This window comes from Cricetulus griseus, chromosome 7 (genome assembly GCF_003668045.3).
Source record: "Cricetulus griseus strain 17A/GY chromosome 7, alternate assembly CriGri-PICRH-1.0, whole genome shotgun sequence".
Lineage (NCBI taxonomy): Eukaryota > Metazoa > Chordata > Mammalia > Rodentia > Cricetidae > Cricetulus > Cricetulus griseus.
Window position 1 is genome coordinate 73,574,461 of NC_048600.1, and position 105,644 is coordinate 73,680,104.

Sequence of the window (105,644 nt, forward strand, 5' to 3'; positions counted from 1 at the left end):
CCCAAAGATGGTTGTGATAGGCTCTCTGCTTTATAAATCTTCCCATTTGCCCAATAATGACCCAAACTTGCAATATTTGTTTTTCTGTGAAACCTGTTGAATTGCTCCAAGTGTAACTTGGGGTGGGAACCTGTAAAACTGCTATGTTATAGCTCAAACCTATAAAAATGATGGATTTCTGTTTGAGGCTAAGTCTTTTGAACAACAACTAGGGTTACAGTTGGGTGCTCAAAGTCATTCCCCCTTTATCTCTGGTGCTCAGAGTGACTTCTTGCTGGAAGCAATTAATCTGCCATTTCATGGGGAGGAAGGCTAAACCACTTCTAGACCTCTCAGATGCTCGTTCTCCTCCCAGGCTCCCATGAGACCCTTAGCTTGGTGCTGACCTCTCAGATGTCCACTCTTCTCCCAGGAACCCATGGGACCCTTGGCTTCATGCTGAAAGCATCATTTGCTGTTCATCTGCATAACTACAGTGGCTCTGCTGGTCCTCCGGGCTTTGTAGGCATCTAGGGTTACCCTGTAGAGGTGGAGGCGGGATGGGGTGTCTCAAGATTGGCCTGTGGCTTTGATTTGAGGCAGAGAAAACAACCTGGACCCCAGTGAGCTCCTGCATTGTTTCTCTCACTGGCTCTTTTCCTTGGGCACTCACTCCTGCAGATGGAGACTCCTGGGGAGCTGAGAAGGGCCATCCTGTCATTTATCCCTACACCTTCCTGCTAGTCAGTGACAAAAGACTGTCAGATACAGGCAGTACACTGATGTCATCAAGGCAAACTGACCACTTGTTTCAGTCTTCATGAAAAAGATGAAATTTCTTTGAACAGTGTTCATCCTGACTAGTGCATTCTGGGACACTGAGCCACTTCAGCACCAATAGGTAACGTATTCTTTCCTCTTGTGTGTCGCTAACTGATTGATGTCAGTATATCTCTGCAGACCCCTCTGAGCCTCAACTCCTGGAGAAGCAGTTGTCATCAGAGCTTTTTCCCTAGCACTACTTTGGTTGGCATCAGATTTTCTTGACATGGTCACCAGGAAGGAATTTCTCTGTTGTCTTCTTTATTGTGACACCTGACCCAAGCCATTGATGTCTGTAGGTTACCAGTACTACCAAGGTTGTTATTCAGGGAACCCAGCTGCAGGAAAGCTTCAGGCCCTGGGAGGATGGCCCCATGTCAGGGACCTCCTCACCCATTCAGCATGGAAGGATGGAGAAGGTCTTCAGGAAAGGTTTATGTTACCAAGAGAAAAAGAAATCAAGACAACTTCAGATTTGGTGGTTGTTGAAAAGTTGTAGGTCCAGAGACTAATTACACTTTATTCTGAGCTACCTTTAACCCTTAAATGGCCATTCCTTGCCAACCTCTGTGTCTGACCTAACCTCATGAATAACAGATAAAACCTTTCTGAATGTGTTAACCAAAAGCTGAGATTTCTCTGCTCTGCTGTAACTGCCCACTTACCACTCCCACCAATGTATTTGAAAGTTCCCAGCAACCACATGGTGGTTCACAACCATCTATAATGATATCTGATGCCCTCTTCTGGCCTGCAGGCATACATACAGACAGAACAATGTATACATAATAAATAAATAAATAAATAAATCTTTTTTTTTAAAGTGCCTTGGTTTATGACTTTCTTTGTTCAGTCACCATAAAAACATCACCTGACATAGTGCTTCAGTTTTACCAACAGGATTCCCATGAGACTATAGCAGACCTTACTCAACCACTATTGGTCAGCCTTGAAAGGGATGTCTGCTGAGACAGCCATCTCTTTCTGTTTCCTTTAGGAGAGAGGCTGCCTCTCACTGTGTGTGCTAATAAACACATTCTGATCTGCTGAGGTCAGATGCTGGTCTCTTTCTACCTCTGTCTCTTTCCACTGCCTCAGAAATTTAACATCAAAGTTACCATGTTGGACATGGAATTTGGGGGTAACCTGACTCTGTGTTCTTAGGCCATAGTCATCCATATCTGGCTTCAGAATAAATTTTCTGTTACCCTTTTGAGGTGAGAGTTGTATTTTTGCTTGAACAACGTCCAGATTAACTCCACAGCTATTGGAGCTGAGATTAACAAAAATTTCACCTTTTAATTAATAGGGTGGAATTTTTTTTCTTCCTTCCTTTTATTATTATTATTTTTTATTTTGAGAGTCTCACTGTATAGCCATGGCTGGTCTTGAACTCTTTATGTAGACCAAGCTGTCTTTGAACTCATAGAAATCCAACAGCCCTTCCTCCTAAGGGCTGGGATTAAAGGTAAGTTCCTCCACAAATGGCAAAAGTCGTTTAAAAAAATTTAAAGGCAATTTAGATAAGCTCAATGGGAGTTGGGGGTTTAGCTCAACGGTAGAGTGCTTGCTAGGCCCTGTGTTCAGTGCTCAGCTCCAGAAAAAAAAGAAAAAAAGGCAAAATAGATAAACTCAATGATAGACAAAAATTGGTCTTTAATTTCAGTAACCTTTAAAGTTGGGCGAGTGCCACATGGCTCTAGTTCAACACTTGGGAGGCAGAAGCAGGAGAGTTGTTGCAGGTTCTAGGCCAGTGTGGTTTACAAACTCCACAAACAAAATGTAAAGTACAAAGAGCCACCTTTCAAAGGAAATTGTGTGACTCCTTTCCGATTTTTGGTAGTAGAGTAAATGAGTAGGTAGGCAGAGGAAGAGAGGCAAGGCCTCTGGGAGTTCTCATATACCCTCACTTCCTTTGCTGAACTGAGTGCCCTAGATCTGGTCTACAATGCACAGTTACACTTCTCCCTCCCCTTCTCCTCAAGAAAGCTTGTTGATTCAGTGTGCCCTGAAGAGAAGTGACCCCAGGTCAGTGTTTCTGGATGGTTGCCTGCCCAGCAGAACACTGGTCGGTATAGGGAGAGCAGGTGGTTTTGTGAGGCTTTTTTTCTTTTATACTCATGTTTGCAAGCTTTGCCAGACTTCACTGAGAACAGGAGACCCTCCCACCCTGCACAATATTGTTCCTAGGCTCTCCAGAGGTTGGGAAATCCTTATAAGTAAGCAAGCCTTTCATTTACTTTTGAAAAGCTATCTAGGTTTATAGTGTGAGTCAGCCTGAACAGCCAAGAAAATGGCAAAATTTGTATGTGCAAGTACCCCAAACAGGCACACATATTTTAAAAGGTATTCAGGTAGAATGTTGGTGGTGCACGCCTTTATTTAATCCCAGCATTTGGGAGGCAGAGGCAGGAGGATCTCTGTGAGTTGGAGGCCAGCCTGGTCTACAGAGCGAGTGCCAGAATAGGCTCCAAAGCTAGACAGAGAAGCCCTGTCTTGAAAAACAACAACAACAACAACAACAACAAAACAACAACAACAACAAAGGTATTCAGAACAATAAATGATATTCAGAAACACCCCGAGAAAAGGGTATATGAGGAATTTGAGTCTTTAAGTTTTAGAACGCACTGCAAAATTCCCACTACAGATGGCTTCCCACCCCACCCCAGTTGCTTCCTGAAGTGCTTCCTATCCTTGGCACACGCCAGCAAATACACAAGTTCTACTAAATGTGTTTCCTAAAGCACACATAGTGTCACACACCTATAATCTTGGCACTGAGTGCGATACCCACATGGGTTGCTTAGGGAGATTTTATATTTTGTTTAAAGTGCATTTCTTTTTTCTTTTTCCTTTCTTTCTTTCTTTCTTTCTTTCTTTCTTTCTTTCTTTCTTTCTTTCATTTTTTTTTTCATGATAGGGTTTCTCTGTGTAGCCCTGGCTGTCCTGGAACTCACTCTGTAGACCTGGCTGACCTTGAACTCAGAGATCTGCCTGCCTCTGCCTCCCAAGTGCTCAGATTAAGGCTGTTAATCCCACAGATTTGAGGAGAAAGACCACCAAGCCAAATCACGAAAAATTAATTAAAGCAAACAATTAATTAAAACAAGCTTTTACAATTTGTGTACATAGGCTATCTCTCCCTAAAGGTGGAGTTCAAGAGATCAGCCTTGGACAAGGGGAAGACAAGGTTTTTATAGTTCAAGAGTAGGGGGGTTCCAAATGGGGGATTTGGCAGGCAAGTAGGTGGCAAAACCACTTGGTTAAGGCTTGAGAGGTCCTGCAGGCCTGAAACACCTTCCAATTTTTGTAAGATTCCCCTGTGGGTTTGCCTCCTTTTCTTCCCCACCTCTCCTTACCCCTCTTTCTGCTTCAGGTGCTGGAATTCCTACCCAAGCCCCCACCCACAAAAATTCCAGGCAAATGCTCAGCTATACTCCAGCCCTGAGTGGGTTTCCTAAGCACAAAGCTGGAAAACTACTGCTTTGGGTGACATTGACATATAGGGAAAAGTTCCTCAACCTCTCTTTCAGGACTCCATTGTATTTTAATATGGAACAGAAGAAAACTTTGCAGTCAAGAAAGGGCTGTCAGGGGTTGGAGAGATGGCTCAGAGGTTAAGAGCACTGGCAGCTCTTCCAGAGGACCTGAGTTCAATTCCCAGCAACCACATGGTGGCTCACACCATCTGTAAATGAGATCTGGTGCTCTCTTCTGGCTTGCAGTGCAGGCATACATGGAGGCAGAATGATGTATTCATAATAAATAAATAAATTTTAAAAAGAAAGAGAGAGGAGGGAGAGAGGGAGGGAGGGAAGGAAGGGAGGAAGGAAGGGAGGGCTATCAGCTCAGAGGGACCTCAGCGCAGACATCCAGGACTCAGAGGTGGGTATTTAGCATCCTTGGGCCCCTTTCATCAGGATTTAATTCCCTGGAAAGTGAAGACACATATGGGTCCACGCTTCAAAGGACTCTTTTTGCTGTGGTGCTGCAGTGCAGCCCGATGGAGATTAGACAAATGTCATAAGAGCTTCACATATAGTGTCCTCACTTATAGCTAAATGTTTGGGTGGACAGATACAGAGCTAGGAAATGCTCTGCAACTAAGTCTTCCTGGCCCTGGGGGGAGGGGGATAGGCCAAATGTTTACCGGAAAATCCAGGGCAAGCCCATTTGGGTGGTGTGTATTCCTGTAATTCCAGACCAAGGGACCTTGAGGGGATGATCCCAAATTTGACGCCAGCATAGAAGAGAGACAGTGTGTGGGAGTGGGATGAGGAGAGAGACTGTTTCAAGAAACCAAAAGAAAAAAGAGGGGGGAAATAGAAGATTAATCTTGGGCTAAGTAAGGCCCAGTGTTTGCTGGGAATATATGGAAGAAGTCATGGGTGGCAGGAGAAGGTCCTGACCATGGAGGGGCTCCCAGCTCCAGGCAGCTGTGGCCACTTGCTATCCTGCAGAGCTGAACTGCTCCTGAGCACATTTTCTTTTATTTTATTATTTACAGTTCTGTATGTTTGAGGTTTATTTTAGCACAAGTAAACACATTTGAAGAGCAGGAGAATTTGGAACCTACTGTGTTTTGACCCAGTTACAAAGTTATTCTTCCTAGATGAAATTTATGTAAATTTAGAAGCTCTGTGAAACAAGCACCTCCCAATTTTATTAATTAAAAAACTTTTATTTTAATTTTATGTGTTTGGGTGTTTTACCTGCATTTGTGTGTACCATGCATATGCAGTGTCTTCAGAGGCCAGTAGAGGGCGTTGGATCTCCTGTAACTGGAGCTAGAGATGGCAGCAAGCTGCTGTGTTCATGCTGGAATTCAACCCGGGTTCTTTGGCGCTCTTCATTGCTGTGCCATCTCCCAGGGATTTTGTTTGTTTTGGTTTGGTTTCCCTGTGCCAGGGTTTCTCTGTATAGCCTTGGATGTCCCAAACTCACTCTGTAGACCAGGCTGGGATTAACAGAGTGTGCCACCGCACCTGACTAAGTTTTAAGTTTCTCCAGATGCATAATCATTAATAGCTGGTATCCACGTAGAGGGAAGTTTGCAAAACCTGAACACTTTCCAATTTTATGGAAAGCCTGACTGGAGAATTCTTTTTCTTGTTCATTGTTCCTTAGGACAGATACAGAAATAGTTCAGATACTGTTAAAGCTGAGTTCTCTTTAAGAGACTGATACTGAAAAGTAAAACAAAACTCACATGGTATAAGGTTTGGCTATGTATGCACAAACACACACACACACACACACACACACACACACACACACACACACAATTTAGTTTTGTGAGCTGGCAGATAACCCACTAGAATATGCAGAGCTCAGTCTTAACAATTTCTTAGGCCTAACTCCTCTTTTCTTTTCTTTCTTTCTTTCTTTTTTTTTTTTTTTGGTTTTTCGAGACAGGGTTTCTTTGTGTAGCTTTGAAGCCTATCCTGTAACTCGCGCTGTAGACCAGGCTGACCTCGAACTCACAGAGATCTGCCTGCCTCTGCCTCCCAAGTGCTGGGATTAAAGGCATGTGCCACCAACGCCCGGCTGGCCTAACTCCTCTTTTACTCAATAAATAAATTCTGAAAATAACTGTGTAATTAGGAGAATGTTTGCCCAATAGACTAATCTTTTATTTCCTTCTTATTGTGAGTTGAATGGCAAAGTAGAGCAAAAGCAAAGAGCCACTCGTAAAGTGTCACTGCAAAAGGTCAGCACCTCCACTGAAAGGCTATGTGCAACTCAGCAAAGGTTAAGGGTGGTCTGTCCCATTTCTGTGGTGCATCCCTTTCACTGTAATCAATAACTAATCCAGGGACCGGTGACTATGGGGAGCCAGTATGTCGCTGGAAGCAGACCCGAGGGACGGCTATGATGCAGCGTTGGAGCCAGAATGGCGGTTTGGTAACAGGGAATGTGTGCTCGCTGCAAACCGTGCTGGAGTAGGATGGTCCTGAAGGAAGGCTGAGAAATAAAAGCACATCTGACCGCCGGGGTTCAGAGGAGCAGAGCTTGGTTGGTACCACAAAGGAGTCAGGCAAACCAAAGCGGCACCGCAGAATGCCTCAGGAGGCAGTTCCTGATAGTTCTAGTTGTGACCAGCAGAGGGCAGGAAAGAGTTACTCGCGCTGTCCTACAAAACCTTGGCTTATGATTCTAGAAAGGATGTCACACTTGTCATCCTGGAAGCCCATGGTCTAGCATAGCACCGAACAGGCATCACATCCCTGCTGCTCCGAGGGTGGGGGAGGGGGTATAGAGATGCTTTCCTTGCGTCACCTAGCGCAGGTCATCCCGGCATTAAGTGCTTTCCTGAGGAGTCCTGAAAGCCACTTTTTTTTTGAATTTTGAGATTGGGGGACTGTTAGAAATCTTGAACTTGTAGCCAGTTGGCTAAAAATATCAGCTAAGGACCTTGGGATGACACCCGAACCCTGGAAGTCCTGTAAGGCTGAAATTTTAACACTTTGCATGATCTAGAACTCTCTTTGTAACCAAAGATAAAGATAACTCTGAACCTGTGAACTTTTTTTGTTTGTTTGTTTGGCTTTTCGAGACAGAGTTTCTCTGTATCCCTGGCAGTCCTAGACCAGGCTGACCTTGAACTCAGAGATTCTTCTGTCTTCATGTATCTGCACACCAGAAGAGGGCATCACACTCCATTATAGATGGTTGTGAGCTAATTTGTGGTTGCTGGGAATTGAACTCAAGACCTCTGAAAGAGCAACCAGTGCTCTCTAGCCCTTAACTCTGAATTCTTTCTGCTGCCTCCACTTCTCAAATGCTGGGATTACCGCCCTGCATTATCCCACTTGGCAAGCCTGAGGGGTTTGAAGCCAATTCCAGGTGGATAATAGGATGACATTTGACTTCCAACACTGGGAGAGTCTTAGAGCTTTCAAACCCAGAGTTCAGTGAATTAGCCTCACCCTGGGAAAGTTACTTTTGTGACCATGGCTTCTTCCTGTCTGGTAGCTCTGTGAAATGACCTCCCAAGGCGGGGGACAGGCACCCTCCTGCTCCACACTTTGGGTCTTTTGAGTATTAGAGAGAGAGAGACGCACCTTTCCTGTGTTGCTCAGGGTCTGGCTGCTTTTGCTGGACAATTGAAATATTCTCAGAACATGACTGAAATAGACAGGTTCAGGGAGGATGGAGAGGGTGACACAATTTTGTTTGGAAGTTAGGGTTGGAGGTTATTGTGGTCAAGGTTTGTTAGAACTGGTGGCTTTCTCCTATCATCCCAGAAATTCAGGAGGAGGCTGAGGCAACCTGCCTCTACCCCTATGTTCTCCACAAGCAACCTGCCTCTACCCCTCTGTTCTCCACAAGCAACCTGCCTCCACTCCCTGATCTCCCCAGGATCAGAACTCTTGGAGCCAGAGGAAGCCCTTGATGCTTTTCTTAACAGCAGAGGAATTTGACTCTTAGCCTCCCTGAGCAGGATTTTGGGGGCTTCAGTGACAGCAGGGCTGGCTAGATGGAGTGTGAAGGTCACACTCCTTCCCCACCCCCATTGCCCCCAAGTGCTTATGATTGCCAGAGGAGGGGGTGTGCTGCTGGCCTGTAGCATCCTGATTTCAGGGTTGAAGGCTGTTGTGACCTACTGAGAACTTTTCCTAAGTGAGAACTGTATAGGGTTGTGAAGTGGCTCACTTGGTGGGGTGTTCGCCTAGTATACATGTGCTTGACCCCCACCATTGCATCAGGCTGGGTAGGGTAGTGTATACCTGTGATTCCTGCACTCGGGAGGTACAGGCAGGTGGATCAGAAGTTCAGGGTCATCCTTGACTACATAAAAAATTTGAAGTCACCCTGGACTATATGAAACCCTGTCTCAAAACAAGCAAGCAATTAGGCAAAGAAACAAACACAGCCTAACTCTCCTAAGCCAAAACCAACCAAGTAAAGACTCAATTCTTCTTCTGTTCTTCTTTTGTCCTTACCCACCCATTCTCCACCACTTTATCTTAGTACATCTGAGGGATTTTTTTTTTCAAGACAGGGTTTCTCTGTGTAGCTTTGGAACCTGTCCTGACACTCGCTCTGAGGAACAGATTGGCCTCGAACTCACAAAGATCCACCTGCCTCTGCCTCCGAAGCACTGAGATTAAAGGTGTGCACCGCCACCAGGCCATATGAGCTGTTCGAACAACTACCATGGACTGGGTGGCTATGAATGAGTGAGGGCCCTTCCTCCAGTGCTGGGGATTAAAACCCGTGTAATAGGAACCTTATAGCAATGGACCCCTATGAATTAAAATTTCCCCAGGAATCCAAGGCTGGGGTGGAAAAGGCTGAAGCCCTGGTACCAGGAGAGAAGCTTGCCCACAGGAAGAGATTTCACACAGATCTCTTATGTTTCACACAGCTTATCTCATGGTTAAATTTATATATGTGTATTTCCTGGCTTTTGTTTCATCTTTTCTATAAATCTATAATTCTGTTCTGGAAATGCAGAGGGAAACTCGGAGTATTTCTCTCCCCTCTTAAGCCACACTAAATAAATGATATTCTTTACCAGTCTCTTTGTCCCAATTCTTTGGGATACAGGGAAACTGTTTTTTGTTTGTTTGTTGTTGTTTTGTTTTTTTTCAAGACAGGGTTTCTCTGTGCAACCCTGGCTGTCCTAGAACTTTCTCTGTAGACCAGGCTGGCCTCAAACTCACAGAGATCCTCCTTCCTCTGCTTCCTGAGTGCTGGGATTAAAGGTGGCTTTATATAGGGAAATTTATGTGACAAGTTATGAACCTAAGAGCTAGGTAAGCCCTCACCCCACAATATCCCCCTTTCCCCAGTATTTCACTTTGCCTTTCTCCTCAGTCAGACCACAACCACAAGGTCTTGTTCTCAGTAGCTAGTTTTTGTTCTCTCTTGTCTCTTGTTTGAAGTAGCTAGCTTTTGTTCTCCGGTGCTCTTTCTTCTCTGTTCTTGCTTTTCTATTCTCTCTATCTGAGTATAGCTATGGAGGGCAGGCTGTCATAACATCCTTAATGGGCAGCAGGGGCAAACCGAAAGTAGCAAGAGGTGCCTCTGGGCCCAAGTGGTGTGATCTCTCCTCTCCCCAAGTACGGCAACAAAGCAAGCATTGGGGGTTGCAGATCAGGCAAGCCAGGCCAGGTTAGGGAGGACAGGGGAGGGCAGAAGGGAGGAGAGGAGAGGAGGAGAGAGAGGGAGAAGGGGTGGGGGAAAGGGAAGAGGGGAGAGAGGGGAGCAAGGGAGGAAGGGAGGAGGGAGAGTGTGAGAGTGGGAACACACCCACTCAGTTGGAGCAGCAGCTAAGGAAGGCACCAGAAAAGGGAAGAGCAGAGCAGTCAGGAAAAGCATTGCAACAGCAGGTTGAGGCTGGTTCCCTTTTTAAGGTTTTTTTTTTTTTTTTTTTTTTTTTTTTTTTTTTTTTTTTTGATTTAAAAATCTCAGTTCAAAGCTGGGCGGTGGTGATGCACACCTTTAATCCCAGCACTCAGGAGGCAGAGGCCGGCAGATCTCTGGTCTACGAGAGCTAGTTCCAGGACAGCCTCCAAGGCCACAGAGAAACCTTGTCTCAGAAAACCAAAAAAAAAAAAAAAAAAAAAAAAAAAAAAAAAAAATCTCTGTTCATAAAAATAAATGTCAACACAGCTATATCATTGTAGTGTTTTAAATGCTTACATTGACTAAACCTTTTTTAAAAACTTGAAACCTAGTGCAATGACACATTTTAAAATGTTTTTTATTAGTATATAAATTATATGTAATGGTTTAATTATGGATTTATGACATTTTCATACATGTGCATAGTATGTTTTGATCATAGTCATCCCTGTTAGGTTCTCTCTCTTTCTCTCTCTCTCACAAGCTGTTTCCTCCCAGCCACTGGCCCACAATGTCCTGCTTGTGTGTCCCAGTGTGTCCTTAGGGCTAGTTGTTCAGGAGCATGTACATCTTACCTGTGGCTATACTGTAAGGAAAATGTCTTTCTCCTCCATCAAACATTATGACATTATGGGTATAAATCTCCAGGAGACAGGACATGTTGTTTTTTTGTGTACACAGGAAAGGCATAAGAGGAACATCTGACAAATGCAAAACTTTAATGAGCTCATTCTGGGATTTTTTTTTCTTCTGCTCCCAGCCTGTACCACTCAGCTGTGTTCCTGCCCACAGTCCTTACTCTGGGACTTTTGACATTACACCATTAGGAACTTGAGGGACAGCTGTTATCAAAGGTAAAGAAAGATACCCTGAAATAGCAAGGGAGACTTGGGACCATTAATGGCTGGAGGGAGCAAGCAAGCACAATTGTAACCCAACAGAACAAGTGGCTGTTTATGACACAGCAGGATGGGAGTCAGTGAATGGAGAGTTTGTGTGTGTGCGTGTGCGTGTGCGTGTGTTTCTTGTTGAGGAAAGAGAGTGTTAGATCCCCTTGGAACTGGAGTTACAGTTGGTTGTGAGCCAGCATGTGGATTCTGGGACTCAAACCCTGTCCTCTGGGAGAGCAACCACTGTTCTTAACCCCCAAGCCATCGCTCCAGTCTCCTGCTCAGGCATCTTAGTCACCACTTTATCCACTGCCCTCTAGCCTCCACCCCTTGGTCATTGTTGGTTTTTGTCAACTTGACACAAACATAGACATATTTGAGAAAGATTTTTGGAATCTTAATTGAGAGATTGTAGGCAACTCTGTGGGGTATTGTCTTGATTAATTATTGTTGCGGGAAGGCCCAGTTTACTGTGGGCTATGGTCACTCTTGGGCAGGTGGTCCTAGGTTGTTTAAGAACGCAGGCTGAGCAGGCCATGGGAGCAAGCCAGCAAGCAGCATTTCTCCATGGCTTCGACTTCAATTCTGTCTACAGGTTCGTGCCTTGAGTTCCTGTCCTGACTTCCCTCAGTGATGGACTGTGACCTGAGAGCTGTAAGATGAAATAAATCTTTTCCTCACTGAGTTGATTTTGGTTATGGTGTTTTAATCACAGTAATGGAAACTTTAATTAAGACAGCCATAAATGCCCTGTTGTTGTTGCTGCATTTGGAGTCCTGTCCAAATTGTCTGTACTATAAAACCCTATGGCTGAGGTCCTGAAAAGACTCAGCCTTGCTGGCCTTACCACATTTGAAATGACTTTTCTGTAGCAAGGGCCAAAGGAATCATTTGGGGGAATGAGGAGCAGGGTTGGACATGGAGGATAATGAGACATCTAGTATGGGGATGTGTCAGGAGGATTCTTGGGACTTGGGCAAGGCAGGTGAGAGTCATGTGAGTTGAGGAGGCTGCTAGCTGAGACAAGGACCGCCCAGTGGAATTCTGGGAATGTGTTCAGGAGAGCGTTATTATTATTATGCAGCTGGAAATCTGGGCTTTAAAAATTATATTTTTCATTTGTTTGGCATTTGCATGCCATGGCACAAAGGAATTGGTTCTCTTCTTCTACCAAGTAGATCATAGGGATTGAAATTATGTCCTTAGTTGTGCTGGTAGACATCCTTACCCACTAAGCCATCTCCATCTCCTTGGCCCTGACTTCAATATATAGACACACACACACACACACACACACACACACACACACACACACACACACACACACAAATTACTTGGAAATGTAGTTAACTTTTTTTTGGGGGGGGGTTTGAGTTAGTGTTTCTCTGTGTAACATTCCTGGCTGTCCTGGAACTCACTCTGTAGACCAGAGAGATCCGCCTGCCTCTGCTTGAGTGCTAGGATTAAAGGCTTGTGCCCCTACTGCCGTTGCCACTACCACCAAACAGCATCTTTTTTTTTTTCTTTTAAGACAGGGTCTTACTTAGCCTGAGCTGACTTTGAACTCAGTGTAATGGAAGATAACCTTGAACTTCTGGTCTGGCTTTCACCCCCCAAGTGCTGGGATTACAGCATGTCAATCCTTCTGACACATCTCTCTTATATGCACCACCACACGGTTTATGCAGTGCTAGGGATTGAACCTGGGACCTCTTTCATGCTTGACACTTGCCCAGCTGAAGGGACTCAACTTGAGTGTGGGGAGCATGGCTCTGACAAGCCTTGCCCTTCTCCCCCAATCCCTCTGCCCTGCTAAAAGCCATTAGATTACATTCCTATAGCTAGCCACCAAGGTCTATTCCCTTATTTGGCCACTTCCTTCTGCTGAGGCTGAGTACCAAGGTCCAGCTATCAGAGCATTGAAGTCCAGCAATCAAAAGCCCACTTTGGCTCACCTAATTAACATGCCCAATTAAAATTAAATGCCTCATTCTAACACAGGGTTTACCCCTTTACCTTTTGAAACCACCATTTGCCTATATGCCATGTCTGTCTCCCCTCTCTATCTAGAGGCAGTCCTTTGACTCTAGGGACAAATATCTCTGTCCCCTTTCCCTTGTTCCCTTCCCCTTCTCTCCCATCCTCTATCTCCTGTCTATGTCTCTTATTCCCTGCTCTCTGTCCCTCTGAGGCAAATAGATCTCCTTTGTGCTGAGAACTAGGTCCTGGGGGTCCTGAGCCGATACTTGCCCTTTCACTCACTGTTCTTTTCACCAACTGTGCTGCATCCCCTTGTGTTTTGATCTGGGTATGGTGAAGCATGCCTGTAATCCTAGCACTTATGAGCTAAGATAGATATTTTAGGAGTTCAGGTCAGCCTTAGCTACATAGGGAATTCCCAGTTAGTCTGGGCTATATAGATCCTGGTCTCAACAAAACAAACAAACAAAAAAAACAAAAGATCTGGGGCTACAGCTTAGTGTAGAACTCTTGCTTAGTGTTTGTGGGGTTTTGAGTTTGCTCTTCAGCACTGGAACAAACAACAGAAACTCCACTGTATTTTGGCCAAAGTTATTATGGTTGGTTTTAATGTCAACTTGACACAAATTAGAGTCACATGAGTTTGGGAGCCTCATCTGAAGAATTGTCCTGGTTGATGTGGGAAGACCCTCTCCAATATTGGGGTCACCTTTTGGTAGCAGCCCATATAAAAAGAGCATTTCAGAAGAAGACCATCTTGCCTTTTGCTCTCCTGGCCTTCCTTCTTGGCTTGGCCTGGCCTACCATCTTGGCTTGGCCTTCCTTCTTGCTGCTGGGTTGGTTTGCTTTGCTTGTTGTTGTTGCTACTGATTGCTGTGCTGACAGTATTTTATGTGACAGTCTTCTTGAGCAGACATAACACAACACAAACACAAACACAAACACAAACACACACATACACATCTACTCACTCCAGATAGGGAATCCACAATAGACCAAAGTGTGGATGCCACCAAAGTCCAACTTGGTGAGCCAGTGAGTTTTATTAGGGTTACTTACAGGAATATGAGTGAAGGGTTATTTACAGGAGCACAGAAATGACTCAAAGACAGTGGTATCACCAAAGGTTACCCCAGCAGGGGTGACACCTCATCAAAGCTGGAAGCCTAGAGCACACTGCATAGCCTGTAGGCAGTTCAACAGGTTGAGAGGGTTTCTTCCAGGTGGTTCAGCTGGTTTGTACTTCCTCTAGGTAGCTTGGCTGGCGTCTGCTTCTTTCCTGGCTGCATCACTAATATTTGCTTCTTGTTTGCAGCTTGTATGTCTGAGAGTGACTCTCAGCAGTTTTTGCTGCTGACTCTTGGGAAGGAGGGGCCTAGTGAATCTGGTTTCAGGGACTTCCTGAAGCTGTTTTTGTTGTTGTTGCTTATTTTCTGTAGTAAGGAGCGTCCCTATAGGATGGGATGTTTCCATCTCCACAAAACTGCTGTGCAACTTAGTAGGAACAATATTTTCCAATCTTTCATCTTGGAATAGGGACCTTACTTGTTCAGGAAACCTCTTGGCTCCTGGCACCAAAGTGGGACTACTGAGGCACCCTGCCTTGTGGGCTGAATACTACTGGCCATTGCCCCACCCCCTCCCAGAGATTCTGGGATTACTCTAACTGTTGAGGCACTTAGCCTCAAGGACCAACTATGGGGTTCTCAGCATCTCAGGTATGATTTGTCCATTGTTACTACTTTAAAGTTCACTTAATGTATTTTGCATGCATACATATGTATGTGATATGTATGTACACACACACTCACACCCTTGGTTTCTCTAGAGAACCGTGACTAAAACAAAATAATTACAGGAATATGAGACAGGAACTAGCCATGCTGCTCTGTTGGCTGCTGGACTGAGCCTGTGGTCACAGCTGTATGATGGGAACTTGTATAGAGACAGGCTAAATGTACAGTAGAGAGGCTTCTGAGGACCTCGCCCTTCAAAGGATGCTGGATTGTGCTTCTTCTTTTAACTTGCTTTCTGTTGTTATTGTAGCAGGCTTTCTTGGACCACCAGCCCCCAAATCATGACACAGAGAGAATTATTGTGAATGCTCAGCCTTAGCTTAGGCTTGTTTCTAGCTAGCTCTTTTTAACTTAAATGACCCCATTTCTATTCATCTATGTGCTGCCCCGAGGCTCATCTACCTAATCTATGTGCTGTCCATCCTGCTTTCCTGTTTCTTTTGTGTCTGTCTAGCTGGCCTTGTCTGTCTGTCTGGCCCTTTTATCTCTACCTGCTAGGCCAACCTATCTCTCCTCTGCCTGGTCATTCAGCTTTTTATTAGATCAAACAGGTGCCTTAGGCAGGCAAGGTAAAACAGCCTGGCACAGAAAATCCCCGATCTGAAACTCCTACACAGATCCTGAACAGCTTGGCTCCAAACCCCAACCCAGTGAAAGAAAAACACCCTGGACTTGGGACCTAAGCCAGGGAAACAGATACTTTATTCCTAAGCCAGGGAAAAACTGTAAGGAAAAAGGGCCAGCTAAAGAAACACACCCTGAACAGAGCCAAAAGAAACACACTTTGGCCCTGCAATCAGAACCAAAGAAATGCACCCTAGCCCTGAAACCAGTGCCACAGAAACACGCTTTGTCCCTGGAATCAGAGCCAGTGAAAGGAATACATCTTGACCCTAAAATTAGAGCCAAAAGGCTAAAAACGACCAGTGAAAGAAACACACTTTGGCCCCGAAACCAGAGCTAAATCTGACCCTAAGCCTGTGCAGAAAACTAACCAATCCCTGAGCAGGAGATCTAGCCAGTCTGAATTCAGGGATTGAAATCTGGCCAATCCCCACCCCGGAAATCTCCCTGGAAAAACTCCTTCCCCTAAGAATCCCTTTATAAACCCTGTATTAGCTCAGCTTCTAGCTGTTCAGGCTGCCCAGCTATCCTCTGTCACCCTGGTAGAAGGCAGCCACTCTCCTGGATTCTTCCCTTCCAATAAGTCTCTTGAATGAGGCTTGGGTGAGAACTTCCTTCACCGCCAGAGCAGAGACCTTGGACAGAGCAGAGCAGAGCAGAGCAGAGCAGAGCAGAGCAGAGCAGAGCAGAGCAGAGCAGAGCAGAGCAGAGCAGAGCAGAGCAGAGCTATATATCACTTCTCGCTCTGGAAACCTTCCCTGTCTAAGCGAAGTTGTTACTCTGTTCTCTGGGGGACCTGAGCTGAACTGTAACAACTTCGCTGGGGAAGCCCTCTCCTGCCTGAGCAGAGTTGATACACTGGGGAAGCATTTCCCTGAAGCAGGGCTGTAAACTGCTATGCGCACTGTGACCTGTGGTATTCCTTGGCTCCCAAGTGCCTTAATCCGTGTCCATCTGAGCTGTCAAAATGCTTACAAAAACACCCTAACTCTGAAACCAGCACTAAAATAACACACTTGGCCCCTAGATTTGGGACATGTAAAAGAAATTCACCCAGGCCCCAGAATTGAAGCCAAAAAGGACCATAGGAAGAAAATACAGTTTGGTCCTGGAATTGGACCGATCTCTGCCCCCCCCTCAAAACTAGCCAATCCCTGAGCTACAAATACTGACCAATCCCAGGCCAGCAGGCTTGGAATTCCCCAGAGTTTAGAATCTCCTCTGTTTGGGGATTCCCCTAGACTAGGACTGGGACTTCCCACCACTTCATTGGGGCAGCCAATCACCATCCAGAGGGCTTTCCTGAGCCAATCAGCTCAGTCCAGGCTTGAGCCAATTCCAAGGCTGTAACTATGCAGTTTTGGAAGGCTTGACCCAATCACAAGCCCGTAGCTAGGCATGTTTGGAGTTCCCCCAAGTCCCTTCCTCCTGCATGGCTACTGTATAAACCCCCTTCCCTTGCTGCTCTAGGTCTCTCCTGCTCTGCTCCTGTCGCTGTCATCATTGCTGCTGCTGTCACTGCTGCTGCCACTTTGGAGGATTGGAGGGACCTGAGTTAACTGGCCAAGACTCTGTTTTTGCATCAGAGTCAGTCTTGTGGTGATTTGGGTTCAGTATTGTGGGCGTAACAGCAATACATCTTTACACGGTTAAACAAAAACAGCTTATCTTTACATAGTTAAACACATGCAGCATGAACAAAACCAAGGCATCTTTACATAGTTAAACAAATATGCTATTCCATAATATGTTATAGCCATATACTCAAGTCCAGTTAATTTATGAAGAATAGAGATTTACTTGGCTCATAGCTCTGAGGTCTAGGATACTTGGGAACATGATACTAGTATCTTTTCAGCAACAGATGGCAGTCCCTCTTCTTCTCTCCCTCTTCTTCTTTGTATTTATTTATATTTGTGTGTATGGGTGTTTTACCTGTATGAATGTCTGTGTATCATGTGCATGCAGAAGAGGGCAGTGGATTCCCTGGAACTACAGTTACAGATGGCTGTGAGCCTCCATGTGGCTCCTGGGAATTGAACCCAGGATCTCCGGAAGAGCAGCCTGAACTCCTAATCACTGAGACATCTCTCCAGCTGTTTTGTTTTATTCTGTTTTGACATGGTATTATGTATCCCAGGCTGGTCTCCTTCCTAGTGCTTTGTGCATGTGAGACAAGCAGTTTACCAACTAAATCATATGTTTGTTGTTGTTAACATGTAAAAAAATCTGTTGTTGTTGTTGTTTTTTCTTTTTGAAGAAATTTGAATACAATCTGAGAAACTAGCCAGGTGTGATGGGCAGGCCTATAATTGAAAGGAAAAGTATCATCTAAGGATTCCCAAGACCAAGTTCTCAGCACAAAGGAGATTTATTTGCCTCAGAGGGACAAAGAGCAGGGAATAAGAGACAAACACAGAAGATAGAGGATGAGAGAGAAGGGGAATGGAACAAGCAAAAGGGGACAGGGATATTTGTCCCAGAGGGACAAAGGACTGCCTCTGGATAGAGAGGGGAGACAGACATGGCACATCGGCAAATGGTGGTTTCAAAAGGCAAAGGGGTAAACCCTGTGTTAGGATGAGGTATTTAATTTTAACTGGGCATGTTAATTAGGTGAACCAAAGTGGGCTTTTGATTGCTGAACTTCAATACTCTGATAGCTGGACCTTGGTACTCAGCCTCAGGAGAAGGAAATGGCCAAATAAGGGAATAGATCTTGGGGGTTAGCTTTAGGAATGTAATCTAATGGCTTTTAGCAAGACAGAGGGATTGGGGGAGAAGGGAAAGGCTTGCTAGAGCCATGCTTGCCACACTCTAGCTGGCCAGGTCCCTTTAGTTATCCCAGCATTCTACAGGCTGAGGCAGGATGATCACACAATCTGTCAATCTGGGTTACACAGTGAGATTCTGTTTCAAAAGGAAAAAAACTGAAGATGTCTTGTTGACCACACTGAGCCCAGATGGTAGTGTGTGTGTGTGTGTGTGTGTGTGTGTGTGTGTGTGTGTGTGTGTGTAAGAGAGAGAGAGAAGAGAGAGAGAGAGAGAGAGAGAGAGACTGAGAATAAGACCACCACCACCACCACAGTTTAAAGTCAAATTTGAAGCAAACTTTGATTAAATACTGGCCAGCTGGATGAGCTCTGGCTAGGTTCCTGGGGAATGGCCCAAAATCACTGTTTACAGCAGCTTAAGAAGGAAAACCTGCATTTCCCACCAGGGGCAAGCATACATCCTATGTACCTCTGAACCTCCCACCCACATGTGATAAAGCACACCCAGTGCAGATGGGTCAAACAAACTTGTTTAGGGGGGTGAAAACATGTAACTTGTTATCTCCCATAAACAACAGCCTCCAGCATTTCAAGAAATATCTTTCCTTGGGCAAGGGGCTTACAGATCATAGACATTTTTGTTTCATAAATCTCTTAGGCATAGCAATTAAAACTTAAAATGTAATTTTGGCTCTCACAAGAGAAAGAGAGAACCTAAAGTTCAAGGGTGTATTCAGGTTCTTGTGTGCCTTTCTTTCTTTTCCTTTTTCTTTCCTTGTGTGTCTTTCCTGGCCACATCACCTCATAGACAGTAAGGGGCATATCAAGTATGTGAAGCAGAGCTCACAACTTGAGATTGGGAAGTCAAACAGTATTTAGGAGCCAGGCGTATTCTTCTAACAACTTGAGAGCTCAGGGGTTCCACAAGGTCTGCCTTTATCCTTTTCAAGGGAAATGACCACTGTGAGTACCAGGCTCTACCTAAGCCTTTCGGGGTCACCACTCACAAACCGGGGTATTGTCACATTGATTCCATCTGCTTTGCTGTAAATGGCCATGATTCCGGGTGATTTTGTATCTTTTGTCAGTCTGTGTCTTTCTCCCCTGTTGTATTTTCTTTCTTAATTTCTATAGTTCCCAAGATGATAGTTTCTTTAAGAAAATCATCACTTTTATTTGAAATAACCTTTTCCCTCTCTGTTGGGAAGTGGTTGGAGGACTTAGGAGGCAGAGGCAACCATATTTCTGTGAGTTTAAAGACAGTCTGGTCTGCATTGTGAGTTCTAGACTAGCCAGGGCTACATAGTGAGACCCTGTCTCAAAAAAGAAAAGAAAAGGAGAAAGAGAGACAGACAGAGAGAGAGAGAGAGAGAGAGAGAAAGAGAGAGAGAGAGAGAGAGAGAGAGAGAGAGAGAGAGAGAGAGAGAGAGAGAGAGAGAGAAGCAGCTGGAAGGGACTGTAGAGATAGTTCAGTAGCTAAGAATTCTTACTGCTTCTTCAGGGGACCTGAGTTTGGCCCCCAGTACTTAATCGAGAAAAGGATTATTTAAACAGTAGAAAAATTTTAAACTTTATGTGTGTGAACATTTTGCTGCATGTATGGCTGTGTATGGTATCCTTGGAAGCTAGGAAAGAGCAGTGGGATGCCAAGAACTGGAATTACAGGAGATTCTGAGCTGTCTCATGGGTGCTGAAAACCAAGACCGGGTCCTCTGTAAGAACATCAGTGTTTTCAACTGCTGAGCTATTCCCCTAGCCCAACTCCTGGTTTCAGAGCAGTTTCAGTCCATCCTGGTGGAAAAGGCAAGGTACCTGAGTACCTTGCCATCTGTGGAGGTGGGAGTGTGTGGTGGCCTTCTGGAGGCAGAGAGAGCAGCCCTGATTCAGAATTAACTCAAGCCTTCCAGGTTGTCCCTGCCAACTCGGTCCCATGCTCTGAACATTCTACAGCTTCCTAACACAGCACCGCTGGGTGTCGGAGGTGCAAACACATGAGCTTCTGGGAGACATTCTGCACTCAAACCTAACCCTTATCATACGTGCCTTATGTGATGTATTTGAAAATGTTCTTCGAGGAAAGGATCTCTCTGCCTCAGGCTCGCAGTGAGGTGGTGACACAGGCAGCCGAATCCAGCCTTCCTGCTTTCATCTGCTAGTTCCTCTGCTCTGCTCTGTGGGGTGTGGCCCTCTGAAGGCTGATGAGAAAGCTTGACTCATGTCCAACCCTGCACACCACACATTTCTTGTAATTTAACTTGTTCTACTCAGCTGGCCCACAGCAGCAGGTTCCTCTCCACACTGTTCACGTGATCATGGGAAACTGCCTCCTACCATGTATACACACTCCTCTCAGCTTGTCACAATGGTGGTCCACAGTGGTTATAGCCTTTTTGGGGGCTTGTTTGCAATTCAGCTTAGCATTTACAAGGAGGGAGCAGAGGTTCAGATTTGTGGATTATCAATATTATTTATCATCATCATCATCATCATCATCATCATCATCATCATCATCACTTGCACCAGAGTAGCCCAGGCTGGCCTTGAGTTCTCTATGTAGCCCTATCTGTCCTGGAACGTTCTGAGCAGACAGGGCTGGCCTCAAACTCATAGAGATCCACCTTTCTTTGCTTCCCAAGCGCTGGAATTAAAGGCATGCACCACCGCTGTCAAGCTTGAGCTCACTGTTTAGACTAGACTTGCTTCCCATGCCTAAGAATCCTTTTCTCTTAGACTCTTGAGTGCTGAGATTACAGGCATGAGCCTCCACACTCAGCAAACATCTATTATTCGTTTTCACATGCAGGGGTATAACCCAGGGCCTCATGCATGCCAGGTACATATCTATCCCCCAGCCCCTTGTCACAGAATCACACTCCCCCTTCTCTCCACCCAGTCTCCTCTTCCAGTGGTGACCTATGAGGCCAAAGAGGTATGTTCTGTTTACTTATCTTTTTTTTTTAAGACAGGGTTTCTCTGTGTAGCCCTGGCTATCCTGGATCTCTCTCTCTCTGTAGACCAGACTGGGTTGATTTTTATAGGGGCTGCACTAGTTTACATATCTCAGCAACGAATAAGGGTTCCCTTTTCCTTGCATCCTTGGAAGCATTAGAAAAATGATAGCTATTTTGACTGGGATGAGATGGAGACTCAGGGTAGTTTTGATTTCCCTGATGGCTTGTTGTTTGAGAAGGTGTCTCACTTTATAGCTCTAGATAGCCTAGAACTCTCTATGTAGACCAGGCTGGCCTGTAACTCACAGGTGTATGCCTGCCTCTGCCTCATGAATTCTGGGATTAAATGCCTAGCTCAGATTCTTTTTCATGTATGTATTGGCCATTTCTGTGTTGTCTTTGGGAAGTATCTGTTTATTCTCTTTACACATTTTTTGATTGGATTTGTTTTGGGAGTTTGATTTTTTAAATTCTTTGTGTATGTTAGATATTAATCCCTTCCCAAATGCATGGCTGGCAAGGATATTTTTCTTATGCTGTGAAGCTTCTCCTTTAGCAGTGTTTCTTGGTTGACAAACCACATGAAACTACCTCCCTTCTGTACCCCAGAAAGATATACACATGTCTTATCCAATCTGCTCTGGACATGGTTAATTAAGATCCAGACTGGGGAACATCAGTATTAAGTCCATTGCATGAGGCCTAAACCCTCTTCTCCCCCACGGGATACACTGGGTTTCTGTCCTAGTTTCTGGTTCTGTAATTCTGTGGACTCTCTGCTGCTGGCTTCCCACATGCCCTTGTGGAACATGCAGAGGTTTTCTCTGTTGCCTGGGGAATAGAAGTCTTTCAGCTGAGCTCTGGCTTCCTCTCAGGGGCAGCTGATTTCAGGCCTTGACTAGGGTGGGTGGAGGGAGAGTACTATGCCCATCCTGTTGCAGTTCAAGCCCTGTGTGGATTTGAAGACTGGGAGGAAGAATTCTTGGAAAATAAATCAATTACAGAAATGTATAATTCAGAAAAAGAAATCTTCTGTGTTCTCTTACTTCTTCTCTGTAGTTTCAAATGCAGTTCTAGATTTCTCTATTCATGTATTAATAAGTGCCAAATATGTGTTTTTTAATAAAAAAAAACCTCCCTTGGAGGCTCCTAGCTCCAAATCTTCAGATATGAGTACATGTCCTGGAGTAATTGTAGAAACCAGGAAATTTAAATGGGATTATTGTCGGGACATGGGACTGGAGAACAATAGAAAGGGGAATAGCAGGGAATTAATGATCTGCTAAAACAGGAAAGTGGGGGCTCTTTAGGGACAGGGAGAAAGGTAAATTCAGAAGAGGAGAGGAGGTGAAATAACAAAAAGGGTGTCTGAAAAAGCCATAAGGAATCATACTATTAACTATTTACCTAAAAATGATCCCCTATAATATACATATTTTTGTGTATAAATATACACACATAGTTTCTTTTTCTTTCTTTCTTTCTTTCTTTCTTTCTTTCTTTCTTTCTTTTTTTTTTTTTTGGTTTTTCGAGACAGGATTTCTCTGTGTAGCTTTGGGCCTATCCTGGCACTCTCTCTGGAGACCAGGCTGGCCTCGAACTCACAGAGATCCGCCTGCCTCTGCCTCCGAAGTACTGGGATTAAAGGCGTGCGTCACCAACACCCAGCTCTCTTTCTTTCTTACAGACTGTTATGAATCACTCCATGGGTTCTGAGAACAGAAACTGGGTCTTCTGCAAGAGCAGAAGGGCTGTCAGACGCTGAGTCATCTATCTAGCCCCTCCACAACTATCTTTTAATGATATATTTTCAATTAGAAATTTTTACACAATGTATTTTGATCATGTTTTCCCCTTCCCTAACTCCTCCCAGAATCTTCCTTTCTCCCTTCCTACCCAACTTTATGTTCTTTCTCTCTCCTTCAAAACAACAGCAACAACAAATAACAAAAAAACAAAAAATCAAAAAGAAAAAAATTGCCCAAACAAAACAAAGTAAAACAAAAAGTCCACAAAAAAAGCATTGAGTTCTTTTTGTATTAGTGGATGACTCCTGGGCATGGGCCTGCCCTGGAATGAGGTTGATATACCTGGTAACATTCCATTGGAGAAAATGGATCCTCCTTTGCAGGCGGATATCAGTTACAAACAGCTTCTTGGCTAGGGTGGGGCTCTATGTCCACCTTTCACTCTCAGTTACCCCGTCTTGCTTGAACCTCTGCAGGTCTTGTGGGTGTTGCCACAGTCTCTGTGAATTCATATATGCAGCAGTGTTGTTGTGTCTGGAAGACATTATTTCCTTGAAGTCATCCATCACCTCTGGCTCTTGTAACCGCTCAGTTTCCTCTTCCACATAGCTCCCTGTAGCTTTGAGGAGAGCAGTTTCATGAAGACTGAGTGTTCCAAAGTAATCTCACTCTCTGAACAATGTCCAGTTGTGGGTCTTTGTGTTAAATCCCATCTTTTGCAAGACACTGATCTATGGGTGTAGCAGTATGTCATTAGGAGTCCTTTTTATTGCTGTTTCTTTAGCAGAATGGTAGCATTAGGGTTTCTCCTAGGCCCATGACCTTTCTAGTCTCACTCAGGTTCTTGGCTACTTTTGCAGTATCAGATATGGGTTCCATCTCATGGAGTGGGCCTTAAGTCCAATAAAAAAGTGGTTGGTTACCCCCATAACATCTGTGCCACTATCACACTAGTTCTCTTGCAGGCAGGCCAGTGTTGAAGGATGAAGGGTTGCAGCTCAGTGATACTGATAATTATTTTTTCCTCCTATAGCATGCAGAACACATTCTGGCACTGTGCATCCTGGTCAATAAGGATGAAGCTTCCAGGCAGGCACCAGGTCTTACCATTGGGTTGTCCTTTGCAACTTTCTTAATGTTTGATTGCACAGCTTTTCCAGGTGATGAGAGCTGTGAGGGCAGTACTGACCTGCAGGATTCTCAAGCAGTAATGGACCGTCTGCTTCACTGACTCTTCTCACTGCAATACTGATCCCCACAGGAAGATACGGTGTCGTTAAAATGTTCCTTAGGCAACTGAAGTTGTTAACTCTTTTTTTAAAAAAAAAGTGTCCGTTAACCTTTATTTTTACTCTATGTGTATGGGTGTTCTGCTTGCATGTGTGTCTGTCCACTATGTGTGTAGCATCTACAGAGGCCATGAAATGGTATTGGATCCCCGGGGACAGGAGTTACAGACAACTGTGAGCTGCCACGTGGGTGCTAGGAACTGAATCCAGGTCCTCTGGAAGAGCAACCGGTGCATTTCATGTCTGAACCATCTCTAAAAAATATATATTTACTCATTTTATTTTTATAATTTTAACCTATGTGTATGTATGTGTGTCTGTGTGTACACATGAGTGCAGGTGCTTGTGGAGGCCAAAGGATCCTTGGAAGTAGAGTTACATGGAGTTGTTAGTCACTTGTTGTGGGGGCTGAGAATTGAACTTGGGTCTTCTGCAGGAGTAATTCTTTTCTTAATCTTTATTTAAAAACAATATTTAGTTGGACAGTGGTGGTGCACACCATTAATCCCAGCACTTGGGAGGCAGAGGCAGGTGGATCTCTGTGAGTTCGAGACCAGCCTGGTCTACAAGAGCTAGTTCCAGGACAGCCTCCAAAGACACAGAAAAACCTGTCTTGAAAAACCAAAAAAATTATTTATATTTTATGTATGAGTGCTCTGCATGTATGTCTGCATGCCAGAAGAAGGCATTAGATCTCATTATAGATGGTCGCGAGCTACCATGTGGTTGTGATTTGAACTCAGGACTTCTGGAAGAGCAGTCAATGCTCCCAACCCCTGATCCATCTCTCTAGCTCCAAGAAGTTATTAATGGCGAAGTTCCTCTCTAGTTCCAAGATTTATTTTATTGAATTTTTATTTATTTGTCTGTGTGTCTATATGAACTTTAAAATATTTTTCTAACAGTTTTATTGTATACCCTTGGATGGCCTGGAGTTCACAGAAATATATCCACTTCTGCCTTCTAGGTGCTGGAATTAGAGGCATGTGCCAGCATGCTTGTCTCTGCATTAATTTTTATGAGTACCATATGTGTGCAGTTGTCTACACAGTCCAGCGGGCATAGGATGCTCTGAAACCGGATTTACAGGGTGAGTGCTGGGTACAGAACCTGGATCCTCTGTAAGAATAGTAAGTGCTTTCAACTGCTAAGCCATCTCTCCAGTCCCTGAGGTTGTTAATTCTAATGAGCTTAAGTTTGGATTCCTGTAGCCTGTATTTGATAGAGTAAACTGGACATGGAGTGACTGAAATCTCTGTGACCTAGGGAAATGGAGGGGAGGCAAAGTTGCCTTCCCTACAGGCCTGGAGTGCAATGATGATGACAGCATGGGCGCAGGAAGAGAGAGGGGATGACTTATCTAGTTCTATAGAAATCAATGGAATGGCTTTGTAAATAAAACTGCCAACTCTGGTGCCACATGCTTGGCAATGGGGTGGAGCAGGTGGAACCCTCTCACCCTGCTGATGGAAAGCAAAGGTGGTACAGCTATTTTGCAAGGTCTGGCAATACCTTCATCAGTTTTGTGCTGCAGCAACAGAATAAAGGGCATGAGCTTTCTCCACCTTGATGCAGATAGCTGTGCACAGAAATCATTGTGAGGAGGCAAGCTTTTTTCTTTGGGTTTATACACAGAAGGAATTCTGAGTCATTTGATATTCTAAGTTATTTAGAACCTCCATGTTGTTTTTCCACCACAGCTATACATATCTATATTTTCAGCAGCATAGAGGTGTTCCTCTTTTCCCTAGCCAACATTTGTTGTCTTTTTGATAACATTTATTCTGCCAGGTTTGAGCTAATGTTTCGTTGTGCTTTTTGTTTGTTTGTCTGAGACAGGACTTTTTTTTAAAGATTTTATTTATTTATTATGTATACAACATTCTGCTTCCATGTATATCTGCACACCAGAAGAGGGAACCAGATCTCATAACGGTTGGTTGTGAGCCACCATGTGGTTGCTGAGAATTGAACTCAGGACCTCTGGAAGAGCAGTCCACGCTCTTAACCTCTGCGCCATCTCTCCAGCCCGAGACAGGACTTTATAACCCAGGTTGGCCTTGAAGTCACTGTATAACTCATGCTGGCCTCAAACTTGTGAGGATCCTCTTACCTCAGGCTCCAATGTGCGAGGATTATAAAAAAGTAATAATATGTTTGGATTAATCCCAAATGAAAAGTTTTATCATCATCATCATCATCATCATCATCATCATCATCATCATTATTGCCATAGTATTGACCAACCAGGCAAGGTGAGTCTACTATTGCTATAGTGTTGTGACTGTTGTTTTTCTTTTTTTGTTTTTCAAGACAGGGTTTCTCTGTGTAGCCCTGGCTGTCCTGGAAATAGCTCTTGTAGACTAGAGTGGCTTTGAACTCACAGAGATCCGACAGCCTCTGTCTCCCAAGTACTGGGATTAAAGGCATATGTCACCACCACCAGGCTAGTGGCATAACTGTTACAGGAGGTAACCAACCATTTTCCTATTGGATTAGAGCCCTGCACATGAAAGGGAATTCTTCTTCTTCTTCTTCTTCTTCTTCTTCTTCTTCTTCTTCTTCTTCTTCTTCTTCTTCTTCTTCTTCTTCTTCTTCTTCTTCTTCTTTTCTTCTCCTTCTCCTTCTCCTTCTCCTCCTTCTCCTTCTCCTTCTCCTTCTCCTTCTCCTTCTCCTTCTCCTTCTCCTTCTCCTTCTCCTTCTTCTTCTTCTTCTTCTTCTTCTTCTTCTTCTTCTTCTTCTTCTTCTTTTGTTTTTTTTCAAGGCAGGGTTTCTCTGTACTGTTTAGGAGCCTGTTCTGGAACTCGCTCTGTAGACCAGGCTGGCCTCAGACTCACAGAGATCTGCCTGCCTCTGCCTCCCGAGTGCTGGGATTAAAGGAGTGCACCACCAATACTTGGCAAAAAGGGAATTCTTACTTGGTATTATAAACATGGTCAAACTCCTATGACTGTGGATGCCATAGGCCCTAATGGGGAAACTACTGCTGTTGTTTTGCTCAGTGGGCATGACTTGCCATTTGAATTGCTTTCTAAATGTTTATCTTTATGCCTGTAGGTCAACGCTGTTGTCAGCTTTGATCAGGGAAGTTCTTCTTCTTCTTCTTCTTCTTCTTCTTCTTCTTCTTCTTCTTCTTCTTCTTCTTCTTCTTCCACTGCTGCTGGCAGTGGCACTGCTGAGATTCATAACTGGCCAGTGTTGAGATTAAGAAGTTAGTGAAGGGCCAATGAGATGGCTCAGCAGGTAAAGGTGCTTGCTCTGAGCTTCATGATCCAAGTCCAATTCCTGGAACCCACATGGCTGAAAGAGAAAACCAGATCCTACCAGTTGTCCTCTGACTTGTGCTGGGGCATGCCTTACCCCTCTAAACAAACAAACAAACAAACAAACAAGCAAACAAATGTAATTTGAAAGATTGTAAACTGTTCATCAATAAGATTTACTATATAAAACTTTTCTTTAATATATTACTACTGTTATTATTATTATTTGAAACATAGTCTTTCTTTGTCACCCTAGCTATCCTGAAACTTGCTATGTAGACCAGACTGTCTTCAAACTCATGGAGATCTGCCTGTCTCTGCCTTCTGAGCAATGGGATTACAGGTGTGTGCCACCACATCTGGCCAAAAACATTTTAAAAGGAGAGACCTAGATGGAACATGTGTCTCACTCACTCACAGCTTAGGCAACATTGTGGAACAAGGGACAGAGAGAAATGTAAGAGCCAGAGGTAGGAGGAGTGGGGAGATATAGAATGCTATCTTCTGGGTATGACATGGTGACTGCATTTCAAAAAAAATTTTAGATGTATTCATTTTATGTGTATAAGTGTTTGTCTGCATATATGGTATGTATTTGGTGCCCAGGGATGTCAAAAGAGGGCATCAGAACCCCTGAAACTGGAACTATGGATAGTTCTGAACCACCATGTAGGTGTTGGGAATGGGACCCAGGTCCTCTGCAAGACCAACAAGTGCTCTTAATTGCTGGGCCATGTTTCCAGCTCTTACTGTTGCATTCTTGAGCTCTTAGTAGTTGTGATTGCCTGCAGAAGCTTTCTACAGTTGGTCCCTGTCAGGAGGAGGGAGGACTCTCACAAAGCCCCTTCCCTCCCTGAGGATCTATATAGGCAGATAATGGCCATCGACAGAGACTTTTATCAGTTGTAGGCTATTGTAAATAATCTCTCACTGATGCTTCTGTAAGTAACCCACTTACACTCATTGGTTAACAACAACAATAATATTTTATTTAACAAATTTGGATTTATTGTTGTTTGTTTGTTTGAGACCAAGTCTCACTTTGTACCCCAGGCTAGCCTAGAACTCACGTTCCTGTAGGCAAGGCTGACCTCAGACTCTCCAGTGCTGGGATTATGTGCAGGCTGATATATCCAGTTTTTATGTGGTGCTGAGACCAAACTCAGGGCTTCATACATTCCTGGCAATCTCTATGTCTAAGATATACTTGCAACGTCTTCATTGTCATTTTGATTTGCATTTACCTGAGGACTGGTATCGTGGGCTTTTGGTTTCTTCTTGAGTCTTGTTTGTTCATGTTCTTTACTGTTGAGTGAAGTCCTTGCATATTTTGGCTATTCACCCTTATTTATGTGTGGCTTACAAATGTCTTCTTCAAGGTCATAAGCAGTTTCTTCACTCTATTCATTGTATCCTTAGAAGATTTTAATTTGGTTGGTCCTGATAGCTTATTTACTCTCTTGTTGCATTGCTTCTCAGGAGATGCCTAAAACTCCTCACCAGTGACAGTATTAACAGGCTTTCTCTGTCTTCTAGACACTTAGGGCTTCAGATCTGTTTAGATTTTTATTGTGGATTTAAATGTGGTATAAGGTCAGGCAGGGTCCAGTTTTATTCTTCAGCATGTAACTCTCCAGTTTTCTGGAGATCATTAATATATTACTCTTCAGTTTTTTCTTTTTGCAGTACTAGGGATGGAACCCAGTGTCTCCAGCATGTTAGGTAAGGCTCTACCATCTATCTCTAGCCACGCCATCTTTTTATTTTGAGACAGTGCCCCACTAGTTTGCCCAGGACAGCCTAGAACTTGCAACTGGTATTACACCACTGGATCTGGCTGAAAGAACACTTGTTGAGGAGATCTTCCTTCTTTTATCTTCTTGGTTGTCCTTGTCAAAATAGTTTGCTCTTATACACTTGGGCTTATTTTTGCATTTTCTACCCTTTTCTATTAATCTATGTATCTATTTTTATAAAGGTGTGGGTTTTTGTCACATATAAAATATATCTCAGTCAACCCAATTTACAACTGATTTACAAAACAAAAACAAAACCAAAAACTCCTGTACAGCTGGTAGGCTCCGTCTTCCTGAATGTGTCTGGTCTGCTTCCTGTGTAGCTTTAGCATTTGCCTTCTTGCTGCTGCTGCCTCTGGATCTACAGAGTCTCTGAGATGTGGGTCTGCCACTTCCCCTGTAGTTTATAGTATGAGTAGCTGCCCCATGGTGGATACTGAGAGTACCTCTCACTCAGAGCTCGGTGGAACCCATGTCAGGCTGTGGTCTTATAGCCACCTATCGGAACAGGGGAGACAGGTCTGCATGGCCATCTTTCCCCTTGTTCTTCAGGGGTAAAGAAAGCCAAGTGTGTTTGGCCTTTTCCTCAGACACTAATTGTCCACATCAACCTGACAGGTGAGTCCAGAAGTCGTGGAGTAGGACATCTGCCTTCAACGCAACGGGAGATGGCAAACACTGCTGTCCATCTCCATGCGAGTGGAAAGAACGTGGAACATAAAGTTTCAGAGCCTGACCTTATTTTCAACTCTCCACTTACCAGTTCTGCTTATCACTGCTCACTTCCGTCTTTCCTGGGGTCCCAGACCTCCCTGGGGTGCTTGCAGTATGAGCTGAGCCCTGAAGTTTCACCTTCTCCCACTGTTCTCAAGGCTTTGCCAAGGACCCTGGGGAATTTGGGTCTGCAGCCCAGCTGTATTGCTTGGGTTTGGAAAACCCATCCAGATGAGTAAGTTAGTTTGCCTTTGACGGTGATGCAAGCTGGTTCACTTCCTGAAACCACATCCTTCCTGCCTCCAGTGTCAGTGACCATTATAAATTCATCTCATTTCCTCTTTGGCTAACCTAAGGCTGGTGTCTGGGTGAGTACAGCTTCATGGAGCAGTGTGGGTGAAAGTTCCAGGGAAGGAATTTAATGGCATGATTTGTTTTGGTCAAAAGACTAGAAATTTCTTCTAGACTCTAAGTCTAACTTTAAAGTATTTCTGGGATGTGCTATTTGCTGGTTATTTGGTTTGTGCATGTTGTGGTGCATGGGAGCTGGGTGGAGGGAGCAGAAGAAGTGATTATAGCTTCCTAGGACTTCAACAGGCTTTCCCAGCCTTCACTCAGGGCAGCAGAGGGTGAAGGAATGTGCTGGAAGGCCAGGAGGCAGCCAAAGTAAAGACCAAAGCTGTTTGCGGTAGGTCTCAGGAGCAGGGATCAGAGGACTGGAAAATCCTGGTATAAATGGGAGCTGAGAGGTCAAAATCTAGGAGGATCTGTAGATCTGGGACAGCTATCAGCAAAAACACTAGAGATAAATGGGAGGAAGGATGCAAGCTGTTGCATGAGGCAGGGAGAGGAGACACAAGAACGGAAATGGAACTGGAGTCATTGAGCTTGAGGTATCTCCAGGATCAACTCGCTGTCATATAAATATCAATGTAGAGTCCATTACCATTTTCCAGGCTCTTTCCCTTCCCCATCATTAATGGCTTTGGTCTGAGAAAGCCACTTAGCGTCTCTACTACTCAGCAGAAGGAACCTACACACTTGAGTTGAGAAACTAGATGAGAAAGAATAATCAGGGCAGTGTCTAGTCAATGAGTTATAACTAAATGTGAACCATGATGCCCGTGATATTTGTGAAAATTTTAAAGAGCCATTGAGGAGATGTGTGCATTTCCTTCTCCTTTATATCCACCCACGTTCCACCTGATTAGGTTCCATCCTTCAGGGACAAATAGAGGCGCAGGGGAAGACTGTCCACCCCTCTGTGCGGTGAGTCCTGCCCCTCTGGAGCTTTGTCATTGCTATAGCATCTTTTCTCCTTCCTTTGTTCCTTTCCCTCAGATGTAAATAGGAGCAAGAAACCAGAACCTTCCATTAAAAGAAATGGGAAAGCAATCTCTTTTGCTTTCTCAGTGAGTAAATGAGGAAGCTGAAATTGAGTAATAGTGACGACTGGCCAGGTCGCAGCCTTGTCACCACACAGAACCACAGTTCTGTGCTCTCGTGTATGCTTGTTCTCCGTGTACTGCAGCCGATTGCATTGACAGCTTATTTGTTTTGATCTCTACAGAGGAACTTTTCTTCCATGGCTCAGGGAACACTCCAGGATCAAGCTAAGAGAACTTTCTGGTAAGCATTTGGTTTAATTTCCAAGGTCAGTGGTAGTGATTCATAGAGTCGAGTGATTTTTTTTTTCCTTTGAATTTTCTGAGTTAAGAAACTTTAAAACCTGTACTAACCCATGGGGTACCCCATGATGATTCAATATTAAATGCAACTAGTTTTCTGGAAGTGGAGACTTTAAATAAGATTCTTCTTACCCACATGGGGTTTTCATTCCTGCTATGCCAGTGTGGACCTAAGCCCAAAGACCCTGGAAAGAGTTGCTGATGAAGATGACAAGCGTCCGCTGCAAGCTGGCCCAGTATCTAGAGGACCTCGAAGATGTGGACCTCAGGAAATTCAAAATGCATTTGGAAGATTATCCGCCTAAGATGGGCTGCATTCCACTCCCCAGGGGCCAGATGGAGAAGGCTGACTATTTGGATCTAGCCACACTCATGATTGACTTCAATGGGGAGGAAAAGGCATGGGCCATGGCTGTGTGGATCTTTGCAGCTATCAACAGGAGAGACCTCTGGGAAAAAGCTAAGAAGGACCAGCCAGAGTGGAGTGAGTGAACAAGAAGATTTTTTCTTACAGTAAAGTACACATAACCTAAAATGTAGAATTTTAGTAATTTTAAGTGCATGGCTTAGTAATAAGGAAACTCATATTGTTGTGAAACCAACTTCCAGAGTGCTTTTCATCTTACACAACTGAAGCTCCTAACTCACTAGGTGATAATTCTTCTTACCTAACCTGGTCTCCTAGCAACCACCATTCTGTTTTCTGTTCCTGTGGACTTTACCACAATGAATTCCTCATGCAGGTGGAATCATGAAATGTTTGTCTCTTGTAGCTGGCTTATTTCACTTAGCATAAGACTTTACATATGTCAGACTTTCCCTCTTTGTATGTCAGACTTTCCCTCTTTAAAAAGATTTATGATCAATATCCATGTAGATACTACATTTTGCTTGTCTCGTTATCTTCCAGAGGATAATTGTGTTTATTCAACCTCTTCCTTTCTTTGGTTTTGAATGAGAGTCTCACATATCCCAGGATGGCCTCAAACTTGCTATGTACTCCAAGCTGTCCTCTTTCTCTGCCTTCTAAGTGCTGGGAGATTATGTCCTTTGCCATAAAGATGTTAGCCAGTTTAAAATGTTAATCTATTATCATGGTTTTTCCTCTTCTCCAGGCTGTGTATGAGAGAGTGGGAGGAAGCAGTGTGCTTTTTCTAATTCTGTAAAATCCAGTTGCAGTATTCACTCACTCCCAGGAGCCTGCTGTGACTGGTACCATGCTCTCCAAGTCTGTTTAGTGCTGAGACCCATCTCTGGTTTTCCACCCAGCTCCTAGCGGATGCTCGTTTGCTCTGAACAAGAGAAACAGCAGAAAGGATTTAGAGTACCCAGAAAGTCACAGGCAGAGATACTGAGTTGGAGTGGCAGAGGGAGTAATCACAATGGGCTAGGGTAGGGGTATCTCAGAGGTAGAGCACCCAGGGCCCTGGGTTCCATCCTACATCACTGGGTCAGTGGAGACGAGGAGGTGCATGGCAAGGGAAGGTAATAGTGATACAGGAGAAAAAGACAGAGCTGTGTGACAGAGAATGTTGCAATCAAATTGAACACCACCAGCAACTGTAATTGTGTCTGTACTAAGAACATATACAGTAAGAGTGAAGTATTAATCTTAGCAGTAGAAGTACTTACTAGGCAATTTCAGATTTTTCATATTAAAACATTAAATGTTTTTGGTTATTTATTTTGTGTGCATGTATGTGTGTGCTATGGCACATTTATATATGTAGAGGTCAGAAGACAACTTGCAGGAGCTGATCCTTTCTTTCTACCATGTAGGTCCTGGGGATCAAAACCTGGTCATCAGGTTTGTGTCTTTACTCACTGACTCACCTCTCCCTGTAATTTTTTTTAAAATAAGATTTAATTTGGGCTAGGCGTTGGTGGTGCACACCTTTAGTCCCAGCACTTGGGAGGCAGAGGCAGGTGGATCTCTGTGAGTTCGAGACCAGCCTGGTCTACAAGAGCTAGTACCAGAACAGCCTCCAAAGTCACAGAGAAACCCTGTGTCAGAAAAACTAAAAAAAAAAAAGATTTAATTTGGGCCAGATATAGTAGCACACACCATTAGTCCTAGCACTTGGGAGGCAGAGGCAGGTGGACCTATGTGAGTTAGAGGCCAGCCTGGTCTAAAGAATGAATTCCAGGACAGCCAGGGCTATGTAACAGAGAGATCAGGTCTCAAAAAAAAAACCCAACCAAAATATATTTATTTTATGAGTATGCATGTTTGCCTGCATGCCTATATGTGCACCATGTATGTGTTGGTACCCAAGGAGGCCCAAGAGGGTATCAGATTCCCTGGAACTGGAGTTATAGACAGTTGTGAGCCACCATGTGGGTTCTGGAAACTGAATCCAGGTCCTCTGGAAGAGCAGTAAGTGCTCTTAACCACTGAATCACCACGCCAGGACCCCTATACTAGGCAGTTTTAATGGATTTTGTTCTTTCAGTAACCCCATAAAGTAATTGCTAGTACTATTAGTGCTTTCAAATGAATGGCATGATCCAGGGAGAGGTTCTAATTACCCAGGCTTCCCACTCAGAGCCAGCCATAGACAGAGTAAAAAGCCAGAAAACACTATAGAAGCATAGCTCTCATATCTGGATTTTAAGTGTAAAAATTGTCACCCATATTTGAAGTTCTCTTTTGGGTTAAAGTGAGACTTTAAGTGAGATTTATGTTGACAGCATAGTTTGCTAGGATGTTTAGATTTTTGTTTTGTGATCTCATTGCTAGTGGTGCTTTCTTTTCTTTTCTCTTCCCTTCCTTTTCTCCTGTCCTTCCTTCTTTAGATAGGGTGTCACATATGCCAGGCTTGCCTCCAGCTCACTGTGTATCCTCTTGCTTCCACCTCCTGGGTTTGAGGGTTCCAGGTGTGTGCTAACACCATGTCTGGCTTATATGGTATATGATAGACTTTGTCCATGCTGAGAAAGGAGTCTGTCAACTGATCTACATCCCTGGCATTGTCTTCCAGAATAATTTTACACAACAGAAGTACTTTACTGTTTGTGTCCTTAGCCTGTGGTGTATGTTTTCCTGGAGGGGGCTTTCGTTACAGCATTCCTAAATTTCCCCTAGGTAGAAAATCCAGACTGCGTGGACATATAGCTCTTGGCTGTAGGTACATGTTGGACTCTCCTTGGAGTTCTATATGGATAACGATGCCTAAGCCTCAGCACAGAGTAAAAAGAACTGCTTTAAGTACATTCCTACTCAGATTTTTAAAATTTTTCTATGTGAATTTAGTTGGTCAGTGTTCTGAACTACTTAATTAGACTGACTGATACTGTCCATTTCTGAAGATCTATAAGTCTAGACATGGCAGCCCATTATATAGCAACCCAAGTAGGCTACAAACATGCAACTGAAGTCAGGGAAGAGGGAGCCTGCCAGGAGAACATTGAGAATCATGCACACAGCCTCCAAGTCAGGGTACTAGGGACAGCCAGGGACAGATGATGGCAAAGGAAACACTGTTTGTTCTCATATGTACTCTGACAGACAGAGGACTGGAAAAGACATTCTGGGCATGGGAGCACGGTGTTTAGCTGATGATTGACAGCTATCCTTTCAAATCGAGGCAAGCAGGATCATGCTTACTGGGCTTCTGATGACACAACTGTGGTCTGCCACCCAAGCAGTGTTTCCTCCCCTCTGTCCCTACTTTTTTTTCTTTCTCCTTGTTTTTCCTCTTTGAGGCATGATCTCATGCAGTCCAGGCTGACCCTGAACTCACTACATAGCTGAGGATAACTCATAAGTTTTTATCTTCCCGCCTCCAACTCCAAAGTGCCTAGCTTAGAGGTGTTTAAGCTGGCTAAGCCCTGTTTAATTCAGAAGGAATATGAGGTAGGGGCCTTTGACCCACCCCATAGATGAGGCTCAATTCTATCCTCTGAGTTAGGACTCCTTGATGTACTTTGTATGTGTTTTTTTTTTTTCTTTTGTGTTTAGATGATGCCTGTGCTTCCGATCTCACAGTGGTATGCCGGGAGGACAGCCTTGAAGAGGAGTGGATGGGTTTACTGGGATATCTTTCCCGAATCTCAATTTGTAAAAAAAGGAAAGGTATGCATGGAGCTTCTGCTTCCAACTTTGTTTTGCGACTTGGAAAAGGAGGTTTGGAAAAAGAACTAGAAAGCAGGGAAGCTTGAATACTCTACAATTTCCTCTTTGGGGAACAAGGCCTGCTTCAGGAAGTCCACCTTCAGCTGAAGAAATAAATGCACATTTACCTTGTTTTTTAAAGTCCCAGGGAAGAGGTTTACTACAGGTAGATATGGGTTTTAGACTAAAAGTATAAAGCTGTAAAAACATATTTTCTGGCTGGAGGCTGTGCCTATGGTGCTGTCTTTCTGCTCTATCTTGAATGGGAAGTACTTGACAGCAGAATTTTGGGGACCTGATACATTTGAGCAGTAGAGAAAAATTGTGCCTCCTATTTCTCTAACCCAATCCTTACTTCATCTAGAGAATAAGTCACTTATTTTCCTTTTAGGCACATGGAAATGTTTTAATATTAATTTGCATTCCATGTTGCCTCCATGCTTTTGGGAAACAGTAATAGATATAATGACATACCTGAAGAACACATTGCCACTAGGGCCTATGGCTCCCCAGTCACATAGACTTTTAATTGGATTTTGAGTGCCTGACATGATTCCTACCTTGGGAATAGGCCTCAGATACAATCACAAAATCATTGGTTACTGCCATAACAATCACGCCACTATTGCATCAGTGAGTACAGCTTGCTATATGTATATGAATGTTTAGTGAGCACCTTCTCCCTAGTTGACAGCACTCTGTGCATTTTGTTGTTGTTATTATTGGATCCTCACAATTTTCAATGTTCCTCCTATAAGAGCATAGGTCCACTAATAGCTTATTGTTGGAGAATAGGTATGTGTGGGCTTTTCCTGAATTCTACCTTCCTGTCTCTGTTGCAGATTACTGTAAGATGTACAGAAAACACGTGAGAAGCAGGTTCTACTGTATCAAAGATAGGAATGCACGTCTGGGTGAGAGTGTGGACCTCAACAAACGCTACACTCAGCTACAACTGGTCAAGGAGCATCCGAGCAAGCAGGAGAGAGAGAATGAATTACTGAGCATTGGCAGGACCAAAATGTGGGATAGCCGCATGAGTTCCATTAAGCTGGGGTCACTGTTTGATCCAGAGGATGAAAACACAGAGCCTGTACACACAGTGGTGTTCCAGGGAGCAGCAGGCATTGGGAAAACAATACTAGCCAGGAAGATTATGTTGGACTGGGCATCTGGGAAGCTCTTCAAAGACAAATTTGATTATGTATTCTTTATCCACTGTCGAGAGGTGAGCCTCAGAACATCAAGGAGTCTGGGAGACCTGATTGTCAGCTGCTGGCCTGACTCAAACCCACCAGTGTGCAAGATCCTGCACAAGCCCTCCAGGATCCTCTTCCTCATGGATGGTTTTGATGAGCTGCAAGGAGCCTTTGATGAGCACATTGGAGAGGTCTGCACAGACTGGCAGAAGGCTGTGAGGGGAGACATTCTGCTGAGCAGCCTCATCCGAAAGAAGCTGCTGCCCAAGGCCTCTCTGCTCATTACAACGAGGCCGGTAGCCTTGGAGAAGCTGCAGCATCTGCTGGACCACCCTCGCCATGTAGAGATCCTAGGTTTCTCTGAGGCCAAAAGGAAGGAGTATTTCTTTAAGTATTTCTCAGATGAGCTGCAGGCCAGGGAAGCCTTCAGGTTGATCCAAGAGAATGAGATTCTTTTTACCATGTGCTTCATCCCCCTGGTCTGCTGGATTGTGTGCACAGGACTGAAGCAGCAGATGGAGACTGGAAAGAGCCTGGCCCAGACCTCCAAGACCACTACCGCTGTCTATGTCTTTTTCCTTTCCAGCCTGCTGCAATCCCGAGGGGACATGGAGGAGCACCTCTTCTCTTCCCACCTACAGGGGCTCTGCTCACTGGCTGCAGATGGCATTTGGAACCAGAAAATCCTATTTGAGGAGTGTGATCTGAGGAAACATGGCCTGCAGATGGCAGACGTCTCTGCATTCCTGAGGATGAACGTGTTCCAAAAGGAAGTGGACTGTGAGAGATTCTACAGCTTCAGCCACATGACCTTCCAGGAGTTCTTTGCTGCTATGTACTACTTGCTGGAAGAGGAAGAAGAGGGGACAGCTATGAGGAAGGGACCAGCAGGTTGTTCAGATCTTCTGAACCGAGATGTGAAGGTCCTCCTAGAAAATTATGGCAAGTTTGAAAAAGGCTATCTGATTTTTGTTGTCCGTTTCCTCTTTGGCCTTGTAAACCAGGAGAGAACCTCCTATTTGGAGAAGAAATTAAGTTGCAAGATCTCTCAGCAAGTCAGACAGGAACTGCTAAAATGGATTGAAGTGAAAGCCAAGGCCAAGAAGCTGCAGAGACAGCCCAGTCAGCTGGAACTCTTCTACTGCTTGTATGAGATGCAGGAGGAAGACTTTGTGCAGAGAGCCATGGACCACTTCCCCAAAATTGAGATCAACCTCTCTACCAGAATGGACCATGTGGTTTCTTCGTTTTGTATCAAGAACTGTCATCGGGTGAAAACACTTTCCCTGGGGTTTCTCCACAACTCACCCAAGGAAGAAGACGAAGACAAGGGGGGAACTCGACAGGTGGACCAGGTCCCGTGTGCTTTCCAAGAGCCCTATTCTGCCTGTTCTTCCAGGTAAGGGCATTTGGCTCCAAGAAGATGGTAGCCAGCACCTTATGCTTTCTGGCTACATTTCTTGGTCCTTAATTCCTCTCCTCTCTGATGTTCCAAATATAATTGCCCAGCTTCATGATAATGTGACTGCCACCTTTTCATTGGTAGAGAGTGACTCCTGCTAGGTGGATAATTGGGGTTGAGGACAAAATCCAGTAAACTAAGAAATAAGCATTTTGGGAGAATATCAGTGCAGCACAAAGTATCAGGTGGACTGCGGCAGTGCATGGAGATGTAGCCTATAGCTCTAGCTCACTGTCTTACTTCAATCCTCTTTATTTCAATGCTGCTGTAATGGATGCTTGAAACTAGGTTATTTTTGAAGATAAAAGGTTTGTTTGTTACAGTTGTGGAGGATGGGAAGACTGAATATTGGGCACCCCACATATTTTTTCTTTTTACTTGGTGGGAGGAGGGGAAGCAACTCCTTGTTTGTCTCTTTCACAAGGTACTGTTATTATCTATGAGGTTTTGCCGTATGACCAACCATCTTCCAAAAACCTCACCTCCTGATCCCAACATTCTGAGACTAGGGTACCAATCTGAATTTTTGAAGAGTAGGTGAAAATTTAGATGATGCCAGTGGGAGATGGAAAGAGAGACGAGATAGAAGAAGACAGATTGGCTCCTTAGGGCCCTAAAGGAGTAGAGAGAGGCTAAGAGGCCAGATTAGGACCACACACTCTTGAGAAAGGCAGAGACTCAGGCTAAAACCCTTGATGAGAAGTTGGGATCTCTTACTTTAGGTAACAGCCATTTTCCTTGCTGAGCAGAGGCTTTCTTGGTTTATCACAGAACCTTCCAAGAGGACTAGCTATGTGGGTATCCTCATCAGAGGTTCAGAGTCACAAAGCTAGTCCTGCATGTATACAAAGAAACTCTCATAAGGGATATTCTAATGTGAATCCTAGAAATGACTGTGAAAATGAAAACTACCAATGTAGATGGGTTTAGCTTTTAAGATTCTGACTTTGCTTCTGTGGTTGCAGCATGGCTCGGGACTTTACAATTGGACATCCTGGACCAGTCTGCTGCATGTCCAGGCCAGGGGCACACCAGCTGTCTAATGTGGGAAGGAGGTGTCTGAGGGTGTTTGTAGTAAGCCTAAAGTTTACTTCGTTGCATTTCAAAAGGAACCTCTCTCTACCCAAGGCTCACCAGCCTGCTTCCCTCTGAATGAACATTTATGACTGGTGGCTTGACATCTAGGAGACTTTTCTATGAATAGGTGCCGGGAGCCTGCTCTGAGCTCCACTTTGTTAACATTAGAAAACCATGTTCTTTTCTGTCCTTCTTCTGTGCCATTCTAGATTGGCAAACTGCTATCTCACGTCTAGCTTCTGCCGAGACCTCTTCTCCAGTCTAAGCACCAACCAGAACCTCACTGAACTGGACCTTAGCGACAATACTCTGGGGGATCCTGGTATGAGGGTGCTGTGTGAGGCCCTCCGGCATCCAGGCTGTAACATTCAGAGACTGTGGTGAGTCTCCACATTTGTGTATGGTGTGTGTTTCTTCCTCGAGTCTTTGCATTACATTCCAGCTGTGTGTCCATGTTCTAAACTCTTACAACCTTTCCTTGTGTCTGATACTGTCTAAATAGACTAGGGCCAACACTGTGGATTCAGTTTAATTACCTATTTGAAGTTGCCTATTTCCAAATATGGTCACACACTGTGGGCTGCTGGGGTTGAACTCTGATACACAAAGCTTTGGAGGAACATAGCTGATTCTGTTATAAATGGGCAGGCTGAATGACTGAGGTAAGTAGGGAAAGCTTTAGATGGGGAAGGTGAAGAGGAACTGAGAAGAACTATTTCCTCGTGGCAAAATAAAGGCTTTGTATTTTATTCCTTCATGGATGAGGATTCTGGGTGAAAACTGGGAAATTTCATCACAGATTCTAATGGCTGGCAAGATCAGAACACACCAAAATGTTGTGGGGATGTGTATCTCATATACCCCATTCTATGCTCTACTTTATTTAAATAATTAACTGTAAATATATGAAATAAGAAAAAATTTAAATTAAACATAATACAATTAAAAAGAAGATTTCTATTTTTTCTTTTCTTTAAAAAAATGAGTGTATTATGTATGTTATCTATGTTTCTCTCTCTCTTTCTGTGTGTGTGTGTGTGTGTGTGTGTGTGTGAATGTGGGCCTGCACATGTTATGACATGCATGCAGAAGTCAGAGGGCAACTTTGGAGATTGGTTCCAGGGATAGAGCTCAGGTCACTAGGTTTGGGTGGCAAGAAGATTTACTCACTATGTTCTTCACTGGCCCTAATTCGGGGAACTAACTGACTTGCTAAGAAAACTCCTTTTGAGGCTGTGCAGGTGGTGACGTCATTATTTTGTGCCTAGTCTCACCTCTTAAAGGTTTCAACACATCTCACCTCACCACACTGAAGATCAAGCTTCTGACTCAAACATGGCCTCCTGGGGACAAACCATTGCTAGACAACAGTGCACAAAATGAATCAAAAATTTTAATCAGTGGTCTGTCTAAGCTATGTGGGCCACTGGCAGACCGGATACTTACCCAGGAACTGGTCCTGGGCTCTGCTTCAGCTTTGCTAACATTCCCTACAGCTCTTGTTTGTGGCTCATGGAGATCTGTTCACCAGGAAGGGAGTCAATGCCACACAGACTGGGAAAAAGCTAATGACCAGCCCAGCATAGAGAGGCTCTGGCTGCTGTCCCCCGCCCCTCCTATCTGTGTCTTCCTGGATGTTGCTTTGGTGTCTCTTGCCCCACTCAGAATAGGAACTTTGTGAGAACACCTGTCAGCTCAGCTCGGCTTTCTAAATTTCTCTCCAGTGTAGAGAGAGAGAGCACTGCGAGTAAATCATCAAGCAGAATTGGTGGGGTCATGATGCTTGCAAGGACTTTTTGTTGTGTAGATGAGAACCCCAGTGATGCATGCCTAGTGAGGGTGTTTCAGCTGTTAGGAGTTCCTGAAGACAGGGGCTCCAGGCTCACCACCCTTTTCATTTACAAACCAGGATGGGCCCTTTGTGCACCTGAAAGTGGATGAACACTGCTCGATGCACTCATGGCAAGGGTCCCTACACCATAGCCTTGGGTTATGACCAGGTGAGCAGCAACTCACTTCTTACTGCATCCTGTGCATTGCTCAGGAACTCGGGTTAGCCCAGAATACATCTGCTCCTGCCTGGTGTGGAGACCAAGTCCAGACTGGAAGACAATAGCTGTGAAGGAGGCCGTTTGTCTGCTCTCCCTCCATTTGATAAACACCTGAGATAGTCAAGGAGGAAAGATTGTTTAGGCTCTGGGTTTTAGTTCTCGGTCAGCTGAGTCTGTTGTTTGAGTCTGTGACGAGACAGAATACCATGGTGGTACTATATAATAGAGGAGTCTATGCACACCATGATGACTAAGGAGAGGAGGAGGAAGAGTTGGGATGGAGAGAAACAGAGACAGACAGGGAGGGAGACACAGAGAGAGACAAAGAGACAGACAGACAGACACACACACAGAGCACAGTGTCTCAATATTCCTTTAAGGTCACCCCCCTCAGTGTCCACACTCCCCCTACAAGTCTTCCTAGAGGCTCTACTTCCCAGAGCTTTCACCACCTCCCCACGGTTTGAAAATGTGGGACTGGGCATTTGTAGGGTCCATATTCTCATAGGGGCCACACTCTGATGTCTGGTTCTGTACTTGGTGTGAAGGTTGGGGCGCTGTGGACTTTCCCATCAATGCTGTTTCGACATCTCCTCCGTCCTGAGCAGCAGCCAGAAACTGGTGGAACTGGATCTGAGTGACAATGCCCTGGGGGACTTTGGAGTCAGACTTCTGTGTGTGGGACTGAGGCACCTGTTCTGCAACCTGCAGAAACTCTGGTGAGTTTGGCACACCCTTTAGGAAGCTCTGCCACTGAGGTCCCTTCCAGGAACTCTCCTTCTGGGAGACACAACTAGGTATCTGCTCATGTGTGAGGACTAGAATATTCTCAGTGGCCAGGAGGACTTCCTGTGTTTCCTTCTGCCAGTTTCCAAGTCATTTAGTCAGTCAGTGATTGCTGTGGGGAAAGCTACATGTGAAAAAATAACAGTGGTGTGTATGTGTGTATAAATAATCAAATAAATCATGTCTGTCTTTAAGGTACCCGAGGAAGTAAAAGCACTGCTAGGCATCATGGTAGAAGAGTTTTTGAGAGTTTGTAAAAAACCCCCAGTTCTCTCACTAAATAGGAAAAACACAAATGCTGCTGAGGCGAGGTGCTGAGGCGAGGTGCTGAGGCGAGGTGCCACTTCTTTTATTGTGTGTTGTCCTCGATGAATGCTTCTAGGTGACTTGATTTTTTTTGTTGTTGATGTTTTTGTTTTTGTTTTTCGAGACAGGGTTTCTCTGTGTAGCTTGGGAGCCTATCCTGGCACTCGCTCTGGAGACCAGGCTGGCATTGAACACACAGAGATCTGCCTGCCTCTGCCTCCCGAGTGCTGGGATTAAAGAAATGCGCCACCAATGCCCAGCGTGACTTGAATTCTAAAGAGACAAGAAAGTGCTAGAGGGCTGAGGATGCTGCTCAGCTGGTTCTGTGCTTGCCTAGCATGCAGGAGGCCCTAGGTTTGATTCCCCAGCACCATTAAACCAGATGTAGTGGCAAAAGGATCAAAAGCTCAAGGTCATTCTTGGCTACATATTTGAGGCCAGCCTGGGCTACATGAGACTGTGTCTCTCAAAAAAAATGAAACAGGCAAAGAAACAACAACAAACCCACTCGATTAGGTGGTGCCAGGTCATGTTTTATAACCATATTTCTTCTTCTTCTTCTTCTTCTTCTTCTTCTTCTTCTTCTTCTTCTTCTTCCTCTCCTCCTTCCTCCTCCTCCTCCTCCTCCTCCTCCTTCTTTCTTCAAGACAGGGTCTCACTATGTAGTTCTCACTGTCCTGGAACTCACTTTGTAGACCAGGCTGACCTTGAACTCACAGAGCTCCGCCTGTCTCTGCCTCCCGAGTATTGGGATTAAAGGTACGTGCCACTACATTCAATTTCATCACCATGATTATTATAGACAACAAACCCACAACAAATAAATAAGAAACTAGACTAGTGTCAGTAAGGACTTGGAGTCCTGGAGCTTTTTGGCGCGCTAGTGTAGTGGTTCTCAACCTGTGGGTCATGACCCCTTTGAGGGCTGAGTGACCCTTTCACAGGGGTCACCTGAGACCATCAGAAAACACAGATGTTTACATTATGATTCACAACAGTAGTAGCATTACAGTTATAAATTAGCAAAGAAAATAATTTTATGGTTGGGGTCACTACAACGTGAAGAACTGAATTAAAGGGTGGCAGGGTTAGGAAGGTTGAGAACCACTGCTCTAGTGGGAATGTAAAACAGCAGCAAACACGAATGTAAAGCAAGGAAGCAAGAATGTAAAACACAGCAAGCAGCACGATGATTCGCACACAACTGAGAATCAGACTGTATTTGATCCATGTGTTTTTGGGTGTGTCCAGTGCAGCCATGTTTGCACACATCAAGTCCACAGCATGTCAGCAACAGCAGCCAAAAGTTAGAAACTTCTTAGTGTTCATTGTGGACAAAGGACAGAAAGTGGATTTGCACACACACAGATTTGAACGAATTCTGATATTTGCTGAAAACTAGACAAGCCTCGAAGTTATTCTACTAAGTAAGATACACCTGTCTCAAAAGAGCAAACACTTATATGAGTACCACAATCATTTAAATTCATAATAGAGGGCATAATGGCAGCTTCCAGGGACTGGTAAGGAATAAGTGGAGAGTTTTGTTTGTTTTGTTTTTAATAGGTAGAGAGTTTCAGTTTTGTAAAATAAAGGTGAACATAAATGGATAGTGGTGATGGCTGCTCTTAAGGGCGCTGAGTTGTGCTGCTTTTTCTTTTTTTTTTTTGTGCTGGGAGCTGAATCTAGGTCCTCTTACACGATAGACAAGCATTCTGCCCCAAGCCGTTTCCTTTTCATCTTGAGGCAGGATCTTGCTAAGTTGTCCCAGGTGCCCTTTAGCTTGTGACGCTTTTGCCTCAGCCTCCTGAGAAGCGGGGACTGCAGGTCTCTGCTACCAGGCCTTGATAAAATTCTGCTCCCAAAAGTGGTTAAGATGATAAATTTTTAAGGCCAGGCAGTGATGGCACATGCCTTTAATCCCAGCACTTGGGAGGCAGAGGCAGGTGGATCTCTGTGAGTTTGAGACCAGCCTGGTCTACAAGAGCTAGTTCCAGGACAACCTCCAAAGCTACACAGAGAAACCCTGTCTCAAAAAAAAAAAAAAAAAAGGAGATAAATTTTTGTAATACGTACATTGGAAAGCCTATTTTTACATTATTTATTTATTTATTTGTGTGTGTGTGTGTGTGTGTGTGTGTGTGTGTGTGTGTGTGTACATGTGTGTATGCCATGGAACTTGTATGAAGGTCAGAGAACAACTTTTTGAGTCAGCTCTCTCCTACTATGTGGGTTCTGGGATTAAACTCAGGTTGCCAGGCTTGGTAGCAACTGTCTTTACTCACTGAGCCATTTCCCTGGTCCCCATTTGCACATTTTATTTCAATAGAAACAAGTGAAGGGAGCAGGAAAGATGTTCTAGTGCAGGGATGGGCTTATTACAAGCTATTTCACCGAATGGGGATGAGAGCTGTGTGGAGCTGAGGTGCAGATTTTAGCAGAGGGAAGCAGCAGTAGGTACAGTCTCCTAGCACATGGTGCAGAGTACACAGAGAGATGGCACTGACCCTGTCCCCTCTGCATGGAAGGTTGGTCAGCTGCTGCCTCACATCTGCGTGTTGTCAGGATCTCGCCATGGTTCTGAGCTCCCACCATTCTCTGACCAGACTGTACATCGGAGAAAATGCCTTGGGAGATTCCGGAGTTCAAGTGTTGTGTGAAAAAATCAAGCACCCACAATGTAACTTGCAGAAGCTGGGGTAAGTAAGTCTTTGTGGAAAATCCAATTCTTTTCAGAGATGGTTTATTTGGAAAACATGGATGGGGCCACTCTAGAAAAAGTTCATTAGCTAGAGATGAAGGTGGCAATTGCAGCATCGGTATCAGAAGAAAACTTTATAGAGCCAGTTCTCCTCTTCCACTTATACATGAATCCCAGGGATGGAACTCAGGTTGTTGTCCAGCTTAGCAGCAGGTACCTTTCCAAGATGAGCTATTTTTTCTGGCCCCACATCAGGTTTTTGAGATTGGAATTCTGCAGCAAATAAAAATACAGACTACCAGCTAGTGGCTACTCACTACTCTTCCATGACCCTTGTGTGAATCAATCAGCTCATTTGACCTCAGAAAAACAGAGCTAAGTAGCTATCGATGCCTGTATTTTGAAGAGGTGAAAATGAGGCTCAGCGGGTTCAGATCTTTGCCTGTGGATGCTGGCTAGGAAGTAGACACCCTTGTGTGATTTCCCAGCCTACACCTTTGTTAAGTAGGATGCCCTCAGTCAGGTTATGTTTTGCAATTGCACTCTTTGAAGGGCTTCGGCATTTGTTCCTAACCTTACCCCCTGTCTCTTCTAAATCATCTAGGAAAGACTATTGTCTATTCTGTCAATATCTATAAATAAAACAAACAAACTGAATATGTCTTTATTTATATTATTGATAGAAATGGCAGCTAGATAAATATTTAGGACACAATAAAACAAGCTGAGCAAAGTGGTGCAGGCCTTTAATCCCAGCACTTGGGAGGCAGAGGCAGGTAGATTTTTGTGAGTTTGAAGCCAGCCTGGTCTACACAGTGAGGTCCAGGACAGCCAGAGCTATATATGAGATCATGCTTCAGAAAAAAAAAAGAGGATAGATATAACAAGATGAGTCTGGATAGGTGGCTTAATTGGTAGAGTTCTTGCAAGCATGTATCATACCTTGGGCTCCATCCCTAGTACAGAATAAACTGGGTTTTGTGTGCACTCCTGTAATCCTAGCACTTATGAGGGAAAGGCAGATTGATCAGAAGTTCGAGGTCATCCACAGTTACATAGTGAGTTTGCAACTAGCCTGGGCTACATGAAACCGTGTCTTAAAAAAAAAAAAAAAAAAAAAAAAAAAAAACCCTAAATATCTGACACTAACAAGATAGTCCCCTCCCCCCCCCAGCAGGGATAGTCAATTATCCATAATTAACAACCAAAGTTAACTGTAAACTCTGATTCTTCCTTGGTCTTGTCCTATTAGCCCAGTCCTAGACATTACCAAATTGGCTTCCTATAATGCTACAGGTGCTTCTAGAACAACACAGTTTTTGATGCTCTTTTTGATCAACTGATATGATCTGGCCTCTGAGTTTTCTAAGTACCCTGGAGCACTGTTGTGGATGCTGATGGTAGAAGTGATCTTGTTTCCACACACAGCACTACAGGGGAGGGGTAATCAATAGACCAAAGAACAGTATGTAGTAGGTGTTGTCCCCAGGATCCTGCTCCACTCCTGTCTGTCCTTCCCAGTCCTTAGCTTAACTCATTCCTGGAGCTTTAGTTCATTCATCAATTCCCCCTTGCGCTCCTTTTCCTGTGTTTGCCGCCTTTCTTGTTGAGCTTATAGGTTCCCCCTCTTCTGTACACTCTGCATTGGCTTCTCTTCCTGTGATCTGCAGCTTTCATCACTGATTTTCTGTTATTTGTTTCCACACTCTCTAAGATATCTTATGTACTCCTGAGTGCCAATAACTACCCATAGACAGATAGATGTCTTCCCAAACGGATCTCACACCCAGATGCCACTTATGAGTTTTGCTACAAAAATAACACAGTTTAACATAATGAATTATCCAGGTGTGTGGCGCTAAAAGCGAAAGATTACTCTGTCTCTAGAGAAGGCCACTTGCAAACCTGGCAAGCAAAATTCCAGACCCTGTGTTATACACAAACACCCATCCACTCATATATCTTTAACTGCTTTATCAATGCATACATTGATCCATGCAACTACTCATCAGTATATTTATCTAACTATCCATCTTTCCATCTAAATATTCTGTATTTAGATAGAAATATAACAACTTTACTAAGGTTGTTATAACATAGTACCCAAAACATAGGGGCTTAAACAACATAAATGTATTGTCTCTCAATTCTAGAGGCAGGGATTAAGGCATTAGCTGAGCTGGTTCCTCTGAGAGCCATGAGCAAGAGAGTCTTCTTTTGTTTTTCTTACTGGAAGTCTTTGCCACCGTGGCTTGTAGACATCACTTGATTGTGGCCTTTATCTTTAGATAGGTTTCTCCTTCTATTTACTTTTAATTATGTGTATGAGTATGTATCAGGGAGGATATTGCATATGAGTACAGTGCCGAGGAGGTGAGAAGAAGACATGGAATCCCCCCTACTCCCCCCCAATGGCATTATGGGTAGTTGTGATCTGCCTGACTTGGGTACTGGAAACCAAACTTGGGCCTTCTGGAAAAGTAGCAGGCTCTCTTGACTGCCGAGCACCTCTCCAGTCAGAAGCTCTGGTTTTGATGAGGATAGGATGTCAGTCATACTAGATTTGGGCCCACCTAATGACATCATCTTAGCCAACTACGTCTGTGAGGTTTGATGTCCAATTATGGTCACATTTATGTTTTAGAGACAGGGTGTCTTAGTTAGGGCTTCTATTGCTGTGAAGAGACACCATGACCACAGTGACTCTTATAAAGGAACACATTTAATTGTGGTGGCTCTCTTACAGTTTAGAGATTTAGTTCATTATTGTCATGGCGGGAAGCAAGGCAGTGTGCAGGCAGACTTAGTGCTAGAGAAGGACTCTAGCACCATCTAGACTCACAGGCAACAAGAAGTGGTCTTCCTCACTGGGTGTGGTTTGAGCATATATGAGACCTCAAAGCCTGCCTCCACAGTGACACACTTCCTCCAACAAGGCCACACCTAATCAAAAAAGACTACACCTCCCAATAGTGCCATTCCCTTTGGCACTATTTTCTTTCAAACCACCACAGGGTGGCTTACATTTTCAGAGGTTTAGTCCATTATCATCATAGTATGAGTGGCTGCAGGCAGACATAGCGCTGGAGAAGGAGCTGAGAGTCCTCCATCTTGATCTGCAGGCAACAGGAAGTGGTCTGAGACACTGGGTATGACAGGAGAATATATGAGACCTCAAAGCCCATCTCCCATAGTGACACACTTCCTCCAACAAAGCCACACCTCCTAATAGTACCATTCCTTATGAGCTTATGGGGACAATTATATTCAAATTACCCACACAGGTTTCTTTGTGTAGCCTTGGCTGTCCTGGAACTCGCTCTGTAGACCAGGCTGACCGTCAGCTCACAGAGATCCACCTGCCTCTGTGTCTCAAGTGCTGGGATTAAAGGTGTGTGCCACCACTGCAGGGTGATAGTCATATTTTAAAGAACTGGAACTTCAACAAATGTTTTGGGAGGACAGAATTCAACCCAACAGTGACTAGCTATTCAAACTAGAAACACAATATAAATATTTGCTTTGGCTGGTTTTTCATTTATCTGCATACATTTCCATATGGCTTCATGAAAATAGTTTGGAACACAATACCTCATAGTACCTCTCATCATCATTTATCTAGCCACTCATTAAGTCAAGAACTTTTGGTCAAGTTTCTCCATTTTTACTGTTACAATCACTCTGTAAAATACATGCTTGTATATATAACTTTGTGTGTGTGTGTGTGTGTGTGTGTGTGTGTGTGTGTGTGTGTGTGTGTGTGTGTATTTATTTCACAATAGATCCCTAATGTGGAATGAACAATCTAAAAATTTTAGACATTTTTATATATTACTATTTTCTTCTCTTGAACTTTAGCATAGTCTCTCTGGTTGCACAATATATCTAGTCCCAGATCCCCTGTGTTACAGAAGTGTCACACATGGGCACATAAAACTTAGCTTAGGTATTATAACACCCCTCCCTTCAACTACTGTTAGACCCATTCCTGGCCCTGCTCTAACTTGCTGAGCAGGGTACTTTCCAGAGATTTCCCAGCAAATTCACAGAGGGCAGTTACAAGTTTCCACTACTTTCACTTCCTTCATTGTCTTGTCGTTTCCTTTCTTCCTTCCTTCCTTTCTTTCTTTCTTTTTTTAGTAGGTGGGGGCAGTTATCATCCCACCTTCCACTCATTCTGAGATTATTGAATTAGTTTTCTGTTCCAAGGGCCTGGCCTATTCTTCTACTTTTCTTTATCATTCATAATCTCTTCCTCATGGAAGTTCGGCTGATTCTATTCTTCCCATTGACAAATAGGAAGCTTTCATTATTTTTCAAGTAATTATTCTGATTAATAATTCTATTACAATTATTTATTTATTTAGTGTGTGTGTGTGTGTGTGTATGTATGTATGTATGTATGTATGTATGCTGTGGCATGCATGTAGAGGTCAGATGACAACTTGTAGGACTTAGCCCCCTTTCTTTCATCTTGTGGGCTGTGGGGATCAAGTTCAGATCATCAGGTTTGGCAGGAAAGAGCCTTTTCCTACTGATTCATCTTACCGGTACTCAAATAATTATTTTGATCTCTACTTTTCTTAATTAAATGTAGAGATATGGAGGCTATGGTTATAGCTTAGTTGGCAGTGTTTTTGTGGCACACAAAGCCCTGGGTTTGATCATCAGCACCTCTTAAGCGGGGCTGGTGGTACACGCTTGTAATCCCAGCACTCCAGAGATGGAGGCAGGAGGATCAGAAGTTCAAAGTCACCCTAGACCATACAACAAATTAGAGACTATCCTGGGTTACGAGAGATTTTATCTCAAAAGGAAACAAAACAACAACAACAAAAAAGGGAATGAAAATAACACTTTTATCTTGAATTTGTAATAATGAAACAAGGCAGGTTGCTGATAAGTAGGAAAACCACATGGAATGAATGCAGCATGTAGCAATCTGTGTTCAGGCCACAGAACAAAGCTATCTGTTGATTAGTGACTTTTCTTGCTGCAGTGACAGAACATCTGACAAACCACTCTTAGAGAAAACAGGGTTTATTGTGGTTCACAACGTGTTCAGCTCATGGGGGTGGGAGTGTGAAGCAGCTAATCACGTTGTATCCACAAACAGGAAGCAGAGAGAGACAATGCTGGTACTCACTTGGCTTTTTCCTTTTAATTCAGTCTGGGACCCCAGCCTCTAGAATGGTGCCACCCACATTTATTTAAGGTAGGGTTTCTCACCTTAGCTAACCTAATCTAGAAAATTCCTCACAGATATATTTGAAGGTGATCCTAGATAAAGCCCTCCCTCTAGTGACCTATTTCCTCCAGTCAGGCCACATGTCTTGAAGGTTCCACAGTATGTCTAAACAGCACCACCAACTGGGGACCCAGTTTTCAAACATGTGAGTCTGTGAGGGAACACATATTTAAAGCACAACACTTGGCTGTAGACAGTGATTTACTAAGAATAGTAAATCAAAAATTCTTAGACTGTTGTGAGACCCCAGAGGTAAAGACTCCCACCACCAAGCCTCACAACTGGAGTTCAATTCCTGGGACTCACAGAGTGGAAGGAAAGCGCCAACTTCACAGAGTTGTCCCCTAAGCTTCACAGATGTGTATGCTCTGTCTCTTGTCTGTCTCGATTATAAAATGTGATAAAAAATTAAAAACTCTCATTCCATTGGTATTAGTACAAATCAGTGACTTTGTGCTCTGAGAAGGAACAGGCAGATGGATAGAAGAATGACAGAGAGTGGATGCTGGAGAGGAAGGTGATGTCACCATACCTTGCCTGGCCCACACAGTCCCAGCCCCCTCTCTTGCCACATCACTGTAGGTTACAGTCAATCAGCAGAATCCTGACTGACTCTGAGTCTGCTCCCTACAGCAATCTGCTCATCGGCTTTTAGGGAGACACGACCTCATGACCTTCAGCTTCTAATCCATGACAGGTGTGTGGCACTGTGGCTGCATTGCTATCTTGCCAGGGTGGCATCTGAACCAAGATGGCTCTCTGCAGTGTCTGAGGATTACAGTTAGGGGAGTGTGGGTTGTTCTTTTAGATGAGGTGGTATGGAGGAGTGTCCGTTGACTGAGGGAATTTGTGTGAGAACTGTGAGCCACCATGTGGTTTCTAGGAATTGAACTCAGGTCCACTGGAAGAGCAGCCAGTGCTCTTAACCTCTGAGCCATCTCTCCAACCTCTCTGTGTGGGAACTGTGGATGTGTCCGACCATTTGCTTGGCTCTCTGTCTGTGCTCATCTAAGTAGAGCATATGCTGAGACCATTGTTCATATCCCCCGTGGGATCCAGAGACCTGGGTTCACACTTCAGATTGTGTTCTAGATTCTGGCGTCTGACCTTTAAGTTGGAGGATGCAGCTCCAAGTGATGTGTAATGTCTGAGAGAGCCTGGGCACTGAGGACTCTTTCCTCTGTTCTTCCTGTAGGTTGGTGAATTCTGGCCTTACATCCATTTGTTGTTCAGATCTGACCTCTGTGCTCAAAGCCAGCCAGACCCTCACACACCTCTACCTACGAAACAATGCCCTTGGAGACACAGGGCTCAAGCTCCTCTGCGAGGGACTTCTGCACCCTGACTGCAAGCTACAGATGCTGGAGTGAGTCCACGGGCTGACTGAGGTGGGAATATGTGGTGTGAGGTAGACTTCGGAGCAACCACGAGGCAAGTCTGAGTCTGAGGAGTGAGGAGTCTGCCTGGAGTCTGCCAGCTCATTAGTGAGAACAGGAAGGTTTCTAGATAGTGTGAAGCTTAAAAGTTGAGTTTCTGCCAACCCCAGGCCTCAAAACCACAAACAAATTCATATGGTGAGACATTGGTATTTTGTGGAAATCAGGGGGAAACAGTGTTTTAAAAAGTCAGTTAACACATTTCTGTTACCATTTTGGTCTACACAACCTAGTGCATTGGGAAATAAAACTTCTTTCCCACCTAAAGCGGGGAGAAAAACAACAGTACTGTCTTGTCTAAAGCTGCATCATGCTGCTTGTTCCCTGGCTTTTTAAAGCATGTGAAACAATGCAGGCTAAGATCTTGAAGATCTGGAGGGAGGGGTGGTGCAGGATATTTTCTTTACATCACCCTCCTTTTTTTCCCTTGAAGATTAGACAACTGCAGCCTCACCTCACACTGCTGTTGGAATCTCTCCACAATGCTGACCCGAAACCGGAGCCTTCGGAAGCTGCACCTGGGCAACAACGACCTGGGCGACCTGGGTGTGGTGATGCTCTGTGAGGTTCTGAAACAGCAGGGCTGCCTTCTGCAGAGCCTCCAGTGAGTGCAGAGCTTCACACGAGGGGGTCAGAGTGCTGAGGGGGAGGTGACCACTGGACCAAACTCAGAACTTCTCTTCATCAATTTGAATGTAGAGTTAGATGGATCAGGCCAGTTGTTGCAGATTTTTAAAAATATAGCAATATGGGAAAAATGATATTCAACAGCATCCAGATATTCAGACTAGTCAAGATTCAACTGGGTGTGAAAAGACTTTCCACCCTGGGGAAACACACACACACACACACACACACACACACACACACACACACACACACACAATCCCTTGCACATAACTACTTTCAGTGTGGCTGCTTTTCATTCAGACTTGTTCTTCTTTAAGGATGGGAAGTTTTTTTCACACTCAGTTGGATCTCGAGTGGTTTGAAATCTGGAGTGCCTAGGACAGAATGAATAAGAACCAAGGGAAGAGGTATTCATAGACAGCCAAGCCATTTGACAAGGGGTCCTAGCCACAGTGGGACCAGAAGCCACTGGGAAGAACAAAACTGGGGAAACTGAGCCAGTCCAGAGGGATTGTTATGACTGAACTCAGGCTCAAAATAGCCTAGGGAATTCTTGGATGTAACCATCTTATATTAGTTAGCTTAAACAAAACACTATTGGTTAGGTAACTTAAACAACGGGAGTTATTTAACCACAGCTCTAGAACCCAGGATGTCTAAAACGGGATTAGCTTATTTACTTGCTGGAAAAGGAGCCTTTTCACCTGCAGACAGCTGTTTAACCATGAGCTCACACTCAAGGTGAGACAGGGAGAGAGCATGTTCCATGGTGTAAAGGTTCTATTCCCTTCACAAGACTCTGCTCTTAGACTTTCACCCACTTCCAGTCACCACCTGAAGACCTTAGCACGTTTCAGGATAGGACTACAACACATTTTGAAGGTGTACACACATACAGTCCACAGTTCAACCAGACATTGCTGGAAAAGATGTAAGTCCAGTGGTTCATTTCCTCAGTTAACTTTCAAGGAAACTTTAATAACGAGGATGAATTTGGTGCTTGAGTTGGCTGTGGTGGCTCACACCAATAATCCTAGCACTCAGAAAGTGGAGGCAGGAGGATTTCTAATTTGAGAAATTAGAAATGCTGAATGAAAAATGTGCACACTATTTGAGAGACATACTAAGAAATTGCAATGTGTAGATTTGTAGAGCTTGATTGAATAAACATATTATAAAATATATCCAAGATAATTGAGGAAATTTAAACATACACTGGATACTAATAGTAAGGTGTGAGAGGACATTGCAGTTATCTTGTAAAAGGTATTGGTCATTAGATATTACACAGTGAAATAACTGTAACTACATGGAGTCAAGGCATCCATCCAAGTAGGGGTGGGAGGCCAACAGATGAAGCATGATCGGCCATGAGCTGCTTTAACGGTTGAACTTGGAAAAGGACTTATGGGGATTTACTGGACCAGGGATTTATACACCATCGTGTCTACTTAAAAATGAAGATGAAGGGCTGGAGAGATGACTCAGTTAAGAGCAACTGGCTGCTCTTCCAGAGGACCTGGGTTTAATTCCCAGCATCCACATGGCAGCTTATAACTGTCTGTAACTCCAGTTCCAGGGGATCCGACACACTCACACAGATAAATGTGCACATAAAGTAAAAATAAATATGGGCTGGAGAGATGGCTTAGCGGTTAAGAGCACTGACTGCTCTTTCAGAGGTCCTGAGTTCAATTCCCAGCAACCACATGGTGGCTCACAACCACCTTGAATGAGATCGGGTGCCCTCTGCTGGCATGCAGTCAGAAGACTGGATACATAATAAATAAATAAATCTTTGTAAAAATAAACAAAATATATTAAAAAACGAAGATCAAAATATAACAAACAGTGTACAAAACTCTGTAGCTCCAATTTGTCAGAGGGCCTGAGAAGGAGGACTGCTTGAGTCTAGAAGTTTGAGGGCAGTTTGAACAACATGGTGTGATTTTCTTTAAAAAGCACAGAAACTACATTGCTTAGGGACACTCAGTATCTCAGAGCATGGAGATGAGATTAAAGGAAATGAGATGAGATTATATGCATATGTGCATACATACACACACACACACACACACACACACACACACACACACACACACACACGATGATGTCTTAAGTACCCAGGTTGACCTGGCCTCAAATTCACTAAGTACCCCAGGCTACCCTTGAACTGTGGTACTCCTGCTTTAGCATCCCAAGTTCTCACATTATAGGTCTACACCACCACACCAGATGAGCTAACACTTTAAAGGCCTAATTCTCAGTTTTCTGAAGAGTCTAACCCAAAGCTTTCTTTCTGTTTTTACAGGTTGGGTGAAATGTATTTTAATTATGAAACAAAACAAGCCTTAGAAGCGCTTCAGGAAGAAAAGCCTGAGTTGACAGTTGTCTTTGAGCCTTCTTGGTAGGTGTGGAAACAGGACTGCCAGGTGCCACAGTCCTGCTCTGTGCCCCAGTGCATACCATTCTTCATGGTTTTTAAATTCTCCTCCACCATCAGGACCACAGCAAGACTTCTAGTTTAGGGTCTGGAGCGAAGGCTCATGTGGGGAGCCAAGCATGTTTCCCGCGTGAAGACAGTGATAACATGGACCTGCCAGAGGATGTGGTTCCCATCATGTCCTCAGTTGCCAAGATGTTCCCTCTTGGTGACCTCATGGAACCAACTTACAGAAAGTTTTTTGTTCTTTTCTTCTCCTGTGCTGCTCTTTTAATCTCTCCCCTTCTCATTTTCTTTACATTTGCTCATATCATTGCTTTTGTCTTTCTGTTAACTGACTTCTGTATAGGTAGCTGGCTCTGTGCTAGATGGCAAGTCTTTGGCAGCTACTTGTTTTCATTTTTAGAGTTATGTTTTCTGTTTAGCTACCTGAAAACCTAGAGATTTATAAAATCCATTTTTGTATTTATTGTATTATGTACTGCTTTCTTAATTTAAAAATGTATCTAAAATTCTTTTAAGTTATTTATAACTTAATAAACTACAAAAATAAATGCTTTGCATATTTAAAATACCCTTTTTCCCCCAAAATGACTCAACTTTGACTAATGAGAAAAAAAATCCCATTACTTGGGTTTTGGAGGAAGGATTTTAGGTCTACTAGCAGAGGTTAGCATCACACAGGGGAGGGTTAGATCACATGGAAAAGTGACTCCTAGGACATACTCAAATAGAAGTACAATACAGAAAATGCATCTTGTCCATGGTTGACAGCAGCTCACCCTAGGTTTATTCACTTGAAGAACAGTTCCTCTCTAAGCAGCACTAAATCATAAACACATACTGACCAATTTCTCCGTACACAGGAACAACTTTTAAACCATGCAGCATTGTTCAGAGTGGAAATATTGTTTCATATTGTCCAGTGGACCCTCCAGACCTTTGCTATGGAAATGTGGTTGGTGAACTGTTAACATAGGGGGGCAAAGCAACCATGCCATTAAACACTCCTTTTAGATATAGTTAAAAATATATTATATATTAAATATATAATATATATTAAATATATATAATATATAATGTTATATATAATATTAAATATATATTAATATATACTTATTATATTAATATATATTAAAAAATAGTCTATTTTTCCCCCTTGAACTTCTGATCCTCCTCACTTTATCTTTCCAGAGCTGGTACTGCAAGTGTGTGCCACCATGCAGTTTATGTGATGCTGGGGCTCAAACCCAGGGCTTTGTGGATGCTTGGCAAGCATCCCACCAACTGAGTTATTGCTTCCAGAAAGACTAATTTAATAAAGAAAACTATGTGGTACACAATTCAGTTCAAACTCTTTGCCTGCTTAGGAGTGTGTGTGTGTGTGTGTGTGTGTGTGTGTATGCATTGCACACATAAAGTGTAGTAACAGCAGCAGTAATGATAGTGATTGAATTCTAGTACTGACTGAGCTGTACCCCAAGCCTCAGTCTAGGACTTTGAATATTTACCTACATATTTCCTTTCTGTATCATAGTAACTGGAATTGTGACACATTATCTCCCTGTTGTCAAAATTTGACCTGAATTATAAAATCCATTTTTATTCCTATTACTTATCAGTTTGTTATGTAAACATGCTTTAATTTACTTGTGAGTTGAATCACTTAAATACTTTATAACTCTAAGTACAAGAGGTTCTCTGGACTTAAGAGGGGGCTCTTCCAGAGGACCTGGGTTTGATTCCCAGCACCCATATGCTGGCTCACAACTATCTGTAACTCCAGTTTTAGAGGACCTGAATACTCTTTGACCTTGATAGGCAAACACCCATAAAATGAATTAAACATAAATGTTTAAAAAATAGAAGCCCGCTATACTTATCCTGTGGCATTCTATGTCTATGAAAATGGGTATTCTAAGGGACCCCTGCTCCTCCAAGTACCTTGGCTGCTTGACAGCCCATGCCAACACCTAGAACTTGATAATAATGACTATTTATTATATTTCATCTTTCGAGGACCCATGAATTAGTTCAGAGTTCTGCCGGGTGGTACTTCTGTCCAGTGCTGTGGGTTATCTGGTTGGAGGATCCAGCCCCATTCAAGAGTTGGAGAGCTGGCTGCATTGGCTCATATGGTGCTCCATTTCCATCTCCCCAGCATGGTCAGTCTTACAGATAATGGACTTCTTGATGGTTCAGGGAACTTGAGACTATTACTAAAAGTTGCCAGGCATCTTACAACTTTACCCAGGAAGATCTAAAGAATCTTTCACTGAGTTCTAGTGGCCAAGCTAACTGCTAAGCCCAGTCTTCACAAAGAAAAGAGAATTTGAGATTGCCAGTTAGCACATCTGTTTTGGAAAACATAATTCTCAACACTCAAAAAGTGTCCTAGAATTAGATCAAATAACTATATTGATATATGCACTGATTGCCTTTTTGGGTGATTCTTGCCATGTTGAATTATTGACCTTTGGCTTGGATTTGTGCCGTTGCTTACGGCTCTTCTATGTTACTCTAGGATATAAAGGGCTCTGTGAAATGTTCAGGCATTATGCTAGCCTGCCTCTGTTACCTAGCAGAATCCACTCAGGCAGTACCCTGCTCAGCCCAGGGTTCCATGGGAACTAAGTCTGCTCGAAGGTGCAGAGGACCCCTTTAAAAAACAGGCCCCGCCCACTTACGCTCTCTCTACTTTTCTCCTCTTCTCTTCTCTCTGCTTCTGCTTCTCTTCTCTCTGTTCTTCTCTTATGCTCTGTCTGCCTCTCTGTGACTACTGGCCATGGCGGTCAGCCATTAACCCTGTTCCTCTTCTCTCTTAGTCTCTCTACTCTGCTGGGCCTATAATAAACTGGTAAATATGTCTCTTAGTCTCACCTCTTATCTTGTGTCTCATCCTGTGCCTCTTCTTTCTTTCTAGTTTAAGCAAAAGAATAACACTTTGAGCTGCTATGCAGCAATAGCTCTATGGAAACCCACTGGGAAAAACACAGTGGCCCTGGATTAGGGACAGTCATTATGTTTCACATTTCTTTCTTTCTTTGTTTGATAGATCATTTTTTCTTTTTTATTAATTTTTTATTTAAATTAAAAACAATCTTTTTTTATATACCAATCCCAGTTCCCTCTCCCTCCCGTCCTTCCACTGCCCCCACCATCTCCCCATCCCACCCCCTCATCCACTCATCCACTCCTCAGAGAGGGTGAGGCCTCCCATGAGGGAATCATCAGTCTGTCACATCATTTGAGGCAGGACTGAGGCCCTCCTCTGTAAATGGAGTTCTTTTGTTTTGGTTTTTTTGTTGTTGTTGTTTTGTTTTTGTTTTTGTTTTGCAAGTTATCTCAGAACAGTGATTTATTTTTCTTTCTTTGGGGGGTTGGGGAAAGATGCAGGCTCTCTCATATATTCCAGGTAGAATAATGATATCTTTGCAGATTGTTCAAGTTGCCTTTCATTTTCAATAGGAATTCAGCTTCCTTTAGCAGAAAGGACAAATTAGTTTACTCCTGTTATTGGGAAGTAAGTCATTTGGTGCTAATTCATCCTTACAATCGTTTACCATCTTCATTTGTAAATGGAGTTCTTAATTGGTCTAGATAATAAAAAGCCAGAGTCAGATATAGAGGGAAATGCTGAGAGATCAGAGAGAAGGAGCAAGCCACAGCATGTCTGACCTCCTTAGCATCTCAGCAGACCAAAGACCCATTTCCTGTTTCTCCCTGCTTATATCCTGTTTCTGCCCAGCTACATCACTTCCTGTCTGTCTGTACAGACCTCCACACTTCTATGGTTAGCTAGTGGCAAGCTCCATTCTCTGACCCTCAGACAGGCTTTGTTTGTACAAGCAAGATATCACCACACTCCCCCTGTATCTAGGCTGAAAAAGTATCCCTCCATAGGGAATGGGCTCCAAAAAGCCAGTTCATAGACTAGGGATAAATACTGGTTCCATTGCAGCTGCCTCATAGACTGCCCAAGCCCCCCCCCAACTGACATCCACATTCAGGGGGCCTAATTTGGTCTTATGCCAGTTATGGGCTTAACAAGAAAACAGGAACTAGGGAAATTCCCAGGAATCCACAAGGGTGATCCCAACTAAGAATCTAAATAATAGTGGACGGGATACCTCAAACGCCCTTTCCCTATAACGAGATTGTTTCACATTTCTTAAATCAATTTTTTTTTTCAGCCCTGTGACTTGCATTTAAGCTGTGCCTTTACTGTTAGGTAATTTTCTTCTTTTCCTAATTTTTATTCATTTATTGTTAATTTACTAGAAGGATTGGTTACATTAATAGCATCTCTTCAAGGCAGTATGGTAGAAACAAAAAGATAAGTATAAAAGGATCTTTAATGTGAAAAACAAATTCTAGGGGCTGAAGGGATAGCTCTGTGGCTGAGAGTGACTGCTGCTCTTGCAGAGGACTTGAGTTCAATTACAGCTTTAGTGAATCTGATGCCCTCTTCTGGCCTCTATGAGCAACTGCACCCATACACATATACCTGGCTCCATATATATATATATTATATATATATATATATATATATATATATATATATTTAAAAATTTAAATTATAATTATATAAATTATTATATGTAATAATTTAAAATCAAATACAATCTTCAAGAATGGTTTAATAAAAAAGAAAGAAAACCAAATGCAAATAAATACAAGGTGCTCACAATAGCTCCATTTCATGGAAAGAGGCAGCCAGTAGGATGTTTGTGAGAATCTCAGTTTCCTTGGCTACCAGAACTCTATAATAACTAGAGCGATGGCTACAACCTTCAATAACTGATTCTTACATGAAAAGGGGAATTGCAAAAGTGATCATATCATGAGGATCAGTATCAAACAGACTGGCACTTATTATACACTCAGTGTATCACCAGCACCACAGATGCCTTCTACAAATGTTAGCCATAATAACCACCTTCAACATTTCTTGTGTGTGGTTCTGGGGACCAAAGCCAGGACAGGCTAGGCTTTAATTCTATTGCTGAGCTAAGCATCTCCAAGCTAAGCTCCTGAATTTTTTATGTGACGCTTTATTGTCTTTAACATTGACCACATTTGTTGCCGTATTCTTCACAGGAATAAGCCCATTGGTAAGTGAAAGGTTGGATGTATTTGTTTCCACCCATGCATCCTAAAAGGGAGTCTTCTAGCCCCATAGCAGACTTACAGTAGTTCTCAGTGGTGGGAAACTTTCTGTAAAGGCAGTTTGAACCCAGGAAGAAGAGATTCATCTGAGGCTACAAAAGAAGAACGCAGTCATGCCTGCCATTCTTGTGACATGTGTGTGTGTGTGTGTGTGTGTGTGTGTGTGTGTTTGTGTGTGTGAATACAGTATTTATCAAGATTTCAGTCCATGAAGAACAGATGTTTTCTTGGTAAGACCGTGTGTCAGGTTCATATTGTGGCATCTGGAGTGACTGTACAAGAAGAAAGAGGCTTAAAAAGAGATAAATTGGAATCACTGGAGGAAATAAAGGAAGAAAAAAAGGTAAGAACTAGGAAATTAGGAACCCAGCAGTCTAACAAGTACTGGTGAACACCAAGTCATTCACACAATTTTTGACTCTGTAAGGCTTCTTAGGATTGTGTTTGAGAGCCAACCTTCCTCTTAGATGTGCAAGCATTATTGCCACATAGAAGGGAAATATTTTGGGATGGCATTTTTGTTTTTGTTTTGTTTTTGTTTTTGCTTTCAAATTTCTCAAAGAACCTATAGTTCCAAACATTTTCCACAGTCTTAAGAGTTGAACTCAGGACCTCACACACGTGTGCCAAGCAAAGACTCTATTACTATTATACCCCCACCCCCAGAGTTCTTGCTCAGGTTTCTGCAATTGATGTAGCTTTTCCCAGGTTAGACCTTCACTTTTCACATAGCCTCCCAGTTCTTGCCAGGAGTCTTCTGAGAGCCCCTTTCACATCCTTATTCCTCAAGGTATAGATGAAAGGGTTGAGGGTGGGGGTGATTATAGAATAGAAGAGAGAGATAAACTTGCCCTGCTCCTGAGAGTAACTGGATGGGGGCTGCAGGTACATATAGATGGCAGGTAGGTAGAAAAGGGAAACCACCAGCAAATGGGAAGAGCATGTGCCAAAGGCCTTGTGCCGTCCCCTGGAGGACTGGATCCTCAGCACTGCCCTAGCAATGAAGCCATAGGAGAGGAGGATGAGGGCCAGAGGGACCAACACAAAGAAAGCTACCAGCACGGCCAGTGTGGCGTCATTCACTGTAGTATCAGCACAGGACAGCTTGATCATGGCTGGCACCTCACAGAAGAAGTTGTTCAGCACCCGCTGCCCACAGAAAGGCAACTTCACTGTGAGGATGACCTGAACAAGGGAGTTGCCAAAACCGCTGAGCCAAGCCACACCCACCAGCTGCTGGCAGAGTGGGCGGTGCATGATAATGGCATACCGGAGTGGCTCACAGATGGCCACGTAGCGGTCCAGAGCCATGGCGGCCAAGACAATGCACTCAGTGCAGCCCAGCCAGTGGAAAATGGCGTATTGCACGGTACAGCCACCATAACTGATGGTCTTCCGGGAACTGCCCATGTTGACCAGCATCTGAGGGACAGTGGTGGTGGTGTAGCAGAGGTCCAGGAAGGACAGGTGGCTAAGGAAAATGTACATGGGGCTGTGAAGCTGGGGATCCAGCTGGGATACCAGGATGATGGAGATGTTTCCCAGCATAGCTAGAACGTAAGACACCAAGAGGACTACAAAGAGTGGGAGCTCCAGCCATGGCCTGTCAGAGATGCCCAGGAGGATGAAGTCCTTTGGGGGGTCCCAGAAGCAGCTCTGGTTGTCACTGGTCATACCGAGGCGTCTTCTGGAAGCTGTGATGAGTCAAGAGAGTTTGAATGAGTAACTACTGACAATGGAGAGAATGAATCATTTCCTCATTCCATGTCTGCTCTTTCTCAGGCTGCATCCTGTCTGCCCCCCCTTACTCTGCAGAGACCCCTGGACAGGGAGTCAGAGCAGCAGCATGGACATCTCGCACCCTCCTACTCTGACCGCCACCAATCCAGCCAGTCTTTCTCAACTTTAACTCCTGCATCTGTTATAATGGGAGTGTGGAATGAGACTCGCTTCAGTTGCAGATATTGGAGATGATAGAGAGGCTTATGTGCCAAAGTTCCACACAAATGTAGGTTCACTCAAATTCGGTCATGACTACCACAACTCCTACTGTCACCACAATGTTTGACCTCTCTACAAACACACTGACGGGCAAGTGTCCACTTTCTGAGGCTTTTTATTTTGTCTACTGGAGATAGTGGTAGGGTAGAAGAGAGAGGTGACACAGAGCAGGAAAACGGGCTTTGTTAGCAGGGAGGGACTCTCGATAAGATCACAGACTTCTCACCTCTAGTGGCTGACACCTGGCCCTGTCACTGTGAGGATGTGCTTTGGCTCTCAGGACTATGGAAGCCCTTGCCCTATGACTGCTCACAATGACAGCTCTATAACTCACATAGGCAGTAAAAATAGCAGAGTTCCAGGCACTCTGAATACCGGGAGTAGCCATGAGATACGATACTGTAGCTCCTGATTTGTTCCTGATCTCTAATGAGACCCAAGAGCATGCAGTCACGCAGTCATGATGAACAGGGAACTGCTTGACAAAAGATTGGGACAGAGAGAGAGAGAGAGAGAGAGAGAGAGAGAGAGAGAGAGAGAGAGAGAGAGAGAGAGAACTACAGCACAGCCAGTTTGATTTCTGGTTGCCACCACTAGCAGGAAACACATGAGCTGCCGTCACTGATTCATGGGATCAAGGTAGGAGACAAAGTGAAATCCAGCAGTTAGGGATTGGTTCCAGTAAGTCTCTGACTGTCTGTTGAACCCAATCATCTGGAAAAACTCCTCTGATGACAGTTAAAGATGCTCCATGGTGCTGCATGGGCCAAGGCTCGCTGCCTGATGACCTCTGAGAACTGTGATAGCTCATGACGGAGCTCTGGTGCTGGGGAGAAATTTGTCATCTGTGCACCAGAAGAAAAGCCACCTTCTAACTTCCTACCCACTTCTGTTTCCGTTGTCTGCGACTATTAAAAACTCATATTTCTTGCCAATTAAACTTCATCCTCTCTTATAAGTCCCTATTCTTCAAGGGTTCCTATTGTTTTCTCTAATAGTGTTGGTTGAAGTGCTCAAGTCTTGAATCCATGGTCTTCATGCCTTGTTGTCTGCAAGACATGATCTCAGGGTCATGGCAGTTTGCAGCTACAGCCATGACAGCTTGCTGCCCAACCTACTGTAGGGTCATTCTAGAATTCCAGCTTCCTGGGCTTCCCCAAGCACTACATGCCTTTGAGTTCACGATGGGGATGCAATGCTTCAGGGTAAGACTGAAATTCAACCTCACACGTAGGTAATTTACAGAGTAGTCATTTAAAGCCTTGATTTGATGCTCTGTGCACACATTCAAAAATTAATGGAGGTCTCTTCAATTTGGATGTTGCACTAAGCACACCTCTTCCAGCTGACATACCAAAGAACTCCGCTGTTACTTGAAAACAACCCAAACCCTAAAGTTTAGATAGATGAGTACCAAATTCTTCTACTCTGTATATAGTTTCAAAACGAATATTCTTTGCCATATGTTCTCAGTAGGTTCGAGAAACATTCAATCATTGCACGGTTCTATCAAAAATCCTTAAAAGCATTAACTTCAAAGAGCAGGATTTATCTCTAATGAGCCCTGGAACTCCATTTTAACACCCTGAGCTTTGAAAGGGTACAGTACATTAAAAACCCCATGTTTTAAAGCTCACACTGGAGACTGAGGCTAGATTCATCTGCATTCATGGTGGTAGTGGTGGGATCACAGCCCTACAGTGTCCTTGGCAGCCTCTTTGGGGGCAAACCAGATGAATTCCAGGCTACCACTAACTCTGCTATTGAGGTCTTTCTTTCACTCTATTCTCTACTCATTTAGGCTTCTGCATTTCCTGGCTCTCCTGGAACACAGTATCCAGTCACTATTTCACCAACACATGTCACTTGCTCTCAAGTGTTCTCTGAGGTCCAAGTCCCCCCACCCCAGGGTAAAACATTAATTTCCATCAGGCAGTGGTGGTGCACGCTTTTAATCCCAGCACTTGGGAGGCAGAGGCAGGTAGATCTTTGTGAGTTTGAGGCCAGCCTGGTCTACAAAGTGAGTTCCAGGACAGCCTCCAAAGCCACAGAGAAACCCTTTCTCAAAAAACTAAAACACCAAACAAACAAACAAACAAAACCATGATTTTCCATATCTGGGTTAGTCACACTGAAGCAGAGTTCTTCTAGACCTATGCCTCCAGTTGTGATTTTGGCAGTGTCTTCCCCCTTGCCTGACACTATGAAACCTATCAACCACTCTTCCAAATCCAATCCATCCTTTTCCTCTTAGCCCACAGCTGATTTCTCCCTGGACCCCATGACTCAAAGCATCCAGCTCACTTCTCATGAGGTTCTACTCATTTTTGCCTCCATCCATGATCTCGTTATTGGTTCTGTTTACACAAGGCTAGTGTGCACTGTTTGATCTTCCCTTCTGTCCTGGGCAGCAATGCCTGTCTAAACCTCAGAGCATGCTGATTTGATCTGCAGGCAGTCTCTACTCCCCTACATAGCACCCACACACAGTGATGGCATCTTTCTAAGACTCAGGTTCTAAGAGCAAAATGCCTTCAAGTAATCCAGTTTTCTAAGAGATAAGGACCACCTCCTTCAATGGTTGGAAACCCAGTGGGTGTTGATGACAGTACTTGGATTATACCTTCTGGAGGGTGAGGGAATGGACATGCAGATACACCCTTATGACATGTGTCATCCTTCCATGATACACAGCCCACTGATGGATCTTGAATTTTTTTGTTTGGTTTTTTGAGACAGGGTTTCTCTATGTAGCTTTGGAGCCTGTCCCTGAACTTGCTCTGTAGACCAGGCTGGCCTCGAACTCACAGAGATCTGACTGCCTCTGCCTCCTGAGTGCTGGGATTAAAGGCGTGTGCCACTAATGCCCAGCTGATCTTGATTTGTATCTGTTCATCCATCCATCCATCCATCCATCCATCCATCCATCCATCCACCATCCATTAAATCATTTGTCTACTTACCTGTCTCCTCTCATCCTTAACAGCTGCTGTTGAAATCCCCTTGGGACCTGATAGAATTGTGACTTAATCCACCATTCAAGAGAGAAAAAGCAAACTTGGAGCAGTAAGTAAAGTTTCCAGAAAGCATCCCCTGAAATGGGTAAACAGACTCAGCCATGAGATTTTATTTCTTATTAGCTTTTTATTCAATCTGAAAAAATTCAGTTTAAAATGTCCTCAATCTGGACAGTCTAGTCAAGGCCCCAGTTCCTGCCCTGGCCAGTAGGATTACACTCTGGGAGACAGCCTTGGTGCTAAGGTTATGGATGGCACCATTCTCCGTTGCTAATGTTAGTGGGTGCTCTTTCAAGACAAGGGGCCATATGCAGGGTGTGTCCTGGCTCAGTGGTAGTCTTTCCCTTAGAGAGTTATGATTAGAGTAAATTTAAGGCATTCCCAGCATGGTGAGGAAGTAAATGTTACACTTTCACCATTACAGTTTTCAGCCAACATCACTCTAAGTGAAGCAAAAGCTTCACTCTACAAGTTAGCCCCCACCTGTAACTTTATCCCAAAGTAGACGTCACAAAACCTCTCTGTGAAGCAGAGTCTAACTTGTCCATTGCCTAAGGACTGACCCTCACCTTCTGTGGTTCTCTGGCATCTCCAGAGGACCTGGATCAAGGAGGGAAGATTCTTTGCAGCCTGTGCTGTTGCACTGGGGAGGAGTGTTTAGGGAGGCAGTCACTGCAGATGCAGAAGGTGTGCTAGGAGGATGCTGGTTGCTTGTTCTGATGAACCCACAGGGACCTCATGCCTACCTGAACCTGGCCCTCCGCAGGTAGAGAGAGCTCATTCTTGGCCTGGAGGTGAAAAGTACTTTTCCTTGCTGCCTGTTTGCAGGGAAGACTCAGGGCCATCTGTGTTTTCCTCTGACCACAGGAGGGATACAGAATTACAACACCCTTGTGCTGTGGACACTTGGATATGGCAGAACTGCTCTGCACTTATATAGAAGGCACAGCTTCTTGCCGAAACCAGGGCATTTAGGCAGCAATTATCACACTTAGGTGATCATGTCACACTTCCCTGTGATTTCACAGCTATCCCCTAGGTTAAACTTGACCTCATCTTCTGCGCTCTTTTCCAGGAGGGCTCTTCTCTTTCTCCCCAGACACAGACAGCATAACATCTTGCTCTCCTCTGGCTGGGAAGTTACCCCTGATGTTTTATTTAATTAGTGTCTAAGGGACTAACTAAACATTGATGTAGTGTGAGCTATAGTGTTTGCAATTAATGGTAGGTCCTAGAAGACCAGAGGAAATGGAGCAGTCATGGGGCATTGAAGGTTCCTCCTCCTCCAATTTCTTTAATGTCAGGGAGGAGGTCACTGTGTAGCCTGTGGTTCAGGAAGAGAACAAGCTGAACTGTCTTCAGCACCAAAACCAATCTCTGATTCTCTATGCAGGTCACCTAGCTTCCCTGTGCCCCATTTCTATTTGCAAAGCATAAGAAACACCAATCTTGCCCTCCAAAAGGCTATCACCAGGGAGAAATGAGTTGGTTTGCAAAGTGTAATGACTAGTTCAGAGGAATCCAAGTCATATTTGTTCCTAATTGCTAAAGTTGTCTGAACTGCCTGTTGCATTTGTTGCATGGAAGGGATGAAAACTCTGGATAGAAGCCAAGCTTGAAGGGCAAATCCTTAGTCATGAGCAGCAAATCACATGAACAGAAGGCAGCTGTGGAACCATATGAATAGGCGTGCTTTCAGACAGTTACTTCTTCCCTATAGTTTAAAAAAAAAAAAAAACTGTAGTGGCTAAAGAGTTGACTCAGCAGTTAAGAGCACTTGCTGCTCTTGTAGCAGACTCAGGTTTGACCCAGTAGCCATATGGTGACTTACAACTGTCTGTAACTCCAGTTTCAGGGGATCCAACACCCTGTTCCCTCCCCCCTGTTACTAGGCACACACATAGACACATATATACATGCAGGCAAAAGAACTCAATATACATAAGGTAAAATAAATAAATTATAAAAAGATGTTAGTATATATCTGAGACTTTTCTCTTTTGCTTAATTAGGCTATGGATTTGTCAATCTTTTCAAAAAAACCACTACCTTTTGTTTCATCTATTCTTTGTATAGTCCTTTTAGTCTGTATTTTATAAACTTATCTCTTGATTATTTATTGTAGGGTCTGTATGTTCCTTCAAGGAGAGGGATGTACAATCTGTTATTCCCTTTGAAGGCTAGGAGCAGATATGGTTAATAGCCTGGTGACCTCAGTGCTATCTGTGTGGCTGAGACCACACCGAGGCCTCCTCCAGACAACCTTATTGTAAGCTTGTTTTTCTCAGTCAATCTGTAAAGCCTATCTTCATGGAAGGTGTCTCATGTAGTCAATATACAGAATCTGTCTGTATGGAAGGTGTCACATGTACTTTACAGAGTTCCAAGTTTGTCATATCTGATCTTAACTTAACTTTGTTTATCCAGGAGATTTATGTGCACTTTACTGTACACACAGGATTGAGTTAACTATCACCAGGAAGATTTTCACCAAATTGTCCCATGCTTAAATATGTCTAAAATAAACTTCGCAGGGTCAGACTCCAAAAGTTTGAACCAACACTGGCTATTTAGTCCTGTTGAACTGAACTGCCTTCTTGCCTCCCACGGATCACTACTCTTCTGGCCATGGTGGTCACAGAGACCCTCCTACAATTTTTGCCATGCATTAATATTTTTAACTGTTTGTAGGACCTTGAAGTGCATCTTTAGGTCACTGACTGGGAGATTTCTCTGCCTTTTTGATATGGGCACTCATAGTTATAAACTTTCCTCTTTGAACTGTCTTTGCTGCAAACCAAAGGTTCTAGAAAGTGTTTTCATTTTCATTTGTGTAGTTGGTTGTTTTTCACTCTTTTGCTCATTTGGGGGCCAACACCCAGCTCCCAAATAAATACATTAAGGCTTATTCTTACTTACGAATGCCTGGCCTTAGCTTGGCTTGTTTCTAGCCAGCTTTTCTTAAATTCTCCTATCTTTTGCCTCTGGCCTTTTATCTTTATCCTATATACCTTTCTTTACTTCTTACCATGGCTTGTTGTGTAGCTGGACAGCTGCCCCTGGACTACTCCTCATTCTCTCGCTCCTAGATCCTCTTCCGAGATTTCTCCTTCTATTTATACTCTCTGCCTGCCAGCCCCACCTATCCTTTCTCCTGCCTCACTATTGGCCATTCAGCTCTTTATTAGACCAACCAGGTGTTTGAGGCAGGCTAAGTAACACAGCTTCACAGAGTTAGACAAATGCAACATAAAAGAATGCAACACATCTTTGTATCATTAAAGCAAATGTTCCACAGCATAAACAAATGCAACACATCTTAAAATAATATCCCACAACACATTTGATTACAGTAATTTTTTTTTTTAGTTTTTTGAGACAGGGTTTCTCTGTGTCTTTGGAGGCTGTCCTGGAACTAGCTCTTGTAGACCAGGCTGGTCTCGAACTCACAGAGATCTGCCTGCCTCTACCTCCCAAGTGCTGGGATTAAGGGCATGTGCCACCAATGCCCAGCTGATTACAGTAATTTTTAACTTTTCTCCAATGATTGCACAGTCCATTCAAAAGTGTGATGTTCAATCTCTATGTGTTCCTATGGTGTCTATCATTTCTCTTGTTATTGACTTCTAGTTTTGTTCTACTATGATCTGATAAGATTCAGGATATTATTCTTTTATATTTGTTAAAATTTGACTTATGGTCCAGAATGTTTTCTCTTTTGGAGAAAGTTCATGGTTGCTGAGTGGGACATGCATTCTACGGCTTTTGGGTAGAAAGTCCACAGATGCCAGTTTCATCCATTTTATGTATGATACAGCTTAAGCTCTAGGGTTTTGTTTTTGCTTTGATCTGCACCATCTCTCTTCTTAAGTTACCCACTATTATTGAAGCTAGCTTTATCTATATTGTTATGACCAGTGTTTGTTTAATGGAATTAGGTGTACTAACATTTGGGCATATATATTTACAATCATCATGTCTTATTGATAGTCTGCCTCTTTTATTAAAATGTACTGGCTTTAAAAACTCTTTTGACAAATTCTGGCTTGATATTTACTGTGTTCAATCAAGAATGGTTACTCCTTCTTGTTTCTGGCCTCTGTTTGCTTGGAATATAGTATCCCGCCCTTTGACATACATTCTGCGTGAGTCTTTACCAATTAGGTGTGTCACCTTCAGGCAGCAAATAGATGGATCTTGTGTTTTCATGTCTTCATTGAAGTGTGTAGACCATTAACATCTGGATTATTATTGAGAGGACTCTGATGATGCCTGTAATTTTACTTATTCTATCTGGCAGGTTCATAAACTGTTCATCCCCTTTTCTCCCAAATTCACGTTAAGGATTTATTGAATTGGTTGGAGTATGATCTTCATTAGTTCTCACTTATTAGTCTGTTCTTTGCATGAGATTTGTCATGTCATGGTCTCTTGTTCTGTGACTGTGTTTCTTCTTCTCCTATGTATAGAATTCTTTTATCTATCTTCTGAAATACTGGCTTCATAGTCATGACTTGCTTTAGTTTGTGCCTATCTTTTTTTTTTTTTCGAGACAGGGTTTCTCTTTGTAGCTTTGTAGACCAGGCTGGCCTCAAACTCACAGAGATCTGCCTGCCTCTGCTTTCCAGGTGCTGGGATGAAAGGCCTGTGCCACCAACGCCCGGCTTGTTTGTGCTTATCTTTGAAGATTTTTATCTCTTCATACTTAAAGGCTTCTTTGATAGGGGCTGAAGACATGCCTCAGTGATTAGAAGTGCTTTCTGCTCCTTCAGAGGACTTGAGTTCAAATTCCAGCACTCACCCTGGGATGCTCATAATGGCATGTAATATTAACTCTAGGAGATTCACCCTCTTCTGGCCTCTACAAGACCTGCATATATGTGATAAACGTAGATACAAAAATACAAATAAAAATAAATCTTTAAAAAAGAGTGGGAGAGACTGGGGATGAAAATGTGCCTCAGAAGTTATGAGTATTTGTTGTCCTTCTAGAAGACCTGAATTCAGTTCCCAGCACCCACGCCAAGCAGGTCACAGCTGCCTGTAATGCCAGATCCAAAGGATCCATCTGGTTCACAGGCACCCAAATACACGTGGCTTATACAGGCACATGCATACACATAAAATTTTAAAATGAGATATCTTTGATGATGTAATCATTTTGTTTGGCAATATTCACTTTCAGAGCTTGAACGGCACTGTCCAACACTTTCCTAGATTTCAGGGTTTCTGCTGTTAGGTCTAATGTTATTTTGATGAACGTGTCTTTGTAAATGAGTTGGCTTTTGTTGTTGTTGTTGCTTTTATCATTTGTCTTGGGATTTCTATTGCTGTGAAGAGACACCATACCCATGGGAACTCCTATAAAAGAAATCATTTAATTGGGGCTTGCCTAAAGTTTCAGAGATTTAGTCCATTTTCGTCATGGCAGAGATAGTCGAAGCATGCAGGCAGACACAGTGCTGGAGAAGCTGAGAGTTTTACAACCAGATCTGTAGGTAACAGAAAGAGAGAACCACTGGCTTGGGTTTCTGAAACTCAAAGTCCACCCCCTGTGACACACTTCCTCCTCCAACAAGATCACACCCATTCCAACATGGCCACATGTCCTAATCTTTCTCGAGTAAAGTGATTCCCTAATGAGCCTATGGGGGCTATTCTTATTCAAACCACCACACCCCCAGTAAAGTCCCACCTTTTCTCTGGAGAAGAGCCCTTCCAGGTCCCTCTGTGGTTGGGGAGGTCTTTTGATATGTCCATGGAGTCTTGTGTAGGAGAGCTGGAGTCACATGCTGCTGTGAGTGCTGGGCATGGAACACCTGTCTTCCACAAGAGCTAAAAACACTCTTAACCTGACCCACCTTCTTACCCCTATGTATTGCCTTTTAAAACATGTTTTTTGCCATGAGTTGAGTCTTCCTTAGTATCTCTATCTGTTCCCATAGGCTCTTTGTTATTCTATTGTTTCATTTGCTATTCTTTTTTTAAATTTAAATTAGAAACAAGCTTGTTTTACTCATTTGCTATTCTTAATCTTTTCAGCTTTATGTTGTTTCTGTTTACATAAAGAGTCTAGATAGGTTATGGGCCCTAGGGAAAAACCTACTACTGTTATACTGCTAAAGGATACAGCAATAAAATGACTCCGAGTGACATATTGCTGTCCTCATACATCAGAGCATCACTCAAAGAAGCTCCTTCTTGCAGTGGATGGGAACTAACACAGAGAGCCACATTGGACAATGTGCAGAGTGAGAGCCTTTGGAGCACTTGGCCCTAATGGGATGTCTTCGTCAGAGTCCTCCTCCAGAGCCTCAGGGATCTATGCAGAAGAGGAGGCAGAAAGATTGTAAGAGCCAGAGGTGGTGGATGACTGTGCAGAGACAGTGCCTCCAGACACAGCAGGACTGATGCACATATGAACTCACAGAGACTGTGACAGCAGGCACAAGACCTGCACAGGCTCAAACCAGACAAAAATCCTAGCCTGAGAAGGGGAAGTGAACACAAAGTCCCACCCTGACCAAGAAGATATTTGCAATTGATACCTTCCGGGAAAGGAAAAATCAGTTTTCTCCTGTGGGTTGTCACTGGGTATGACAACCACCCTCCATGATGGGACCGTGCTCAGGAGTTGGCCGGCACAAAACAGGCTCCCTATTTTTTGTGTGCTTTTTGTTTTGTTCTGTTTTGTTTTAGGTACTTGTCTTATTCGGGTTTTTGTTTTGTTTTGTTTTTGAGAGGGAAAACATGAAGTTGGACGGGGAGGGAGGTAAAGAGAATCGAGGAGCTGGATGAGAGAAAAGAATGTAAGCAAAACATATTGTTAATAATGATTAAGGCGTCATTTACTAAAGGCCTTAATGTATCACACACTGCTGTGTGCTGGTGATAGAAGCATGAAAAATATTGAATCTTGGTCTTCAAAAACAAAGTCAACATCTGAGGTAGAGGGTGAATGATGAAAGAAATTGCATGTCATGAAGCTAATCCCAGTGGCATGAATGCACATATTAAAATGGTTCATTTTATCTAAACTCCCTTCTCATTCACTAAGCTTCAGGAAAAAGCAGGCGTATTAGTTAGTTGGCGTTCTGGTGGCCTAAGCCTGGGACTTCCTTTAGTAGTATTGATTTAGCTTAAGGGATTCTTATATGGCCTTTGTGGTCCAGGTCTAACCTGGCATGAGGTTCTGTGCTAACCCAAATTTGTCAGCTATTCACAGCCATCTTTCTTCCAGGCCAGGCATGGCGACACACGCCTTTAATCTGAGTATCCCACAGCAGAAATAGGGACATCTCTATGAGGTCTAGGCCAGGCTGATCTTCATACAGTGAGTTCCCAGACGGCCAGGGCTACATAGAGAGGCTTTGTCTCATTTTTTAAATATTCTATATTTTTATCGTGTTTTTCCCTCTCTCAGATCCCCCCAGCTCCTCCCCTACTACCCAACTTCATGTTTTCTCTCTTAAAAACTCAAAACAAACAAAAAATCAGTAAGATTAAAAAATAACAAAACAAAAACTCACTTGAAAAAAACAAAGAGCTCATTTGTGCCGGCCAACTCCTGAGCACGGTCCCATCATGGAGGGTGGTTGTCATACCCAGTGACAACCCACAGGAGAAAACTGATTTTTCCTTTCCCGGAAGGTATCAATTGCAAATATCTTCTTGGTCAGGGTGGGACTTTGTGTTCACTTCCCCTTCTCAGGCTAGGATTTTTGTCTGGTTTGAGCCTGTGCAGGTCTTGTGCCTGCTGTCACAGTCTCTGTGAGTTCATATGTGCATCAGTCCTGCTGTGTCTGGAGGCACTGTCTCTGCACAGTCATCCACCACCTCTGGCTCTTACAATCTTTCTGCCTCCTCTTCTGCATAGATCCCTGAGGCTCTGGAGGAGGACTCTGACGAAGACATCCCATTAGGGCCAAGTGCTCCAGAGGCTCTCACTCTGCACTTTGCCCAATGTGGCTCTCTGTGTTAGTTCCCATCCACTGCAAGAAGGAGCTTCTTTGAGGGTTAAGTGGTGCTCTGATCTATGGGGACAGCAATATGTCACTCAGAGTCATTTTATTGATGTGTTCCTTTAGCAGAATAACTGTAACCGGTTTTCTCCTAGGGCCTGTGACCTACCTAGTCTTGGGTCCTTGGCCTTGTTAGCAATGTCAAGTGTGGTCCCATCTCTGGAGTTGGCCCTTAAATACAATTTCAAAAGGGTTTCTTACTTCCACAATCTTTGTGCCACTGTTGCATCACCATACCTTGCAGGCAGGACACTGTGGTAGGTCACAGGGGTTTTGGCTGGTAATTGATTACTTGCTCTTCCTGTAGCATGCAGAGTACCTTACAGCTCCATGAATGTTAGCTGAATGAAACTTCTAGTTAGATACTAGCTCAACGTCTTTGTATTTGTGGTGACATAAGTAAGTGTTGTCTTCAGCAATAGGGCTCTACCATCAGGTGGAGAGCAACCAATAGCCTTGGAAATAGTCTGAGATGTTTGGGGGTTTCATCAGATACATTTGGCCAATGAGTCAACAAGACAGAACCATTCTTGGCACTGAATGTGCCAAGATGGCACAAAATGTCCTATTGGGGCATTGTCTCCACTATGATTTAGTGACTCCAATTAGATTCCTTTCATATATGTATATATTTTAAGAAGCTTCTGCAGTAGTAGGTTTCCCTATGGCTTTTCTGGGAGGGCAGGATAAAGGAGGGAATATGGGTAGGGACAATTAACAGTAAAAGACTCCAGAGACCTCATTCTTTTGTTTTATCTGCATTCAGGTTTATGAACTGGAGCTGTGAGAGACGCTGTCCAGGTGCTGAAAAAACTGGGCATAACTCAAGGCTGAGTTACGGGCACTGAGCTTCCCTCAGTTCTGAAATTACAAATGCTGGTGTTTTGTTGTTCTTTTGAGACAGAGCCTTGCTCTATATGTCAAACTGGCCATAAACTCAGCATGTAGCCAGTCTAGACTCAAATCCATGACAATTTTGCCTCAGCCTCTCAAATGCTGGGATGGCAAACGTAAGCCACCATACCCACAACACACTGTTTTTGAGACAGGGTTTCACTATGAACTGGAACTCCTTATGTAGATCAGGCTAGCCTCAAACTTATAGAGCACAACCTGGCTGCTCCCTGAGTGCTGGGACTACAGCTGTGAGTCAACCACGTATGTTCTTTAAAAAGAGAAAAAAAGAAAGTAAAAAAGAAATGAAACAAAACACACAAAAATAAAACATTGTTTATTTTTTATTTATTTTATTTTATTTTATTAGTTCAAATTAGGAACAAGCTTGCTTCAGATGTCAATCCCTTCTCCCTCTCCCTCCCTCCCTCAACATCCCACCTGCCCCTAGCCATCCCCCCTCCACTCCCCAGGCAGGATAAGGCCCTCAAAAGGGGCTCCCCAAAGTCTACCACATCATCCTGGGCCAGGCCTAGGCCCTTCCCCATGTGTCCAGGCCAAGAGAGCATCCCTTCATATGGGATGGGCTCTCAAAATCCCTTCTTTTTTTTAAAGACCTTACATATTTAATACAGTGCATTACCCCTGTACAAATGGAAAAAAATTAAGTTCAACATTTCTAGAACAATATGGCTGTTAATTTTTGTACAATGCCAACTGAATGCGGTAAACTGGGATACTTTTTTTCCAAAGTTGACAGCACAGCTAAAGTTTCCAAAAATTCAAATTATATATGTATATATATATATATATATATATATACCAATAATGGCAGTATGTTATGCATCAATAGCAGCAACAGCTTTTCCAGGTTCTGCAGTCATTTGAACAAAATTGTAGAGACATCCAGCACTCTCCATTAAAAAAAAAAAGTAAAAAACAAAATCCCAGAAAAACAGCACAGTTCTGTTACTCTTGTGGTACCTGGGACCATTTTTTTAAAAAAACATTGTTTATTTGTTTGGTTGCAGACGTGTGTGTGTACATATGTGAGCCATGGTACGTGCAGATGTTAGAAGACACTTGTGGGTGTTGAATCTCTCCTTCCACTGTGTTACTCCCAGGATGGAACCAGGTTGTCAGGCTTGGCAACAGGTGCCTCAATCCCCTGAGCCATCTCATCAGTCCTGCACTGGCTGTCTTGAACAGAGTTCTCCATGACCACAGAAGCACACAAATATGTGTATGGAAAATATGTTTTCACTCATGTGACACATTGTATTGCATAATAGAATTACAAATGGTGTGAATGAAGATCTAACTTTTCTCCATTTCTCATTCCTCTACAGCATTGAATTTAGGATTAGAATCCAAACTTGAGAAGGAAATCACAGAATTCACATTTAATATGCTTACTTATTAAAATGTAGCAGATTTTTTAATAGATTTTATTTATTAAATTAGAAACAATCTTATTTTACATATCAATCCCAGTTCCCTCTCCCTCCCATCCTCCCACACCCTCACTGACACCCCCATCCCATCCCGTTCCCCCCCCCCCCGTTCACTCCCCAGGGAGGGTGAGGCCTTCCATGAGGGATCATTGATTTCTGTTAAATCATTTGGGGCAGGGTCTAGGCCCTCTCCTGTGTATCTAGGCTAAGCGAGTATCCCTCCATGGGAAATAGGCTCCCAAAGTACTTTTGTTCACTAGGGATACATCCTGGCTCTACTGCCAAAGGCCCCATAGACTGCCCAGTGCTTCTAGCTGACACACGCGTTCACAGGGCCTGGTTTGGTCCTATGTTTGTTCCCCAGATGTCAGACTGGGGTCCATGAGTTCCCACTTCCTCAGGTAAACTGTTTCTGTGGTTTTCCCCAGCATGGTCTTGACCCTTTGTTCATCACTCCTCCCTCTCTGAAACTGGATTCCAGGAGTTTGGCTTGGTACTTGGCTGTGGATCTCTGTTTCTGCTTCCATCAGCCACTGTATGAAGGCTCTAGGATGGCATTTAAGGTAGTCATCATTCTCATTATAGGGGAAGGGCATTTAAGGTAGCCTCTCCACTATTTCTTAGGATCCTAGTTGGGGTCATCCTTGTGGATCTCTGTACAATTCCCTAGTGCCAGATTTCTCTTTAAACCTATAATGGCTCCCTCTATTGATGTGTCTCTTTTCTTGCTCTCCTCTATTCCCCTCCCCACCCAATCTTCCTTTTTTTTTATTCAGAAAATTGGTTGTTTATTAGTCAAAGTGGATTTACCTATGAGGCCTAAACTATTTGGTTTCATTTCACATAAATATTTTCTAGGAGCTAGGTTCTTTTTTTTTAAATTAATTCAAGTTAGGGAACAAGCTTGTTTCACATGTAAGTCCCTTCTCCCTCTCCCTCCCCTCACCCCCATCCCTCCTCCCCACCCCCAACCTACCCCCCACCCCATCCACCCACCACTCCCCAGGCAGGGTAGGGCCCTCAACAGGGGCTCTGCAAAGTCCACCAAATCTTCCTGTGCTGGGCCTGGGCCCTTCCCCATGTGTCCAGGGCCAAACTGTATCCCTTCACGTGGGATGGGCTCTCAAAGTCCCTTCTTACACCAGGGAAAAATTCTAATCCACTTCCAGAGGCTCCCTGGAGTGAGAGGTCTCCTTATTGGCATCCATGTTCAGGGGGCTGGATCAGTCTTGTACTGGCCTCCCAGATAGCATCTGGGGTCGATATGCTCTCCCTTGTTCAGGCCAACTGTTTCTGTGGGTTTCTCCAACCTGGTACAGACCCCTTCGATCTTCATTCCTCCCTCTCTTCAACTAGATTCCAGATTTCGGCTCAGTGTATATCTGTGGATGTCTGTCTCTGCGTCCATCAGCGACTGGATGAGGGCTCTAGGATGGCATAAAGAGAAGTCATCAATCATTTTAGGGGAAGGGCTTTTAGGTTATCCTCTCCTCCATTATCTGGATTGTCAGATCATGTCATCCTTGTAGGTCTCTGGAGATCTCCCTAGTTCCAGATCTCTTCTCAGACCTATAGTGGCTCCCTCTAATATGGTATCTCTCATCCTGCTCTCTCTCCTCTATTCTTCCCCCTACTCAATATCTCTGCTCCTCCATTTCCTCTCCTCTACTCTTCTTCTTGTGCTCTTATTGTGGCAGCACCCTCTCCCCTACCCTCATGCTCCCAATTAGCTCAGGAGTTCATGCCACTTCCCATTCCTGGGGTCTATTTATCCCTTAGAGTCCTTCATGTTTCCTAGTTTCTTTGGTGAAGAGGATTATAGGCTGGTAAACCTTTGCTCTATGTCTAAAATTCATATATGAGTGAGTACATACCATGTTTGTCTTTTTGTGACTGGGTTACCTCACTCAGGATGGTTTCTTCTAGTTCCATCCATTTGCCTGCAAATTTCAAGATTCCATTGCTTTTTTCTGCTGAGTAGTACTCCATTGTATAAATGTACCACATTTTCTCTATCCATTCTTCAGTTGAGGGGCATCTAGGTTACTTCCAGGTTCTGGCTATTACAAACAATGCTGCTATGAACATAGTTGAACATGTGTCCTTGTTGTATGAACATGCAATATTTGGGTATATACCCAAGAGAGGAATGGCTGGATCTTGAGGTAGATTGATTCCCATTTTTCTGAGCAACCGCCATACTGATTTCCAGAGTGGTCTTACAAGTTCACACTCCCACCAGCAATGGAGGAGTGTTCCTTTTTCTCCACATCCTCTCCAGCATAGATTGTCATTGGTATTTTTGATTTTAGCCATTCTGACAGGTGTGAGGTGGTATCTCAGAGTTGTTTTGAGTTGCATTTCTCTGATGGCCAAGGATTTTGAGCACTTTCTTAAGTGTCTTTCAGCCATTTCAGATTCCTCTGTTGAAAATTCTCTGTTTAGTTCTGCACCCCACTTTTTAATTTCATTGTTTGGTGTTTTGGTGGCTAGCTTTTGAGCTCCTTGTATATTCTGGAAATCAGCCCTCTGTCAAATGTGGGGTCGGTGAAGATCTTTTCCCATTCTGTGGGCGGTTGTTTTGTCTTACCGACTGTGTCCTTTGCCTTACAGAAGATTCTCAGTTTCAGGAGGTCCCATTTATTAATTGTAGACCTCAGTGTCTGTACTACTGACGTGATGTTCAGGAATCAGTCTCCTGTGCCAATTTGTTCAAGGGTAATTCCCACTTTCTCTTCTAGAAGATTCAGTGTGGCTGGATTTATGGAGAGATCTTTGATCCATTTGCACTTAAGTTTCGTGCATGGTGACAGGTATGGATCTATCTGCAATCTTCTGCATGTCCGAATCCAATTGTACCATCACCATTTGTTGATGATGCTATCATTTTTCCATTGTATAGATTTAGCACCTTTGTCAAAAATAAGGTCTTCGTAGGTGCATGGGTTAATATCTGGGTCTTCAATTCAATTCCATTGGTCTATCTGTCTATTCTTGTTGCCAATACTAAGCTGTTTTCAGAACTATGGCTCTATAGTAGAGCTTGAAGTCAGGGATGGTGATGCCTCCAGAAGATCCTTTATTGTAAAGACTTGTTTTGGCTATCCTGGGTTTTTTATTTTTCCACATAAAGTTAAGTATTGTTCTTTCAATGTCTGTGAAAAACTGTGTTGGGATTTTGATGGGGATTGCATTGAATCTGTAGATTGCTTTTGGTAGGATTGCCATTTTTACTATGTTGATTCTACCTATCTAAGAGCATGGGAGATCTTTCCATTTTCTGGTATCTTCTTTAATTTCTTTCTTTAAACTCTCAAAGTTCTTATTGTACAGGTCTTTCACTTTTTTGGTTAGTGTTACCCCCAGATATTTTAAGTTGCTTGTGGATATTGTGAAAGGTGATGTTTCCATGATTTCTTTCTCATTGGGTTTATCATCTGTATACAGTAGGGCTACAGATTTTTTGAGTTAATTTTGTATCCTGCAACCTTGCTGAAGGTGTTTATCAGCTGTAGAGTTTTTCGGGTCACTAATGTAGACTATCATGTCATCTGCAAATAGTGAAAGTTTTACTTCTTCCTTTACAATTTGAATCCATTTGATCCCCTTTTCTTGTCTTATTGCTCTTGCTAGAACTTCAAGTACAATATTGAAGAGGTATGGAGAGAGTGGACAGCCTTGTCTTGTTCCTGATTTTAGAGGAAACGCTTTGAGTTTCTCTCCATTTAGTTTGATGTTGGCTATTGGTTTGGTGTATATTGCATTTATCATATTTAGATATGTTTCTGTTATTCCTGTTCTCTCCAAGATCTTTATCATGAAGGGATGTTGGATTTTGTCAAAGGCTTTTTCAGCATGTAGTGAGATGATCATGTGGTTTTCCTTTTTCAGTTTGTTTATATGGTGGATTATATTGATGGATTTTCGTATGTTGAACCATCCTTGCATCCCTGGGATGAAGCCTACTTGATCATGGTGGATGATTTTTCTGATATGTTCTTGGATTCGGTTCGCCAATATTTTATTGAGTATTTTAGCATCGATGTTCATGAGGGATATCAGTCTGTAGTTCTCTTTCTTAGTCATATCTTTGTGTGGCTTGGGTATCAAAGTGATTGTAGCCTCGTAGAAAGAGTTTGGCAATATCCCATCTGCTTCTATTGTGCGGAACAGTTTGAGGAGTACTGGTATCAGCTCTTGTTTGAATTTCTGGTAGAATTCTGCAGTGAAGCCATCTGGCCCTGGACTTTTTTTGGTTGGGAGGCTCTTGATGACTGCTTCTATTTCATTAGGGGTTATGGGTCGATTTAAACTGTTTATCTGATCTTGGTTTAATTTTGGTAAGTGATATTTATCCAGAAAACTGTCCGTTTCCTTTAGATTTTCGAATTTTGTGGAGTACAGGTTCTCAAAGTATGACCTAAAGATTCTCTGCATTTCCTCAGTGTCCGTTGTTATATCCCCCTTTTCGTTTCTGATTTTGTTAATTAGCATGCTCTCTGCCTTTTGGTTAGTTTGGCTAGAGATTTGTCTATCTTGTTGATCTTCTCAAAGAACCAACTCTTTGTTTCATTGATTCTATGTAATGTTTTCCTAGTTTCTACTTCATTGATTTCAGCTCTCAGGTTGATTATTTCCTGGCGTCTACTCCTCCTTGGTGAGTTTGCTTCTTTTGCTCTAATGCTTTCAGTTGTTCTGTCAGTTCTCTAATGTGACTTTTCTCCAGTTTCTTCATGTGGGCACTTAGTGCTATGAACTTTCCTCTTAGCACTGCTTTCAGAGTGTCCCATAAGTTTGTGTATGTTGTGTCTTTATTCTCATTAAATTCTAGGAAGTCTTTAATTTCTTTTTTTTATTTCTTCCTCAACCCAGGAATGGTGCAATTGGGTGTTATTCATTTTCCAAGCGTATGTAGGTTTTCTGCCATTCGTATTGCTGTTGAATTCTAGCTTTAAAGCATGGTGATCTGATAAGATACAGGGGGTTATTTCAATTCTTTTGTAACTATGAAGGTTTGCTTTGCTGCCTACTATGTGGTCAACTTTAGAGAAGGTGCCATGTGGCGCTGAGAAGAAGGTATATTCTTTTGAGTTTGGATGGAATGTTCTATAGATATCTGTTAACCCCAGTTGGGTCATAACTTCTTTCAGATCCTTTGTTTCTTTGTTAAGTTTCTGTCTGGTGGTCCTGTCTAGTGGCATAAGGGGGGTGTTGAAGTCTCCTACTATAAGTGTGTGTGGTTTTATGTGTGGTTTGAGCTTTAGTAATGTTTCTTTTACAAATGTGGGTGCCTTCGTATTTGGGGCATAGATGTTCAGGATTGAGACTTCATCTTGATGGACTTTTCCTGTGATGAGTATGAAATGCTCTTCCTCATCTCTTTTGATTGCTTTCAGTTTAAAGTCTAATTTGTTAGATATTAGGATTGCTACCCCAGCTTTTTTCTTGAGCCCATTTGATTGGAAAATCTTTTCCCATCCTTTTACTCTGAGGTATAGCCTGTCTTTGAAGTTGAGGTGTGTTTCTTGTAAACAGCAGAAGGATGGATTCTGTCTTTGTATCCATTCTGTTAGCCTATATCTTTTTATGGGTAAGTTAAGACCATTGACATTTAGGGATATTAATGTCCATTGTTCATTGGTTCTTGTTTGTTTTGGATTTATTATTGGTGGTGTCATTGTGTGTGGATGTCACCCTCCTGCTTCTTTTTGTGTTTGGTAAAATTAGATTATCTATTGCCTGTGTTTTTGTGAGTGTAGTTATGTTCGTTGGGTTGGAGTTTTCCTTCCTGAACTTTCTGTAGTGCTGGATTTGTGGATATGTATTGTTTAAATCTGTTTTTGTCATGGAATATCTTGTTTTCTCCATCTATAGTGATTGAAAGTTTTGCTGGGTACAGTAGTCTGGGTTGACATCCATGCTCCCTTAGTGCTTGTATGGTATTTATCCAAGACCTTCTGGCTTTCAGAGTTTCCCTTGAGAAGTCGGGTGTGATTCTGATTGGTTTGCCTTTATATGTTACTTGGCCTTTTTCCTTTGCGGCTTTTAATATTTTCTCTTTATTCTGTAGATTTGGTGTTTGGATTATTATGTGTTGGGGGGACTTCTTTTTGTGGTCCAGTCTGTTTGGTGTCCTGTAAGCTTCTTGTACTTTCATAGGCATATCCTTCTGTAGGTTGGGGAAGTTTTCTTCTATGATTTTGTTGAATATGTTTTCTGTACCTTTGAGCAGTGTTTCTTCACCTTCTTCTATACCTATTATTCTTAGGTTTGGTCTTTTCACGTGTCCCATATTTCCTGGATATTTTGTGTTAGGGATTTATTGGACTTGAGGTTTTTTTCTTTGGTTGATGAATGTATATCCTCTATCGAGTCTTCAATAGCTGAGATTCTCTCTTCCGTCTCTTGGATTCTATTAGTTATACTCACGTCTTTAGTTCCTGATCATTTATCCAGTCTTTCCATTTCCAACATTGCCTCATTCTGCATTTTCTTTATTGTGTCTATTTCAGCATCATGCTTTGAACTGTTTCAAGAGCTTCCTTCACTTGTTTGGTTGTTTTTTCTTGGGTTTCTTTAGAGTCTTTAAGAGATTTGTTTATTTCTTGAATTTTTTGGTTTGTCTTTTCCTCCATTTCGTGTAATTTTTGCTTGCTTTTTCTTCTATATCTTTAAGGGATTTTCTTGTTTCCTCTTTAAAGGTCTCTATCATCTAGCTGAGATAATTTTTGAGGTCCATCTCTTCTTCATGCACTGTGTTGGGCTTTTTAGATCTTGCTGGAGTGGAGTCCCTAGATTCTGGCGGTGTCATATTGGTCTTTCTGTTGTTGAGTGAGTTCTTGTTCTGTCTTCTTCCCATATCTTCTTCCAGTGAGTGCAGGAGGGGTCTCTCTATCTCCTCTTGTTACCCAGTGGTGTGTGTGGGCCAGGAATTCAATGTGCGCAGTTCTGGATAGTCTTGCCTCTCCTCACTCTGAAGGAGTTAGGCCTCTGTAGGGGTCAGGTGTGTGTGGGGGGGGGACGGGAAGGAAGAGTGGGGTGTTTCCAGGCTCAGGGATTTCCTCACTGCTTGGGAAGGTCACTGCTGATCGGTAGGCGGAAAGAGAAGATAGAGTGGCCTGTTCCCAGGTTCAGGGAGCTCCTCCCTGCCTGGGTGTGTCTACTCCAAGCAGGCACAAGCCCGGGGAGATCTGGGTGAATTATGCTTTGGAGTTGGGTAAGAGCAGGGGGTCACTCACGTCATTGTGGATCGGTCAGCGGAAAGGGAAGGAAGAGCCCACCCAATCTTCTTGATCCCTCATATTTTCCTCCCTCTCCTCCCCCTCTTTCTCCTACTTCCTTCCTTCCTTCCTTCCCCCATGCTCTCCATTTGTTCAGGGGCTCTTGTCCCTTTCTGTTTCACTAGGGGACCGTGTATGTCTTTCTTATGTTCCGCCTTGTTTCCTAGCTTCTCTGGAAGTGTGGATTGTAGGCTGGTAATCCTTTTCTCTATGTCTAATATCCATATATGAGTGAGTAATACCATGTTTGTCTTTCTGTGACTGGGTTACCTCACTTAGGATGGTTTCTTCTAGTTCCATCCATTTTCCTGCAAATGTCAAGATTCCATTGTTTTTTTTTTTTTTTCACTGAGTAGTACTCCATTGTGTAAATGTATCACATTTTCTGTATCCATTCTTTGGTTGAGGGGCATCTAGGTTGCTTCCAGATTCTGGCAATTACAAATAATGCTGCTATGAACATAGTTGAACAGATGTCCTTGTTGTATAAATGTGCATCCTTTGGGTACATGCCTAAGAGTGGAATTGCTGGATCTTGATGTAGACTGGCTCCCATTTTCTGGAGAAACTGCCATACTCATTTCCAAAGTGGCTGTACAAGTTGGCACTCCCACCAGCAGTGGAGGAGTATTCCCCTTTCTCCACATCCTCTCCATCATAGACTGTTGATGGTGTTTTTTATTTTAGCCATTCTGACAGGTATAAGATGGTATCTCAGAGTTGTTTTGATTTGCATTTCCCTGATGGCTAAGGATGTTGAGCGATTTCTTAAGTGTCTTTCACCATTTTAGATTTCTCTATTGAGAATTCTTTGTTTAGTTCTGTACCCCACTTTTTAGTTGAATTATTTGGTGTTTTGGTGACTAGCTTCTTGAGTTCATTGTATATTTTGGAAATCAGCCCTCTGTCTGATGTGGAGTTGGTGAAGATCTTTTCCCATTCTGTGGGCTGCCGTTTTAGTCTTGTTGACTGTGTCTTTTGCCTTACAAAAGCTTCTCAGTTTCAGGAGGCCCCATTTATTAATTGTCAATCTCAGTGTCTGTGCTACTGGCGTTATGTTCAGAAAGTGGTTTCCTGTGCCAATTTGTTCAAGGGTACCTCCCATTTTCTCTTCTAAGAGATTCAGTGTGGCTGGATTTATGTTGGGGTCTTTGATCCATTTGGACTTAAGTTTTGTGCATGGTGATAGGTATGGATATATCTGCAATCTTCTACATGTCCGCATCCAGTTATGCCAGCACCATTTATTGAAGATGTTTTCTTTTTTCCATTGTATAGTTTCAGCTTCTTTGTCAAAGATCAGGTGTTCATAGGTGTGTGGGTTAATATCAGGGTCTTCAATTTCGTTCCATTGGTCTACCTGTCTGTTTTTGTGCCAATACCAAGATGTTTTTATTATTGTAGCTCTATAGTAGAGCTTGAAGTCAGGGATGGTGATGTCTCCTGACGTTCCTTTATTGTACAGGGTTGTTTTGGCTATCCTGGGTCTTTTGTTTTTCCATATAAAGTTGAGTATTATCCTTCAAGGTCTGTGAAGAATTGTGTTGGGATTTTGGTAGGGATTGCATTGAATCTGTAGATTGTTTTTGTACTATGTTGATCCTACCTATCCAAGAGCATGGGAGATCTTTCCATTTTCTGGTATCTTCTTTGATTTCTTTAATGACTCAAAGTTCTTGTCATACATGTCTTTCACCTGTTTGGTTAGGGTTACCCCAAGATATTTTATGTTGTTTGTGGCTATTGTAAAGGGTGATGTTTCTCTGATTTCTTTATCACCCCCTTTATTGTCTATATATAGAAGGGCTACTGATTTTTTTAAGTTAAACTTATATCCTGCCACTTTGCTGAAGGTGTTTATCAGCTGTAGGAGTTCCCTGGTAGAATTCTTTGGGGGCACTTACTTAAACTATCATATCATCTGCAAACAGTGAAAGTTTTACTTCTTCCTTTCCAATTTGTATCCCCTTGATCTCCTTTTGTTGTCTTATTGCTCTAGCAAGAACTTCAAGTACAATATTGAAGAGGTATGGAGAGAGTGGACAATCTTGTCTTGTTCCTGATTTTAGAGGAATTGCATTGAGTTTCTCTCCATTTACTTTGATGTTGGCTTTAGTTTTCTGTATATTGCTTTTATTATGTTTGGGTATGTTCCTGTTATCCCTTACCTCTCCAAGACCTTTATCATGAAGGAGTGTTGAATTTTGTGGAAGGCTTTTTCTGCATCTAGTGAGATGATCATGTGGTTTTTCTTTTTCAGATTGTTTATATGGTGGATTACATTGATGGATTTTCATATGTTGAACCATCCCTGCATCCCTGGGATGAAGCCTACTTGATCATGAGGCAGTTTGGTCTGTTGTTGTCTATTATAGTTGTGTCTTTGTGTGGTTTGGGTACCAAGGTAATTGTAGCTTCATAAAAAGAGTTTGGCAATGATCATTCTGCTTCTATTGTGTGGAACAATTTGAGGAGTATTAGTATTAGCTCTTCTTTGAATTTCTGGTAGAATTCTGCACTGAAACCACCTGGCCCTGAACTTTTTTTTTTTTTTTTTTTTGGTTGGGAGACTTTTGATAACTGCTTCTATTTCGTTAGGGGTTATAGGTCTATTTAAATTGCTTATCTGTTCTTGATTTAATTTTGGTAAGTGATATCTATCCAGAAAATTGTCCATTTCCTTTAAATTTTCTGATTTTGTGGAGTACAGGTTTTCAAAGTATGACCTTATGATTCTCTGGATTTCCCCAGTGTCTGCTGTTATGCCCCCTTTTTCATTTCTGATTTTGTTAATTTGCATGTTCTCTCTCTGTCTTTTGGTTAGGTTGGATTGTCCCGCGCGCACTCTGTATTCCTCGCCAGCAAGAAATACACGCAGGACACTCGGATCCTTCTGCAGACAAGCTTTAATGCATTTTGAGAGGAGAGCATAAGCTTCCCAGAGCAGAGACTGAGCGGAGACATTGAACCAAGAAAACCATCCCTATATAAAGGCTGACCAGCCGCCTGGGACGTGTTACCCTAATGAATGGCTTCAGCTCCTCAGGCAAAAATGAGCCACGGGATAGGCAGAGATCAAAGGAATGGAGATTACCCAGCGCCAGTGAAGTAATTCACATCTTGGTGTCTTTAGGCACCATTATAATGCAGGAACCGGCTTCCTACATTGGATAAAGGTTTGTCTATCCTGTTGATTTTCTCAAAGAACCAACTATTTGTTTCATTGATTCTTTGTAATGTTTTCTTTGTTCCTACTTTATTGATTTCAGCTCTCAATTTGATTATTTCCTGGCATCTACTATTCCTGGATGAGTTTGCTTATTTTTGTTCTAGAGCTTTCAGGTGTTCTGTTAATTCTCTAGTGTGACTATTCTCCAGTTTCTTCATGTGGGCACTTAGTGCTATGAACTTTCCTCTTAGCACTGCTTTCAGAGTGTCCCATAGGTTTGGGTATGTTGTGCCTTCATTTTCATTGAATTCTAGGAAGTCTTTGATTTCTTTATTTATTTCTTCCTTGACCCAGGAGTGATGCAGTTGAGCATTGTTTAATTTCCATGAGTTTGTGGGTTTTCTGCAATTTGTGTTGTTGTTGAATTCTAATTGTAAGCTATGATTGTCCGATAAGATACAGGGGGTTATTCAAAATTTTTTTGTATCTGTTGAGGTTTGCTTTATTGCCAAGTATGTGGTCAGTTTTAGAGAAGGTTCCATGTGGCGCTGAGAAGAAGGTATATTCTTTTGTGTTTGGATGGAATGTTCTATAGATGTCTGTTAAACACAATTGGGTCATAACTTCTGCTAGTTCTTTTGTTTCTTTGTTAAGTTTCTGTCTGGTAGTCCTGTCCAGTGGTGAGAGTAGGGAGTTGAAGTGTCCCACTATAAGTGTGTGGGGTTTAATGTGTGATTTGAGTTTTAGTAATGTTTCTTTTATGAATGTGGGTACCTTTGTATTTGGTGCTTAGATGTTCAGAATTGAGACTTCATCTTGATGGATTTTTCCTGTGATGAATATGAAATGACCTTCTTCATCTCTTTTGATTTATTTTAGCTTGAAGTCTAATTTGTTAGATATTAGGATAGCTATACCAGCTTACTTCTTAGGGCCATTTGATTGGAAAATCTTTTCCTAACCCTTAACTCTGAGGTAACGTCTGTCTTTGAAGTTGAGGTGTTTTACTTGTATGCAGCAGAAGGATGGATTCTGTCTTCGTATTCGTTCTGTTAGCCTGTGTCTTTTTATAGGTGAGTTAAGACCATTGATATTGAGGGATATCAATGACCATTGATTGTTGATTCTTGTTTGTTTTAGATTTGTTTTTGGTAGTGGATTGTGTGTGAGTTGTTCCCCTATTTCTGGCTTTTGGTAAAGTGAGATTATCTATTGCCTATGTTTTTGTGAGTGCAGCTGACTTCCTTGGGTTGGAGTTTTCCTTCCAGAACTTTCTGTAGGGTTGGACTTGTAGATACTGTGTACATCTGGTTTTGTCATGGAATATCTTGTTTTCTCCGTCTATATTGATTGAGAGTTTTGCTGGGTATAGTAGTCTGTGCTGGCATCCAAGGTCTCTTAGTGTTTATAGAACATCTATCCAGGACCTTTTGGCTTTCAGGGTTTCCATGGAGAAGTCAGGTGTAATTCTGTTAGGTCTGCCTTTATATGTTACTTGGCCTTTTTCCTTCACTGTTCTTAATATTCTTTCTTTATTCTGTATGTTTGGGGTTTTGATTATTGTGTGGCAAGGGGACTTTTTTATGGTCCATTCTATTTGGTGTTCTGTTAGCTTCTTGTACTTTCATTGGCATGTCTTTCTTTAGGTTGGGAAAGTTTTCTTCTATGATTTTGTTGAAAATGTTTTCTGTATGTTTGAGCTGGGCTTATTCACCTTCTTCTATACCTATAATTCTTAGGTTTAGTCTTTTCACGGTGTCCCATATTTTCTGGATATTTTTTGTTAAAGATTTGTTGCATTTAAGATTTTCTTTGGTTGATGAATCCATTTCCTCTAGTTTATCTTCAGCACCTGAGATTCTCTCTTCCATCTCTTGTATTCTGTTGGTTATGCTTGCATCTGTAGTTCCTGATCATTTACCCTGCTTTTCTATTTCCAATATTCCCTCAGTTTGTGTTTTCTTCAGTGTCTCTATTTCCGTTTTCAGGTCTTGAACTGTTTGAATTGTTTCCTTCATCTGTTTGATGTTTTTTTCTTGGCTTTCTTTAAGAGATTTGTTGATTTCTATCATTTTTGGTCTGTTTTTTCTTCCATTTCTTTAAGGGATTTTATCATATCCTCTTTGAGGGCCTCTATCTTTTTCATGAAGTTGTTTTTAAGGTCATTCTCTGTTTTGGGATGTTCAGGTCTTGATGTTGTGGAGTCCCTAGATTCTGGTGGTGTCATATAAGTCTTTCTGTTGTTGCATGTGTTCTTATGCTGTCGTCTTCCTATCTCTTCTTCCAGTGGGTATAGGTGGGGGTCTCTCCCTCTCCTGGCGAGTATGGATTCAAGGCTCTATCCTCTCCTCTCTCCCGGACAGTGCAGGGGCAAGACAGGAATGGTGGCCAATATTGGATGTTTTGTTCTGTCTCCAGGTCTCCTCTCTCTCTGCCCTCCTCTCTCTTCTGGAGAGTGGAGGGGCAAGGCAGAAATGGCCTAAAATGTAGCAGATTTTAAGATGAAAATTTCATAATAAATAACTGTAATTATAAACACACACATATACTCATATATAGATATGACTTTTCATTTCACAAAGTTGTTTTTTTCTTTTGCTGAAAATGTAATCAAAGTAAGTTTTTTGAAAGGCAAGTTTGGATCTTTTTATTAATAGTTTCCCAACTGAAGGAGAGTCATGGGGCTGGAGAGGTGACTTAGTTAGCAAAATGAGTATGAGTACCTGAGTTTGTATTCCCAACACTTATGTAAAAATTTGGCTATGGCAACATGTTCCTGTAAACCTAGCTCTAAGAAGGGAGAAAAAGGAAGATCCCTGGGGATCTTGGTCAATTGGTTTTCATGTCTCAATTCAAGTCATTTCATAGGTAGAGACTATGGTGGCCGAAGAATGTTTTTGCTTCAAAATGCCCTACTGTTTCTTTGTTATTATGATCAAAGGTTGACAGTACCTCTGATGACTAATGTCAGTTGTCAACCATGGAAATGATAGGAATTAGTCACCATAGAAATGAACCTCTGGGCATGTCTGGATATATGTGGGCATGGTATAGAACTAAAGACCCTACCTTTTGAAAATTCAAACTCATTTGAAAGGAGAGAACCTAAACTAAAAATGCCCCTGGAGGGGTTCCTTGCTCAAAAAAGAGCTTCCAAGGAAAGTGTTTCCCTAGGGCAGCACATAGAGGGTGACAGAGACTGTGGTTCAAGGCAGCCAGGCTCCATCCTGAGGGGACAGCAGAACTTGGCAATATCATCCATGTGGTAATGACTTCTCAGACATGAAAGATGCAAGACTGAGAGCATCATGGATTTTTCTGCCAGAGTTCCAGAAAGCCACTGAAATCAGGCAATATGTGACCATTTCATGCAGGTGTGAAGGAAAAGCCTAGGTTCCAAACAGTGGAAACCTCAGGATGTTGAAGATGCAATTGACTAAGGGAAGGTCCGATAAGAAAAGCTACAGCTGATGGAGTAGTGCTGGCCCAAGAGAGAAGTTATGTTATGTGGCAGGTGGTAGAGATGGAGGGAAAGGACTACCCAAGTCTTTTGGAACTAAGATGATTCCATTATGATTCCAGATTCCTGATACGGAGCTGCAGGACTGGTGTTTACGCTGCTGGGTCTCTGTCTTGGTCTGATCATTCATTGCTAAGGTCCCACTATTCTGGTTTGGAATGGGAGTGTTTATTCTGTACTATTATATATTGGAAACACTTAGTTTGTTTTTGGTTTTTTTTTATTATACAGTTAAGAGATCATGCTGTATTTCAGATGAAACTTAGATTTAGGACCTTTAAACAGAGTTGAAACTCTTAAAGACAATGAGAATTTTGAAGTTTGACTGAATGCATTCTGCTTTAAAAGATGGCTAGGACAAGACATAGAAAGTATGGCTTAAAAGTGTTTGTGTGTCAAATGGACAAGGGGTGGAACTGACATGGTTAAACTTGACTGTCAACCAGGCAGTACGTAGACTAACCATGGAACAGACCTCTGGGTGTTATCTGTGAGGGATTTCTAGATTAGGTTAAGTGAGATGGGAAGAGCTATCGAAGTATGAACTGTACCATCCCATGGGCTGGGTCCCTGGCCTGAATAAAAAGGAGGATGTGAGCCGAGCATCTGAATTCCTCACTCTCTGCTTCTGTCTGTGGATGTAATGTGGCCAGCCATCCTAAGCTCCTGCTGCCATGACTTCTTCATGGACTGTACCCTTGATTTGTGAGCAAAGGTAATCTTTCTTAAGACACTTTTGTCACAACAATGAGACAAGTAATTAATACCACACCTCAAAGAAGCGAGTCACCCATAGTGCTGGCATATGACTAAAGCTAATTTAATACCTGTGCTCTCTCTTAGATCAAACCCCTGTTCAACTGATGCTGCTTGGCAGGTGGAGCCTCAAGAGTGGTAATGTATACAAAAAAGGGGCTCTTTCTAGTTGGTACAAGTATAGTGAAATAGAAAAATTAAGCATAAATAGTAAAATGCCACATAAAGACAGCAATGTTTGTCTTCAATTATTTGAGAAAAATGAAGAAAATTCAATTTTTAGATTTATTTATTTATGTTTATGAGTGCTCTACTTTCATGTATGCCTACACAATAAAAAAGGGCATCAGATCCCACAATAGATGGTTGTGAGCCACCATGTGGTTGCTGGGAAATGAACTCAGGACCTTTAGAAGAGCAGTCAGTGTCTTAAACACTGAGCCATCTCTCCAGCCAATGAAGTAAATTTATAATGGTGATGTTATAATAATTATGTTGGGCTGGAGAGATGGCTTAGCTGTTCACAACCAAAAATATAATGATTACGTCACATAGACAATGATGTTTAATTGTGTCAGCCTAGATGAGGTAAGGATATGATTACTTGTAGGTTGGCAAAGCACTTGAGAAAAGGGGAGATATGGGATTCTCAGACAGGAAAGTTTAAAACAGTTTGAGTAGGTGCCTGGAGAAATCTAATGAAAATCTGCTTAAAATTCGTACTTAGATTTTTTTTAAAAGACGTAGTGCTTTATTGACATATATTAATTATATATAACTATTATATATTACATATAATAATGGGTTTCATATATATATAACTATTGTATCTAATTTATTTTAATCATACATTTTAATTTATGTCCCTATTACCCTATTGTATCCCTCTCACTTCTGATGATCCTGTTCTTCCCAATTGGTCCTTTTCTATTTTCATGTATTTTTTGTTTATTTGTTTTTGTTTTTGTTTTTGTGAGTCAGAGTTTCTAGTCGAAAGAGTCTCTGTTGTCCTCAGAGTTGTTGATTTTGAGAGGTGAGAATTCCAACCTAGGCACCAATCTTGCTAGGAAAACAAATCTGAAGTGCTAACTTCAACATCTGGTTTTCAAAGACTTCCCCTTTCCCAGGGAGGATAGGATCTTCCTCCATGCTTCTTTCACATCCTTGTTTCTCAGAGTGTAGATGAGCGGATTGAGCATTGGCGTGAAGACACAGTAGAAGAAGGAGAGGAACCTGGACTGAGTGTTGTTGCCTGGAGGCTGGAGGTACGTGTACATACCTGGTCCAAAGAACATGGTGACAACTAGCAAGTGGGAGCTGCATGTGCCGAATGCCTTGCGCCTTCCCTCGGCTGAAGGTAACTTCAGCACAGCCCTAGCAATGAAGGTGTAGGAGATGAGCACAGTCAGAGGAGACACTACTCCAAAAGGAATAGCTCCCAAGCATAGGGACAAGTCATTTGCAGTTGTGTCACCGCATGCCAGTTTAATCAAAGCGGGCACCTCACAGAAGAAGTGGTCTAGTGTATTCTTTGCACAAAGGGTAAGGTAGAGGGTGAGTGTGGCCTGAACCAGAGAATTGGCCAGGCCACTGGCCCAGCACACAGCTGCCAGCCACACACATGCCCAGAGGTGCATGACGAGAACATACTGAAGGGGACAGCAGACGGCCACATAGCGATCAAAAGCCATGACTGCCAGCAGAGCACATTCCGTGCAGCTGGTCCAGTGGAAGAGGTAGGCCTGTGCCATGCAGCTCCAGGAGGTAATTGTCTTTTCTGGGCCCCAGAGATTGACTAGCAGCTGCGGGACAATGGTGCACGTGGCACAGAGGTCCAGCACAGAGAGGTTGTCTAGGAAGAAGTACATGGGTGTTTGGAGTCTAGGTTCCACCAGGGAGAGAAAGACAATAGAGCTGTTTCCTATCAGGGTGAAGATGTAGGAGACCAGAAGCACTCCAAAGAGGGGCATCTCCAGCCACGGATGATCAGAGAAGCCCACCAAAACAAATGTGCTGGGGAAACTCATATTCTGTCCTTCCATGGCCACCTGCATCACATATGTCTATATGAAAAAAGATACATTTTGAAGACAAACAAGATGCTTCCTTTTTAAAAAAGCCCAAGGCAACATCTTTAAAACTCCCACTGTATTTGTGGTATTGTCTTAGTTCTCCAGGACACAGCTGATTCCATCTATTGCTGAGTTTTGTCAAGTCATGTTAGAGTGAAAGTATCCAAGATCTATTGAAAATATCTCCCCAAAGCCTGGTCAAGTCAACCAGGAATCTGTTCACGTAAATTTTTCACTCTGCCTCTTTCTCTCCTGCGGTTTCTCTTCTCCTTTTAAGATCAGCCTCACCATTCCTCTGTCCTCAGTACATTCAGCAAACCCAGTGCTGAATTTCATCTGCAAAGGGCGATGCTTGCCTTTCATCTGGCATATCTCTTTCCAGACTGTACTGGAGGAAAATGCTGCCTAATGTTTCCTTTAGGTGCAGGTAGGTGAACAGTACTGGGATTCAGATGGGAAGGTAGAAGTTGGGATCTGTAACCCAGCTCTGTGAATACTTTTTACTGAGAGAAATCATTAAATTAGTTATTAAAATAAAGAGGTTTATTTTAGGAAGTCAGCTCTCATTTTTGCCCCAGGTTTTATCATGGCAGTGTGAACCTGACATCAAATTCATTTAGCCACATTTCAATATATAGTTTTGTTATATGAAGTGTATTTATATTGTCACTTAGCTATTATCACCATCCACCTCTAGAGTTGTTACCTCCATCAAACTCACTCAATATTTGTTAACTGAGCAATATCTTCCTATCTACCACAGTCCCAGAACCCAGCACCCACCATTCTAGGTACTTTTTTGTGTGTGATTCCAGTTAGCCTAATTATCCCAGAGAAATTTCATTGAACAGTATTTGTAACTTTGTCATTGTCTTATCTTTCTCCCACCATCTCACCCAGATTCATCTATGCTCTAGGCTAAGTCAGGATTTCCTACCTTTGAAAAGGCCAATTAACACTAATTAGATGTATTTACTATACTGTCTTTTGTATTCACCCATGAATTCTCCCTTGAGTGCGTCTATATTTTGCCCATCAGAAATAAAGCTGCTGTGAATGTGGTTCTCCAAAAACCACTTTGAGGTTTAGCTTTTAATTCTTTTCAGTGTGTTTCAAAAGTGGACTTCTGGATTTTATTATAATTAGATTTTTTTATGCTGTATTCCAGAATCTTTGTACAATTTTACCTTCTCACCACTTGGGACTGTTTTCCCCCATTCTCATTAATACTTGTTATTCTCTCATAGCAAATAGATGATGTAAAATCTACCAATCTTTTTATTTCACAATTGTCTGCTCTGCAGAGAAATGCCCAGCTGGACCCAGGAAGGAAGCCTGAGGTGTCCCAGGGCAAGGCTCATAAGCACAGGAAGTTCCCCAACATGGAATGGAAACTGTGGACACAGGGAGGAGGCTGCAGATGACCCAGAATAGTTCCGGACCATAAGAGGAAGATTAGTGTTAGAGCCTCCTGCCCCAGTACCAGGCCAACAAAGGAAACGATAGTTCAACCCTACTACAATTTAGTCCTCTCCTAAACACTGTAAATGTCTCCACTGAAAGAAGAAATAGGACTTAACCAACTAACTCCAGATGAACAAGCTCCACTGCAGAAACAGAAACAACATGAAACACCAAGATAGCATGTCTTCTCCAAAAATTATTAATTCCAGTGAGAATGATGTGTGAGAACTTCCAGATGAAGAATTCAAAAGAAGGCTTATAACTATGTTCAAAACACAAAAAGAAGACATGAAAGTATGCTAAGAGAACAAAAACAATGAGCTAAATGAAATTAAAAAAATATCAACCCTAAATCTGAAAATAGTGCCCAACAAAGAGAATTGCTGAAGAAAAATCAAGCTAAAATGATGCTGGAAGCATTTTTTTGAAAAAAGAACAGAATAAACAAAAAGCTCATCAGAAGCCCTCACCAACAGGATGGACCAGGTAGAGAACAGAGTGTTATGAGCTTGATGACAAGGTAGAGCAGCATCATTTGGCAAAAATCAATGTTAAATGAAGGAAAATTAAGGTGGCACCAGGAATCACACTCAATTTAAATCCTTTTCATCTCGTGTACACATTAACCTGTTTGAATAATCTCCAGAAATTTCAGTTCTCTGTTGTTTTATCAGTCCATTATTTTTAAGGTCATATGAAATAAAACCTCAACATATGGCACTGGGCCGGATTCTGGTCTGGCTTGTGCCTCACCCCTCACTTCTTTGCCCATGAATGAATAGATAGGTTATACACGGGGCTGCTCTGGTTGGGACTATAATTAACTTCCACAATATTAGCCTAATTCTTTCTCTAAACACTACCCCAGATAAGTGCTTGGGTTAGAATGACCTAGTCTACCTCTTCATAGTATGTGCAGTGATTGCTTCCCAGATTTACCAGCAAGTAATATTTTTTCTATACTCTTAAACTTTCTTTTCTTTCTTTATGTTCCTACAACTACCCAGAACTGTTGACTTAGCCTAGATTTTGAAGTTATTTTTCTGTATCACATGAACTATTATATGTCAGAAATTTTATTTCATTGGCTTATATATACTAATATTTATTGTGTAGTCACTTATTTTCTTTGAATCGTTATTATCCTGTCTTGGTCTACTATGTTTGCTTATTTTTTTAAGTTGACATTTGATTGACTCTGGTATCTTAGAGAACACAAAATCCTATATCCTGACTTCTTGAATATGAAAACCACTGAGGTAATGGGTGAAGAAGGCCATAATTAGGTCAGAGAGCACAGCCTCCTAGATGCTCTTAGATTGTTTTCCTTGATTTAAAAAAGAAATCTCATTTCCTACAAGCTCACACTCAGTGGGTGTGAATGTTCTTTATGACCCTTTGTGGGATTTGCTATCGAAAAGAGAAACTTATTACAGACATAAGACCTTAGCAGACAACTCTTACTTACCTTGGTTGAAGAAGGAAGAGGTGTAGAGTGAGGAAACCAGCAGTGGGGAAATTGAGGACCAGGTCAAAGAATTTGCATTCAGAATTGCATGAGGGGTTTAAGGAGTAGGAGTCAGACTAGGAAGAATGCAGAAAGAGGAGCAAATTTGATGACATTAGCAGTGGAGTGGGGGTGTTCTCTTGAGGTTCATCCCTTGGATCTTTTGAGACCTGAGTTATCTCATGTAGATAATTAAGCCAGGGGCTGTATTTGTACAGAGGAATATTCTGGAGGGATTTCTTTTAATTTATTGTCTTTAGAATCATCATCGCCCTGGAGAATATGCCTGAGTAAGATGCAGGCAACAGGACTGGAAGTCTGTAGCCTCCTCATGGTTATGGGTTCCCATCACTGAATGTGATTTGAGAAGTCAGATGTCCACTACACTGAAGCTTTCTGGGGAAATTTCTTGATAATCACTATATCAACAACATATCAGGAAGTTCTTTTATTGGGTGGACTTTTATTTTGTTGTCATGGGGTGACTTTTTGGTATGCATTATTTTGGTATGCAACATTTTGATGATGCATTTTATTTCACAGTTGTCCTGGTTGGTATTTTATTTATTTATTTATTTATTTATTTATTTATTTATTTATTTATTTGCTTGTTTGTTTGTTTTTTGAGACAGGGTTTCTCTGTGTAGCTTTGTAGACCAGGCTGGCCTTGAACTCACAGAGATCTGTCTGCCTCTGCTTCTCGAGTGCGGGGTTACCACTGCCCGGCTGGTATTTTTACTTTTGGCAACTTGACATAAGCTAGAGCTATCTAAGAAGAGGAACCTCAACTGAGAAAATGCTTCCATCAGATTGCCTGTAGGCAAGACTGTGGTTGCTGTGGCACAACAAAGTCTATTATGGTGGTGCCATCTCTGGGCAGGTGGTCTGGCCTGTATACAAAACATGATGAACAAGCCATGAGGAGTAAATCAGTAAGCAGTATTTATCCATGGTTTCTGCCTCCAGGTCCCTGTCTTGAGTTCCTGCCCTGATTTTCCTCTGTAATAGAGTGTGGCTTGAGAGTTGTAAGAGCCAACAAACCCTTTACTCCTCAAGTTTGTTGTTTTGTTTTGTTTTTGTTTGTTTTTTTGTGTCATGGTGTTTTATCACAACAACAGAAACCTAAGAAAGATAGAAATTGGTACTCGAGGGTAGGCTACTGCTGTGACAGACCTGACCATGTTATCTTGGGGAAGGATTGTGGAAGAAGCTTGGAACTTTGGGCTAGAAAAGTCACTGAGTGGTCAGAGCTTAATAAGCTGTCTTTGGAACCTTGAAGTTAATGTTGAGAGCAGTGCAGACAATGGAGACCTGGCTTGTGAAGTTTCAGAGAGAAGCTTGTTCTCCCTTTAGAGTTTATCATTCACCGTGTTTAAATGTTGACTCTAAGCTTAGTTATATCTGTTTACCACCAAAAACAATCTCCTGTCATCCAACACTAATGCCCACAGTCTAATAAACTCTAGTGTCTGTACAGTCATGACAATCTCATGGGTAAATTTATTACAAATTCCTGTGACATGTCTCATTTATCTGTTTTCTTTGAACCCTATGTTCACTGGGGTGTTTTGATGCCTTTGGAACATTCTAGCTATTTCTTTCTCCACAAAATTCAAAAGCACGTCAAAAGTTCAGCTCACTGTTTACTTCTCACACCACTTCAATCACTAGCTATCTGTGGAAGGAAGACTGCCTTTAGCGCACTGGTCTTCAGCTCCACCGTGAAGGCCCTTCGAGTTTAAAGCATTACAAAGGATGTGTTGGACACTGTGTTCTGTGAAGCTGTAAACCCTGTCTCTGCAAGGACACCTTCTCTACCTCCCACCAGTTACATTGAAGAGCACATGTCTCTGTGCCTATTTGTTTTAGGAGCCTTAGTATTATGAGAAGAAAATTCTATACTATCTTTTTCAAGACCCTATGTTAAATCTCTGTGTATTTGGGGGGTGGTATTGTCTGCTTTGGGGGGATGAAAAATGTAGATTTCAAAATTATAGAATGAGTAAAGTGATGATAGAGATGAGCAAAATCACCCAACACTACTGCATCAAGGCTGCTGTTTAATGATGAACTCATTTAGTATTGACAGCATCTAAGAACCATAAAATGTGAATCTGTAGTTTTTAAGATTTATTGCTAGTATATTTGTGTGTGTGTGTGTGTGTGTGTGTGTGTGTGTGTGTGTGTGTGTGTGTGTATTTCAAGGGTTCAGGGTGACTCTGAGAGAGCATCAAGTACTCTTAACCATTGAACTGTTTCTCCAACACCAGAGAGGTCATCGTTCTTCTTAGTGTAGAGATTTTATAAAGATTTCACAAACCCAAATGAGGAACATCTTTTGAACACAAGCATATTCACATGTCAAAGGACAGACCATTATATGTCACTTTGGTACATGTTGGTCACTGAGCCCTAGCTGAACCAGTATGCTGGTGCCCCATCTGTCATGGCTCACAGTGTCTCCTGATGTACTGCTCAGCGTACAAATAGTTCATTATGATATATGTATCAACTTGAAGACTCATTTGTATTCCAGTGAGGGCTGCATATCTTATCTTCTCTGGGGCAGAACTACTGTGGAGATAAGTCCTGTGAAGCATGTTCCACGCTTCAAAATACAACAGGCTGCAGCTCCAACAATGAGGGAAAGAAGCATCTCTGTGTAGAGTGTCTCATTCCTCTCAGCTGTCATCACAAGTGCTGCACACTTGGTAATTTAAACAACAGGTATTTGTTTCTCATAATTCTGAAGTCCTGTTGGCTTGGAAGAGATAGTTTATTTTCAGGACTCCTTTTTCTTATTTACACATTTTTACCATACAGATATTACAGATTGTTATGATAAATCTTTCTGCCACCCGCTTGAGTTCTGCCTGCCAGGTGGATAGCCAAAATAATACACAGAGACTTATATTAGGTACAAATTCTGCTTGGCCAATGACTAGGATTTCTCATCTGTTAGATCAGTCTTAATTATCATAAATCTATATATTTTATAAGACTTATCTTACCAGAAGCTTTCCGCTGGCATCCTCATCACCGAGATCACATGGTGGCTCCGAGTAGAGAGCAGGAGGAAGAGTGAAGGGGGAAAAGGACCACTTCCTGCTTGTCCTTGCTTAAATATGAGTATCCCTGCTATGCCACTTCCTGCCTGGATCACCACTTCTTTACTACATTTCCCAGAATCTTCCTTGACTCCTAGTCCAGTCTAACTTGCTGCCTCATTGTCCAAACAGTACTTTATTCAACAATCAATAAGATGAACATACACAGAAGTACATTCCCCATCATCTCCTCTTTTCTGTCTAAATAAAGAGAAGGGTAACTTATCTTTTATAATAACTAGAAAAATCTATAACCATAACTATCTGTCTTTATCTCTATCAAAGACCACAGAAGAATAATATATAAACTCTAGAATTGACAGAGACATATCGCTACCTGGACAGTCACTCAAAGTTCCTCTGTAACATTGGGGCATCCATCTTTAGCTCATATGCCATAGAGTGTCTGGCACACTTCTCCATTTTAACAGGAACACTTCAGTACTGTCTTGTTTTGTAAGTTCAGTAGTCACTTTCCTGTGGGTCCTACATGTCCACTTTATACAGCAACAAACAGTCCAGGCAAGAGCAGTTTCTTGCCCAAATGGCTAATCTTGCCATGTTGAAAGCAAACTTCATAGTGAGTTTCTTCGATGCCCATCCTCCTTTCTGACGTAATTGGTGTTGCCAGGAGCAGTTGTGTCTCATTGCCAAGAAAAACCTTAAACCATTTAAATGCCATATTTTCTGTAGGTCTTTGAAAGGTTTGAAGAATACCTATCCATATCAAATACATCTCTGTATTATCTAGAAAACCTAACTAGCCTAATTATAAGTTCTGACTATATAGATGACTATAAAACCTGTATTTACTTATGTATATCATTTTAAAAGATCTGTATAAACACAATACCAAAACATGAGGAGACATATACATATCACAAAATTGACCTTAAAGTATCAATAAATGAAAATCTATACCAATGTAAAGTATTTATTCCTATATCCTATTCCCCCTTTTTTCCTTTAAATAGAGATTGACTATGCTCATTATCAATTATAACCAACCCCATTTAAATGAAAACAAACATTTATAAACAATATTTGGGAATTTGGGCATCGTTCATTCCAAACTGCTTCCTGTTGATTGGGGAGATGTTTATACCATGGGAATCATGATAAAACACAGAAATCTGACCAAGTCCTTGTTTTGTAGTCTGTAAGGCTGTATTGTCTCAGCTGTTTTGGATGTAGGATCAGTTGGGTCAGTGCTTTAGGGGGTCTTGCTTGATCAAGCCATATTAGTCTGGAAGGAATCCACAGCTTTTCACTTTCTGTGGAAACACAAGCAAAAACTTTTTTCCAAAGTAGCCTGTCCTTAGACTTAAATTTTGAGGTCAAAGCATTTTTAAAATGTATAAGTTGGATTAATTTAGCAGCACTTATAATCAAATGTATTTTAGCAGCAGTAACTCTTTCCTCAGCAATCAATTTAAAGACAACAATATAGCATATAGTATCCAGACTCTGCGTATTTTTCATCTTTAGGTGGTTTTTCTATTATTCCGTTTTTACTTCCTCTTGTTTCTTTTTTCCTGAGACAGGGTTTCTCTGTGGAAATCCACCTGCCTCTGCTTTTGGAGTGCTGGGATTAAAGGTGTGTGCCACCATACCCAGCTACTCTATTTTCTCCAGTTACTTTTTCTCTCATAAGCCTACATATATTTTTAAACGAAGTGTAAACCTTTAGATGGTTTTTCTTTATCTGGATCTGTCTTTATCATCTCAGGAGTGCCAAGTCCAACCCCCAAGAGCGCAGGGACAGCGCAAGCATATGGAAGCTGTTCCGATGCCTCTCAGTGGCCCAATAGGGCCGGCTGCGGCAGCAGGTTTCCCTTTTCCTCTGGGAATCTTGGGGCATGGGGTCATCCCACTTCTGACACCATTCTGTTATGATAAATCTTTCTGCCACCTGCTTGAGTTCTGCCCACCACGTGGATGGCCAAAATAATAGACAGAGACTTATATTTGGTACAAATGCTGCTTGGCCAATGACTTATTCCTAATTTGAATTAATAAAAAATAAAATAAAATAATTTAAAAAAGAGTTTTAAAAACAAAATAGATATGGGTTAATAATTAAGACAGAACTAACCAATAAAAAGTCCTAGTCATCAGTCAATAATATCATAATTAATATATGTGTGTTTATTTGGGGTTCAAGCGCCACAGGACCAGTCAGGCCAGAAAACTCATGCTTACACAAGGGTCTTAATCTATTAATGCAGAATACACTGTCATGACCTAATTACTTACTTAAGACTTCTCTACAAATGCCATCAGACAGAGATATGTGTCAAGATGGGAGGGAAGGAGGTAAATATTCAGTCCATAACAGATATCCAGAACATAATCAAATTATCTTCTAGACAAAGAGAGGTAAATCCAAAGTGAATTTTAGGAAATCCATTGACCTGTCCCAGCAGGTCATTCTTCAATGATAGGTGGCTGGGAGGAAGGATCTGGGGAGAAGAGAAAGAAGATAGTTAAGCTGGGTTTAGGAGGTCTTGCACAAGCTATATCTATGTCAAGCAAGCTTATTAAGAAGTATAGAATCTTCTTATGTGCTGTCTTCAGAGTGGGGAATGGGACAGAATTAGCAGAAAACTATCATACAATGGACTGAAATCAGCAAGAAGCTAATAAGCTGTACAAAGAGAACACAAGATATCCCAAGTATGTCATAGATCAAGAACTCAGTTGCCAGGGCTGGGAAGATGGCTCGGAGGTTAAGAACACTGGTTGCTCTTCCTGAGGCCTGAGTTCAATTCCCAGCAACCACATGGTGGTTCACAATCCTCTTCTGGCATGCAGTTGTACATGCAGGCAGAACACTGTATACATAATAAATATTTTTTTTTAAAAGAGCATAGCTGCTTTGGAACTGATAATGAAGACCTTTTAGGGGAGTGTCTTAACATTTCTATTACTGTGAAAAGACACCATGACCATGGCAACTCATAAAGGAAAACATTTAATGGGATGGTTTAGAGGTTTAGAGGTTCAGTCCATTATCATCATGGTGGGATATAGGAGCATGCAGGCAGACATGGTGCTAGAGAGATAGCTGAGAGTTCTACATTTGTGTGGGCAACAAGAAGTGGTCTGAAATACTGGGTGTGGCTTGAGCATATATGAGACCTCAGAGCCCACCTCCACAGTGACACACTTCCTCCAACAAGGCCACGTCTACTCTAACAAAGCCACACCTTCTAATTGTTGTTGGTGATATTTTTACTCTTTGCTCTTTTGCTCTTTGGGGGTCCACCACCCAGCTACCAAATAAATCACACAAGGAGGCTTATTATTATAAATGTCCAGCCTTAGCTTGGCTTCTTTCTAGCCAGCCTTCCTTAATTTAAATTATCCTGTCTACCTTTTGACTCTGGGTGTAACAATAAGTCTTTACTCCATGCCACCCACATCCTGCTGCCACATGGGACATTTACACCAGGCCGCCCAAGTTCTACCCGCCTCCACATTAAAGTCCTAAGTAACATACAGAGACTTATATTAGGTGCAAATGCTGCTTGGCCAATTACTAGGATTTCTCATCTGCTAGCTCAGTCTTAATTATCATAAATCTATATATTTTATAAGATTTATCTTATTGGACACCAGCGGCAAATGTCCTGTCTTCCAGGGTTCACATGGTGACTCTGTGCTTTCTCCTACCTTTCCCAGAATCCTCCTCTACGCCTAGTCCCACCTATCTTGTTTTCCTATTGGCCAACAGTACTTTATTTATCAACCAATAAGACAATCATTTACACAGAAGGACATTCCCCTATCACCTAGGCTTTTTCCTTTCCTTAGTTCCATATATATTATTTTCACTCTTACTCCATGACTGGCAATGTGGTTGGGTGGCTGGCCGGTAGTGTCCTTTTTCCCTTGTTCTCTTGCTCCTTCATCTATCTCTCCTCAGATTTCTCCTATTTATTCTCTCTGCTTGACAGCCCTGCCTATCCTTTCTCCTGCCTTGCTATTGGCCATTCAGCTCTTTATTGGGTGTTTTAGACAGGCAAAGTAACACAGCTTCACAGAGTTAAACAAATGCAACATAAAAGAATGCAACACATCTTTGCATCATTAAACAAATATTCCACAGCATAAACAAACATAACGCATCTTAAAATAATATTCTACAAATACCTAATAGTATCACTCTCTTTGAGGGCTATTTTCTTTCAGACCACCACAGGGAGACAAGTTGATTTCCCAGGATCCAAAGCCACAGCTTCCTCTAGGCCCTGGCCTCAAGCTATTACTGGCTTTGCCAAGCATGTTCATGGTTTTAGTCAAAGAACTATGTTCCTTCTCCATATGTACATGGTTTTACTCCTTCTCCGTACATTAGAACCTCAGAGAAAACTTTGAATTAGTCTAGCTCTCAATAAACTAATCATTCACTGAGATGAGTTGTATCAAAATACAAACTTCTCTTACCGCTATTTATATTTTTCTCTTTATATATTAAAGCAAAGTGCCCTGCAGACATATTTGTACTTAGAAGGTAATGAAGGAGAGAGTTTTAAAGATACAGTGGGTCCATTAGAAAAGAATAGCAACCACAAGAATGCATCTATTATTTGAAGGGCAGAGCATTATTGTCTAAGGAAGAGAATCCTCTAAGATGTCATGTCACCATGGAAATGTGATTTCCATGGAGACGGATGAATAAGGCTCTCACATTTAGTAACAAGATTCATCAAGTAGCCAATGCTTTCTGACTTCTGCATCCTTGTATAATACAGCCAATTTCCTTTCCTGGGAGTTTCCAGGAACAGGAAAGTTATTGGTTATGTGATATAAGGATTTTACCTATATCCATTTATCCAGTCACATTTGTTTATACAAGTTTGTCATTGTGATTTTGTTTTTGTTTTTGTTTTTTTTTTCAAGACAGGGTCTTACTGTGTAGCTCTGACTATCCTGAACTCACTCTGTAGATGGTTGGTCTTGAAATCACAGAGCTCCATCTGCCTCTACCTCCCAAGTGCTGGGATAAAAGGCGTGCACCACCTCAGCCTGGTTGTCATTGTGATTCTTAAGTAGAGTAGAATGGACCCTGAGACTATGAGGTGATGTTTTGTACTTAGACATAAGTGTTTTCATTGCCATGCTCTGCAATAATCTCACCAGCTTATTGACTTTACTCTCTATTGTCTCCTTCTGTAATCGGATTTTAGGTCTTAGAGTAGTGATCAAAGGCCATTACTGCTAACAGGGCACATTCAGTGCAGCCCAGTCAGCTGAAAATATAGACCCAATGGAGGTAGCTCTAGACAACAATTGTCTTCTCTGGGTACAACAGTTGTGGCACAGTGGGACAAGTGATACAGAGGTCTAGGATAGAGAGGTTATCTAGGAAAAAGCACATCGGAGTCTGGGATTCATGAAGGAGAAAAAAAATAAAGGAGGTGTTTCCCATCAAGGTGAAGATGTAAGAGACCAGGACCATGCCAAAGAGGGGCATCTCTAGCCATGGGCAATCTGGGAAGCCCCAAAAGGCAAACACACTGGGAAAACTCACATTTTGTCCTTCCATTGACACCTGCATTATTTATGACTAGAAGGAAATAAGATTATTATTATTTATTAGGATTATTAGGAAATAAGACTTTTCTACTTTAACAACTCCATGGCAAAATCCTCAAAACTCTATATATGTTGGTGTTCTGTATAGTTTTATGTCAACCTGGCACAGCTAAAGTCATCTGGGAGGAGGGAACCAATTAAGAAAATACCTCTATAGATTGGGCTGTAGGCAAGCCTGTAGGGTATTCTCTTAATTAGTGTTTGATAGTGGAGGGTCCAGCCCATTGTGGGTGGTGCCATCCCTGGACTAGTAGTCCTGGGTTCTATAAGAAAGTGTCTGCATTAGCTCCTGCCTCCAGGTTTCTGCTGTTGGGAGCCATACAGCTTGGCATGAACCTTTAGGCCAAACTTGGCAAGCCACATAGTTATAGAACTGTCTTTTGATTATAAATGGCTCCTAGAAGCATGAGCACCCAGAAGGAACACCCATACCTTGGCAGTAAGTAACCAGTAGCTCTCCAATTGGATACTCATGTCTGGTACTGGAAGCCTATCTAACCACTCAGTGCTAGTGAAGTTATGGTTCCCGGAGGAAAACCTACAAGTCCCACTTTACTAAACCAGCATAATCCCTAACTACATGCTAAATACTTATCCATACCCTGATAAGTGTAGTCCTCATACCTCATCAGGGAAATTTTCTTTGCAACAGAGGGAGACCATTACAGAAAACCACAAGTAATAGAAATTCAGAGTTGTGGAGCCCAAAAACCAATGGATCCATCTACAATACATTCCTGCACCTACATAGTGTAGGGAACATTTTGGAAGAGGGGGTGTAAAGGTTGTAAGAGCCAAAAGATTAGAGAGTTTGCTATGAGACCATGTCTCTTAGGAGTATGGGAAGAAACTCATATGAAGTCTCACCGACATGCTGCCTAAACATCAGCTGATCGATCTCTCCAGTGCCCAGGCTTGTTCAGATATATTAGAATGAAAATGAGGGTGGCATTGCTGGTACAAGCCTTTAATCTCTGTACTCAGGAGGCAGAGGCAGGCAGACCACTGAGTTGAGTTCGAGACCAGCCTGATTTACAAAGTGAGTTCCAGGACTACACAAGGAAACCCTGTCTCAGAAAAACAAAAGAAAAGAAAAAAAGAAAGAAAATGCCTGCCAGGATGTGGTGGCACACATTATAATTCTAATGACAGACTGTTACAGTGGAATCCTAAGTTGAAAGTCAATGTGAGTTATTTCGTAAATTCCAGGCCATCCTTGGGTATATACACAGGTTTATTGAAAACAAACACAAAAACAATATGCTTGGCCCTATTTTAGATTGCATATTCAACATAGATCTTATTTTACTTACTTTGTTAAATCATCAGGATACAAAGTATTTTGTCCAATATTTTATGTACTGTATAATTCATATTTTATTAAACTATTTATGTCACAAATTTGTGCATTTTGTGTTAATGAATTCAAGGTGCTTAGGTGACTGGTTATGTCAACTCATATTTTTTAAATCATTTAATCAAAGCAAA

The 105,644-nt window shown here is 42.6% G+C and overlaps 3 protein-coding genes across 3 annotated transcripts; 1 reads left to right on the forward strand and 2 right to left on the reverse strand.

The window, feature by feature from the left end:
* Nucleotides 1-30,213: 30,213 nt before the first annotated feature.
* On the forward strand, nt 30,214-55,678 carry Nlrp3 (NLR family pyrin domain containing 3). Its single transcript, XM_027427333.2, has 11 exons — nt 30,214-30,351; nt 31,554-31,612; nt 31,835-32,155; nt 35,633-35,746; nt 36,628-38,383; nt 39,733-39,903; nt 42,123-42,293; nt 45,195-45,365; nt 51,811-51,981; nt 52,485-52,655; nt 54,993-55,678. Exons 3-11 carry the CDS (start codon nt 31,873-31,875, stop codon nt 55,090-55,092), a joined length of 3,108 nt encoding a protein of 1,035 aa, XP_027283134.1. The 5' UTR covers nt 30,214-30,351; nt 31,554-31,612; nt 31,835-31,872; the 3' UTR covers nt 55,093-55,678.
* A 5,206-nt stretch (nt 55,679-60,884) lies between these two features.
* On the reverse strand, nt 60,885-61,967 carry LOC100760102 (olfactory receptor 2B11). Its single transcript, XM_027426201.2, has one exon. The coding sequence runs from the start codon at nt 61,965-61,967 to the stop codon at nt 61,011-61,013; it is 957 nt and encodes a 318-aa protein (XP_027282002.1). The 3' UTR covers nt 60,885-61,010.
* A 29,529-nt stretch (nt 61,968-91,496) lies between these two features.
* On the reverse strand, nt 91,497-92,459 carry LOC100765633 (olfactory receptor 2G3). The gene has a single exon (XM_027426247.1). The coding sequence runs from the start codon at nt 92,457-92,459 to the stop codon at nt 91,497-91,499; it is 963 nt and encodes a 320-aa protein (XP_027282048.1).
* Nucleotides 92,460-105,644: the final 13,185 nt, after the last annotated feature.

Coding starts and splice junctions, on each gene's coding strand:
- LOC100760102 (XM_027426201.2), bottom strand. CDS start 61,967: ATGACCAGTGACAACCAGAGCTGCTTCTGGGACCCCCCAAAGGACTTC.
- Nlrp3 (XM_027427333.2), top strand. CDS start 31,873: ATGAAGATGACAAGCGTCCGCTGCAAGCTGGCCCAGTATCTAGAGGAC. Junction 35,747..36,627: donor AATTTGTAAAAAAAGGAAAG/GTATGCATGGAG, acceptor TCTCTGTTGCAG/ATTACTGTAAGATGTACAGA. Junction 42,294..45,194: donor TGCAACCTGCAGAAACTCTG/GTGAGTTTGGCA, acceptor TCTGCATGGAAG/GTTGGTCAGCTGCTGCCTCA.
- LOC100765633 (XM_027426247.1), bottom strand. CDS start 92,459: ATGCAGGTGGCCATGGAAGGACAGAATATGAGTTTCCCCAGCACATTT.